We start from the raw sequence: 144179 nt of genomic DNA, 5'->3' as shown, positions 1-144179 counted from the left end.
CTGTTGGTTGTCACCGAGAAGAGCCTAGCTCCATCCTCGTGACACCCACCCTTTATATATTTATAAACATTAATGAGGTCACCCCTCAGTCTCCTCTTCTCCAAGCTAAAGAGACCCAGCTCCCTCAGCCTTTCCTCATAAGGGAGATGCTCCACTCCCTTAATCATCTTTGTGGCCCTGCGCTGGACTCTCTCCAGAAGTTCCCTGTCCTTCTTGAACTGAGGGGCCCAGAACTGGACACAATATTCCAGATGAGGTCTCACCAGGGCAGAGTAGAGGGGAAGGAGAACCTCTCTCGACCTACTAACCACCCCCCTTCTAATCCACCCCAGGATGCCATTGGCCTTCTTGGCCACAAGGGCACAGTGCTGGCTCATGGTCATCCTGCTGTCCACCAGGACCCCCAGGTCCCTTTCCCCTACACTGCTCTCTAATAGGTCATTCCCCAACCTGTACTGGAACCTGGGGTTGTTCCTGCCCAGATGCAAGACTCTACATTTCCCCTTGTTATATTTCATTAAATTTTTCCCCGCCCAACTCTCTAGCCTGTCCAGATCTCGCTGGATGGCAGCACAGCCTTCTGGCGTGTCAGCCACTCCTCCCAGCTTGGTGTCATCAGCAAACTTGCTGATAGTACACTCAATTCCCTCATCCAAGTCATTGATGAATATATTGAACAGTATTGGTCCCAGAACTGACCCTTGAGGCACTCCACTAGATACAGGCCTCCAACCAGACTCCGCCCCATTGATCACAACTCTCTGGCTTCTCTCCTTCAGCCAGTTTGCAGTCCACCTCACTACCCGATCATCCAGTCCACACTTCCTCAGTTTTGCCGTGAGGATGCTGTGGGAGACGGTGTCAAATGCTTTGCTGAAGTCAAGGTAGACCACATCCACTGCTCTGCCTAGTATTATTGTTTCATACCATGGTGAAGCAGCTTATGTTATAAGTAGATTTAAATGTGCCTTTGCTGGAAGTGTTTCCAATCAGAGAGTGAAAGGAGCCCAGCAGTAGAGCCATGTGTACAAGGTGGCTGGTGCCGAATGGCACACACCTGGTGGTCTCTCAGGTACTATCCTACTTGACCAGATCAACCCTCTATGCTAAAACAAAGCCAAAGAATTACCAATTATTTTCCTACTTGTTTTTGTCATATATAAATAATGCTGTGATTGAGCACCATGCTTTAATGAAAATAGATTTGTATTTATTTTCTAGAAGCTGAGAATTTACTTGCAGTTAGATTTACTCTCACTAAATGTTCTTAGCTGTCTCTGGGCAGCCAGCAAGGAAAAAGGTCTTTACTATCAAGTGAGGGGTTTTATTGGCAAAAATGCTTGTTGACAGTTTGGTCAAATCTCTCAGCCGGTGTTTCACACTCTTGTAGAATACTGCGTTATTCATAGTACCATTTTAATCTGGTAGAATGCTTTTTTTTCCCTTTTTTGTTGTTATTGTAGCTGTTCCATTTCCCTAGTAAATGATTAAGCATGTACTTCTGCTAATTTTCAATGCCTGCAGGTAGTAGTGAGCAGAGCTCTCTCTACCACTGCTCTGTAAACAACTCAGGTATTATTCTTCATGAAAATTACAGTGTAGCACAGAAAGTAGATCTAGCCACTAATCTTTGAAATTTGAAATAACTTTATGATTTAAATGTGGGCTCATATTAACAAAAAGAAGTACCACAGTCAGGCTGACTACTATAGTACAAATACATTCATTTTCACCAAGAAGGCATTTATAAGTTGTTGTATTCTCCTAGGCTGATAAATTCAGACCACAGTTGGTTAATATCTGGAAATGCACTTGAATCAGCAACATTTTTTTCTGTGTGTGTCCTATGAACTTCTGTTTCTGGGGTTTCAAGTGATGATCCTTTGTTGCTACATTCGTTCTGCTCACCAGGTCTCATCCAAAGAAAAAGGCTTCACAAGCAATACCATGATGTACATTTCAGGGTTACGCTGCCATACTTTTTATTGAGAACAGAGGAAGAAAAAATATTTGAGCCTTGGACTCTCTTTTAAATGCTTGTTAAGCTTGCATGTCTGATTATGATTAAACTGCCTCCTAATTTCAATAATTAAGTATAATACTGGTAAAAAGAGCTTTTTCTTTTCACACATTGTTTGAAAATTGGTGCTGTAGAGTTGGGACACAAGTATTTCCGCAGTTAAACACGAGTATAAAACATATGACGTCGACTATGACTGAAACTAATCAAGGATAGTTTGCTGGGCTACAAGAAGATGAGGAGATAAGTGATATCTTGCATAAAATAGTACTTCTGTGTTTTCTAGCTAAGACTCAACAAGGGCTTAAAGGTGAGATTTGGTTTGATGAAATGACTGAAATTACAATTTTATCTATAGCATAACAAGTAACAGTAGGAAATGAAACTCAGAAACTATATACATCAATTCTGATCAAATTGATACATGTGTCTTGTCTGAATACTTATTTCATTGACATGTCTATAATCAGGGGTAGTAACTACAGTATCATCAGCATGTAGGAGTGGATGTATGATGTGACAGGACTGGGTAGAGATTTGCAGTGCTGCTGCTTGTGTTCAGTAAATGGGGTACTCTGTGCCTGTGCATCTGGTGATGCACATGGGTATTCATTCACTGAAGTTAAGGCATTTCTGTCCCATAACTTTACAATATGCATTTATTTATGCCCATAGAAATTATGCCCATTCTATGAAAAAATCAAAGCAGCGATGATTAAGCCAATGATAACTGTCCTTTCTCTACAACAAAATATGAGGCATCACTAGAGAAATTCTCCTGTTGTAAAATAATCAAAATAATCATTAAACACTTTTGTACCTTTCAAGTAACTGTGGGAGGGAGAAAAAAGAAAAACAAAACTTCGAAATTCCTGTGCAAATATCTTGTTAGTAGAACAGAACCTTGTCCTTGTATTTGAACAGTCCTTGCTTCTGGTAATGTTCATTAATCCATACATGAACTACTGAGTCTGACGGTGGAGACATATGAACAGTGAATGCACCTTGTGGACAGATCAATGTGGACTTAGCAGTGGTGTATTTTCAGGTGAGTAAAATATGCTTGTGAGCTGAATGGGTTTAGCTCTTCTCAAGGTGTCAGAAATGGGGCTAAATTGATTCTTATCAAAATGTTTTAAAGAGACAAACTGATATATAATGAATTTCCGCTTTCAAGAGGAATTTGCTGTGCCATTGAGACAGCAGTTCAATAAATTATTGGAAAAAAAGCAGTGCAAATTCATTGACAAATTTGCAGTTCATTGCAAATTCAGCAGTATCTTAAGAGCACAAACATATCTTCATACATCTCTGTGATATCGTTAAGTATCTTTAATTACAAAAATAATGAAAAAATGCTCTGTAAGTAATTTTTTCTGCCATAGTGCGGAATATTGCAATGAATTTTCCACCCAGTCCTGCATTTATTCATTTATTGTCTGTTTTATATACATACATAGTACTACCGTTACAAATAACAGAGGTGTTATTTTATTATTTTTTATTTATTTATTTTTTTATTTTATTATTTATTATTATTATTATCTCAAGAAGAGATAGTTGGTCTAATCATTCCACCCTGAGTTTTAAGAATGGAAGACTTTGTGTGATTTGTAGGGGGTTTTTTTTTGAAAAGAAGATGGCAATAAAAAAAGGCCATAGTCTTTTTAGCACATTTCCTCCTCTTGCTCAGGCACACTCTACAGAACCTTTGCCTCTCCTATCAAGAGGAAGAAGCAGAAAAGAGCCCATCTGTCCTCTTTGTCACTTTAAAATCTTTATTACAGAAATAAGATTTTAAACTTTACCTTCTGTTTTAAAAGCCATGACATATCTAATTACTAATGCACGTCAGGGATATTTTGTGATCAAGAAAGTAATAACACCTTGTAATTCAAAGGGATAAGAATCATGCGGAAGTCAAGGTCTGTAAATTCCCTTGCTCACCAAAGTCCTTGGTGATGGAATAAAGTGTTAAATTCCTGTGTGCATGAATAAAATTTTCCCATGTTTTCTTGGATAATCCCAAAACGCATAAAAATCTTACATTTAAAGGGAGTGGGTGGATGGAGAAGAGGCTTGACACTATCAGAAACAACAGAAAATGAAGTTAGAATGGAATTCTGCATGCACCAAAAATGAAAGCCATACATCATGTATCGATCATACTAGAAAGGGTTTTTTTACTAAAATATCTAGGTGTTTTCTTTCATGGAGCCCCCTAAGTTACCTGTAATGCCAACAGCTCACTCTGAAGCACAGCCCACGTGGCAGTCACTGAAATGCAGTGTTTTCTAAGATGTGTTGCTGTTATTCTTTTGAGGAATTAAATGCTACTTTAAAAACTCTGAGTAAATGTAAGGCATTTCACTACACTTCAGGAGCCTTTTGAGTGTCTTGATTTGACAACATGCTACTACATAGAAAACATGTTTCAAGTTTACAAGGTGCAGGAATGAGGATTACAAAAATGACAAGAGGGATTAGCCCACAGAGAGAACAGGTGAAAGTCAATATTTGTATCATGGGACTTAGTAATGATTTTTCAGAATCTACTGCTACTAATGGTCTGTTGCTGTTTGGCTTTAAAAGTCTTGGCAGTTAAGAAGAGATATTGACGATGTTCAGTCTGATTTGCATTGAAATAGTCACTTTCAAAATACTTTTCTTTCCACTTTTCCTTTTCATTTTTTTCTTTTTTTTTTTTTCTTTCTTTTTTCCTTTTCGCATTAGTGCATGGCAGTTTATTGAGATCTTTTCTTCAGACACTTACTACTTCTAGGAATATCGAAAGAAGAAAGAGCCATTATGACGGTTCAGAGCGGGTGTGCCATTTCCAGCTGCTGCACCTTTATGATAATGAGCAGATCGTTAATAAATTGCTGCAGGTTGCACGATTTGGTTTTGTGCTGCACTTTACTGGACTATACCAGAATTCACAACCTTTTTGCAAAAACATGCCAAACAGATGAATATGTTCACGTTCCTGAAACGAACTATGATTCTAAGAAAGTAGTGGTAAATAGCCTGTTCTGTGTACTGTACCAAAAATGCAGGCTCTCCATGATTCATAGGTTTTAAGCACTTATTCCTGTATTTAAATACAGAATATATGTCGTAGTAGTATGACCAGACTCCTTGTTCTTTTCCGTTTGCACCTGAAATGGGTGGAGAGATTTCAGTTACACTCTAGCTCTATCAGGCATATATCGGCTGGGTCAAGATGGGATTGTTGAGTCGTGACCTTTGAACAACTGTACTAACTCACAGCAGATGCATTAATCAGAAAAGCACGGGTACTTGTGTCTCTCTGTAACGACAGTATTTATGACTAAATATCCACACGAAGGCATGTGTAACTCCATGAGCTGGGTAACTCACATTCATTCACAAGTATAAAACTATCTCACTTGTAGGAGAGGCTCTGAAGATGAAAGCAAGTCTTTTATGCAGTTTAGCATAGCACACTCTCCAAATATACGTGGTGAAATAAATGGCTCTCTTTGTAGAAATGGTTTGTGCATCTAGGCTGCCAAGGTAGACCCCGGTGTATATTTCTCATATTAATGTAGCATTTTTAAAGGTCTGCTCTCTATGAAGTAACTTTTCTTTATATATTAGACATGGTTTTTTTTTCTTTTTCTTGGATGTCAATCTCTTATTCCCCATAGTGCAAGCTCTTCGATCCAGTAATGCATATGTTACAGTAACTGAAATCTTCCAATCTCTGTAAGTGCCACTTGTGAAATATAATATAATACACTTGCTGTGATGTTTCCATTACTTGGGTAAAAATCCCACTGACCCAGTAAGAGTTCTGCCTCAGTAAGAATCGAAGAAGTGCCCATTAGATCCTACAAGCACACAGTGTATCTAAAGGAGGAGTGAAGTCACAGCAAGTGTCTTTACTAATGCTATAACTTTTCATAAACAGCACACCACCTCCAGGGTCATGGCTTAAGTCATCTCCTCTCCTTCTCCTAGACCAGAATAAAGAAGGGAATGCATTAATATGAAAGCAGGAAAAAACCTACAGGGAAAAGAGAGGAGGGAGAATGATCCTGCAAAAGACTGATCAGATGGGAGGCAGCTTCACGGATCACATCTTCACAGGAAAACTTAGCCTTATCGAGAAGATTAGCAGCTGGTGCTTGGAGTTGTATGTAGCCCCACTGCTAGTTGCACCTATGCTTGCCTGGGAGTTTGCTCGGGGTTCCAAGGCATGTTGTGCTTCAGGAAGCCGAGACACTTTATAAAATTCTAGGTGCTTTCTGGAAGCAGATGTTTAGTGAGCAGAAGGCTTCGTTGTGAGATGACATGCAAGTAAGCATGCTCACTGTCAAAGAGTTATGGTAGCAGATTGATACTGAAAACTGCTTTGGATGAAAAATAGTTGTATCTAGTGGATGAAGAGCAATGCTTATTGACATTATTTGTGTTTAAATAGGGGTTCATGGGGCTAGGTCTATATTGGAAGGTCTATATTGGTTGGCACCTTAGCAGATATGAAAAAACAGATTCCTGGACCAGCCAGCTCTTCCACTTTCTGTTGCACATAACTTACCAAGACTCACTGAATTGACTGAACCTCAAAATTTACAGAGGCACTGAAGTCTCTTTCATTTCAGCAGAGCACCTCTGCCAAAGGAACATCAGACTTTTAGTAAACCAGTGTTTACCCTCTATTACGAAAATATCTTCTGAAGTGGATAATTCAGGAAACAGCTATATTGCTTCACATAAAAGCAGCAATGTGTCTCTTGAATGGTGTTCTTGCATTTTTAGTAATAACAAAACTGGTATAGGAGAGAGGATGGAAAAGAGAAAATGCTGCTGAAATTTATGTGCGGACCTCAAAGTTTCATTAGCAGCAACAATTTCCAATAAAACTTGTGAAATATCCTGAAAATTCTCTAACTCTGTGAGCAGCTTCACTGAAACCCAGACTGTAGATGTGGGTTTGATCTGAGGTTTTGCATTCATACAGACTTCACACAGATTACAATTTACCCATGTCAAACAAACATGAACAGACTACATCAAAGTCATTTTTTTAGAAATAAAGCTGCGTTTTTTTCAGCTATATTTTGAACATCTCAGTATAAATAGAGAAGACTGTTAAAAAAATCGTAACAGACCTGGCACACAAGGACAGGCTTTAGCACCTGGGCACTGTTTTTGAAAGGTCTTAATCTCACTTTGTGGCTTAAGGAGGCAAAAAGTAATGATGTATGATAGAAGATATGGAAAAAAATTAAAAAAAGCCTTTGTCAGTGCTCCGTCTAACATGTATATCTGTGTTCTTTGTTTGCTCTTGACTGTTAAGACAATTGAATGGTTAAACCAGTCTATGGGTCAAGTGATCTGGACAAAGTTATTCCTTTAGGAGAATACTGCATCTATTGCTTTACTTAGTTCAAGAGACCAGACAAAAAGGAAAAGAGTATAAAAAGCCTGTCCTGATGTGTGATGAGTGAAGGTTAACCAGGAGATTCAGGCTGGAATGCAGAGAAGTTATATCAGGATACCGAATTGACAATAGATGACTATAGTTGGTAGACGTAACATGTACGTAGATTTGTTATTTTTTCATGACGTACTTTTTATTTTAACTCATTGTCCATAACACAGAATAATACAGAGCTTTCTGAAAGCAAAGGATTTTCTACTTTATCCCCATTGTTTCCCCTAAGAAAGAACACAAAGGCAAGTACTTATGCCAAGGTTGGGTCCTGGTGGCAATCATAGTGGATCACCATGGATTTGGAAGTCCAAAACCATAGTCCTTGTAAAGGTGAAAGGAGACAGGTGATTCTGGCAGGAGAGGGGGAGGACTTATACCTGGAGGCACTGATAGGAGTGAGGCAAAGATTTTAACTATAAATTATGGCACTTAAATTTTCTTTTAAAAGCATAGTGAGTTGCAGTTTTACTCTGAATTCAAAGAGTAGGAAAGAAAGCCTATAGTAATAGTAATTAGTTTGACTCAAAGCATGGTAATTTATGTGAAGTGATTATAAAACTTAGACATTAGATTCCCACCTACAATTCAGTAGAAGGCAACTCCATACTTAAGTATATGGGCCCCAAAATATTCCTCTTGAAGAGCGTATCTCATTCTTTTCAATGACAAAACAGTGCATACTTACTGAAGACCAAAAGTTGGGTTTGGAGGTGGAGCATCTTCATCTGATACTTCAGCTTTTAGAGGTTACCAGATCTCTACACATAATTGACACTTCTCCAGTGTATAAAACACAGCAACACAAGTAGAGGGTCAAGTATTTTTGCAGCTAATCTCATTATGACTCTCGTGGAGCATCTAAGCAATGTAAAAAGCAAGAAGACTACATTGCCTGTGGCTAAGTGCTTTACTGCAGGTGGACTTCACAGCCCCTGGACTCATACTGTCAGAAACAAGCATAAAATTGCCTTAACCTCTTCATTTCTGAAACACAGGGGATGAACAGACTAAAACAGCTCTCACTAGTTTGGTAAGCCTAGTTCCTATATAAATATGCCTCTAAGTTAAATGTTTCACATTGAAAGCTGTATGCAGGTCAGAACAATCATCATCAAATCAGCATGCCACACTTACAGTTTACATTCAAATACATAACACCCAGATTATCTTTGATTTTGAGATTTTTTTAATCATGCAATCAGCTGCCACTTTAAGTATGGTTGTCAGCTAAAGACTTGTATAAAAATCCTCTTATTCTTTCTTCAGCATCCTTGTTTTGAATCAGTAAGGACAGACAAAACTGAAGAACAAAACATGAACACCAATTTTGTGTCCTCAATTAGGGAATGTGCAGCACAAAACTGAAACAGACTCTAGAACAGAATAAATATTGGAAGGCAAACTCCTTTGCACACCTTAATAAATCAAAAATAGATTAAATATACAGAATTTTTAAGAGAATTTTATTTATCAACTGAAAACGATGCGTTTCAATGAAAGGTTAGGTGTTTCAACACCATTTCTGTAAAAGGTTTTGTTTTTTTCTTAGCCAACTTAGAGGAATCCTGACTTCCATTGCTTTCCGCCAGATGAGGTTCTGACATGTTATGCATAATTATCTATTAATGTATCAAATTAATTAGTCTTTTTAAATAAAATGCAAAAATGTAGTCAGGAAAATGTGTGAAAGCAGCCAAATTTATCTAAAATGTGTTAGCAGAGGGATCCAGTGTCATCTGTGACCAGAAGCATGGGTGATAGATACTTTGTTGTTGTTGTTGTGTACTTAAATGTGGAAAAATGTTACTGTGAAAAAGAACATCCTCAAAATAAAAAAATAATTAGGAAAATCGTGGATTTTTTCCTTCACGCCTAAGAAAGTGTTGCCTTTAAGAATCTGAAACACTAAGCAGTGTAAAAGTTTAGGAATTTCAAAATCTCCATTAATGCTATCATTTTATCATTTCTCTCCAGATAAAAAATCATGATTGTCCTCTAAGTGGGCCTTGAAGCTTCCATTTGTGCTTTACTAATTTGAATCTGATTCTGTTCTTTTGTGATTTCATGCTCTGGCTGCCAATCTCTTACAAAAATGCTTTGACTAATTTGACGTTTCAGTACAAGACTCTTGCCAATTAGTCTGGTCTAATTAGTGCTTTCTAAATGCCTAGTCAAGACAAGGTCGGTGCCTTTTTGTGTGTTGAACTGGTTGATTTTAAGACTTGTACAGACGGTAAAATCATCTTCAACCAACTCTAGTACCTGGTGAAATGATACATTTTCCTTAGTGAAAGTAGACATCTAAGCTAACAGCTCTCTCTTAGAACATCTTTATTGGCTATCGTGCGTTTGTCTTGGGGCACGGGGAGATGTGATATAGCAAATGTGTGTCACATAACTCACTGCCAAATCCTGGAGAGTACAAGTCACTATCATTTGTAACAGAGAGAGAGCTGGATGAGATGAGCCTCAAGCACAGTTTGTCTTCAAATCTCCGGGTAAGATCCACGAGACACTCTATTACCATTAGGATTTTATGGAGGTAGCTAGGATACACTTTTGTTGGTGAGAGCAAGCTTTTGCAGTGAAGCCCAAAGCATCACTGTGCCTCTCTGCGAAGGGAGGATTGCACACAACTTATCTTTGCACTTCAGATCTGGTCTGTCATATCCAAGAGCAGACGACTGCTCCTGTTCTGCCAATAAGGCGGTGCTCTCTGCTTGAAATGCCACAACAGAGCAGCTCAAACCTACTGCTAAATTCCCAAATGGAAGGAGGAGAAGCAGCACAATGGTCATACTTCTGCACTGGTTCTTCTAAATGGGGAGACAAAGTGAACACCTCAATATTCTATCTTCCTTATTCTGGGGGAGTGAACCCAATGCAGGGAGAATTGCAAGTCTTTTTGCATGAAGGGACTTGCCAGACCCTGAGGAAGGAGAACTGTGTGAGTCTGACCTTCCTTTGCACATCAAGTCTGGGCTCCTTCTCCCACTGTCATAAGTTCCTCACTTTGGGAGGATTTCTGTGCCCATCGATAGCAAACTGACACTCAGTTGACAGACACCCAGGGAAGGTATGTCTGATAGATTGGTTGCAACTTAATAAACTGCCAAGTATGTTTGCCTGTGAATAGGGAAAAGACAGATCTATTTAAATGGTTGAAGACCTCTGTGTGCAGATGTTCTTCTTTCTGTTAAAAGCATCTCACTATATATGAGAACAGGTTGAATTTAATTAACAATAGAGAAGAGTTGTCCACGGAAGCAAGATTGTTTTTGTTTCTTCTGTTTCTCAGTTACTTTACCAAATTTCCTGGCAGGACTAGCACACTACTTGTGCTCCCGGCATGCATGAACGTTTTCTGAAATGCCTACAACATTTGTTTTTTCAGTTCCTCAGCCCAACTTTTCCTGATGTTTCCTCAGATTCTTCCTGTGCTGGCATGTCTGGAAAGATCTTTCAGCCCGGATTGTGTCCTGGCTCATTCAACCACTACATCTAGCAAGCTTCCTACTTCTAGCTGGTTCAACTTGGATTCTCCTGTGAGTCAGAGCTCTCCTGGAGATGTAGCAAAGTGACACATTTTCTCTACTCTTGGCCAGCAACCTTGTCTCTCTTTACTTGCTGAAAATCAGTACTGATGGTGCCAGTATGGCAGGATTTGTTTGTACCTTGAGTGCAGTGGTATGAGCTATGGCTTTAATACACCAGGGAATTTGAGAAACAATTTCCACCAGTGTGGCAATGTTTGATTGGATAGAAGCCAGTGACATGTTGTTTATAAGAGGTCTTCCTCAAGAGTCAGCACTGATCAACAATGCAAATCTGATCCTTCAAAGCAAAGACAAGGAAAGGATGGATCTTTTTGCCTGGTTTTGTGACAAAACTCTGTATGTCCACCAAGTGAACCGAATTTTGCTGTACCAACACACACTCTACTCTTTTCTGCTGAGAGGTGTAGGTCTTTAACCAATCTAACTGTTGGTTCAGGGCTGTGAAAATGAAGGCACCTTGATTCTATGACCAAAGATTTCTGTTTGGTAATGTTATATCAAGCCAGTATTTTTTGGCTTTTCCTGCAGAGGTCTCTGTCGAGTGGTAGAGGAAGGATATGTGCTATTTCTGCTGCTGTTGCTGCCAAGTAAAGCCCTGAATAAATGTCAAAATATTTGCATCCTAGATAAGATGCCCATCCTTACTTTTTCCTGTAGGGCATAATGTTCTTTATTCCAGACAGATTCTCTTACTCCATCAAGATCAACCTGGCCTACTTAAATATAAACTTTTGTTTGCCTAGCTAGATCGTAGTATCTTTTTATTTTAAAATCAAGTTAGAAAACCTGTGAACATCTAGGCAGAGTGAATATTGCAGAGTCTGATTCTCTTCTTCTCCTCTCTTGTATGCTTACTTGGTCCTCTACAAAGTAGGCTTGACTTTTGCCATTCTGAGCTGAGATAATTTGTAGCCACACAGGCAAATGATCACCCAAGTTACAGGCAGAACGGTCTGTCTTTTAGCAAAAAATTCCAAGCCTGCTTTAATCCTCAAAGAATGTTGCCTTTCCCCAGATATGATCAATCCACCCTCTGTTAATTGTTAAATGTAGCCATGGCTGTTGTTCTACTCCGAATCATTTCTTTATTTTCATTATATTGTTGTTTGTACTAATGCAGATTAACTGGATCCTGTGGAATTGCTTTTGGTTTCTATGCAAATACCTGTCATCGTTATGTCTCAATCAATCTCATTGGAAGGAGTAGGTAAAAAAATAAAATAAAACTGTCCTTTTTTTGACAAGCAGATGTTACATTTCAGCTAATGTTCTTTGGCATCTAAATGTTATAAAAATGATCAAAGGGTTGGTGAAATATTAAGTAGTTACTTTCATTACCTCAAGGACAAACTCAATAAAGCTCTAGTGAGTCACTGGAGTAAGTTATGCTACCTGTTACGCAGTTCAGTGTTTACCAGTTACTATTCGATCAGATATCCTTATGAGAGGCAGCCTGAAAACCGTAAAAGGATTGCTGGTCAAAATGAATGCTAGCATGACATCATGCGATAATTTTCATTGGACTCTCTGCCAGAGGAGGAGAAAGATGAAACAAGACCAACTGACAAAATAAGCTAAGATTGGGGATTTAGACTTACGGTAAAGTAAATCACGTGTAGGTGGGATGTGATGAATTCTGCAATTTTTCAGCATTAGAAGGAATCAGAAGAATCTCCTTCGACAGGATTTACATGATGTCTATTTGTGCAAATTGACCTTGTGATCCAAAAGCCATTAATTTGCTAGCACAGAACATGATCGCCACCCTGTGGTTGCTGGTAGAATTGGGCTAATGTAATGTGTTCCCTAATTAAAAAGTAATTAATCCTTCCTGCTGTCTGCAGCAAAGGTTTTTGCAAGCACTTTTTGGAATCAGCTGGGAGCTCGGAGGGGATGGAACAACTCTGGTCGCTCCCTTGAGCATGGAGATTGAAAACTGAAGCTCTAGTGTGACTGGGGAGAGAGGATTTATTTTGGAGATGTTTAGCTTCCAAAAATGAGTCTTAACTCTGTGTGTGAGATATATATTTTACACATTTCTGATTTATCAGAATTTGACTTGATTTTCATAGGATGATAAAAGGCATGTTCAAAACAAAAGCCGTATGGGGGAGATGTATTTTTCTGTAATTCTACAGTACAAATTGCCCAAATATTTTTCTGAATTTTCCCATGAAAAAATCAGCCTGGTATATATGCCTAGATGGGACCATCCACAATACTAGTCATACTTTAATAAGAAAATAGCCTTACACTTCCTTAGCAGTTTTCTGAGAGAAAGCCCTGCCTCCCAAAGGTAGTTTTGTGCAGGAAGCTCTCTTTATGTAGGCTACTTTGGCTGAAAAGAAGAAGATTGAGAATATTAAACCCCCTACTCTTAAGGCATCTTATATGAGCATCTTCTTAAAACTTCAGATCAGCTTAACAAAATTAAAGCAACATAAAATAAAAGCCTATAGTGGGAAGTGTCAGGTAATGTTTTTAATATGCCTAGCTGCCTATACTGTCAATTTTTTTGTGAATGCTAGTGTTCTTGCAAGTTGGCCACTATTATAGGCTAATAAAGCCATGTACAGTGCAGCCGGGTGCAGAAGAAACCTTCCACAGAGCAGTAGTGTCGTAGACTTCTTCATGGATAGCATGAGCTCCATGTGAGAGAGTTGGGCTCTGGGGATGGGGACAGTCACCAGGACCTGTAATCCGATATGCAGGAAATTTCTATAGCTTGGACCTCAGCTTTGGTGAGGAAGAAAGTTTTGTGAACCATACAGTGAGATCTGGTTGATGTTGCTTTGTTGGTTTTCTGCATCTTTGTGTTGGATGACAAATCTCTCAGAGAAGCTGGAGCTGATCTCTTCTCAGAATACCTCCATGGTGCCATACTGTTTCTAAGCTCTTCAGAGAGGAGATCCAAGGCTGACTAGCACAAAGTTTAGTCACCTGTAATTTAATTTAATTTAGAACTTAAAGCTCTGAAAAGTTAAGTGAATGCATTTAACCCACAGCACATTTAACCTTCATCACAAATTAAACAATATGGATTGCTCACCTTATGGTTGGAGCTTATACTGACATTTTTCTTTTACCAAATGCTTTTGCATCACACTGAGATCCTGTAAAGGACAGGAATAAATACAGCCAGTCACCTCAAAATCAAGATTGGAGGTGAAGAAATATAACTGCAGCACCGTGTTACCATAGTAACAAAAGCTCTAAAGTGATCTAATCTACTGTTAAATTCCAGCTCAGAGATGAACAAAATCAACATAACAGAATAAATGTTACATTTAAAAAAAAAAAAGCAAGAATTTTTTGAAAGTGTTATTATATTTGTGTCCTAAAATACAACATAAAAACCATATTCAAAAAGAGAGGGAATTTTTACGCATCTGAGTTATACATTTATAATATTTGTTTCTAATTTGGGCTCTAATTAATATCCTGTGATGTTAGCTGTCAGATGACCTTTTAACATACTGCCTGAGCTTTCTCCTGTCACTGCAGTTGTGCAGATGGAAAGTGATGGTCCATACGCTATACATCCTAGATTTTTCAAGCCATTAAAGCCTCGTGCCCCAAGTTGTTCCAGGATCTAAATGAGTTCAAACACTGAATCTCTTCTAAAAATTCGGTTAGACAAGGAGGAGCTTCTAAAGAGACTTGCATTGCAAGGCAGAGCTGTTTTCAGTGTATGTTTCTCTTCCTGGTGAATGTTGATGTCAATAAATATTTTCATTTTGTTTTAAAAAGGAAACAAGTCTTTAAAAACTCCCATGAAGTTCATTCCCCAAAATTGTTAGTATTGAGAAAAAATTAAGTCCTGAAATACGGAAGTTACTAGCATCATTTCATGGCATATTGCTCTGAGTGTGAACACCATGCATTACCTGAACAGGCAGGAAGTACCAATTTTCTTTTGAGTTTTAATACTGTTAACGATGTTGGAGCTTCAGCTCTCATCTAAGATTAGCTGTGATTTTCATTTGTGGGAACAGAGGCTGGGGTTTTTTTGTTAAGCAGTTTCTGCTTGTGCCACAAGTGTGAGATTTTAACTGCCTGCTATTTAAGCATTTCTAAAGTAGATAAAATGAGAAATTTGCTTTAGTAGTCTAGCTGAGTTTGATATAATTTTGACATATATGTAATAATGTAAAAGTAAAAAGAAAATATCTGAACTAGCACCAATGCATTTGAAATAATTTCTAAAGGAATTTGATAACAGACATTCTAAAATGATCAAAATAAAGAAAATATATTTTAGTGACAGAGTTTGACGAAAAAAACAAGTCCCTCTGAATCTAAGCATCTGGCGTAGGTTTCACAACAAAATATGTCTTCATGATCAAAGACACCCCAGAATTTTACTCTGTTTCATAGCGAAATACAAATTAACTTAGTGTGTGTTTTAAAAGTAGGTCTTCAGCTGTATTTCATCAGCAAGAAACAGGTGAAAATAGAATTTGCAGAGCATGTCTTTCAGTTTACCGTAGTAGCTTATAAACAGCGTGTGAACAGCATGCTTTAGAGTTAAGTTTTCCTTTTCCAATGGGAGGAGATGTGCTCTTAGAAAATGACATCTCATTTGCATGCAATTTACACACTGCATTTTTTCAGGAATACATTTGACTTTTTGCACTTTTCTCTGGTAGTTGCATTTAATTTTCTCAGTGCAGAACAGAAGCATTAAGATCAACTTTTAAAAGACATATCCTACCTTCTTTGCATAAATAAACTTAAAAGTGCTGTTTGCGAAGCGGAGAGACCCCTCTTTCTAGGTCTCTCTTGCACACTGCGTAAAATATAACCATTTTTTCTGGTATCAAGCCATGTATGTGTTTCTTCCTCCTTTAGTCCATACTGAACACTGCGGTATCTTCCATAAAGTTTTTGCCTCGTTATTGAATGGTAGTGAAAGTAGAGCTATTTCTGAGGCAATAATCCTTGTTTTTATAATGTATTCTGCTTCACGTAGATTGCTTGAATTTGAAACTCTCATGACATTTTGCAGGCAATAGAAACCAGAGCAAGAATGTGTTTCTTTTTGCCGATGTATTATATAAATATATATATATTATATATATATATATTATATATATATATATTATATATATATATTTATATATATAAATTTATATTATATATTTTTATATATATATATATATTTGCCGATGCTTTATATAAAGCCAGGCAGAGCTGCTCACAGACTTGGAGAAGTCAGTGTAGCCAGGTTCAGGTAAATGAGGAAAAAGAGCAATTTCCACTAGGAATGGAGTTGGAGCTTCCTTCAGTTGTTTTACAGGTATCCTTTGGTTTTTCAGTTCAATTTGTCCTCATTCTGTTTGAGCCTTCACTGGACTTGAATGGCTGAAGTTCTCTGGGGAGAAAAAAATACCATCATTCTCCTCTCTTGAACTAGTCACTAAACCAATATTCTGAAGTACAGTGCAGTCTCCAAAGGCACTAAGATAACTAAAGAATCTCTGCCCTGCCGTGTACGTTAGGATGAGTTACATTGTAGTGGATACTTTTCAGGTCCTGCTGGACCTTCAGGGTTTCTTCACATTAATGTAGTTAAAGTAAATACTGCAAAATGACATATATTAAAACACAGGAAGAGAGTTAAACTTACTATTCAGTTTTTTCAGGTATATCTTCTTAAGAGGGTTAAGAAACTTGTTCTGTGTAAAAGACACCAAAGGATACAAAAGAATACTTATTCTTTTCATACTTTATATGTATATTATGGGTAGCTTCAGGTAAATATAACAACGTGCAGAGAATCTTGTAGGTGAGTACCACTTCGAAATCTTTTTGTCAAATTGAATTATTATTTTAGTCACATTTATGGGTTAAAGTCAGGTTTCAATCCCTATACTTCTTGGATTGTGCAATCATAAGCTGGGCAGTTTATAATTTAGTTTTTGATAATTGCAGAAGCAAAGATCTGAGAGCAAAGTGCTTTAGGCATATTATAGAGGAATCAGGTGTTTTATGATGCCATGATAGAATGAGTACGTGAGAGACTTCAAATTGCAAGTCCTCACCAAACACTGAACGGTTTTGAACAGATTTTTTTAATCCTGAGAGATGGCCCATTAAACACTCCTAGTTTTTAGAGGACCTTTATCCTCAAGGCTGTATTCAGCTGCCAGAGCTTACTCAGGCAAATTCAGACTTAGCATAAGAAGGTGCTACTTCTCTAGAAATATGAAGTCTAAATACAATAGGGAATACATCACAACACAGATGAAAGAAGCGAAGAACAACGTTCTATTTTATAGATCCAGAGTACAAAATGAATGAGATATAGAAGGCTAAATACAGAGAAGACAAAACAAAGCAATGTTAGTAAAAAGAAAATGAAGATCCAAACCTGTCCTTTTAGAGGTGAGGTGCCTAGAAAGGCATGCAGTATTCAAGCTGTGAGAACACCATGGGTTTATGAAGAGTTGTTATATAAATTTATAAAATGTTGGTTTTCCTGTTGTTTTTCATCCTTTAAAAATTATTCCTACCATTCTGTTTTCCTTGCTCACTACTGGCCCTGAGCCATGAACTAATGTTTTCAAAGAACTATCCATAATGACTCCAAGATCTTTCCTGAATGTTGAGAGATAATTTAGAGCACTTCAATAAATACATATATTTAAACAGGTTTTTTTTCCAAAATGTTATGCTTTAAATTTTATCTGACATTGATTGATAATCTCATCATTCAGTATTGTGAGAACATTCTGCTACTTGTCGCAGTCAGATTTCATTTTTAGTACCCTGAATGATTTTGAAGCATGAAGATACTTTGTCACCTCACTATTCATTCCTTTTCTGAGCTTTAAATACATTGAAGAGGATTCATATGGGCCTACAGTTTAAATTTCTTATGTTATGAAAAATTACTATTTATTCTTATACTTTACATTCTACCTTTTAATAAGTAATTTCTCCTGTAAGGGACTGACTTTGTAGTTTCATAGAGTTCAATTTTTTAAGAGCCTTTGGTAAGAAACCTTGTCAAAAGCTTATTGGAATTCCAAGTATAGAAGATCAATTGAAATGGCCTCATCCCCATTTATAATCTCTTTCAGAGAGCCTGAATACCCTCATGAGATGTGATTTTGTGTCTTGGCTTTTCTGTGTTATATTTATTTGTCTGTCTGCTACTTCTTTATTACAGTTTTTGTCAATACACTTAGTCAGATTTGCTGGTCTGAACTTTCCCCACTTTTACTTTAGTCTCTTAAAGAGAAACTCAAAAATCCGTGTGTCTCTACTGAAACCTGTTTAAGTGAGGAGTACTTTCATGTGTGATTTCTTTCAGGACTGTCACTGGAATATTACTACTTACTCTTCTCATCTTAAACCTTCCTTATTTACATTTTGGTTTGAGGTAATCGCTCTGACTTTTCTCCTGTAAAGAAATTATGTGCCACCTCTCTTAATTATTTCTTAACAAACACTGGAATAGTTTATTCCAGTTCTCTGATAAGGCATAATCTTTTTTCCCTGTTGTTGCTTATAGAAGCACTTGGACAGACACACCACTATTCATATATTCTCTTGAAAAACAAAACAAATCAAAACGAAACAAAAACACAAAACCAAAAAAAAATAAAAAAACCTTTGGTTTTTGTAGTTTGATCCTGAAAATGTTGGTTTACTATCCATATTATGATTTTCAGATTTGACTTACTAACATGTCCTTTCCCATTTTCTTCAGCTGAATATAGCTTCCAGTTCTTAATTTGCTGAATTTGGAAGCATGGACATCGCTTCCAATGTGAATTGTCATCCTCCTTCCCTTCCTTCACAAGAAAAAATGAAATGGTTAACAATATTGACACGTGAATTATCTCCTCAAGACACTCGAATCAATCCTGCGCTGAGGGATTTCAGCTCCTTGGCTGCTCTCTGGAGACTTGATGAAACGTGAGGATAAATGAAGACATAGCACCATGGGTTTCAGTACACTGCTAATGCCTTGCTGGCTGCAGTCAGTGCCGGTGGTAGAACTACTGGAGGTGGGTAGATTGAAGCTCGGTAAATTTGCTGCCTCCCACCTGCCTGTAGTGCAGGCATTGCTCAGCATCACCTATAACAGAACTTTTTTATTAATAGGCCCAGTGCTGCTACTGACACCAGTAAAACTTCTTGCAAAGAAAATGCCTTTTTAAAAGGAGATTCTGCAAACTTTTTTACCTTCTTGGAAATAATAAAGGGGAAAACTGTAGGCACACACTGACTGTACAGACGGTTTGTACTTCAGTTTTGAGAAGGTGAGCCCCTATGAATATCTTGGTCAGAGTGTGCAAGAGTAGTGATGAGTGACGAGGGCTGAAGGGAGGAAAGGTAATGTTTCTGTAATGGAGGTTTTGTTGGTAGGAAGCAAACTTGAGTTTAGACCCACAATCAGTTAATGGAAAAAAAGTTTAAAAAAAACCCCAAACACACACACAAAAAACAAACCACACACCAAAACCAACCAACCAACCAACCAAAACAAAACAAACCACACAACCCCTCCCCAAAAAACCAAACAAACATAAAAACAAACCCACAAACAAACAAACCAAAAAAAAAAACCACCAAAAACTCCACTCTAAACCACATTTCATCAAGAAAATATTTAAGGATAGAGATAATATTGAGCATCTCTGAATGGGTTGCTCTCCGTGCATGCATTCAAGGTTTCCTTTGCCTGCTGTAAGAGTTAGCAGCTGCTTTTCAGACAGCATGTTCTGGTGAATGTCCTAACATCTTTGTGATGAGGTACCCTGCCAAGTCAGCCCAAGCCTGGAATGTGTGAGCCGTGTTTTTAACTCACAGCATTTAAAAATCAGGTTTAAACTTCAGTTTTGTACACTAAATACAGTGACTTTATCTGCATAGCAAAATATTCCTAAGGTTCAATAAACACAGGCATTGTTAAGTTTGTGAAGAAATGTATAGGGTGTTGTTAGTGCAAACTAAAATTTGAGGGGAAAAAAACCCACCTTTCGATGAAGACGTCTACTTCCAGATTCTTGCTATGTTGAACAAGGTTTTTAGGAGACAATTTTGTAAAGCTTGTAATAACATAAGGCGTGACTGAATTAGGACTACCTGCTAATGAAATAATATATAACTGCCATGATGTTAATAAGTGTAGTATTTGAGATTTCAAGATCTTTTTCTGTGAAAATACTCAATATTTAATGACCGTGGATTTGGAATTTTCCAAATATTTCTAGGGTTTGACTTGTTCTTTCTGTCTGACGCTCATATCAATTGCTTTTAAAATGGTTAAACAATCCTTAATAAGTAAGATTTCTGTAGCCTTGGTTTTGCATTGGTATTGATACCTTTCCACTTTATACTAATGATATTTGTTAGAGTATGTATTAGTCTTTATCGGTTCAACCTATTCACTTCATTTTCACATTCATGTGAAAGGCTATTAGAGTTGGAAGAAATCTCTAATAGGTTATTTAATCTCCTTTCAACTGTAATAAAAGTAATTTCACTACTGTAGACCATCTCTAATCCATGAATATTCCAGTCTAGGATATTATTGCCAGGATATTACTAATATGCATGATACCTTATTCCTAATGCTATGTGTTGCTGTGATTATTTCACTGTTATCTTTTCATGAATTTGATGACAAAGTGATTATGTGTTCTTATAGATCTGGTTTTACATTTTCTCCTGAACAAGCAGGGTGTAATGCAATATTTTCTATTTCTGCTTTTTTCCACCCAGTTCAAGTGTAGTTTTTGGACTGGAACACTGGTCTGTGCTTGTTGTTGACCTTGAAGATAACTTTTGTTCCTCGTAAGCTATTGTATCCTACTTGCATCTTCAAAATTTGGTCCACCTATTCACAAAACGCATTCTTTTCTCATAGTAAGGCCATACTTTGAGTATGGAGTAAGGGAGGGGAGATTATTCCTACTTTGATTGAATATTCTTTTCAAACATCTTTCCTTTAAACTCCATTTCTGCAGATCTCTTACATATTTATAAACAATAATCAAATATGGTTTTGAAAGCTAGAAGATTCTCTCAAAACTTTGAAATTTTTTCCTTTTATATCAAGGTATCCAGAAGAGCCATCACTTGTGTTTTACTCAGCCAGGGTTTTTCTCAGGTCTGAAAGGCAGAACTTTGATAGTCTTTTGCTACATCTAAAGTAGCTCTCTGCCTATGCACCAGCAGATCAGTAGAAGAATATCAATGATGAGAACTGTGATACAAATGTCAGAGCAAAATTTTTACTAAAAGCTAGTATAAAAGGTACTGGAACTGTAGAAAATTTCCATTGATTTGTATTAATAATCTACCATTGTGCATAATTAAGCTGTTAGCCCGTCAGCTTAATATGAAATATTTTTAGCAATTTACTTCTTGTCCCTTACTCATAAAAGAAATAATACAAGTAATGATTTAAAGGCCTGTCTTAAGATGATATCACAGCAATGTTTCTAGTACTGTGCCCTTTTCCATAAAGTTAACAGGCAATTTTGTGAATCTGGAGTTCTCTACAATTAACTTAATCATAACACCAAAAAGTGTAGGATTCAACTCCATTCAGGGAAAGAAAATCAAACAAGTTATGCTTACACTTGTTGCCCTATTAAGAATACAGAGAAGGCTGTTTGCTCTTCTTTTTTTTGTAAAATAAGACAAAATATGTGCTTAATGTTGAAATCAAGTGGTTTTCAGTGCATTTGCATGAAATAGAACACGCATTATGTATTTCAGAGAACTAAATCTTAGTGCTGGACCAAAAAGCAGCCCATGGGAATGTAACCGAGGCTGGCAAGTGCCTCTTTGGGCCTGACAGTTCCTTGTCTCAGAGAGAAGGACCAAATAACTTCCAGTGTTTCTCCTCTGGCTGTAAACTGTGGGGCTGGTTAGCATGCTGCAGCTGTGCAGATTTTCATTTCTGATAAAACTTAGCCTGAGAGGTATTTGCTGATGATTGTCAACAATCAAATGAATTATAGATGATGTTGGTAAACAAAATGCCGCCTTGATGAATGATGAGTTGGCTATACTATGACATGACTGCTAAGTCATTCAAAGCACTGATTAAACCCATTACAGTAAAATAATCACCATCCATTACCTTTAATGTCGTGATCTGACAACCTAGTTAAGGCAGCTGATGGTGTCAGCAAAATGATTTGTTGGTCTCATGTCCGATGACAATAAATCACTTCAATAAATCAATGAACAGTAGCAATAAACCAATATATTTTCATTTTTCTTGACATTCAATTACAGAGTGTGTATAAGGACTTATTCTTAAACACTCAGTGATACAGCAGGATTCAGCATCCAACAACAAATACATAGAGTTGTTGAGATCTTGTTTTGTCCAATCATGTTTTTTCCTTCGTTTTATTTTCTGCTGCATCTGCTGTTGTGAAACATCACTTGTCTTACAGAGACAGATTCATTCTCAGGTATCAATGGTAGAATTTTTATATTGTTTTTCACTACATCTGGAGAAGTTTCTTCTTCTAAATAAGATTCTATAGATGTTGTAATTTTTTCAAAATTTCAAGGATAATGGTAGCATTCCTGTTTTTTCTCCTTGCTCATAATGCCTGTAGCCTAATAATCTATTTAGTTTGCAGGTTAAACAAAAAGTGAACTTAAGCATTCAGCCAGAACTGAGTTCAGGCTCCTGTACTGCTCACAAATGAGCAATCGATGACACTGCTAAAACCCAGCTCAGCTGGCAGCCACCACCTTCTCTCTGTTCTGATGCGGAGGTGCTCTGAGGGCTTTGGTGGATGCCAGTCTTGGCAGGCAAACAAAGAGTTTTGGGAGCATCAGATTTTATTTCAGAAGTACATCTGTATCTACCTATTTCTCATTTTAGACATGTTCATTTGTGTGCGTTGTCAAATTTTGGGCATGCAGTGAAATACCAGTCCCATGAAGTCAATTAGATGCTCCTTGGAAATTATGAAAGGCAAGACACTTCCCAAAGACAGTCACTAGCAAAGCTCTGCAGGGATCCATCTTAGGGCCAGCACTCTTCAAAGTCTTCATAAATGACTTGGACTCAGGACTTGAGAGAATACCAAGTTCGCCAATGACACAAAATTGGGAGGAGCTGTTGACACACTCAAGGGCAGAGAGGCCCTGCAGAGGGATCTGGACAAATTGGAGAACTGTGTAATCACCAACCACATGAAGTTCAATAAGGGCAAGTGCTGGATTTTGCACCTGGGACACGGCAACCCTGGCTGTACATACAGACTGGGGAATGAGATGCTGCAGAGCAGCTCTGCAGAGAGGGATCTGGGGGTTCTGGTCGACGGCAGGTTGAACATGAGCCAACAGTGTCCCTGGCAGCCAAGAGGGCAACCGTGTCCTGGGTGCATCCAGCACAGCATGGCCAGCCGGGCAGGGAGGGGATTGTCCCGCTCTGCTCTGCACTGGTGCGGCCTCACCTGGAGCCCTGCGTGCAGGTCTGGGTGCCACAGGATAAAAAGGATATAAAGCTACCGAGAGTGTCCAGAAGAGGGCTATGGAGTTGGTGAAGGGTTTGGAAAGGAAGCCGTATGAGGAGCAGCTAAAGTCACTTGGTTTGTTCAGCCTGGAGAAGGGGAGACTGAGGGTGGCTACAGCTTCCTCACAAGGGGAGAAAGAGGAGCGGCAGGTGCTGATCTCTTCTCTCTATTTACCAATGATAGGACCTGAGGGAATGGCAGGGAGATGTGCCAGGGAAGTTTAGGTTGGACATGAGGAAAAGGTTCTTCACCCAGAGGGTGGTGGAGCACTGGAACAGGCTCCCCAGGGAGGTGTCACAGCCCCAAGCCTGACAGTGTTCAAGAAGAGACTGGACACACCCTCAGACACATGGTGTGAACCGTGGGGTTGTCATATGCAGGGACAGGAGTTGGACTTGATGATCCTTGTGGGTCCTTTCCAACTCAGGACTTTCTGTGATTCTATGACTTGAAATTATAATGCATATTTATTAGGTAAGTCTTTATGGTTTCTATCTAAAGATCGACAAGACTAATTTTTTTTTTCTTTTTGACTAAAGAAAATGTTTAGAGTACTAAAACATTTTTCTCTGAATTCCTTCCTCTGCCCCGCTCATGCACATGCACTCCACCAGACTCTTAAAATACCCCAAAGAATTCACAAGGCAAAATTTTTTAACATACTTCAGGTAACATATTACCCAGGAGGGTAATAAGAAGACAGAGCTGAAAAACAGATGGCTGTGGACCCTCTGTACTGAGCCCTCTTGCCATTCATGTGTCCAATTCTCCACTTGGTTGGACTAAGTATGTATGTGTCACACTCGTGTTGTAAGAAGTTAGCTATCAGCAGGAACTGGTCTTTTCCATGTATATGGAAAGAGAAGAAAGATCTGTGGTGTTGTTTTTGTTTTTGTTTTTGTTTTTTCCCAGTATAGTCTTAGAGGTTGAAAGGATGGGCTCTGGTTGAAGAAGCAGGTAACACATACCACATCTGCATTGACTAATGCATAGAAGTACAGCTTAAGTTAGTTCAACATATGGGCCCTTGCCTGTAGTGGTTATGTTAAGCAAAATAAGAAGTTCTAAAGGTATACGTCAACTATTACATTGATAATTTTTCTTTCACTGATGTAAGTTTCAAAATCATGGCCAGTGTGCCTTTCTGTACCACTAACTTGGAGAGGTCACCCAGCTGGAAACATGGGGTTGCAGGCATTCCTAGTGTCAGCTCCTGTGCAGTACACCAAGCTGCCTCAAAAATAAGATTACATTTTTGCTCCTGGACCCAGCTCAGTCCGAGGTAGCAATTTAAGATGGAATCCATTTCCTTGAGCACTTGCATGCTGAAGACAGAAAAATTGTCATTGCGATGAAACTTTTTCGATGTGACTATCTCGCATGGCATATGAAAGATTTTCTCATTTCTTTCTAAAAACGGACCTGTCAGTAGAGAATGATTGGTCTCACTGGACATATGGGCAGTTGGAACTAGACAAGCAGAATGTCACTAAGGGATAATAAAAATGAAATGTTTGACTCTAAATTTTTTTATGTCATATTTAGATTAGAATATAGAAAATGCAAGTAGTCAATGTGAGTTATGTAGCACACACCAGAACATGTCAAGGAATGCTCGTTTATTTTGATGAAAGTGTGGTGTAGCAAAGACCCTGCAATGACTTTGCAGGTGGCATAAGTTGTTGATACTTATTCCAAAAGCAGTATCTGCAGCAAACACTTCTGAAATGATGGCTTCCAGAAAATTGTGAGATATATGCTGTGTAAGGGTTATTAAAAGATCATCTGAGATAGCCATCTTCAATTTGGCTCTGGAAAACCTCAATAATTGCTCAGAAAACAAGCGGTGAAGTAGACTACTATTCTGTATCGAATCGTTTGCCTATGAGATCTGTACAAGCAGTTAAAGTTTGTAAAAGGTAGAATTCACAGAGCTTTTGTGAAAAAGTTGAGATTTCTCAGACTTTCTATTAAATGCAGGGGATTGTGTTATCATCAGTGAGAAGAGGTTTCTTTATAATAACAGTGATACATTTAGCTGATTCATATCCTGCCATCCAAACTCTGCACACGAATGCATGTTCAGCTTCTTTGCCTTTTCGAGGAACTTCTTGGCATTCTGGTAGCCTGCATTGCAAAGGCAAGATGTGCTGTTTATCACCAGGCATGCTTTCACCTAGAACCTTGCATCTTTGGGCCCTATTTCAACTGGTTTATACTTCATCTTAATTTATCAAGTCAGCTTCAAGATGGTCAGAACAGGGCTGGGAGCACGGCCTGAAGGCTGAGCTGCCTTCCCTTCTGGCAGTGGGGTACTTGAGCATCATGGATCTGTCGGTGCTGCTGTCACTCTGGAGGGAGGGGAACAGGTCCTCCATGGGCCCTCTCTTCTTTTGTCTAAAGCTTGGAATAAAACCTGCAGGAGAGCAGGCTCAGGTTTTCCCTCATCCCAGCCTCACCTGAAACACAACACCAATGGCCTGTGGCAAGGTAGTTCATCTTTAAGTCAGGGCTGAAATCAAACAATTCTGCAAATGTCAAGGTGAGCCCTCACCGGAGACTGAGAAATGACATTAGGTTTCCAAGCTCCAGAGCAAAGTTAAGATGTATTTTCATTTTAATCTGAATCAGTCTGGCCATCTCTGATTCAGCTACGTGGTATTTCAGTTGGTAGAGATGCAGACTATTTAACAGGCAGTCTGCCTGTGGGGAACAAGAGCATCTGTAGAGCATTTTTCAGGATGTGCTGTTCCACACCTTGCTAAAACTGCAAAGCACAATAAAAAATGGGTGATCCACAGTAGATAAACTTTAAAAATAACGTTCTTCAGATAATCCTTTATAGGGTCCTAACTCCATCTGAGGAGTATTGTAATATTTTTTTCAAGTGAAGCAATCACTTTTTGTACTTTCGATAGCTAAATTATGAGATTGTTGTACTATAGTAGTACTTACGTACTGTACCTTTGGAAAGCACTCATCACTGCATACTATGTGTGTCTGAGAACATGTACTTGAAAGGTTTGTGTGAATTGGATAGATAGAGAAGTTGTTATAAAATTTGCAATCCTGCTCTTCATTGTAAAATTTCTAGAGATCAGACTTCAATATTCCTGTTATCATTGTCTTAGTTTAACACCACTACATATTGAGTTAAAATGTGTGTTTTTATATGGGTATTAACATTTTAAATAGTTTCAAAGTTGTCTATCAAAATTACTTTCAGTATATGTGAGGATACCCTGTTACATGATAGTCTATGGTTCTCCCTGACTCAGAAAAAGTCATCTGCAAAATCTGTACAATTAAATAGTTACATAAGCTCCATCCAAATCAGTATTTTTTTCTTGGTAAAACTGGCTCTGCAAGCATATCTTTGCCATCTCTGTAAACATTTCTATAGCAACCTTAACAATTGTGTCTGTTTCCCTTCAACACTGCTATAGAATTTTTGAGGGTGTCCTGATTTGTTAATAGCACGAATATTGCAAGTTGACCTTAAGTTTACTTCCCAAAGTCCTTCTGGTCTTCGTCATGGCTGCAAGAAATGAAAAATGAAAGACTTGAGACCCCACAGTTCCTGTCATCCAGGTTGAAAGATATAACCAAGCATCATTCAGTATTGCTGCATGTCCCTCAGAGAAGACCAGATAGATTTGGCTTATTATGGCAACTACAATTTGAAGGCATGTTTGAAAATGGGGAGGGAGGAGCATGGAGTAGGGGGAGAAATCACACAGAAGCACCATCAGCAGATGGAGAGAGAATTAAAAAAAAAAAAGGCAGTAGTCAGCCTCTGAAATTTAGCTAGAATCAGGTTTTGGGTTATGTTTTATCTCTTGACAGGCCAACGCCACCATCAGAGCAGCAGTATGTGGAGTGACTTGTGACACACCTGTCAGTCAGCAGTGCCACAGGGCTCCAGCCAGCAAGAATTCTGGCTACCGAAGCATCTTCTGCTCCTCAGAGAAAGGGCATCTTCACAGACTAGGGCAGTGACCAGCATAAGGGCAGTGAGGCAGTGAGGGGAGAGGAAGGTGAGACAGGAGGAGTACAAGCACATCCAATTTTTATACTTTTCACAAGCGCTTTTCCTTTGTCTTTGACGCCTGCCATAGAGTGCACGCAGCACGCTGCTAAATAACATCTTGTCACAAAGACCAAAACAATGATTACATTCTGACTAGATTGTAAGGGTAATTGTATTTCACACTTGTCTATTAAGGTATAGAAGTAACTGCATAGAAAATACGATCTTCCAGGAAGAGAATGAGTGATTCTTTCAATTGTCCTGTTTTTTTAATATCTTACCATTGAAACCACCAGAGTGCTGTACTGCAGTCATATCATTTTAAAAAAAAAAAGTTATGAATGCATTCTGTGTCACTGCTCACCAGCAGTTTATCAAACAGATTTTTCTATTTTGTCAGCTCAGCATATGGTGTTCAAAACCCATTTTTTGTTTTTTTTTTTTTTAAGGGACAAGGTAGGAGAATATTAAGAGCTATTAAAAGCATTTTTCGCATTGCTTTGTTGTTTTAATTAAAAGGTAGAAGTCAGCCACTTTATTTCCTTGTAAGGCCACTCCATTTGCCAATAATCTCAATTTGTGCTTTTATTTCTCCCATAAAAAGAATGTATTCAAGACTGGGAATTTGGTATATATTGAGAATATATTTGTATTTGAATTTTGAATTGGTGAATTGCAAAGATTTATGAAAAGTATCAGCAAGATTCAGAGCAAATTAATTATCAAGTGAAAATACAAGGATAAGCAAAGTAATATATGTATATACATATCCCATCTTGCAGAATGTACTATAGAATAGCTTTTATATTAGGTCTCTATCAGAATATCCCTGTTAATGGCTGTGAGAGATCTCTGTGAAGTTTATTACATTCTCGTTATTTGCGCTGGTCCTGGCAGCTGGTCACCATTGACTTAGAAGGGAAAAGGAGGAAGGAGAAGAAAATAGTTTTAGAGTATATGGTGAGTGAGCTCTCTGAAAAGCATCCTCCAGGAAATGTAGCTGTATCTCTGTAAGATGATCCTGGCATCCCTGGATTCTGTAGCCGTGGTGCTAGGGCAATGTGACTTACACATCTCAAACTTGCATTTCTTACACCACTGGACAACTTTAAGTTGGGACTTTAAAATCATCAGTAAGTTAATAAATCAGTATTGCTGTGGTAGAGACACATCTCGCTGAGCCATCCTTGCTTCTGCTTGGTCCCTTTTAAGTAGGGAGACACTTGTGTGACACCTTCAGTGAGCAAGGTTCATGTATCAGAGCCTAGAGCCTGCCTTCAGTCTGGCTCAGCCCTTGGGAAAACTATTTCTGTGACAGAGCCTGATGAACAGTTGTTACCAGCGTGGCTGCACCATGAGGGTCAGCTTACAACCTGTGGTTACAGAAAGCGTTTCACTGGTGTTAAAAAAATTCCCAAAATAAATGGACTGAAAAAGTAGTTCTATTTTTTTGTGTCACCTGGGGGAAAAATTTGATGCAGCAGGACTCTCTAGTGGTGGGGGAGATGATAGTTCAGTGGCTCTATGTCGCCTTGTTACATAGCTCTGTGGGAGGCGGTGCCCTCTCGGTTGAAAAAGATGTCGCTTTCCACAGCCTGATGAAATAACTCCTCCTTAATGTGCTTATCCAGTACTTTGGGAAAAAGAAATCTCAAATTGAATATATGGTTAGTGTTCTTGAAGTGAAAGGGCATAAAACATTTTGTTCTTGAAATGTAAGAGTATATTTTTTTATATCCTATTTTGCTGTCCCCAGGAAGGGATCTGATTTCTCTATACTGAAAAAGGTTGTGATTGGTAGAAGGTTCTATCAATATAAAGAAATGTATCAGAGTATTCTCTGTCTTTGCATTGATCAGAAAATGAAAACATTTAGGTTTTCTTTTTTTCCCTAACATCTGATTTTTCAGTGGTTTTTTCCTAAATAATCAGCATGAATTAAAGTTATTATTACTATGTCATTCCTTGCATAACCTTGTCTAGTTGGAACATTTACAAATCTTATAAAACACAGGGGATCATATACCAAATATTTACTTATACTGGGAGCCATGTTATTTGTATCAATTCACACAGGTTATACTTTATTTTTCCTGGTTGCCATTCTGTCATACCACACCAACACAAGGGAGTATGAAACAGTCAAAGCAAAAGGCTTCAAAGTTTAAGCACAAGTCCTCTTCTAACATATTTTCTTCCAAAGTACCTGAAAAACATTTGCAGACACACACAAGGACAATCAGACTTGATTAGGAAAACCAGTCATGTCCAGGCTCTGACGTGACATGGTGGTGGCTTGGGAAGGGCAATACAGATGAGGCCCAGATATCCAGGAGGTTTGTATGATGACCCAAACCTTTAGTACCTTATTTTTTAGTGATCATGAATTTAATTAGCACAAAGGAAGACTGATTGTATTCCCCTTCACTCCATCTGATCCTGTTTGTATTTCTGTAATAAAAGACATCTTCAGATAACCACTTCAATGCAGGAAGCAAATGTAATGGTTGAGAAAAGTCAAAGAGTTGGATTTCTTTTTTAATGGTTAACGTGTATTATTCTTCATCTGCTTTGTTGTGATGGTTAATGAGACATACCAAGCTCCTAGGAACAGTGCAAGAGTAAATGCGTTTGTCAATGGCATCCTTAGTATTTATAAGCCAGGAGAAATCCCTAGGTCTCCTTGCAGAAAAACCCCATGGGTAGTGGGATATCATTATATATATATATATATATATATATATATTTAGGTTATATTGTTGTTTCATATATATTTGAATTCTACATTGTGCTAATGCTCAGTCTTTGGAGGTCTCTGTCTTCAGCTAGGAATGATAGCTCCTGGAAACTGAATTTTAAAGATGTTTCTGTTATAACTACTATAAACAAATTACTGCACGATAATGAGAACCACACATTACACCACGAGGAGGAGTTCAAAGTCACTGCAGAGTGAAATAGATTTCTGTGACAGTCTTGGTTTCGCTTGTTCACTGAAATCTCTCCTTTCAAGGAAAAAAAGGTGGCATGACACCCATCCAGCGTTGCTTTGTTGTGATGATGTAATGATTAAGTACAAGACCCTGCAATTTAGTATGCAAGCATGAAATGTTATTTAAAGCCAAAGTTAAACGGATTTTAATTCAAACACATTAACAAAGAAAACTCATGAATGTTCTTATATGAATGCGCTTAACTGGCTATCTTGAAAGATATCGGCAAGTTTATGAAGCATACTAACAGTGACACCAGAATGGGCCGGATCCTGCTTCGGGAATTGTGAAGATGCTATAGCAAACTGATATCATCATTTATGCTTGTACTTACTAGATTATGGCTACACAATCAGTGAAATATTTCACCATTCTCCTTCGATGACTCCATATCAGAACCCACATGCATTTGTGATTTAATTAATGAATCCTTTAGTTAAGTATTCTGTGAAAGTTCTGAAGTTTATTTGTTTCTAATGTATGCAGTCCCTGTGGTTATTAATCAACTAAGAAACAAATCTGAAAATAAATAAATAAAACGAAAAAGCAAAAATTTCTGCATTTATAATGCAAAAGTGAGGCAGTAATAGTAGAAGACACTTTGTTATGAATTGTCAATAAATATAACAATAAAACTTTTAAAGCTCTGGGATCATATTAAGATTACATCTTCTTCCATTGTACGAAGGATTTAGTACCAGTGAAAGATACACTGCAAAATGATGCCACCTTCATGCATGATGCATGTGCAGTACCAGCAGTGAGCACTCCCACGCTATTTAGCTGTCAAATGGTCTGTAGGCTTTCAAAACTAAACAGGTTGTTTGTGAAGAAATCTGTTTGTAAAGGTGCCATAACTGTAGTAAGTCAGCCTAGGAATGGCTCTGATGCCTTTCCTGGTGCCTCCAGGAAAGTCTTCTGCAGCAAACATTTGGAAGACTTTCCATTCTATGCTACATTTTTTTTTCCCATAGAAATCTTTCTAAATTTTGGAGGAGTTGTTCCCTGCCTTTTCCTAATCGCTGACATGAAGATTACCAGTTCCTAGGCTGCACTATGGACACAGACATTTTGGCACACATCCACATCCTGGTGTCCCTTAAGCCAGTGATGGCAACAGGTACTTCCATACAGTAAGCAGGTAGGGACACTGCCTAGTCCTTTGGCAGTGTCCTGTTGGTCCTCTGGATTGTTCAAATCCTTTTGTAGTCATTCTTACTTCCAAACTAAAGTTCTTCCATATTTTCTTGCCACTGGTGACATTCACTTAAATATTTGGGTCAGGGATACTGCAGTGCTAAAGCCTCCACTGCTGCCCGGAGTCCATAGCTGCCTCATATACACCAGTCCTATTGCAATTTCCCTTTTGCCCTTGGTCAGAGCAGCTACTTGGGCCAGACCTGACATCTGCACACAGCATCTCCCAGTCATTGACACCTATGTAGCAAGCTGATTTCTCTACACAACACTTCTGTAAGCTAATGTAAACTCTAAACAAGATCATATTTTATTTTGTGCAGCATTTAGCCACATCCTGTTCCTGCCAGCTGGCCTCAGAAGACTTATTTTCCATCACCTGCAGCTGGTCACACTTGCCCAGTCTAAGATTGTGGCTCATCATTGTTTTTTTAATGACATTGCATCTGGCACCACAATCCAGCTGGAATGAAAACAGTCATTCACGTAATAGTATAGCTGTAAATATGGCAGATGAATTATAGGTGACTGCCTTTGGCTGTGCATACTCTTTAAGAGTCCTTGCTTCCACTGAAATTGCACTGCAGGCACCATCTTCTGAACCAAAGCCCTCTGTGTCCTTGGTCTGTGTATGCCCTGCTCACTCCTTTCTTCCTGAAATAGCTGCAGCACTGGGGATTGCAGATGGCTCCCATTTGACGTCCTCCTTTCACCTCTGTCTCACCTCTCTTCTCCATGGTTGTCTTTAGCTTAAACCTATTTCTTTGCATAGGGGGTGGTCCAAGTGGGATGGCAGTATTTGGAGGAGCCTCTTCAAAGGGAAAGCTTTGCAGTCTCCACCAAATCTCCTGTAGTTGGTATTCTAGGTTGGTAATGAGTCACTTCCAAAACTATTGATAAATGAAAAAGTTTTCAGTTCTGAAGTTTAAAATCCTTGGTACTTATTTTTGTCTAAGTACACAGTAGGTCACTTCTGGCTTAATCTGTTTGGGGTCACAATGCTTATTCAATGCTTCTATCAGATGTCTGGTGTTCCAATTATTTTTCATGGCAATGATGTCTATCTTTTTTTCCTTCCCGATGTGATGGCTAACACTGTCCCCCCTTTCATTTGTTTATCTTTTAGCAGCTATCAGTAGTTCTGCATGTAGACTTTGTTTTCCCTGAATTTGTGTTCCATATTCTTTGTTAGAAATTCAGCATGGCCAGTCACTTTATGCTAATCACCTTCTCTGCCTTGCTGTGTGTCTCACTAGACTGCCTCCACCACATTTCACATAACACATGTTGGCTCATAAAACTAGAGTTTCATGCTGGTAAATCTAAGTTGCTCTTTATTTAACGGCTTACTTCAGACGTGCTGCAAATGCAGCATAGGCTCCACCTACAATGTATAGGTTGATGTTATGGTGCTTCCCTCAAATTCTTCCTCCTTTTTGTGTTTTATTCACCTCAGGTCTTAACAGAGATAATATCTCTGGGGCAGAGACAGTAGTTTATAAGCCCCGTTTTCTATAATTGTTTAGTACTTTTGCAAACAGCATGCTTACTCTTTCTAGGAAAGGCTGTTCACTATGCACCAGGAGAGCAGTCCGAGCTGATGCCAGACAGATCCTGATGAATATCACATCAGTGCAAGTGTGCCTCTAGAGTTGTGTGACTGTTATGTATCATTTTTCTTTTATGGGAAGATGCTCCCTCTCTTTTCACACCCACTGTAAATATACCCACCTTTTTAACAGGAATAGAATTTTAAAATCTGTTTGGTGAAAGGGAGTCTGGATGCTGGACTGGAATGTAGGTGTAAGGTGATTCCCAGACACCTCCTTTGTAAGGTGATTCCCAGACACCATTGTCTGTCTTTTCTATTGTAAGTGGTTTGTAGCTGGTTGTATTCTTTGGCTACAAGAGTAGCTAAATCTCAATACTGGTCCCTCTGGCATTGTATAAAACGTGCATAGACTGAAAAAAGTTCAGCCTAGACTGAGGAGGGGTACAGGTTTTCCAGATGAGGCTGGAGCTTCATACAATTCAGGGGACTGAGCCTGCCCCACAAATTTTTCTGTACCCACGAGTTGTGCAAAAAATTACGACAGCTTGTTTGACCTTGTTTATTTTTTTGCACATCAGTACTGCTCTCTTTAGCTTCAAAGATGAAAGCTGAGTCTAAGACTGTATTTGTAAAATGCACTTTTTATGTACTAGAGAATGTAACAAAGTTTGTGAGATCCACAAGCCCAAAAACATCTGAAGAACTTTAAAGTATCGAGCTTTTAAGCCACAAGTTTCAAGGAAGCAGTTAATACACAACTGTAATGTTTATGTTATGTATGCAATGCAATATTCACTGATTTCAGGGCCTCAGTAAATGAGTGCACACAAACAAACGAACAAACAACAAAAAAAGGTTTTTGCACTTATTCTGTAAAGTGGTAGTACTTTTCTCCTCACCTAAAGGCATGGAAGATGGACATGGGTATGAAGGTTATGCAGGTGTGTGGTAGATTTATTATTCTAAGTCTTAGTCAGAAACCTAAGCCAAACAGAAGGGAGAGAAACTAAAAAAGACAGTATGAAGGCTTGAGTACTGCTAATAGAAACCAAATATTTAAGAATTTCAATGGGGTTTTTTTAAAGAAATGGTGAATTTGGTTATACTGCACACGTATTTTTTAAATTATGGATGTAGATTTTATGTGTATTTTAAAATAAGAACTTTTAAAAAGGCTCAACAAAAATGGCAGAGTTTGTGTTGACATTTTGACTACACTTATATATATTTAGTGATCAATTAAGTTGCTTGTGCTTAGTTATTTGCAACTATTTTATTGCCTGAAGAATTCTTGTGTCTTATTCAATCTTTTACCCTGTGGGAGTTTTTTTGTTGTTGTTTTGACTCTTAAAAACTTTTGATACTGCTATCACAGAAATAGATGTAATAGAGAAATCTAGAAAAATGTAAGTTGTTGTGCCAAAGTGACACGAACAATCAGACCTGTTCCCAGTTCTGAAGAAAAGCAGGAGGGTGGGTGTAGCCATATGTAGAGAGCTGCTTGGGATTAATAATTTTCAAAATTTCAAATCATTATTCCTCATTGTGGGTAATCAACAGGGGAAAAATTAAATATGCAGTTTTATTTAACAGAAATGTTTTGAAGATATATGGAATTCTTTGTGAATAATTCATGCTCTTTAAGATGAGAAGTGTTGAAAGAAAAAAAGGTGGAGAATTCTGTTGGGATGTGCCAGTTTAGAAACAAAGCAGCACTCTTGCTACATGTAAATGCAGCTGAAACAGAATGGTTGTAACATCAGGGAAAAAAAATCTTCACTAAAAAGTCTGTACCAATATAGTTGATCTCTTCTTCAGATAGTAAATTATTCATTTTGTCCTTGATCAATTCCAGTTAACATGTATTTGTGGCTCACAACTGTTTCTCTAAAACATAAAAGTGACTCACAGGGGAAAAGAGAAGTCAGGCTTGAAAAAAGATCGTCAAGGAAGCCCTGCCACAATGTAGACTTCTCCATCTTATGCCCCCACCAGGCATCTCTGATTGAATAACCCTTTCAACAAATTTGGCACCGACAAGTTATTTAAATTTTCCTTCTCTCTCTCAGTACATTGCTCTACTTATGTTTCTAGCAGATTAGACACAAAATTGAAATGAAAAAGGAACAAAAACATGGAATGCAGTTTCAATTTGGGGCAGCTGATCAGCAGTGGGTGTAGTTGTGGACTGTAGGGTGAAGCCTGGGAGGGATGGGTCACCTCATGAAAACTTCCGTATGCTCGTTTCTGTGAGCCTGCACCAGCAGAGTTATGTAGGTATTAATAGTTTTTGCCTCTCTCTGCAGATGGACTCCATAGTCTTGCAGTCCAAACTGGAGTTGGCAGGGATCTGCTGCTGCTCAAAAATTGATTCTTCTTATTTGAAGAACTGTGACATGCAAATTGTTTCCCAGCTGCTTACTGTAGAGTATGCTGAGAACCTTGTCACCACTGGGGAGCCACCATCTATGGACAGACTTAAAGTTTTCTTCCATTTGTCATGGTCTAGTGACATTTCCTGTTCTCTCCATTACAGGGAATGCATGAAGCAAAGCGTTCTCCAGAACGATATTTCTGTCTGGTTTACATGATGCTTTGGTGGCTCCTGGATCATCTGCAGATGCCTTTCAACTAACGTTTTTACCTTCTCTGAAAACTGGATGCAAACTGTTTATGTTCCACATACAGAACCTGAAATACTTCTGTAAATGTTCCTATATAGAAGCAGAATCTTTCTTCCGTTATTTGAGCTGGCTATTAGAATATCTCCTCTCATTGTCAAGGATGAACACCTTTGAACACCCAGGACATGAGACCTTTGGCTACATAGGTGACTCATAGACACGGGGTAGTAGAATGACGTGTCTAATTACACCCTAATGCCAGGACATTTGCACTGCCTAGGTTATAAAATGATACTTGGCTGAGAAGCCAAATGGAACAGAAACGTGTCAGTCTTTTAAAATATTGTGTTACCAACGGTTTGTTAATTTTTTCTAAACATATATAAATACAACTATAGTTTGGTGGTGAAGTTCATCCAAATCAAAGTGTCTGAACACTAAGCCATTTTCGGAACTGCTGCAGTGTGCCCTGTGCCATTTCTTTTCCATTTTACATGCATGTGGAGAAGGTCAAGCAGTGAATTAGCAGACAGCTTCGATGGTGCCAGAGACAGCAACCTGCTCCAACACATTATCAAATAATAGACTATAAATTATGTAAGCACTGAAATGCCAAGCAGCAAACAGCATTTCCACTCCTAAAAAGGATCACCAAATTCATTAGAGGCTGCTAACCCTGATGATGTATTTATTTTGAGGAGTCTGAACATTAACTTTTGCCACCATCCTTCCTTTTCTTTCTGCCTATCAAATGTGTTCATTTTTTGATCGTGTTCCTTCATTATGTGATTGTCCATCAAGCCCTGCATCCAGCATGCAGAAACTGTTTCGATTCATGTTCAGGTCAGCTCCATAACCTGACAGATGTCTAAGGTATCTCTGGAGGGGCATCCTATAGGAGCAAAAATGTTGAGTATGCAGAGCTCAGGAATAAAACGGCCCAAAATGAACCTGCAAACACAGAGCTTTGATCTTTTTTGTGCTGCTTGGATACAGACCTTCCATAAACAGGTGACAGAGAGCTGACAAAGCCAGCGGCTGTGTGCAGATCTGGGTATTACCTCCTCAAACGGATAACCTGCAGCCTCTGGGGGACGGAAACCCCAGCTGGCCAGGGCTTTGAGCATCTGTGGTAGTGAGAATGTCTCAAAGGATATGGAAACAACAACCAAAAAAAAAGATGTAAAAGGCAGATTTTATTAGAAATTAAAGTAAGTTTAGTAGAGAAACACCGAAGTAAATAGGACAGACAGAGAAGACAGTTTTATACATAGTACTTCCATGCCCTGTGCCCTCACACATCGATCTATATTTCTAGGCTTGGTTTCTGTTGCTATATAAATGGCAGGAAGTTCTGCCCAGCCCCTGTGTGCGCTGCAGGCCTCCGGCCTGAGGCTGCGCTGCTTTGCTGCTGCTGCTCCTGCCAGACCGTACGTGGTTGCAGCTTTCTCTCCTGGAGCGTACCCAGATCTTCCCCATGGAAGACATCATCTCTCCTCCCTCCAAAGGTCTCTTCAAGTCCTGTCTCCTTACAGGGTCATAAAACATAACTGAAAATGACACGACATGCTCACCAATGGATGTACTATGTGGTCCGCACCAGCTTTTTGCTGATGTCTCCCATCAGCATTGCATTTGACATTGCTTGTGGTGTCTAGCGTGCTTTAATGTGAGCCAGCTTGTGACAGTGGGCATTATAGCCCTAGGAAAAATAAGCGTAGGCCTATGCAAAATAATTTAATGCACTACACTTAGGAGGTTGTATAGCTGCGCTGAACTGAAACTTTTTATTTCCAATGGCAAGATTTTAGTACCTTGGCGTTAGGGAGTAAAACCACCTCATTAGTAAGAGCTTGATGTATCCAAGTTAAGAGAGTCTTCTAGAAGCTGTGGCACCCTTACAAAGAGTAGGATTTTATCTGCACACTTGCTTTTACAGAGTTTCCCGGAGACTGTGGACAGATAGTGTTTTGCTAATACAGTTACTAGACACACAACGGCAAGGAGTGCCACATATGAAAAATACCATCAGCATTTATTTACAAAATAAATTAGGTTACAACAAAACAAAACAAAAAATGGGGTAAATATTAATGAAAAAATTCCATAGTCTAGCACAGTAGTTGGTCCCTGTTTAGGCTTGGCAAATGGCATAAACATCAGGTACATAACAGGACTGAGTCAGATGCAGAGCTCTGCAGGAAAATGTAGAAGTTCACATAGTGTTTCTATACAGATTGCTATCTGTTCATTATTTTGCAGAACTACTAAAATTCAGTGAATCATTATCAAAGGATAAAAAGCATGAAGTTAAAATACATCAGAAGTACTGGATTGAGGCATTTGCCTCTAGTCATTCTACTTGCTATGCCTTTTTCTTTCAGGAAACTCTACAGTTCCTAAAAATATATCTCTCCTTTTCATGACCACATCCTGCTTTTAAGACAAACTAGTCCTGAAAAGAAAAGCATATCTTTTTTGCATTTTATCTCAATATTTCACTGAAGAGAAATGTGTGAATTCATTTCTATACCAGTCTGAAAAGAGAAACATCAAAAGACCATGACATGTCCTATGGCATTGTGTTTCTGTAAAAGAACCTAGAGCAGGGGACATATATGATGATATGTTTCATAGATGAAATTTGCTCTGATGATTTCTGTGCCAGTGATAATTTGCTAGTAATAATGCTCAAGGCAGGGCTGTTGTTGTTCCACATCTTAATTCAGGTAGTCTAGCTTCCTTTTTCTACAAGCAAACTTGAAGTGAATGATCAGACAAACATCTTTCTTCTCTTGTTTACCCTGTGCACCAGGAGACCAGAGGTGGTCCTTCAGTTTTAGGTGCTCAGAAGTAGATTAGCTTAACAAAGGAGAAGAAAAAAAAACACTTTAATTCACGTCTTCAAAACAGAGGAAGGTGTCCCTTGCCAGTGGAAGCTCCTAACCAAGGAATGTTCTCAAGCAAGTATCCAAGTTTAAGGATGAGTTGCCATTTCAATACACGTAAAATTAGATATATACTTGGCAAGCAATGCTTTCAACTCTTAGTAATGAACCACTGTTTTTATGTGAATCTGGAGGCAGTAGGCATCTATGACTCAAGAGGTAAATACTAGAAAGTTTTTCCCATTCCTAGAATTACCAGTCTCAACATATTTCAGTGTTATGACTTCTATATAGGATAGTGAGTATGGCAGGGAGAAAATTTAGGAGATTAGCATAAAGTATTCCAATTAACATGGTAGAAGGTCCTTGGCTATTGTAGAAAACTAATTCAAGTCAGGATTGGCTATTGTAGAGTTTCCCATGCCTGAAATGGTGACAATGTTCACACCAAAGATCTGCTATTCTGTCTCCAGGAGTGATCATAAATGGACGCTTAAGAATAGGAAGAGCAGGCAAACTTATGTCACACTTTCCCCCAATATTCTCTCAGCCTCCAACTTTATAGAGCTCTGGGGGTTCCCTAAGTCTCCTGTTTCTTGTCTGTTTAGCAACCCTAAATCATCTCCACTCTTGCACCTACAATACACTTTAAGAAGGAATTATACGGGTCCGCTATCTGTTGTGTTAAAAATCAGCTCTTCTGGTTTAGCTTCTCTGGCTTCATTTGATGCCCCGTAGTTCTTGGAACAAAAGATATGGTAAAAATTTGATTACCATCCATGACCATGACACTCTTTATTTTGTAGATTTGTACCAAATTATTTCAAATTAGCTTTTTTTTTTTTTTTTTTTTTTTTAACAGCCTCTTCACTTTGGTTCCTGTGTCCTAGCTGATTTTTTGTCCAGGTCAGAATTGTCCCTTTTCTCCCACAGCGATTTGGCTTCCTTTAAGCCTTTGATGAAGGACTTTATCAAAAGCCTTTTGGAAATACAAATATCAACTAGATCTTTCCCTTTGCAGTTCCTTACAATTTCCCCATACTTTGTAGCTTCATCTGTTTCTGTAGGTTAGTCTGCTCTGTGTCGCCATCATGATTACAGGCCTGTGATTCCCCAGGTCTCCCTGGGACCTTTTCTTAAGGCCTGACATGACACCCATTCTTTAGATTGGAGGATGTTTTAAGTGGCTAATACAGTTACATATTGCCATTAGCAACACAACTACTTGACTTAAGAGGTCTCATAGACTTCCTGGGAGATCTTTTAGTTTTTGCAAGAGGCTACCGCTAATCAGGAGCTCAGGTTAACCAGTGCAGTAATATTTTCTGCCCTCACTGCATTTCTGATTCCTCTGAGCACAGAGCAGTCACTCTCACTAGCCTTGTAGGGCAGTCAGTGATAGATATGCTTCCTAAGGGATATCCTTATCTGAAAGGGTCCATGGATGTGGTCCAGTGTGATGATTTCATTCTCTGCGTTTTCTAATGATGTTTCTGGAGCTAATCATCCTCTACAAGCCTCTCCGCAACCTCTTCCTGGGAAGAAACATTTAAAACTAAATAGAAGAAAAGCTGAATGCTGGACCTTTCTCTGTATCTGGTCGACCCCTGCCCCACGCTGTGCCAGAGTCAGTTCCCTTTAAAGATGGCTTCTGGCTTCAGAATTAGGCTGAGCTGAGTAGCCAAGTGCAGTTGGGACTGGGGGATCTACTGATTCAAGATTTTTGCCAAATGGCGGGGATTCAGAGTTTTGTATCTGAGAAACGTTTGCTTTTTTTTAATGAATCTGGCACTCTAGTCTCATCATGGGAGCTGAAAACTAAGAAGGAGCAAACGGTGGCCTTGTCCTTCTGGTAGAAAGATGCCACATTGCCCTCTGACAGACCAGTTGGAAAAAAATAAGAAAAAGGATGAAACAGATGCAATGCTTAGTTTCGGTGCTGTCACTTTCATACATGGCAGAACCGTCACCTTCTCCTACGCACGTCGGAGAATGCTCCCTACGACAGCTGTGGACTGTCAGTGATGAAAGCCAGAGTTTGTAGTAGGATGTGAAAGTGTGAATATTGGCCACGATCTGCCTTGAGAACCTTTTCCTGCTGGAGCTGGCATGCTTTCTTGCCCAGAAGCTGGATGACTTTTTGTTGCTTTGTCAGCTGATGCTAGCTTTAGAACTGGCCAAGTATCCTGTCTGAAGGATAGATTGGGCTGGGTTTCTGTTTCCCCCAAGACTTTGTACACCTCTGTAGTTGCTCAGGTACTTAGATTGTTATTGTTTCGTTTTCTTTAGGCACAGGTGTTCCTCCTGTTATAGCAGTATGGTAGGGTTGCATCACAGCAATGCAGAGGCTAAAGATTTTAATTTCTTAAAGAGTTCTTTTCCCCAAGAGAACCTTTTTTAGTCATTTTCTTCTTTATTCAAAATTCAATCCTCTTCCCACAGTTCAGTGTCACTGCTAGCATTTGGTAAAATCACTCCTATAATGAATTTGAATTGAAATATATTAGGGTGACCAGTGGCTTAATGGCTCAACTGTAACTACTCCTTGAATCAGCTCCTGGGTAATAAGTGAGGTAAGAATAACTCCTCGTCTTATGTGCTGCACTATCTGAGGTTCTTGCAGGCAATCATTATTACGTGCTACTTCCATCCACTGTTTGGCCAGATAATGCCTTGCAATTAGGCCGTAAGAGCAAGCGATGGAAAGCTCTCCATAAAAGCTGATTATATTAGAGCTAAGCAGCATATCCATATCACCATTCTCTAAGATTTGTTGCCTATTCGATGTCTGATCCAGAGGCTCAGCTGTTTATCCAGACTGTTGCAGGCCAAATCTGCAGCAGCAGTGCTCTGGCACAGCTGTACTGAAGTCAAGGGAAATATGGCCTGGCTCCTTCTCACTTATATTCCTTCGTATTCCACAATATTAGCTATATCTTATTAGCACTTCTCCACTTCTTTTATTGTCACATTCATCTTCAACTGGAATAAATAGCGTGTCTATATTAACTCAATGGATCTGTTGTTGGAATCAAGTTTGTTTCATGGTTTTGCATAGACGATGAAACGTTTAAAGGCGCTGTGAGAGAGAGCACAAAAATAGAAAACCTGGGGAGTTTGGTGAATGCTAGCACAATTTGGGAATAAATCTTCACTGACCCTTATGGTTATACTGTCATGCATGGAAGGGATGGATGGTTTAAATTGGTCCCAACAGTAGCGCTGTTGAGCAGACAGAAACTGCTTTGCTCATGCAGACTAGCGAACATAACTGGCTCCTTAGGACAGCACTGCAAGTCCAGGTTTAACAGATTATGCTGGGGTGGGGAATCTATGAGGAAATTTTCAGCCTTCCTGCATTCTGTAAGAGGGCATCCATATGCGGTTCAGAGCCTTCTTTCTACTTCCCAAAGCTGCTGTGGTTTGGGAGGGTGCAATTTAATTTTCTTTTACTTTGTATTTAGACAAGCAACAGTGATCTCCCTGACGGCTGGCAACACGACTCTCTTTCTCCAAGGGAACAACACATATTATTTTGCGAGGAAGGGCAATGTCACTCTACACACATGCCAGGCCAATCAGGAGTTATGCGAGTAAGACTGGTTAGCACTGAGCATGAACTAGTGAGTCCTAATGAGGTAACTGCTCAGCTTGCAGCACATGCAGAACAGGCTTGTAAAATACTACGTAGATACTTTTTAAGAGACAGAGTACAAAACCTCACCTGTGAGGCTAGCAATAATCAGCCAAGGTTTGGTCTTCATCACTTGATTTGGCAGCATTTAGCAGATTGTTCTTTGCCATTGCGGTCCATCCTAAAAAAAAGCAAAAAAATGTGATCATGAAAGGTAAAATAGTCTTGCAGCCTCCCACAGGCAGTTTAGGTTGTTGTGCCTGTATTGTTGTCAGCTTAGTCCAAAAAGTACTTTTCTTTTCGTCTCAGACAGATGTAATACAATGGAATGTGTCATTTGTTGATAAATTGTATCACGCTAAACCACGTCATGTGAGTCAAAAGGAAAACCGTAGTAGAGGTAAGAAAAATGAAATATGTTGGTGGAGTATGGCTCTTCTTTCTGCTTTGAGTTTACAGTGTTCAATAGATTTAAATCTTTTTTTGATATCTAACACTTTTCTCCCCTAACCCATCAGTTAACCATATCCTAGTACCATCGTAAGAGTGGCAGCAGCCAGAAGAGCCTTTCTGAGTGGAAGACATGTAATCAATCTGTCAAGGCGTGCAGGTAGGCAGGCTAACCCAAATCTGTTAGCACTTTTTTTTCATACACAGGTCAGGATTTTCTGGTACACTTGTCAGGTTTCAATTTGGGTAGATATACATCTGCCGGAACTTCAGATGTGGCTGTGAAGTTTGTTTGAATCCTTTGAATAGCAAGTAAATCCAATGTAAATGTCAGGTGTGATGACGTTTTAGAGACAAAGGGAAAGTGAGGTGTTGCCTGGGATGTGAAGGGGGAACTCAGTGCATCTCTGTCCTTCCTCAGTCATCCCCCAAAGGCTGCCGGTGAGTTCCCCAGGGCACAGGCAGCAGCACTGCTTCTCCATTGCCGTGTAAGAGTAGGATGTGTAGAGCAGCACAGTGCAGGTGACAGAAGCTTCCTGGCTTGGGCACAACACGGTGGGGACATCCTTTTTTACGCAGACCTGAACCTCCCTGGGACCTGCCTCTGGGGATGTCTGCTCTGTACCTTGGTGGATGCACCCATCGCCGGTCTGTGGATGTATCAATATTTTCCCTGATGCTTAACCAGCAGCATCTGTAAAATGATGCTAGAGGTCTTTCTGTGCTATGGAAGTGGGGACAAAAATGGGTATTAGAATTGAAAGGCGCTTTGACAACACAGTAGTGAGGACTATAAAGTACCTGAGAGAGATGGAGAACTTTCTTTTTCATCATCTGCAGAATCTCATTACTCTTCCTGCCTTTTCTTTCTTTGCTTTAAGAGCAATGGCAGGACTTCTCCTTCTTTTGCAGAGAGCTGTGGCTTACCTGGTCCCTGTGTGCTAAGAGCACTTGCAGGCAGGTCGAAAACCAGAGGCTTCTCTTCACCACTTTCCATGCAAAATAACCTGTTTCCTGGCAGAAAAAGTATCAAAGAAAAACTATTCCAAGGAGTGATGTATCACTGGACAGTTCTATAGCACCAAATCAAGATTGCTGAAGCAACTGGAATCAGGTCCTTTTTTAATTTGCCAGGGCTTCAGTTGCATAAACACTTAGATGTGCCCAGCCTTCCTTTCAACGCTCATTTGATCACATTTAAGTGCATGTGTCATTCTTCATTATTTTTATATGCTAAGGGACAGATTCTGAATTTTTAGTCAGTTTTGACAGAACCTTGTTCCACAAATAATCTTATTAACCTCACTGGATCTGTTTGTAGAAAATAGTACTGTTCCACAGCAGCAGCTGTGTCCCAGCAGAAAAAGCAGCGAAGAGCAGAAGAGCAAAATGCCTGTCAGATATAGCATCAATACTCAGGTTTTAATGTAGCTCCATATCAGTCACTAAACGCAGTAAAATATTTTTTTGAATTTGCTGCGAAAGCTTCAGCAGGAGTAGGAAAAACCTGGGATGTCCTTCTAAGGATACTTTAAAACAGAGGTGAAATATCCGTTCTCAATGTATAGTGTTAAAAAAAGACTCAGTGACTCTGGTTCCTAATTATCACCTCAGGCAGCTTATTTAGCCTACCTGTCATGAAGATAAGAAGTATACAACACGCTGTAACTCTTGCAAAGTAATTGAGCAACTTTTTTAGCCTTCCTCTATCAGTATTAATACCCTACACTAATTACACAATGCTTTCATTTTTTCCTCCTTTTTCTTCAATCTGCTACAGGGATTAGTTAGTCATTTGCATCTTCTTTAGAGGCCTTAACAAAGTTAATTTGTAATTCTTACCTCTCCATTTTTTTTTTTCATTAAGTGTCAGAACAAAATTAATTTCCCGGAAGGATATTTAGTACCTTTCATGTATCAATCAGGGCTGAGCTCTTCCTTTTCTTATGTAGAAATGGTTTCTCCTCAGCTCTATGAGGTCCAGAAAATCAAAGGTGTAGTTTTACGCATTGCAGAGTGCCTTGAAAACCAAGACATAGAAGTAGAAAGTTAGGTGACCTGTGGTATGCTGTCAAGATACTTCCATTTCACATCTCTTTAACGTATTTCAATGCCTGAAATGTTCTCCAATCTGAATGAATTTCAGCAAACTTAGATGCTCTCGCCACAGAACAGGTCGTTATCTCTGTCTATGGGCAGGTTGTAAGTACAAGAGGGGTTAAGCAAGTTTTCTCTTTACAGACATCTCTGTGCTTCAATCCTTGAAACTCCTCATGTATTCTCTACCAAACTGCTCTCTTCCTTTCATAGGAGGTGCTAATGATGTGACATGTTGTGGAGGCATCAATCAAGTTTCTTTAATTCATTTTATTTCAAGATAAATTGTAGCATTCATGGTCTCCTGAATTTCAGTGAATAAGAAGTAGAGCTTCCTGGATGGTGGACTCATGAAATTGGAACGGGAAGCATTAGACAGGAAGCATTGCCAACCTATTTTTTCATGCTGACAATAATTTATCCTTTATTTATGGATTAAGACTAATATCTGAATAGTATATTGTAACCATGCTCAAAAGCAACTGACAGTGTACGTTTGGGAAAAGTGTGAATAGTCAGTTTCTATTTTAAAAATTCTAGGGAGTTGTTGCTTTGTTTGGTTTGGTTTGGTTTGGTTTGGTTTGGTTTGGTTTGGTTTGGTTTCGTTTCGTTTCGTTTTGTTTCATTTTGTTTTGTTTTCTGAGCCATAAGTAGAATCAGAATTCAGGTGGAAAAGGCACCTTGGGAGGTAACTGGTTCCCTCTCCTGCTCAAAGTGAGGTCAGCTGTAAGGTCAGATCAGGTTGCTCAGGGGCTTATTCAGTCTGGTCTTTTGAACCTCTATAGAAGGAGACAGCACAACCTCTTTAAGCAACCTGTGCCACTTCTTGACTGTTCTCAAGGTGAAAATTATCTCCTTGTAGTCAGTCTGAATGTCAACTTCTTTCAACCTGTTTCCTCTTGTTCTCCCACCCCACACCTCTGCAAGAAGACTGGGTCCACCTCTTGATTACCTCCTCAAAGGCGCTGTTGGGTCCCTCGAGGCCCTGCCTTCCCCGGGCTGGAAAAGCCATGGTCTCACAGCTTCATCTCACAGGGCAAGAGGTACTGCCCTGACCTTCTTGGTGGCCTTCCCTGAACTTCCTCCAGCTAAATGATGTCCCACTTCTATCGGGGGTCCCAGACTGGGTGCAGTACTGTCGATGTAGTCTAACAAGTGCTGACTAGAGAGTAATAATCACTTCTTTCAGTTCACTGGCAGGGCTGCTCCCTGGCCTGGCAGTGCACAGCCTGTATCACTGCAGAGGGTTCCTCCTCCCCTGAGTGTTGCTTTGTATTTGTTCACTGTTGGATTTCATGAGGTTATCATCAGGCCGTTCTTCCAGTGTGTCTAGGTTCCCTGGAAACTGGAAATCAGATTCTTAATTCTTGTGGGTTTTTAATGTGATTGGGTACCCCCGTGTTCTGATGTCTTCCCATTTTAACTATTGCTCTACTGGTGCTAAAGCGAATAGTGGATAGTTATTGTTGTCCATGGGCAGGGGTCTACTTGACACTACAGTGAGGAAAGGCTTCTCTTGCCTCACATCTCTGGCCTTCAGTTATGCTTTGCTGCCTGGGGAAGGCACCGGGGAAGAATGTATGATGCAAAATGAGATTCTAGGCAGGCTTCAGTGTCTCTTGTGCATTATTTTGGTCTAGTCAAACCCACTCGCGGACACTGCAAAGAAAAAGTACTTCTATAACTGTGCTTTTACAGACATGTGATAGAAACCTGGCAGATGGGCTGCATCTTTTATTATCAACAGGGGATGAATAGACCTGAACCTGAGGAGCAGAACTAGATGGGGCGACAAGGACTGTTCTCAGTGTTGCCTCTTGCATACATCTGCAGCCCTAAAATACATGAGGTGCTTGTATCCTCAGACTGCCTCTGAAAAATTGTGCAGATAAAGGCCTGAGTGGGAGCTTGGCAGCCATCGAAGCCACAAAAGCATTGGGGCAGAGTGAAATAAAGAAAGTCATAACTTCCCTGCTCCTCCAGATCGTAACACAAGCAGATGCTCACAGTTGAGAAGAGTCAGCAAAATGTTAGAAGGGTCTGAGGCCCTTCCAGACTGTGCAGTGTCCTTCCCTAGTCAAACAGATGGGCAGATGCTAATAAGGTTTTAAGGAGGGGAGGTGGATAACAGGAGGGAAGCGGGAGACACTCTGGTCGGCTCTTGCTGCATTCAACACAATGCCATGCGGCGTGCTGCTCTGCGGTCTGTAGAGGTGCTATTTAATACAGGGACTAATCACGGCCAAGTTTTGAAGTCAAAAGTCAGACAGCCACAGGAAATCTGCATGAGTGTAATTCCACACAATGTTTAATCCTTTCCTTATAACTGCGTTTTCTCGAGTGAGTGCACTCCCTCTGGTGGCTAATTTACTCTCGCCATTTCACTTTTTTAGAGTTAAGGTTTCATGTGAGCAGCTGGCTAAAAGAACTGAGATCGCAATACGCCACTGCTTTTGTTAGGATGGTTTAATGTTTTCTGTTCTCAACACTGAGGGCACACATAAAGTCTGGCCATTCAAATGTATTTTAAAATTATCCCTGTTCATGGAAAATGATGAAGCTGGAAAAAAATAAATTGTTCAGAAATAAAGACTATTTCTGGAAAGAAGCCTAAAACACTGTATTTTTGTCAGGTAAATGCTCTGTTGGCATTAGTGTTGTGGTGTTTTAAAACCCAAGCTGGTCATTCATAAAAGGTGAATCAATGATGTGTCAAACTCCCTCATTAATTTCCTCTTAGGCATCTATCTGTTATGTCTCACACTGCAAGCTTTTCTGGAAAACACCTTTTTCTGATCATAGCATTGTAGGACAATAGATGCTATTGCTGCCTGTAAAGTCCTAGGAAGAACCTATGTGCTGGATATCACCAACAGAGTGAGAAATCTCCACTCTTAGAAGTATAAATGTTTTGGATGTGTCATCTGTGGGTAAAGTCAATTTATTTTTCTACACATTTTTATAGAACACTTTTGGTTAAGCAAAGCCAGTCATACAGTGACATTCAGTAATTAAACTTTATTCTGAGCCTGAGAAACATCAGCAGAAAGAGTATTTATTTAATTAGCTGTCATGTTTTCTTCAAAAGAGACAAACACAAGCAGAAACCGCTGCAAACTTGCTTGCCTGTAGGTTGATACACTCCAACACCTGGTAAGCTTCCTGCCTTACAGAAAAGAGCTGTTCCCCCAGTTCCGACAGCTGGATTTAGATGCTGAGCCAACCAGGTCTGCACCGTGGTGGAAGGATTAGAGTCATTATAGTGTATTTGGAGCAAGTTTAGTGGGGGCAAGAGGCAGAGAGCTGGGGTGGTTGATTTTACTTCCCACTGTTTCCCCAGAAATCCAAGTGACAGTGTGGCGCGGGACAGCCACTGCTGCTTGGTAAGAGGATAGGATCTGCAAAACACCTCCATTCCTCTGGCTCAATGCTCTCAGAATTAGACCACTGCTAATTTAAGAGGCCAGTTCTATTAACCAGACTCCTTTACTACCATCTTAAAAAAGATCCCTCGGTGAACACATAACCTTGAATTAATTGTCTATCCCAGAAGCCACCAAATTGTATAATCTGTAATATCATTGTTGAGTTTCTGTCATAATTCACTTAATTGCATGTCTGTTGCTGCAGTGCTTCAGTTTGGGGAAATTTCTGTTTCCTTACTCACGAAAACAGTTAACGCTCTCAAAACCAATTTGCCAGCAGGACCATAGTGCTTTTGCAAAGGGACGCAAAGATAAGTCTCTTATAAATATCTAAAAGCACCATTATCTCTGCATTTATACTTTCAACAGCATGCATGTCCATGACAGTGCATCACAGTCAGCCATCTCCACAGAATAGGTCCTTTCTCCTAGCACATGATGCTCTGAAGGTGGCAGAGCATGTAGCTGGTGCAGGTCTATGGAGGCATGAGTTTGCCTCCTGCGTTGCTTTGAACAAGCTACTGAGGAAAAAGTATGAAAATCTGTGATGGCAGGGGCAATCTGTGGGGCAGATTTATGACTAGCTTTAAGTAGGTCTCACAGATCCCCTGCAACAGGTCCTCTGGGTTTTCAAGCATGATAGTAGCTCCAACCTGGTGCTCAAGAAGGGCTTGTAAGCGCAAACTCCCAGAAAGAGACCAGGAGGTATCTTGGCATTTTTTCCCTTCCTTTACATAGATTTTCTTCCTGAGAGGAGACTGTTGTGTTCCTGAACTTATAACACAGTTGTTAAGACAAGATCGTCAGTCGATTAATCCATCCAGGAGACTGTAGTGATGTGTCTGTGTGTCACTTAGCAGTCATGAACAGAAATCAGGAGAGAGATTCACATTTCACAAAATTAATAGACACCAGAGTCTATTCTTCAAGACCTTAGATCATATATATAAAAGAACTTGAAAATCCTTTCAAATCGCCATTTATCCTGAGATAGTTTTAGTGTGGTCTAGAATTAGTGTTTGCTCTATTAGGAATGAAATGTCAGTTCCATTTGGAATACTAGTCTGATTTTTTGAATTTAATGGATTTAACTGGATATTTCCCTAGAAGTCTTATCCCTACAGTATTTCAAGAGAATCTTGGGCTTTGATTTTTTAAAATTACTTATTGTTTTTTACTACTCAATAATCAGCATCTCACTTTTGATTATTGTAAATGAAAGCAGAAAAATGTGTACTGTACTGCTAAAATGACCTCACCAAACAAAACCAGGAAGGAGTTCACCTCCCTTCAGTTTTTCTTCATTATGCTCATGATTTGCTGATGATTCTGACCTGATGTTTTAAAACATCTGTTTTACCAGTTGTGTTAAAATAAAGCATATTTGGCATAGGCTTGAAAGCCACTAATAATTGGAAAGACCTCTTGTAGCCCTAGTGATATTTTTTAATCTCCTGACTTTTTGTTAGTACTAGCGTTTGTAGTTCGATATATGAAACTCAAAGTTAATAAAGTTGAAATGTCTTCATATCAGAGAAAATCATTTTGACATTCAGAAAATGTTACCACTTTTTAAACTATGTCATAAACATTGATATCCATTTGATCAATGTAAGATGATGATTTACATTGATGTATTTCAGGATGAAGAGATACAGATTACAAGCATTTGTAACCAAATGTTCTTGTGCCCTGCATATCCCTCAGGCTTCACCTTATGTTTTGGGGGGGTTTTCAGCCTCCTTCAGTTACAGCTGTAGAAAGTAGAGACTTACTATTGAAAAGACAAAATGGGAAAAGCCTCGAATGAGTTGTCTTCCTGGCATTTGTTTAAATCCTGAAGTATATAGTTAGTCCAACTTGCAGTAGACTATAGCAATTTTTTACTATATGGGAATTTCTTTGACCATAGGACTTCTGCAGTTTTTGTCCTATTGAGTATGAAGAAAAGTAAAGGCGGAATTCAGAAGATTTTATAGGTCTAAGGTATTTCAAAGGAAATAGTATATATAAAAAAGAAGAAAATATCAATATTTTAGAAAATATTTTTTTGGCAGTCACTGTCATTCTTATGAAACCCATTCAATACCTTAGCAAAACAGACTCTTTTTTATACATATAGCTAAATGAATACTCTTACAATCCATTATAAGCCTGTCTTTGTTAGGAAGAGATTGTCATGACTTTTCTTTACCTTTTTAATGTAAATAAATATCACTGTTCTCATCTTGAGTAGGTTTATGTGGGTGGGAAAAAATAACAAATATTTGGTGAGATTTATTAAAATTAAGGCAACTCTTCAGGAAACTTGAAAACTCATTTGACTTAGTTTTGAAAATCCTAATTAGTTCTTTTCAGAAACATCACCATTTTTATGCTTATTTTAAAGGTGAGAATGGTAGAACCTTTCAGCCAGCAAACTTCAGAGAAAAAATGCTGTTGTGTGTCTCATTACATTCTCATATGCTTTTTGATTATGGCAGAATGAAAAAAAAAAAAAAAGAAAAAACAACCTAACAGCTACTTTTAACAAAATTAAAACCCTTCTGAGCAATGTGAAGGATTGAATGTGAGTTAAGTTCAGCAAAATTATCCACGGCAATCCATCTCCAGTACTCACTTAAAATACATTTCACTTAAAAGCTCTGTGTGTCTGAAACAGCTATTTACAGTTTAAAAGGAAAGAAAGAGAAAGAAAGAAAGAAAGAAAGAAAGAAAGAAAGAAAGAAAGAAAGAAAGAAAGAAAGAAAGAAAGAAAGAAAGAAAGAAAGAGAGAGAGAGAAAGAAAGAAAGAAAGAAAGAAAGAAAGAAAGAAAGAAAGAAAGAAAGAAAGAAAGAAAGAAAGAAAGGAAGAAAGAAAGAAAGAGAGAAAGAAATTCTCATTTTACCTGTCTTGTAGACAAGCCCTGGTTCCAGATGAGAGCCTGCTGCAGCATGACTAAGAGTCCCTTCCTCAAGAGTCCCATCCCCAAGAATTAATATTTGTAAAAAAAAAGATATTTTATCGCAGTCAAAAAGTAAACAAAACAAATAAGGACTCAAAGATAAGATTCAATGTCCAGGCCTTATGATGATATTCTTGACGCTGTTTTCCTCCCGTTGTGTCACAAATAGCCATTCTGTTTATTTCTGGGGTTTTTTTCTAGATGAAAAAATTATCTTACAAGTCCCTAGGGACCATTGGGTTTGTGGCATTTTCTCCTGTCTGGATTCCTATAAAGGTGCCAAGGAAAAGAGGTGAATCAGAAAGTCCATGAAGAATAATTACATTTGAAAATAAAGGTGTGTTATTTAGCCCTGGCTTTAGGAGTGTATAGCTTTTAACCTATCAAATAGACTATATACCCTATAAAAAATAATATATTTCTTTTTCCTACAAGCAACACAAAAGCAAGGGCTCCTGGATCCATGAAGGGGAGCATAAATAGTGTTTCTCCTTCATGGACAAAAGTGGCTGGGCTGTAGAAACTAAAAATGCTTTGTTGTCCCTTGGTCTTACCAAGCAAAGCATGCAAAATAACACAGCTGAGAAGGAAGGACCTTTTTGTGGTGCAGAAACCCAGTGTGTCAAAAGTGCCCTGGTTAGTTCAGCTGAGGCCAGTGATTTCAACACCACTTTAAATACAAAATATTTATGTCGTGGAAAATCAGTATTGCTCATCTCCATCCCTGCTCTAAGGTCATAAAGGATCTTGGGGCCATGAACCACATCTTACTGAGAATTCATCCCGCAAAAAGCCACGTGGTTCATCCCAGCCCATGGGGCGGATCTTCCATTCAGGGAGTTGGGCTAGGAGGTCTCTGCATTCCTCCCTTGGACATGAAGGACACAGGCACAGATGTGAAGACAGAGATGTCTCTGGTCCTCGCCTGTTTGCTGCTGTTCCTGGCGGGCAGCTCGGGATGCCTGCACCACGCCTGCCACTGCATGGGCAGGGTCTTCATTTGTCAGGAGAGCAAGGTGGTCCAGGTTCCCCGGGACATCCCCACCAACACCACCGAACTGTAAGTAGGGAGAGGGGATGGTTGCGAGCAGCAGCCCTGTTTCTGGCTCTGAAAACAAACTGCTGCCTGGCAGGGCAAGGGTCAGGTTTGGAGAGTCGTGCAGGAGGCTTACACCCGCTGTTTGGAAAACACAGCCCTTCCTCTGACACTCGCTTAATTACTTCTTGAAGCTCCTCTCTGTTGCTCCCATCATGCTCATTTTAAGATCTCTGTTAAGAAAAGATATGTACATTATAATGCAAAGCGCAGACTAAATTTTAAACAAGCTTCCTTGACGCTGTGACAGTAATTTGAAGCATAAAGTCTAAGCTTCCTTTACAGCTTGCTTCAGCGTTGTCGAAACACGTAGCGCAACTTGTCTGCCCCAAACGACTTGATGATGGGCGTTTGTGTTTGTACTGCGGGAGCTTTCCAAAGGTTTGTGCTTGTTTGCCAAGAAGCAACTTAATGTTTTCTTGCTGAAATCATGAAGGCTTTACAGAAAGATCTCTGATAAACGTTCAGACAGCGATCCTCCTTTATCAGAGGAGCAGCATAACTGCAGCTGGAGAGAGTGAACCATGTAAAGATACCGTACTGTGTTACTCAAGGAAGAGTTTTATCTATCTTAAAGCTTCTCTTGTTTTCCATAAAGCAATGTTAGCAATACCGAATGACAGCTGTTTTTTGTGTCAGTACCACAGGCAAGCAAAAGTGCTTACACAATGACGAGTATGTAACAATGCAAGTGATTGTTTTCATTTTCATTTTCTTTTTTAAGAAAGTTATATCACCCCTTGCCTATACCCACACTTGTCTGACATTGTTATGAACTAAAGCAAAAATGAAAGGAGTAGTCCTGGATAAATCCTTTGATTAATAGCTGGAGTGGCAAGTTTGGAGGGAGGATACAAAGAAGAATAATATATCACCAGTTGGGTAAATAGGTCCCTATCTTAATTTTAGACACCACAATATGTCTATGGTTACTATCCTACAGTTTTCCTAGGGCAGAAGTTTCGTTTCATTCAGAAAGAGGAGTTGTTATGCTAACTGAATTAGAGAACTGCAGTGAAAACTTGACAAAAATGCCTGAATTAACCACAGAAGGTCAGCAAAAGTTTAAATCATTCTCGCAACTAGAAGGAAAAATAATCCATCTGTGATTTAGGTCATCTAAATCCTGAGTGAACTGTGCTCCAGGCATCTAGTGCTAATTTTGTTTAATTTTGCTTTGATTGTTTCTTTAGATTACACAGTGAAGGTCTGCCTTCTAGGGATTAAGCAAAAGCAGTTTAAAATTATTTCTGCAAAGAAGTAGCGTTTTATATCACCAAAAAGCACCTGTTAGCAAAATTGTTTGCAGTAAATCCTTGTTCACTTCTCAAGGGTTTGTTGAGGATGCTAATTTGTGGGTTCCTCAGCATGAGTGTGTATTCTTCGAAACAGGCTGACTGCAATGTTGGTGTGATCAAAACCAGCAAGTGAATCCTTTCTTCTGGCGTCGTCATACAAATACAGGTGTTACAATCTCTCGACTTGAGTCTCCTCTCAGTTATGCCAGCTTTTGGTTCCTTGGGAGGTAATTCTGGAAAACTCTGTAGAGTTGCTTTGAGTATACAGAATGTTAAAGTTACTAAAGCCAGATACATTAGCTGGAGAGCTATTAAGTGATAGATAAACCTTAGATTTTCCTTTAAGGTCAAAGCAGGGGGACTCTAGAAAGGTGTCTTCCTATGCATCTCTCTGTTGAGTGCCTAGTGGGGTGATTCAGGTGACTACAATAGACTACTGCTCCAGGTAACCAAATAAGCTTGCTTTATATTTCTTCAAAAAGCCTCAATGAGTCAAAAGAGTTTTAAAATTGGTGTAGCAACTTGAACGTAGATGGCCACAGTGTCTAAGGACCCTGTATAGGACACAAGCACAGCTCCTGCAAGGTACTTCTTTCACTCAAAATCTCATTCTGGGAGTGCAGGATGTGGCCTCATTTTGTTTGACATAAAGGCGAGGGTATTCTTCAGTACACTTGGAACTCTTCACCTTCTCTTACGTGGTCTTGATAGCTTTCCTAAGCTATCCTAGTGTCCTTTCCTAGTGCCTTTTAGATGTTGAACAACAGGCCGGTGAAAGCCTTGGAGAGAGAACAAGAGCCTCAAGCACTTCTCCTGTTGCTGTGTGTTTCTGTTCCAATAAAGCTGTTTCTTAAGTTGTGACACTGGCATGTGGCAGCCTGCTCTGTTACTCGGTAAAAAAATTCAGGATAAAGGTAAAAATATTGCTCTCAAGAACCATTATCTCTACTTTTGCCATGGCTGATTTTTTAAATTATTGTTATTATCTTTTATTTTTCAAGGGCTGACTGCTGACACTGCTGCCAATGATGGGTTTCTTTGTGGTTGGTCTCCTGACAGTGAGAGCTTATGCTCCACAGCGAACATGAGCTCTGTGGCATGGTACAAGAGCCGGAGTTTTGCTCCTGGTTGGATTCTCATCTGCTTTAGCAAGGGTGTTGCAAATGGGAGGGCTGGCAGGCTCTTATGGTGAGGGATCTTGGTTTATACTTGCCATGTGGAAAAAGAGCAGGGATTAGAAACCATGGGGTTTCATTACTCTTTTTGCTGCCACGTCTACTTTTTCACTTACAGGCCAAAATTTTACAAGAGGACAGTTACAGCTTGGCTTGTACATTGCTTCTTGCAGATCTACAAGCACTCTGCAGGTGGCATGTCTTGAGTGTTTGCTAGTGAGACTGTGGTTATTAGCTGTTTTACATTATAATCTTTGCCTGGAAGAGGAGTTGGATAGAAGAATTATCGGCATTTTTTTATAGATACCAAAATGCTGTTGAGAAATGTAGATGGCTCTAACTTAGAACACTGGAGGTAATCCATGAGAAAAGAGAGGCCAAAAGTTCAGATGGGAAATGTACGATCATTTGTGTCGAAGTATTAACTATTAATTGCCTCACAGAGTATAAGAGGGGGAGCAACTCAGTAGTCACTGAGTTGCAGTTTACTTCTTGCAGATTTAAAATAGTTTTAAAATTCAGTGTCAAGCTTTGTAATCCATCCTTAGTATTCACTAAGATTTAATTTAGTCAGAGATCTTGCTTTAAGAAAGTAATGCAAACAGAAATAACTTGCTCTCAGAATAGAAGGGATCCTTCTTAAGTTTTAGCAAAGTACTTTAAGCAGAAAAGTATGAATATCAACTGGGAATACAGCTAGAAAATCCGTTCTCTTACAGCACCCTTCCTTGCTTTTGGGTTTCTCGTCTCAGCCGTGCTTGAAATCACTCTTGCAGTATCCCAGGCAAATCGAGAGCTCTACCCCTGCAGCTAGGCACAGCCATTTGGGCAGTGGACTATACCTCTGATTTGACAAAGTAAAGCAAGAGTAAAAGGCAGCTTAAAAAGGGAGGTGAAAAAGGCTGTTTGGTCCAATTCTGCTTGCAATCCTGCAGAATTATGTGAGAGAAATGTTAATATCAGCATTTTACCTGCATACTGTAACTAATAGTGTGATAAAAAAAGGCTTCAGGAAATCAGATTGGGTCATATTGTATTTGTTATGAAGAGGAACTGCCTTCAACTCAGTTACTTTCCTAATTTTCTCCTGCTCCTAAACCTCCCTCCCTTACTGTTTAGCCCTCCATACCTGGCATACATGCTGAAGCATGTTGACGGGTTGGTTCCTTTTGCCTGACTGTTTCTACATCATGGAGACAATATAAGAAACATTTGCTGAGAATGGAAATTGCGAACTTGAATCTGTGACTCAGCTAATTAAAAGAAATTATTTAACATGTTAGCGTGCCAGAGGCTTCAGCAAGAGAGTGGTGCCAGTTTCAGAAAGGAGCAACTGAGATGACTGAAATAATTGACAACAGAGATGGTCCATCATTTCCACCCATCTGTCAAGGTGCTACCTAAGAGGAAACTGCAGATAAAATAAATAAGGCCTAGAGTTGATCATGTGGTGTTTTGTATATTAAAAACCATTCTCTCACTTCACTAGCCAGTTTAGCCATTGTCAGAGTGGTTCAGAGGTACATTATATAGAGCGTTTTCTCCCAAGCATCTGCAAACTATAAACAGTGGGGGGTTTTTACTTGCTCTCTGCATAGGTGTTTTTGTACAGTTGCTCAAGGTTATTTATTTTAGACTATCAAGTCAAGGCTGAGCAGATATCTAACCACTAAAACAGTTGCTGCCTTGAAATAGCAAGTTCTGTGTTAAGTACTGAGTCAGATGTGCTTCCCTGTGACAGAAGCTGCAAATGATGTGAACAGTAGCTGCAATACTGTTATTGACAGCTGCAATTAGGAATTTTTTATGCTTTCACACTTGAAACTACAGTGAAACCTGCAAACAATTACAGTTCTTGCTCAGGTGTTTATACTGGTGGCCTGACCTTCATCTAAGACAGGGGATGTGGGAAGGATAAAGTAAGCTAACAAAATGAAGACCCATGAAACTTTCAAGTCCCTTTGTTACCGTGGTTAATCATATAGTTAATCAATAAAGCAACATATTATCAGAAAGGGATGAGAATATTTGCACAGCAGAGCATATTGAGAACATATTACATGCTATCTAAAACATTTACTTTTTTTTTTTTAGATTTAAATCTGCTTTTCTTCTGCTAGGGTAGAAAAAAAGTCTGCAGTTAATACTACATTCTTCTCTTCCTAGATTTATGATCAGTTCATACTTTGAAGCAGAAAGCTATAGAAGTTGCTGTACAATTGCTGGCTGGATTCTGCATTTGACATTCTCATTGGTAGGATGAAAAGAAATAGGCAGAGCATAAGACAGAAAAAAGAAAGGGAAGAAAGTGACACTAAAGGATAATAAACTCTGCAGGGTGGATCCTCGGCTAGTAGAAACTACCAAGTACGTATCTCTATAGAAGCGTGCGGCTTCCAAAGCTTCAGGAGCTTTTCAACACAAGGAGGTCTGCTGCACACAATAGGAGTTGCTTTGCAGTGCAGTACTCTCTGCTGACTTTCTCATGATACTGTGGCAATAAATATATATGCATGACTTTCACCTGACTTATAATGACTACAGCCTGATGCATCTATGACAGATGTATCATCAAGTGTGAAGATGTATAAATGTGTCTCTATATATCTAAAGTATCTTTGAAATTAATGTATATTCTCTTAAAATGTAATGGCAAGTGTATGACTTGTTAAATCACTAAGATTTTCCAGGGAAACACAGTGAAAGGCAAGACTCGATTTTGTTTGCCTGTGGCATTGAGAGGGTGGCAAGGTCCATGCTGGCTGATGGCCTTCGCTGGAGTCAGCTGCAGAGAGATTCTCCCCATGTACAGGTTTTGGACTTTCTGGCAGCCTCTATCTCACAGACACACGCAAAAACCCCCTGAGAGAGCCCGTGTCATGTCACCACACACCTGATACCAGGTGAAATAGGTTCCTGGGTCTGTTCAGCTCTAGGTCCCAAAATAAAGCCTCTCTGTTAGACGTTATAAGTATATTTTGCTTCACCTCCTACAAAAAATCAAAACTTGACTATTGAATGAAATTATCATCAATGTTTTTCTAAAGCGTTTAGAAGATTAAACTAGTCATTTGTAGGTGTTACATTTTCTTATCTTGAATATTTTGCCCTCATCTTGGATGCCTCTCCATTCAAATCTTTTCTTCATATAAATATAACCTAGGAGAGTTTGACAGTAATGTTATTCATGAGATGCAAACTGGAAAATACCAAGGTTTTGTGTAGAGTCACAGCAAGAGAGGAAATCTCTGGTAAGGTCAGAAATAAGTAGTTTTAAACTAAAATGTGTTTAAAATGGAGAAGTTGGTAAGTCTAGGGGACATTAAATGTAGGATGAAGGTCTAGCTTTTACTTCTCCAACAAGAACATGTATCACAAAACAGATCGGAGAAATGATGAATTCACCAGTGTCATGCAGCAGTTAATTTCCTTTTCTCTGAATGGTATGTCACACTAAACCTTTCAACAGTGTGGATGATTTCCTAGCTTCATTTACTCGCCTTACTACAGCTTCTCACAACTCATCAGTTTTCACCACACAGAACTAAAACGCTGGTTGTTTTCTCCTTTCTAATATTAAAATGTATTAGCTTCATCCCTCGTCTCACCCAGGGAGGCCAAGACACTTTGGCTCAGGGAATCCCATTGATACTCAGATGTGACTATCACTCGCTGGGAGAGCAGAGCACAGTCAGAGCTCTAGAGAGAAGTTCTGAAGAGTACTTTTATGAGTTTGAAAGACATTAAAGTGCTTACCTGTTTCTGTTACAGTTGTTCAGCTTCACTGAGTTGCTCTCCCATCCCTTGTACAGGGAGCTCAGGGTATTTATGCATGAGGGGGATGCAGAAGTGTCTGTGTGTGCCCCTTATGCTCTGACCCAGCAGGATACAAGCTGCTACACTGCAAGAGCCACAAAGCCAGGACAACATATCCGTTATCCTTGTATCTGCATTTGTCCATGCAATATGCCTTCAGCTCCTCACTCAGGTTTATAAATGATGGCTTAGGAATTTGAGTTAGCCATTTTCTGCATCTGGCCCTTAGCAAAGTCATATCAGCATGGCAGTCCTGAAGAATAAAGCTCATTATCTCCCTCAAAATGCAGGCCATGCCTCTTAAATTAAAAAAAACCAAAAACAAAAACAAAAACAAAGACACCACCAAATACCAAAAAACCACAAACAAACAAACAAAAACCACACAAAAAAAAAAAAAAAAACAAAAACCAAAAAAACAACAAAACAACTTGCTGTTCCCAGCAGCATTTCTGAGATGTAATGGAGAAGAGACCTCCAGCAGAAGATGTATTTAAAAGCCCCAAATTGAATTATTCTAGAAGAATATCACACACAAAATGTGTCGCCTGATAAGCCAGCAGAAGAAAGTCTGCTGTGCAGCTCAAAGGTTTTCTTCACGGATGCCAGGGGGTCTCCCTGGGCTGGTGTATCACTGAAAATACTGGGTGTGTGGAGACCTTAACAAGGGTGAAAAAGGAAGGTGGATGAGAAATGCCAGAAGAACAGAGAGAACAGTTGCACAGGAGGGTGATGCCAAGTGAACATACATCCCAAAGGGGACAGCTGCTCTAAGCACCAGCAGTTTGTATGCAGGAAGGGGTCCTGCAAAGTCAAACCAAATTATCTAGGATAGAAAAGAAAAATAAACAAACTGTTAGACACCCAACTGAGGAGCAAAAGAAATTCATGCAAAGTTCAACATGTCTCACTCTCTTCTAACTTGACAGCTTTTTAGTTAGTTCTGCTTAACTTTACTGAGTGTCCTTGTGCATGCAAGCTAAAAGATAATTGGGATAGGTTCACAGCTAATTTAAATTGTCATAGCTTCATTAACTTCAGTGGAAAGAACCAAGTTCATTTTCACTGTCTGGCAATTGGGACCTCTGTCAGCCATGTGTTGTTCATTTTGTCAGCAGCTGATTGGTAATTAATATGTGCGTGTGTTTGGTAAACAAGACAGTTTGGGCATAGAAGACAGGTATTCTTTTTCATAGTAGTCTGTTAGTTTTACACAGCAAGAGGCAAACACTTTTTGTAGGAAAAGCCACTTTTCTTTGTTTAAGACCTTGACCTTCTCAGACAAAACCTGTAAATTATTTCACACTCTTTGCCTGTAGTTTGATTGGACTGATCTTATTAGCAGTGAAATTTAACTCATTAAAATGAAACTTATTTCAAATTATAGGTCAGAGCCAAGCCTGGATTTCATATAAGAGTACAGAAAATTATTTCTTCTAGTTGTCTTGCATACAGTGTAATAATAAGCCCTATTTCTGGCTTTACTTATTTACAGCTTCCTTGATTTGGGGGGCCTAGGGTCAGAAAAGCTTGTGATTCTTTGCTTTTGCTTAATGTTTTCCTACGAACATCCTTAGGTGTTCTGGAAGCTCAGCCTTGAAGGTATGGATGCTTCTTATCTCCCATTACCTTATCAAGCTACTCAGATGTATTTGCTCCTAGTTAGCTAGAGAATTTAGAGACTGCTATTGTATGCAGAGCGATATATGTTTCTGAGTGAAATGAAAACAGTATTCAGCCCAATTCAGTGTGAAAGTATTTGTTTTTCATAATTATATTTACCTTCCTGAGCCTCTATCTTTGCTTGGATTAGCTAAATATTGCTATATCCTTGAATGTAACATATTCAACACTTGCTATAGACAGGGCAACTTTAAGCATGTACTGGGTGGTTGAGCCATGGACTGAAGCTTTAACCTCTGTCTGCTCCCTTCTCTACACCAGAATGCAGTTACTAGTCAGCATTTTAGTATATTCCTGGAAATCCTGTTTTCTGAACACTTGTGGAGCATTGTTCTTGTAACGGTCATACTGACAGAAAGTTTCCCCATAGTACATAAGAGCATGTACTTTCTGATATGAATCCTTGTCCAAATACAGTCTGTTAATTGAAATTAATTTGTAAATATTTATTTGTAATAAATCTATGGATCTTTGGTGGTTTTCCAAAAAAACTATGTGTATAAACATTCGGTGGGGAAAACTTCCAAGTTTTCAATGTTTGTTTGATTCATTTTTTGTTTGAGATTGGAGTGAGGAGGGAATATGCTTTCAAATGGCAGTCGGCAGATTTTTTTTTGTTTTTTTCGTTTGAAATAGTAGTGTGTAAAGAAGAACTGGATTGACTGTGTGAAGACTGGAAGAGAAAGTGGTGCTTGTTTCCTTAGGAGACTTTCTGTTGTCCTGTATTTGTGATCTGAACATAACACAGTGGGATGCAGTGGGATGCCCATAAAGCAGCCTCCTCTCACCCTTACTTCGAAGAAGTGAAGGGAACAGCATGTGTGCACACACCTGCACATGTGCTTGGGGTGTCTGTGTGTTTAACCTCTTCCTTCACTGGTTCGGCTCCAGGCAAAGAAGAGAAGAATAAAAAGCAGAAACATGTATATGTAGCTGTAACTGATAAAAAGGCCAAGGCTCAGCTGGGAGAGAGCAGCAATGGAAGGAGGGACTGTCTGCCTGTCTCTTTTTCCAAAATCAGGAGAATGGGATAGGAAGTAGTTTTTTGGGTTTGGTTTTCTTCACTGCAAATGATTGTCATGTGGGCAGTCTGAGGATTATTGCGGTTTCCTTTACACACCTTCTGAAAGACTTTTAATGGTTTTTGTTCATTTGTTTGGGATTTTTTGGAATATTTTTTTATTCTGTGCTGTGTTTTGTGCTTAGAAACGATCCCTGGTATAACATTCTTTCTACCCTTGGCTTTGAAAGGTTTGTATTTTAGTGCAAACATCAGGGTTAAGTTTTGATTTCTTTATTCACTTGTACCATCACTTGATACAAATGTATTAGGCTATTGCTTTCAGTAGCCCAGTAAATGTGTTCAAGGACTGTCAAAGGGCACCATGTTCAATGGGAAGCACTTGTGTCTGTAACAGCCATGGACACTCACCGAGATCAGAAAGTAAATCTGAGTCCAGCAGTGGAAATGCTGCCCGTGCTGCTTTCTCTGGAGTCTGCAATCTCTTCACTGATGCAAAAAACCAGAAGCACAGAGCAGTCAAATTCATTTTTAAATTCTTATTAACTACTAGGAAGTGGCTGATTCTGAGAGTCTTTCCTCAGAGTCCAGTATCTCAGCAGAAATGTTTATAGACACAAAGGAATTTCTGAACAAGCAAGATCTAAGAAGAGAGGCTATAAACCACCCTGCTATGGGAAAACAGTGGGTTGATGCTAAAAAACCTGCCGTATCCCCAAAGTTTTCTTTGGCCAACAGAGCTGCTATGGAAATTTTTGTTTTGTTTTGTTTTTTGGCAAGTGGAGAGTCACAAAAGAAGTACAGACTGTGTCAGAAAATGGGAACAAAACAAGAAATGCCTCAACAGAACAACTCTCTCTATGAGGAATTAGAGTGGTTTGAGGAAATGGTGAGTAGAACTGCCTATGGAGTGCTCATTGCAAGGTTTTCATCCTTTTATAAGTTTAGCTACTATCTGTATATGTCTCCTTTCATAAATATAAGAATGATGCATCTACAGGATCTTTTTTTTAATATATTCAGTATTCACGCAGCAAACAATCTCACTCTGGATTCCTTCATTTCCTTATGTGTTATTGCTATGTTACACTGGTGCAGCTCAGCATGGGCCCACACCCCAGAAATCAGGTTGTTCTTTTGAGCACTTTACCCTAAAAGTTGGAGCCCGTCCATCCAGGGCTTTACAGGAGCACTGCAAGGGCTGGACACAAAAAATGTGGATTTCCACAAAGCGTCTACCGTGGAGTGATTGCCTTTGGACCTACTGGTGTCCTGGTCCAGCGAGGACAGCTTTGTAGGTGAACCAGCAGCACCTTGTGAACCAGCAGCACCTAGGACTTGCCATTTTTTTGACCGTCAGAGGTGCAAATGCTGTCTGGAAGAAACACTTCAGTGGCACTAGGAAACGGGGACACTGGCTCTTTGTTCAAGGCTTTGAAAGACTTTTTTTTCCCCCTCTGTCTCAGGCTGCCAAGAGGCGGCCTTGATTCTAGGTATAGATTCATCTGTTTAACGTCCTCCAGGCTGAGCACACATAGGGTTGGTTATCAGCTAAAATAGGGAATGAGGCAGTGAGTGCTTCAGAAGTTCCTGCTTGCGCCTCCTTGAAGATTTTCTGCATTCCACAGAAAGCTTGTTAACATCTGCTTTGGAGGAATGGCAGGTTGCTGTTTTTATTAGTGGTGCCTGATTTGCCAGCTAGAGTACGTCTTTACAATGTTCATCATATAATGAAGGTCATACATTTCTATAAAGCACCTTATGCTAGTATCCTAATCTATGAACAACAGCTTTGGGCCTCAGCCTCTGTTGCATAGAAATACTCGGAGTTTTGCTAGTCTCAGCTCAACTGATTCAGGTTGGCTCTTGATCCTAGAAGCCCACAAGTCCCAGAAGCCTTAATTTTGAATATGACATCAACTGCCTTCTTAAAACCTTCCAAAGAAGGAAGAAGGTGCACCTAGACTGCATGGAGGTCTAAATTTCGCCTTCACCATCAGGCATAGTGTCACTGTAGGAGTTTCCACGATGTTGAGATTCACCAGTTGGAAAATCCTTTGCCAGCATCAGTATCTGTATTTCAGTAGCTGCTGTAACAGAACCCAATGACCATGCTTCCTCTGCTAGCCTGCCTTACAGCAGGCTTCCAAGTCATGCTTGGCTTGCGTGGTTATCCAAATGTTCTTCCCTTTTGTTGACCTTATTGAAGAGATGATGACGGAAAATACTTTCTGGGGAAAAAACAAGGTGTCAAACTGATCACTAACTATTCCCTGCTATCTCAGTGCTGAAATAGCAATGCTCAGTATGTCAGAGGCTACTTCTGCCAGATAAAGGGATAATCAGCTGAAACATCTGTGTGTTTCATAGTTACCCTTGAGAGAAGGAGGCAGGAAAATCAAAAAGCATGCACAAAGGCAGACAGTAAGTTGATTGTGTCTTTCTATACTTTCCTTGCATGTTATTTGCTCTTCTGCAACCCAATGCATGTGTCCTAAATATTGTTTTGGTGAACAATAATAACAGTAGTTCTGTGACTTTTGCCAAAAGCAGCATAAAATAATATTTTAAACACTGCAGTCTTATAAACAAAGCCCTAGGAAATAAACATCTCTTACAACTGTCAAACTTGGAGCAAAAGTTCATTTTCTCATTGCCAAAAGTGTGCCTTTATCTGAGAAAATGAGACAGAATGGCCAGTATTGTGCCTATTGTTTGAACAATCCATTTGCAAGAATAGATACAGATGTTATATTTACAATATAACAATATTATATAACAATATATTTACAATATTACAAGGAGAGAAAAAAAGTGGCTGCATAGTGAGATGAAAAAATCAAAAGCACTGAAATACCAAGCACTACATCTAACCCGACAGCTCAAGGAACGTAAAGTAGGGGCACATTTTCTTGACAAAGTAATCAACTACAAAATTCATGCATTCTCTCATTTTTTTGGAAGGCATATTCATTTTTGAAACTTGAGAGACTTTTAACCATGTAAAACAGAGTAAAGAGTAGAAGATCCTGCAAGGAAGCTGCAATTAGAGGACATCCTAAAGTAATGATGCAGACCTTTGAAATGAATCTGAAAAAAACCTAAATGATTCTGGAAGGATATGTGTGAAACTTCGCAATGATATTTCAGGTTCAGTGATGACACTGACTGTCATTTTTACTGGCCCTAAAGCAAAACCAAACATGGTTAACCAAGCCTCTTGCAGCAAATTCTATCAGCTAGATAAGACGTGGAGCAGTTAATGTACAGTACATTGGCTGATTGTGGATGTCGCCAGAGAAGAATGTGAGGCCAAATTTTTTTTTGTTGCAAATTCTGATTCGGATGATTCCATCTCCACATAAGGCGATTATCATTACGTCGCTGATTGGTTAAACTCTGTTCCCATTATTCAGGCCTACGCATGTGATAAAAGCTACTTCCAATATAGTTGAAAAGTCAGTGGAAGAATTCCTGTTGATTTTCATTAGATTGTGCCATAATATTTGGCCCAGTCTTTCACTGCATTGCTTTAGCACTTGGTCATCCGTACTGAAGTGTCAGCTAGCAAAAGCCACAGAGCTGAGGCAACAATTTCCTCATATGACTCATGAATAGATGTATATATAAAATGAGAGCATTGGACAAAGATGAATTCTTATACAATTTATACCCTTTTAATTATCTTCTGTCACAGCAAGTTATCATTGTTTTTAATTAAGCAAATGTCCTTAGACTGGCAAGGTATGCTGCTTCATACTTTACCTCTGCTAGAAATATTTATTTCTGTTTCGAAATTTTAATATGAAATATCAGGGAGGTGGAAGAACAGCAGAGTTTTCAACACCCTGACAACCGGTACTGTATATTATGTTTCCCTAGCTCTGTCCTCAAGGTGAGCAGTCAAGATAGGCCAATGATCTGCAGCCCATCTAATTTGTTTTTGCATCATTTTCTTAAGTTGTCTTACGTGCAATTACCATTGCAGTGTAAGTGACACTGCTGGGAAAATCAATTCTTCCTCACTGAATAGAAAATAACTTACATTACACTTGAATCATAATTGGTATTTTGTTTCTTTTGTTGGACTTGCAGTTAACTGCTGACTACTTCGGCCAAGATAGTTCTGTGTCTTCTGGCAAAGGCACTACTTGCTATAAAACATTGTGAAATCTAATTCCGATTGAAAAGTAATAAAAACCGCTTAGGGATCTATACTGAATTTTCTGTCAGATGTTCGATATTATGTCCTTGAAGATTAAAAAGTCTTTGTATATTTATTAGCAAGATGGAACGCTATTCCAGATAGGTTGTGAACTATCCTCATCACTGGAGCATGTAAATGACTTTCAGTAGTACATCTGCCATATATTCTATTATTATGAGATTATTATTCCTCTTTTGCTGTTTATCTATAATTCAACCACAACAATGGAAAAGACTCTTATGTGCTATATGTGGGCACAAAGCCCACGTAACTGATGCCAGCTTTTCAACCTGAAGATGAATGGGAGTTAGCAGAGGTTATCAGCACTGTGCATTGTTCTCATACCTCTAGGGTGTCATGTGGTATGCCAAAAACCTCTTCAGTTCCACTGTATTTGGTGAAATAAATTCGGGGCTGATAGTTTGTACTTGGCTTAATATTATATAAGAAAGTTATATCGGAGGGAGGCGGGGGTAAAGGAGTTTTTCAGTGATTTATTTTCCTTTGCAGCAATTGTGCTCCAGAGCTGATGCTTGGGGTGTTTGGGATAAAACCCCTGAGATGAAAGAGGAGCTCATGGTGATGTCCTGATGACGAAATGTTCAAGCATTCCACATGCAGACCGGGGGCTGGTGACCTGGGGTCCAACTGAGACTTGAAAAGCTGTTTGGAGCTGCAATATGATTTTCCGGGGTTTCATTATTGGGGGAAGAGGCCACTATTAATTGAAACGAGCTTATCTGAAGTAGGGTCATCCCCCTAATATCCCGAGTAAGAAGGCAGCTGGGCTTCTCCTTTTTCTCCTGCCCTTGCAGGTGGTATGTAGGTGGAGAGTCTGTGTTCTGCACCTTACATTGCCATGACAGATCTGGAAACCATCTCTTGCTGTGAGCACCCATGCAGCTGTGTGCCCAGGGAAGGCACCTCATGCAGAGCAGGTACCTGCTCCTGGCCCCCTCTTAGAGCAGCCGGCCCTGCAATGAGACACTGCAGCTTCGCCAGAGCAAAGTCTGCCTGGGTAAAACAAAACAAAACGACAAACCAGAAAACAAAACAAAGTGACAAACAAACAAAAATAAGGAGGAAAACAAGATGCCTGTGTGCAAATGTCCCCCCACATTGCCAAAAACCTGGTTGCAGTTAACGATGTTCCCCTTGCTGCCCTCCAGTGGATAATCCTTGGTTGACTATTTTGGGTAGGGAGGACTCCTGAACGCTCTCCAACACCTCTTCCTAACCTAATAAGTGGAAAGAGACTTTTCAAGTGATTTGAACAAGAATCTCTTCACCTGAGCATTAAATCCCATGTGTAATGGATACTTTGTGCTTGTTTGTCTACTTAGTTCCATCATAGAATCATAGAATCCTCCCTGTAAATTCCTGTATCTTCAGAAAAAAACCGATACATTTCCTGATTTATTTTTATATATAGGTGGTTTTGGTCGTGTGGTTTGGTTGGTTGGTTGTTTGCTTGGTTTTGTGTGTGTGTTTTGTTTGTTTTTTCCCTCTGGGAAAAGGAAAAAAAGAGGGAGACTGTGTTTGGATAACCAGGAGCATTTTCAGGCTCTGTATCCAACTCCACACACAGCTGTTCTGGGAGAGATACTTAAAAGCTTGCAAGTGGATTCTTGTGCCACCTTATCTCTTTCAGACAAGAGAAGACACCCCTTGGCTGATAATGATAAGCTACAGCCTTGATCGATTTGATCTGTGCTTTTGTCCCTCTCCATAATTTGAGCTATTGATTCTATTTATTAAAACTAATTTAAAAAACACAAGAGCTGAGTGCTCTGCTGTTCCAGATCAGGCTGCTCCAGGCAGTCTGATCTGAAGCTAATCCATTCACCGCTGATTTATTTTCACTCTGTTTTCAAGCAGAGTTCTGTTCTGTGGGTTTGTTGGGGTTTTTTTTGTCCTCTGCTGCTCTCTGAGAAAAAAGACGTTTAATTTCTCACCTGCAGTGAGAGCAGGGGAGTCTAGATTCATTCTTCTGATATATGAAGTCAGCTCAGGAAGGTTTACCTGGCTCATATTCATGCAGATTTTTCCTCAGATGGTGGCCCGCTGTGTATTGTTCTCTATTGTCTTAAATCAAAGCACTACCTTTATGCTAGAAAACAAATCTGAGTATTTGCTTAAATGCACTCATCTTGCCATACTGGAGTCAACAGGACTTACCCTGTTCCTGAATTAAGGCCCAGCAGAGGAAATCCTTTCACTGCTTCTTCCTGGGAAGCACAGGTTTGTCTAAGGGCTGGGGGATAGTTCTCCAAAAATAAATACCTTTTTTTTTTTTTCCAGACTTAGAGAAATCAAATAAATCCCTTACTATTAAAAACTGATAAAAAATAAAGCTTTAAAGAGCTAGGCACGTTTTAGCACCAAGCTGGATTTGAGTCTGGCTAAGGATCAGCATTTAGTGATTTAGTGGTATTTATTTAGTGTCCATGCATTTTGCTGGTGATCCCATTGTAGTCTTTTTTTCCCTTAGTTTAACACAATTGTTTAAATCTTCAACCTTCAAATTTTTCAGCTGGTTAAAAGCTCTCTGTGTGTCTTGGTTACACAGGGACTGCATAGTGTGTCTACTGCATCTCTCTGTGTTTGCCACTGTAACATATTCTTTCCATAGTAAAAAAAATCGGTCCGTTCCTAATTTATCCTGAGGTCTGCTTGGTCTTACTGACAGTCTAAAGGCTGTGATTTTTTCTGTAATATGTCATATCTATCAGCTGGAATCAATCAGGCAAAACATGAGGCTTGATATCATCACAAAGAAAACAGGTATAGGGTGGTAGCCTCCAAAGCCCTGGTCTGTTTTTAAAAGTGTTGTGCTTTACTTCAGAAACCATATAGACACAGAAAGATGGAGTCAGTGTTACTGAATATTTATTTGTTTAAGCAGAGCCTCAGCTGTCCAGACACTGTAAGAAAGTGAAGCCTTTCAACTTGCTTATAGTGTGTCTTGCCCTGAGGCTTCACAGAGATGTTGTATAGCCCAGCAAGGATCTTCTGCAAGTGGTCAGCGGCTCAAATTCGGTCCGTCAGTACCAACAAGGGCATGCTAGATCCTCTTTACATAACCCCCTGCCTTGCCCCCAGACCTCCAGGCAGGAGTACAGCTCAGCAGAGGCAGATGACGAACCGTTTTCCCTCTCTAGGAAGGGAGCTGCTCCCTTGCCTCCTCTCTCCCTGCAATATAAACCATGGCTATGGTTAGGCAGACCAACTATCGTGCGTACAACAGGGATTCTTAAGAGCTGCTAAGGGTAGAGTAAGAATAGGGCAAATATTCACGATCTGTTACCACAATACTCCTTCAGCCTCCAACTAATTCCAGCCCAGGGGTCTGCCTGAAATTCTTGTTGCGTGTTTAGTAACTCTAATTTATCTCTCCTCAAATTAGTTGTGCATTCTACCCGTGAGCCCACATCAGCTTCGTGCACCCAGGCAGGCTGCATGAAGGAGTTCTGGTAGCCCATGTGCACCACGTGAAGAGCCAGGTCCTCTCGTTTGCTTTGACGCCTCTGTCCTCACCTTTGAGTTTTTGTAATGGAAGAGCTGATAAAACATCAGTCCTTGCCCACCTTCTCTGAGACATATTGCGGACCTCTAGCATCCCCTTAAGCTTTCCACAATGAAAAGTCACGGACAAATTGGCTATTTCTCTTATTGAAGCCATATTGTGACTTTGATCAGCCTTAATGCCCTCCTTTTTACTTTTCCCAATATTCATCTAGCTTTTTTGAGATGAAAGGGATCAGAACTGCACCCTCTATTCAAAGACTATGGGAACCACTGTTTTTTTTTTACCATAGAGAGCGGGGAGGAAGGTTTTAGAAAAAGAGGGCAGCAAACAAGTGACACAAAACCTTTAAGCATTCAGAGTATTATGAGCCTGAGTCCTCTTTGTAGTCCACATTCCAAAGTGGGGGCAGGGCAGACAGTAAGGGACAACTTGAGATTTTGCAGTGGCAGCGCATTTCTCCTTATTTTACAAAGATTATCAAAATGACCTAGCAAAAGAATTTGTGAAGAGCCAAAACATTATTTTAATATTTTTATTGTTAAATAGGCCTGGAGACTTCTTGTCACATTTATGTTTGGAAATGTCTAGCAGATCCAATTCTGTGCAGTGAAATAGGAGTCTGAATTCATCACTGAAAACATTACCCCTGTTTCAGTTTTACTCTTTGATTTTCTGGCAAAGGGAGAGGACTAATCCTTGAATTGTTTCAACCGAAGGAGCAGCCCCTTCTTCCACAATGTACAAAACCTAACGCTAGCTGTAAATGTCGAATGCTTCAACATTCCAATCTAGACTGAGATCGCTTGTTTCGAAGAGTGCGAAAATCGTTAGTGTTTGCTTGTGCTGATCTGAGTTTGTCTCCTCATTTTGGCAGAACTGTCCCAGGCTGGCTGCAGTGCAGGATCTTTGCTGCTCTGATGTTGGTCTCAGCAGAGACCTGTACCTCTCCAGCTCTGTCTGGCTCAGGCACATCTTAAGTAATATCTCGGTAGTCAATCCTCTTCACATATTTTGCTTTCATGTGTTTGTCCGTTTTTTCTAGAACATCTACCATCCACAATGTCCTGTAGCAAGGAGTTGCATCGATGAACTACATGCTGCATGAAGACTGAACTCCTTCTGCTTTGCAAATCTTCTCATCCAGCTCTTGTCTTACTACCCTGCTCATGGTACATGTTTGTCACCTTGCTCCTCACTCACCTTCCAGATTGCTTATGACTATGATATGCAGGCCCCATGCAGGTCTCCGTGGGATGCTATTCATGACCTTTCTTCAGTCAAATGACTGATATATCTATTCTTGTTTCTTCCAGTCACATTTTATCCAATTTTGCACAAGAAGATGCCTATCACAGTAATTTAGAGAGCTGATGACACAGTCAGTTCAAGGGAGCTGATGGAAGGGTGTGTAGGAAGGGAGTAGAAGTCCAAGGTTTCATCCACTGAGGTTAGATGTTGCAAAGGGTTTATTTGCCCAGGTGTAACTGCCTGAGCTCTTTCATAACCTGCAGCTGTGCCATGAGCAGGTCAAGTTTCTCCAGTCTCTCTTTCACTGTTCTGTCACCCTTTTTAAGAGGACCATGTGTATTATTTTTAAGTGGTCCACAGGGGGTTCACTTTTGAGAGGCACTCTGAAGGTTAAAGCATTAAGCACATCTTTATTCTGAACATAAGCTAGTGTTTCAGTTGTCACTGTGATCAAGCTGGCATATTTCTGAAACAATAATATTCACTTTCAAATGCATTAAGGATCCTTGCTTGACACCAGTGCAAGCTTTGTCCTGTGTTTTACTGGGAAGAGACCTGTTAATCTTAAAGGAAATAGTACAGTCAGTATTTTTAAGAATACTTGGTGCACTAGCTGTCTTGCTTTATTTATTCAGGAACATCATTTTAACATGTGAAAGTGAATCCATGATTAGTGGAAGGTAGACCAAGCATTTGGGGTGACAAGCTAATTCTTGATAAAATACTAGGGATATGTATATATATATATATGTATATATATATATATATATATTTAGTGCAAGGACAAGCAATAAGGATTCCTTGATTTGTCTTTCCCTTTCTGTCAAATTGGTTTTGTCTGTGGGGAAGAGATCTCAATAACAGAGAAATACTGTGAGGGAGAAGAGATGCTCTCAGGAGAGCACAGGATGAAATTGAAAGAGTCCATCCTCCTGAAATTCATATACCTGTGAATGTTTCCCTCAGCAATCACTAATAGATGAGCTGAGAAAATTCTTGATATGGAAACTGTGTGGCTAGGAAGAGCATCAGTAACACACAGATGCGTGGTGAGCAATGGCAGTAAACAGCAATGTTTACAGGACTTGAATACAATGCACAAAGTGCATGATGTTGTGAGGGCTGTGAGCCCTCTTACACATGTGGGAGCCTGTTGCTCACGTTAATCTCATGGGTACTCCCATTCTCAGTGTGCTCTGTGGTTCATTCTCTTGCACAGGCAGCATCAATTCCAGGAGCCAGCTCCTGTTCCCCTGGGAACAGCCAGTAGAGATATTCAGATTAGAGGAAGATGTGACCAGAAGGGATGAACAGGACATTTTGCTTCTTTGCATGATGCTAGAGTAACAAAAGGTGGGGATTTTTCACCTTTGTCACTTTTAGTGTTATATCAAAACATAAATATTTAAAATTTAAATGTGCACTTCAGTATGTAAAAACAAGGAAATGCTCCACTCACCACAACGATAAAGTGGGACCATATGGCATAAGCCCACCATATTTCTGTATTTCAGCATAGTTATGTCAGCACTAGTCTAGCTGTTGCCCTCAGAACAGTGGGGTACATGCTGTTTGCATCCAGGATCCCTGCTTTGGGAGATACTGCTTTCCCTAGACTGCCAGTTGAGTTAGCTGTGTTTGGCACTCACGCTGCTCTTTGGAAAATACAGTAGGTATCAGATAGCAGAGAGAATGTTTAGTTTTACAAAGCTCATACTCAGATCTGGAGGGGAAAAAAGAGTATGATCGAGTCTCCAAGTGCTATTCCTTAAATGGTTTCTGACTGCTCTGGCATCAAGGAGCATCAGAGATCTCATTACAACTTCAAACAAGCCTTTGGATGTATCCAAATTAATCCAAATATTTAATGGGGACCCTGTTACTTATTAGGCTGTGTGCTAATTAGGGAATTAGTGAGTATCTTTCTTTTTATTTTATTAATATTTTGTGATGTTTCAGTTGCGTCCCATTAAGCAATGTAGGTATAGTGCCTATGAGGATATGGATGAGAAAGGAGGTAAAAAGCATATTAGCTCTTTCTAATGAATTTGTCAAGCAAGTTAAAGTGACAGAGGGAAGTTACCTGGTGTTTTTGTTATTTCATCCATCAGTAGTGATGGTTCAGCAAGACATTTTGCAGGAAAGCTTTGACTTTCTGTTTTACCTTCACTAAGGCATCCAGCATAGAAATTAAGGAATTTTGTCCCTAGACAATTTGTTGCAGTCAATAAAAATAGCACAATGTATGGAGTGCCTGCCAACATAGAAAGTCCTGAGGTCCTAGAGGTAGAAACGCTACACACAAAGAACGCTTGTCACCTTTCTGATATGACCTCAGCCAGCAAAGAAACCACTGTTCTCTCCCTGCTGTGGAATAAGATCTTTTTTGATACATTCTTGAGACAGGAGAAGAGTTGAAGTCACTGGCTGTGTGTGAGCAGGATGGCTATTCTTGCTCTGAATCAAAAGAGAGGAAGAAAGTTTTGAAGACAATATCTAAAAAGCCCCCCATATGGTTGGACCGTGACCATTTTCCATAACCCTATTTGCCTTGACAAGTCGCCCATGGGAAAGAACACAAAGTAAAATGCTCTTTGTGCAAGAACAAAATACTTGTACAATACTCCTTTTGTTAGGAAAGTATGCAGAGATATTAATAAAAATAGATGCAATGCTGAGAGTGTGCTCGGAGTGAATGACCTTCTAATGGCTCCTGACCATAAAGATGGTTGCAGATATCAAGGTCAGATTTTAAGGAAGCTGCACATTTGTCACGTACTGTGCATTTCTTAGTGGCCCATGTGAGTATCTGTGAGGAACAAGGATGTGCTCTTCTAAATGTAATGTAGTGTCTTACAGGATAATCTATACTAATAAAGGATAGCTATTTGTAAAAATAAAGCAATCACTATTTTCTAGCTCTCTGTAACCAAGACAGGATAACTTTGTTCACTTGTGTTATTTATCTTACACAAAACACTTTTCACAGCATGCCTTTGACATTAATAGAAGCAATTTTAACCATGCTTTCAAGCTTACTGCTGGCCTTTTTTGGTAGGTAACTCATTCCTAGCAGTTAAACTCCTCCTGGATGTGAACGTGATAGCTATGATTCTGCTCATAGAGCTAAAGAGGACTCGTTTGTCGTTGCAATTTGTGTTCGGTGGCAAACCTTTTTTCTCTGAGTGTACGTGCTGCAGAGGAATCCAGGGCTTCAGCTTTGCTTTGCTTTGCTCAAGCTCTGGGCAAGCTTAAACAAAGGAGGAGAGCCTTCCTACATTGCTTTGCTGTCTGCTGCAAGGATACAGGATAAAAACTTTGCCCTTTGACTTGCAGCCACCTGGATCCCCTAAAGGGACAATATCCTTATGTCACAGGGTGCTTTGCAGCAAGTCTACTCAGGGCAGATGTCTTTTGTGTTTGTTACATATCTTGTATGTTACTGCTACTTGCACCTAAATCTTCAATGAAATTGTTTGTCAGACACATTGCAAAATGAGTTAACACACACAGACAACTGGTCTGAATAGTCACAACTCCATTCCTCTGCAGCTTTATCTCAATGTAAAGCAACCCAGACTAAGTACAGTGAAATAATTGCACTCAGTGTAGATCAGGTAGAGTAAAAGTTCTGGCATTTCATCTATTTTTCTGACTGGGAATTTTGCAGTCTTATCTTTTTTTTCACCTCCATCTTGGTGGTTTGTTGGGTTTTTTGTTGTCGTTTTCTTTTTCTTTCTTTTTTACTCCCCCATCTCCAGATTCATCCCACCCTATTCAAGCAGAGGTATTAAAAAGCATCTTGGACCTTTATTTTTAACTGCCTGCACATGTGACCTGGGAAAGAAGCTATCTGCAACATCGTGGAGGGGAGTGCAGTGTTACTGGGGACAGTAATGCTTTGTCCAGAAATGAAAATGTATCAATGCTGAGACTAAACATACCATGGTTTTGGAAAACTAAGGCAGAGGGGAGGGAGAGTAAGCTTTACAAGACTATTGCTTGACCACTTTTGCAGTCTTTTAGATGCCTTTTTTTCCCCCTCACAACACTTTTCTCTCCTTCCTTATCTCTCCTTATCAGCTGTTAGCTGCTGAGAGGCACTGTGTGCAACTTATTAGTTGACATAAGCAAGGTCCTGGGGGAAAAACAAACCCCACAGCAACTTTACTGTGTGCCCGTGCGAGCAACATCATAGCTCTGCTGGGGAAATGGGTGTTTTGTTATCCATGTTACGGTATTGTGGGCAGTCTACAAGTGAAATGCCAGCAGGACATCAGCTGCGTGATCTAAAAATGCTTCCCTTCAGCTTTTTTGTGGCTGGACGGGATTATTAAGCTGAGCAAGTATTCACTAAGTTTAGAATAGGAATGCCATCATTACTGTTCATTATCCTTTTAATCTAATTCAAAAAAGAAAAGGAAATTGATTTTTAAGGGAGGCCACTGGTAAAGATTAAGGAGTGATTCTTCATGAGCTCCTGCACATATTGCCTTTTAGATTCAGACCTGCAAAGAGGATGGGCATCGCTAATAACTTTATCATCACAGTTCTTGTTGTATTTACTTTGTCTGTACACTGCTTTTTTTTAACAAGACACAAACCAAACTACTTTCTTTCTCAGAGAAGTTGCTTACATCACTCCCAGACCTGAAGAGATCCCCAAGTAGCATACCTGAAAGAAGGACATGCTCCCCCGCAGAGTTATCCTGCAATGGATTTCCCTTGTATTGCTGGACATGACATTATATGGTATGGAATAATCTCCCTGGTTAGTTCAGGTCAGCCCAGTTGTGTCCCCCTCAGCCTATAGCCCACCCCTCAGTCTATTTGCTGCTCAAAGTGAAACATAGAGATGGTCTTGATGCTGTACAAACACTGTTCAGTGAAAAGTAGAAGACTAGAGTGTTACCAGTATGGTTTTGGTCAAAAATCTAAAGCACAGCACCATAGGAGCTGCCATGAAGAAAATTCACACTCTCCTAGCCAGGCCCAGTGCAGCTTGAAACTCAGGAAGGGATCTTTGTTTTCTGTCTTCCCCATAAAATGTATATTGCCTAATTTTTCCTCAGAATACTCACCTTTACCTGCTTTTATTATCCCACAAAAATAATAAACCAGCTGCACAGTCTAGATAACATGTCATTTCACAAACATTTGAGGGGGATGAGCAGCTAATTTAAGCACATTAGGTGAATGCAGTGATTAGATGCTTCAAGCCAGATTGTGCGTATTAGCAAGTGATTACGGATTCTCTAAGTCCATTTACACGCGTGTAAAGTAGGGGTTCTCATACCGTCAAATACGTGGATCATATCTTGGTTGAAAAAATGAATTGCAAAGCCCTTCTTCTGTTATTCGAGCATGCTTGTGTCGTCAGAGTCCCCTTTTTGAAATGGATCTGTAGTTACAGAAATAGTCACTATTGGAAAAATATTCTGCTTGACTTTGGTTTGCCCTTAAGGTGATGGCATAGATCTCTGAAAAGATGAGTGAGGAGGATGGTGGGCATGGTGTTTTGGCACTGCCAGTGCCATTCCTCATGATCCTGTCAGCCTTATGAAGTCCCAACCTCAGCACCTTCTGGAACTGAGGCAATTAATATAGATCATTCTCTGGTTTTGAGTGTTGAAAAATAGCTTTGCAGCATATGAATTCACTCTAAAGACTTTAAGACCAAAAAGCAAATCAATGCATTCTTTTTGCATTTACCTGGATGGTTTTTGAAGCCTCATGCTTTGGCATCCGATTTAGGAGTTTTGTACTCCTTTCCACCTGCTGTTAGGAAAGGGAAACCATAGCTATGTCTGAAAGCAGCTACAAGCTGCTTAATAGATTATGGAACTCTTCCACGTAGGCAGCTGATTAGGAAAAACATTTTCATATTCATGTATATCTGCATATGCCCATTCCTAGTGAGATGTTTCCTAGAACAAGATTCTAGTCCACGGGTGTCAAACTCATTTTCACCTGAGGCCACATCAGCTTTGCGGTTGCCTTCAAAGGGCCGAATGGCATTTTCTGACCGTATAAATGTAACTACTCCTATGTTTATATGGTCGTATAATGCCATTTGACTGTTTGAAGGCAACTGCGAGGCCGATGTGGTCTCGAGTGAAAATGAGTTTGACACCCCTACGCTAGTCATAGTGAAGTCATATGGCAATGTGAACCCTTTTCAATGACCTCAAATGTAAACGTTCGTCATAAATTTGAATTAAATTGCGTTTAACTCAAAGAAATCTCATTATTCATTCCAATGAGAATTAGGACAAAAGCTTAGGGCCAAAATGACACAGCTTGATTGACTTACACCAGCTAGGACATGCCTGCAATATCTTTTTGTCTCCTATTACAGCATGAAAAGCAAAATAGTCCTTCACTGTTGCATTGACTAATAAAGCAAAAATAATTTTTAAAAAAAGCAAAAACAGGGAGCAGGATTGCATTTAATCAAGAGCACGATAAACAGGTCATGGCATTGCTTTGTCTTCTCCTGATGTAAAGCAAAGACTCATCTGTTTCTTGTTTTGGAACCACCAGCATACCTCCCAAACAAGAAGCAAAAACAAAGAAAAAACCAAAAAACTCACAAAGAGTAAATTAAATTTCACTGTAAATCTTTGATTGACAAAATACACATTACTGCAGAGGATTAGAAGGTGATAACATCAGTCTGTTAGCTCTGAAATTAAAGTAAAATGTTCTTCAAAATCCTATCACATTTATTTCTTTGGAACTGAATTTGGTTGATTTAGCATTACAGTCACCAAATATTTTTTTGCGTTTTATTTTATTTTCCAGTGGTCCTTAAGTTATAAAGTTTATAGTATCCACCTCATATCGTTCATTTTAACATCACGAATTTGCAATTTACATAAGCCTGGGAAGATAATTGTACAATGCACACACTTTCTGATTAACTGTGTGTGACTTAAGTAGATCTGAGAAATGAGTTTTAAAGAGTGTTTTGAAAGATCTAAATTCAGCCATGCTTTAGGAAGCAAAAATTATTTTTTTTCTTAACTAGTCTAATTTCTGATAATCAGTGGAGTCCTTTGTTGTGCAAAATTATTGCTTGGGGTGGTGGGCATTTGCCAAAGAAGGAGTCTGGGAGGAGGGGGCACCAGCACAGTGCGGGAGTAAGTTCTGGTGGAAAATTTATGTCAAAGAACATCTTCATAATTGTACATGAAAAAGCTTGTGGGACCAGGGTCTGAGAACTCATTTGATGAATATGCAAAATACATCATCTCGCACATAAATGGCTAACCTCACAAACATGGTGTATTTACACTGATTTTCTTAATGTGCACGCTTCACATGTTTCCTATGCACATTTTGTGAGAGATATTTAGCAGAGATTACCTGTATGGGTCTACTTTTTTATCTCGTAACTTACCAAGTCTTTTTAATCACCTGTATCTTGGGCATCAGATACCTGAATAACTACATCCAGTCCTCCATCCCTTAGTGATGAGGTCTGTCTGATTTCTGTCACTAGGTTGATATGGGGCTAGATGGAAGAATATTAATTTTTCTGGAGACTTTTTTTTCCCTTTGTGTCTTATACTCTGTCTGTCTGAATTACTTCAGCTGCAGAAGACTCTATTTGAGGAAAAGTTCAATAAATCTCTTCATAACTGGAAATGTTAGAGGTTTATTTAGGAACATTTTACTAATGCTCATTTCTGTTGTTTGCATCCTGTAATCTATAGGCTCTGAGATTAATTTGGCATTATGATATTTCTGTTATATTAGACACAGCCATACAGAAACGAGATGTATGTGGGTTGTTTGCTCTTCGTGGTGATAAAAAGTGGTTTCATATTAACTGAAACTGCACTGTTTTAAATAACCAGGTTTAGATATATCTGTATAAATAACCAAATCAGTAGGAGATAGTTCTGCCCTAGTCCTGAGAGGTCGAACCTTAATTAGCAACAGCTTTTTAGTAGTTTTGTAACAGAAGAATTTACTCACACTCATACATGAAACAAACTAAAATAATACAATAAAGAGGCATAAAAACCACTTAAAATTGAAAAATAGAAAAACCTGTGGGAATTGCGCATGTTCAATCCAGTGAAATGTAGTCTGATTGTAAGCTTACATGTACTTCCAGATGTAAAAAGATTTTATTACACAACAGAAAACAATTAATCTCACTGATCAGAAAAACAGAAGTAGGTAAAAATGAGTTAAATATTAAGAAATATTATGTATTTAAGTAAATATTTATGTTATAATTCATAACACACACATATAAATATATAAAGTATAAGTGTGATTGTGCAAATGTAACAGACAGCTTCAGTCCATATCAATAAACTCCCCAAGAACCACTTTCAACAGATGTATTTAAATCAGGATTTAGAAACCACTCCTGGATATCAGGGTGTGTATAGGAGCAATGGGCCAGATTTAAATCTAGCTTACACTTCTGTACATATGGAATTACCATAGTAAATATTGCCATTTTTCTATTTCTAGCCATGTGTATTGCCTTCTCATGATGCAGGATAACCATGTCACCATGTGGGGCTTGTTTCCTTTCGTGTGTTTGTTTCTGCTCTCCGACTTGCTCAGTTTTTCGTGACTCCAACACTGGAGTCCTTGCTAAGACTTCTGGGACCTACTGTAGCCCAAATAACATTACCGTCACTCAACTTTGGACTTAAAAAGTGTAATTATTTTTTTTTTAATCTGTCCCATGGAAATCAGCTCTAACTGTAATGCCTCTAGAGAGGATAGTAGGGTTAAGGTCCCCCTTGTCCTCTTTGGTGGCACAAGGGGTCTAGCCCTGGCTGCATGATGCTTGAGCCTGGTCAGGGAGAAGTCCCTTGGCTGCTGAGCATCCTCCTGGGGCATGAAATATGGGAGTTTGCACCACTTAGGGTGAGGTGGGGCTTGAATCCAGGACTCTTTTCCCTGTGTCTGTGCTTTGGCTGCCAGGGCTGTGTTGGAGACCACGATGCCTTCCTCTCTCCCAGCAAAGGCTGCTGCCAGTGGGCGCTCCCTGTGTGTTTTGAGGTTGGTGCTACCCCTCCAGCTCTGATGCAGAGCTGAAAGCTCTGGGAGATGAGATTTAGTGTTTCCTGGGCACTAGCTCTGTGCAGAAATTTTTGGATCACCTAACCTTCAGTCTAACCTTTCTTGAAACTTCGTTCAGGCACCTGGCTCTGGGTTTTCAATTCCACACCATGCACTGAGTGGTTAGGTTTTTCAGTGCTTTCCTTGCTGGTGCCTAAGTGCTAACATAATTTTTTAGCACCAAATACTACATCTGTCCATTAAGCACGTGTTTTTGGAAAGAATGCTTTTCTTTACTTGTTTGTCTTGACATGAAAAATGCTCGAATGAAAGTGGACTGTATTCATCTCTTTGACCCTAAAATAGTGCCAGCAACAAAACCAAAGAAATACTTTTCAATTATTTTCTCCGTGTGTCTCAGAAAGAATTGGTACTGAACAGCCAGTATCTCAAGTTAAGTACAGATTGATTCTTGGAGCCTAATTTATTGACAATACAGCATTTGCCTAGTTATAATAGACTCCTGTTCAATATAAATTTGATAATTCAACAAGTAGCTGATTCTAATTTTCCGTGTTCTTTATACCATTAAAGCCGATTTTATTAGCCTACTCAGGGATGTTTAAAAACAGTTAACCTTAATTTTTTAAAGTGGAATGTGAGATTTCAGCTATTAAACTTCAATTCTGCTTTAACTGCTCCAGGGCATTAGACATGTGGCTTCTGAATTCTGGTACCTAATTAGTGCAGGATAGCAGGATATTCAATAAAGGTTTGATTTTCACTTCCGTGCACTTGCGGCTTTCCTCATACATGTAACATCAACTTTGAATGAGATTCCCTTCTTCTAATCACAGATCAGGCTGTAAATACTTGTTGTGGTGAAGCGTGGCACAGGCCAGTGTTTAATTAAAAAATTGCAAACCTCCTCATGATCTTCGCCTGCAGAGAGAGAATTCATTTTAGAACATTGCCATAAAAAAAATTGTACGTGGATTTTCAGACAGAGCCTGCTTTCTAGGGCTCCAAAATTAGGTTTGTATTTCTACAAAGGAGAGTTTAGGAAATATTTCAAAGCAGATCAAAGTTAAAGAGTTTCCTGATGGTTCAGCTTTGTCATACTAAGCCTGCTGGGTGTTCTGCAAGGATTCGTTGTACCTGTCTGCGCTCTGAAACCACAGCCACAGTTTTGCAGGTGTTACCCTGGTCGTGTTTTCAGTAGGATTTTACAAATCACCTAATCCAGGTTAGGCCTCTTCTGGAAGCTCTTTAATCCTTCTAACATTTGCATAATGATCTCAATACTGTAATTCTTGTATGACAGTGTGTTGAAGCTCTTTCTGGCTTACATTAATGATAGTCTAAGAATAATGAAATATCAAATTGACTTTATCATCTTTCAGGACTGAGAATATCATAATTTTCAATGTTTAAAAAAGCGTGGGGCCAAATTCAATTCTGGTGTAATCGCTGGTGTTATCTCTAGAACTAGGTGAGGCATGCGTTGACTTTTTCCCACTTAAGTAAATATTAACTCATATTTGGGAATCTCAATGAGATGGTATTTCTACTGAAGACCTACAATTAAAAAATAGGAACTTTCCACAGTGGTATTCTATCAGAATAACACTTTTTTCCCTATGACTTGGATTAGAATATGATAATCTCATGAAAATTCTAAACTTGTCAGCTGTAATAAAAAATAGGTGAGGATTGTATGAATACTTCATGTGAATGGTAAGAAAGTAAGTCTCTAGTTTTGAGATATTCAGTTAAAAATTGCAGGACTACACAGCAGGTAAAACCAGGCTGACTTACCATTTCTGTCTTCCTGCAGACCTTACAATAAGGCAGCACAGATATGAGCTGAAAGGCAACCCCAAGCAGCCAGGTAACACCTTTTCTGAGATTATAAAAATGAAGGATGCCCTAGCAGGCATGCTCACTGAAAAAAAAGAGACTTCCATAGTAATTCAGAAAACAATTTATTTTCATCACCATGGGAAAATAGAATAAGAAACTGAATCACAGGGTGATATTCATGTATGTAACGCAGGTGACGTTTGGTTGTTTTTTTAACAGCTATTGTTCAATATAACTGGTATTATCTGATGTCTTGCTTGTTTTATCTGCTTCATGTTTAATACTGGGGAGTTTAATATTACCTTTATTCTCAGCAACAAATATAAAAATACAGTATTTCTCCCTACAAAATCTCCATGGGCTTTCTCATATCTCAGTTCCACTTTCTTGACCTGGCATCTAATCAGAAGAGTATCATATGAAACATGTATCATGATCAGCAGGTCACATTAATACATGAAATTGTTTGTGCTCACTACCCATGAATGATTAAATTTGTGAAAGAAAACAATTATCCAGATAACACTTTATTTCTCCAAGGAGTAGTAGGTATCCTCCCTTTGATCTTCTGAGTGCCATCAGAAGTTCTGTCATCCTCTTTGTTTATTGTGATAAAAGAAGATGAATCCGGGTTAACAAAAATATTTATGTGATACTTTAAGCATTTTTTTCATAAAGCGTATTCTGTGAGCTTTAAAAAATTATTACAATATTGTCTTGTTGCATGTGTGATTGAGTTGTGTATTCCAAAGTCCTAATTTATGGCACATTATGAAATCATTTGAAGAGAGACTGAGAAGCAATAAAAGGTATTAAAGTTGCACTGATGGGAGATAGTAACTGACTCCTTAAATTATCTGTGCAGCAGGTTAAGCCTTATCTTACATGAGCATGCATGTGCCAGCTTACAGCCTCGTGTAAGAAGCTCACCCCAGTCTGGCTCCACGGGGCTGCTTCACCCTGTGCTTGAGCATCTCTCAAAAAAGAGGTCGAGATGACAAAGATGCTGTCTCCTCCCACCATGCAGCAAAGCTGTGGTAACCGGGTCTGGATTTCTGATTGAAGCAAACGGGGAAATTGCAGCTACTGACAGACACTTTTTCCCCTGAGCAGCTCCAGATGCTGAGCAGCCCAATGCTGCGCTGTAATTTCAGTCTGGGCAGGCAGTTGGAGTCCCACAAAGCCTTTGAACTTGGCAGCTGTATTGAGAAGCCAAAGCCTTCAGGCTGGAGGCTATCCTTGTACCAGTGATAATGGCTTCTCCTGTGCTGACAAAGCTGCCACACGGTCCAGTGTTGTAAATACTGAATAATCACCCCATTTTCTCTTTTTTCAGGAGATTTGTCCTCACCAAGATGAGAGTCATTCCAAAAGGAGCCTTCACAGGACTGGGTGACCTAGAGAAAATGTATGTATTGTGTCAATATTTACTAGGACGCAACTATTATATTTTACTCTAAACAGTAGTTTCCTATTGTAGCTGCTTTTACTGCCTGTGAACAAGCCCCTATTTCTGAGTTTCATCATATTTCTGTTTAGAAAAAATAGAAACCTTTTTTTAAGAACATGTTCCAAACCACTGTTGTCATAAGTGTATTTTTACATCAGCAAGCGGGCAGTCCTTGATCAAAGGTTTTGTTCAGCATGGAGTCTTGTTGCAATTAGTAAATAAAGTGCCATAACAAAAGATCATGGAAAACTGATTATTTTGAGAACTTCATAATAGATCTTAACAAGCCAGTGGAAGATCAGGGAAGAAAATGCTCCTGTTGGTAAAAGGGCAGCTAAATCTCTTTTCACTAATGAAGAAATAAGATTGGTTTTTGCATGTTCAGAGTCAGCTAGCATGATGTATGACAGAAGTTTCTTGAGGGCGATAGGCCTGAAAATCTTAGCACATAAAGGGTGTAAGCATCTAATATCTGTGAATTTTAGTGATAAGCCTGGAGATATAATTATGAGCACCTTTGATGAACAGATGTATCATGCATTCATTAGTACACTATTGTGAATGTATTGCAGCCCTCCATCACTAGAAGGAAAAATCCTTAGTAAACTGTTTCCTACTATTCTTTAGTGACATAAAATTCATGGGTTAACTGGTGCTAGCACCAGAAATGATAACTGTCACTGTCCAACCTGAACTATTCAGGGGCAGGTACACTTCTTCTAATTATGTTGTGTATGAGCAAATCACAGTATTTTGTTTAGAAGCACACCGAGCGCTTGCACCCTGACAGGAGAGGGTCACTAACAGGCAGTTCACCCAAGACGATTCTGAGTGGGAAAATGTATTTTAATGTCAGTGACTTTTTTAGTGCTTTGAGTATAATGGTAAAACTAAAAAGGAACTGATTGCTGACATTTCTCTACATCATTTCTACCCTTTTCCTTCATACTCCTGCATAAGTAAAGGATTTAGCAATAAGGTGAACACACCAGAAGGTATGGCGAGGGAGGGGCAAGGACTTTGAACCTAGAGGAGTACGGATGGATGAAGAACAAGCAGTGAACGTGCAAGGATTGAAGAGCTGCTGGTCAGCAGCAAGTGGTAAAGCTCACATGGCACCAGACTTTTTCTGAAGCATGAGATCCATTTCAGGGCATCAGCGTAGGTTCAGGAGTCTTCTATTGGCACATGATACACACTAAAGAGCCTCTAGCTGCCGCATCCCACTCATGGATCTGGACTCTCAGAACCCCATCAAGCACCACTGTAAACAGACATTTTTCTTGAGAAAACAAAAAAAAAGTTTGTTGGTTTTGTTTCAGTTTGGTTTGGGTTTGGTTTGGTAGAGTTTTTTTTTTTTGGTTGGTTTGGGGTTTTGTTGTTGTTATTGTTGTTTTGGTTGTTTAGTTTTGGTTCTGTTTGGTTTGTCCATTTTGTGGCCAAGAGTTACCTGTGAAGAATAAGATCAGCTATTTGTCCACAAGTTTTGCTGGTACTTGTTTCTCCCCAGTCCCACAGGGTTTCTTGTAGCCTAGTTCTTGTGAAAAATCATTGAGTTTTGTGGATTATGAAGTGGGTTGCAAAAGTGCATTGTAAACTGCTCCCGTTACCTTTAATTACTCAGAAACCATATGTCAGATATGTATGAAGGTAGCAATTGCAGTGAATAGGTTGTCTCTAAGTGGTGATTTATTGTTAACCAAAAAAAATATTTATGGAAATTAGCTTGGCTTGAAAATGTATCTACATACTATTAGTACATGGAGGAGAAATGGGGACATAGTTTATAGCAAAACATCCTTGAAAATAGAAGTGTGATAAATATGTAAATGAGACCAATAAACATCAATGAAGATTCGGTATTTGCAGATGACATGGCAAACAGATAAAATTTGAAATAGCTCACAAATCCTAAACCTAACCCATAAAACATTCATCAGAAATATTCATGATAATGTAGGGACCAAAATGTGTAATCAAATGATAGATTTGCATATAAAAACACAGCCTTTGTATGAAAGCCTTTTTACTCTTGCAAGATCATGCACAGAAAGAAGATTAAAGCAAACTGTAGTCTATTTAAGGAAAACAGCTAATAATAATGTGATACCTCCATATGGTAAAATGTGGAGAGCCCGATAAGTATACAAATGAGATACTTCAATGTAAGTATATGTATGCGCTCACCTAGAGCTAAATAGACTAAAGATTAAGAGAGTGACAAGATTTCCTGAGTGTATTCTTGAAGAAAACCAGTATCTTATACAGTCCAACATATCTATACACGTGATTTTTATCATTACTAGATCATTTCTAACTGTGTTTCTGAGAAAGGGGTAGGTTTTAAAGCACAAAAGTTTCAGGGAATCATGGTCTTTGGCATCATCCATTTAGGATGAGCTGTTTCAATACAAGTTAAACCAGAGATGAGTCCTCCATGAGAATCTTAATTCTGTTGTATTTACATTCAAAGTGAAGGAAGACTTTTGAATACAGTAACCAAAAATTTCTGGTTTTCAAAGAAAAATCATTCAATAACATTTTTCAGTGTTCCTGCTTTCTGGATGCATTTTAGTTTCTTCTTAAGCACCTGAATAGCTGAGAGCTTTGAACAAATGTCCTTTGCCACAAAATGTCAAATACTTCCAGTCTGATACTTCCAGTCAGACTCCAGTCATGGTAGCCAGGAAAGATCCTGTTTGTTTTCCATTTGGACTGTCCAAGGACTTTCCAAACTGCACAGTAGTGACTGTGATTCATAATGGAAAACAGTAGTGTGACCTGGAAATGTCATGGTCTACCTGATCTGCCCTCCGTTGTGAGTGTCCAGTTTTAAATACCAAGCCAAAATCTTTTGGTTTTCATTGATTTTGGCCAAATACACACATGAGGAGAAGAATAAAATTGTCACTGGAATACTTTAGCCATTTTGATTTTTTTTGAAAGAATGAGAGCCCATTTGAACCATCTCTAGCTTGTCACCCATCTAAATTCCTTAAGTTACTGGAAAACCATGAAATGTCCATTCTGCAGACTTTCATGTAGAGAAACAACTTTCCTCAAGTATGTTCTAGCAGAAAGAACTTCTTTGCTTCTTAGATAAAATGTTTAAAGTTATGAAATAAACTGACATGCTCTAGTTATCTGCACTTTGTCTTACTAAAGGTGCAACTTGAATATTCTTATAGAAAACTACTTCAGAAACCCACAGATCTGAGGAACAGCCTAACCAGCTTATTACTAGTTGGTCTCCAACCTTCGAACAGCTCTGACTTCGTGTTAATTTAGCAAATAGGTATTCAGCAGATTAGTTATTCTCAAAACATGTTTAGCCTGCTCCAAAGTCTTATACAACTGGAACATGGCAGCTCATCTGGACTTCTGCTTAACCAACATTCCCAGAACTAATTAATGCTTCAGTTACTAAAGTAAAAAGCAGTGCCATGTGGGCACATACCAGGCAAAAATCAATTAAACATGCTCTGCAGCTGCTCTGTCATCTTCACCCTGCACTAAAAGTGCTTAATTTGGAGGAGAGACAGTCTGAAGCAATATTATGTCTCTCTTTTTCTCTTGTTAAGTTTCCTCTTGTTACTACAAGTTAGCAAACTAGATCTGCGAATGTTGGTCTAACAAGACCTGATTCGGGCGTTGTATTTATAGGCAGTTTGGTTTGATTGTTTTACCTTATGCAAGCCAAAGAGGCTTCACATTTGTATCCTGAGGCACAGTTCCCTTGAAAATTCATCATCAGTTATTTATTCTTTTCAAGAGTTTAAGCTAAAACATAATGCTTTGTTTCATCATTCACTCTCTAATCTGTGTGCAGCCCAAGGAAATTCAGCCATGTGGATGAAGCACTTCTTGAACTAGTAGATATCACGACAAAAAACCTCCACCATTATCATCCTTGTTTTCTATTTTGGAGTAATAGGAGAAGGGCATTTCTTTAACATATTTTGGCAAAGATACATTTTAAGAACATGAACCATGCTATGGTTAACAGAGCTTGGTGAGCTAAATCCTTGATAGGTTCTGAAGATCCTGGAAAGCTAAAACTTTTTGGGTTAAGGGAATCTGCCAGAGTTGACACTCCTGGAAACTGGAGCCTTCTGTCTGTGGAAGGCAGTAGGAACGCATCCACCAGCTGTCTACAGTTACCTCAAGAATTTCTAGAGAAAATAGCTTTGAATCATGTATTTACTTAATCACTCAGTTCATTCAAGCTTTTATGTTTTTCTTGCTGAGACTGTTGATCCAGTCATGGTTCACATGAAGAAATGCTGCTGGTCTGTGACCTAGATACATGAGCACCAGCTTATTTCATATACAACAACCAACCTGATGTATGATGCTAAAATCTATCCTGTTTGCCCCTGTATGCTAAAAAGCAGGTCACACTTTCCTTTGACTTAATTAGATCAGACTGAGTTGCATTTTATGTTTCATGTAAATTGAGTTGAGGTACTTTAAGGACATTGGAGACTGATCAATAGAATATTTTGAGGCACATGCTAAAATACATTGCTAATTCAAGGCACATCTCTCTTCCTGTGAGTGGGGAAGGAGCAAGGTTCTTGGTTTGACTGTAAAAATCTTATCAGGAGAATTTGGCATAGTGGGAAGTCTTGACTTTATTTAGCAAGTTTTAGCAACCTGGCAAATTGGCAGATTCACCATCCAGACCTCTTCAGCAGTAGCCATCAAAGCTGCCTGGGCTAGCAAACGGCTAAGGGACGTCCATCATCCCATGTGCTCCTGAAAGCAGTTTCTTTCAGCCCCAGCATGTGATTCTGTAACACATGGCAGCATACGGCCCAAAAATACGGGAAGGAAGAGGGAAAAGTAGAAATCCCATCATCATCTAAGGATGAGCAGTCTGTGCCTTCTACTACCAAGAAAGCTGGTCAGTATTTTGCAGCGTCTCCAATTTTTCTTACACAGTGTAAGACGTGATGCCTCATTTAGTATGAAAAGGATGCGATTAAATAAGATAATTAAAGCTACTTTGAGAAAATGGTTAGGATTCAGTGTAACCAAGACCTTTGGAAAATGGTTCTAGGGGAGATACATTCCATCTTTGGCTACATCATTTGGAGAAGTCTGCTATTTTTTTTTTTTTTGCAAGAAGCAAAATATGGATTTGCAGGATCTGCTGTGATAGATAAGTTAAATAGTGCAGGTTTACAAAAATATTTATTTACATCCCCAAGGTGAAAGGGGGACGTCGTGCATTTTGTGTACAAAAATATGTACTGTATCAGGTAACAGTCATACTTTGGTAATAAATACTCCAGGGTGTATTCTCAAGGTGCAACTCCATGGATATTAAATTCTAATTTACATTATAGGAAGTTATGTGTAACATTCTGCATCTTAAGGGCAGGGCATGAAAATAAGTATGCTGCTTAATGCATTTAAATTATTCTAAATATGCATTTTCTCTCAGGGATTAGAGGACTACAGTTCAAAAACATTAAGGCAAGTAACCAGCACTAGCAAAGAAATTCAAAGTTCAGCCTGACATAACAAAGAATAAATGTTTTAATGGAGCCACTGTTACAATACAGGACTTTCCCCTCTCTCTGTCTGCCTGCTCTAACCTTATGCAAGCCAGCAGGCACTAAAGGCTGCCCAGGCACTGCGGGCTGATTGTCGGACATTGAGCAACCACAGGAGGCTTCCTGGATCCTGTGGGTGGACTCACCAGGTCCAAGGTGCCCCCGTCCCACCTGACTGTCCACATTTGATGGAGATCGATGGTTTTGAACTGGCTCTTTTCTATACTAGAGGGGTCACTTGCACTTCAAGCCTCTGGTTCAGCAGTAAAATGATGTAAGAAAGCTCATCCTCTGCTATATGTGCTGTATACATTCCTTAGCCCAACAACATGCAGGGTATCAGTCTTCATTTGTCCATTGCTACACTCTGCCCTTTGAAACGGGTTGGCACAAATGGGATTTGAAATGCAAACAGCTATGCGAGCTTCTCCAAGGTATCCCCTAAGACTCTGTCAGTGGAGGAGTTGGGCAAAGCTGTGCTTTGTGCTGCTGTCTGTCAGTATGGCCATGAGTAGCCTGGGTGTATCTTTTTCTCAAAGGACTGGCATCACTTCAGATGACCCCTCTGCAGCCTTTGCAAATATCATCCCTCGGATAGCAAGCTAAAGTGTTTGGTATGAATACATAGGAAGCCTGGTGTGTTCTTAATTCATTTCCTGCAAGTAGAAGCTGTGCAGTGTGTTCTAAACATAATAAGTAATCAACAAAGACTAGGTGGTTTTATTATAATCTATAAATGTTTTCCTGCATCATCACCTGACATTCTGCTTTTGCCTGCCAAATCTTATCCACAGAAGAGATCTTAAACTTGCAGTTACCGTTGTCATTCCTTGCACAATTACAACAATGTGAAGTAGACATTTATTATCCACATCAGCAGCTCACTGCTGATTACCTGAATTCATAAAAGATGACAAGTGGGCAAATGCTTATGTGAGTTCCCACTCATCTTTAGGAGGAAACTTTGACCCAATGTTCTTCTGCCTTCCTTTACACAAACAAACCAGATAAAATTAAGTGGAGGCTTAAATGGAGATAGCTCTTTTGCGTATCTAAATGTGGGCTCTGAATTAGTCCCATTAATTCAAAATGAGATTTGAGAGTCGAATGAACATTTTTGAAAAAAAATCTTAACACCATGATCAAAAAAAGTCTCCAAATGGAAATGTTAGGAATTATTTTAAAAAGCATGGGGAAAAAAAAGAGTAAATATTCACCCAGATGAATACATTCATAGGTTCTTTCCACCAGAGGAATAATGGAGCAGGACAAGGCTCCTCCGTCTGGGTGGAAGACCTTTGATGGCTGATATTGAAGTGGTCTGTACAGTCAGGTTTAGTATGGGGAAGGTGGACAGCAATGATTATTCATGCCCTTCCCAATGCTATTACCAGAGGACAGGATTTCAGATAAAACTAGTAAGCGACAAATCAATATAACCTGAAGGTGATACTTCTTCACACAATGCACGGTTCAGCAGGGGAACTCTGCTTTAAGACTTTGTTGATATGAAGAGTCTTCCTGGTAAAATTTGGGGAAGAAAATGTGTCTCTGCAAATCACAGAAAAAAGTTGACTTAGTATTTGGAGGAGCTTTATCGATAGGCCTGCCCTGCCCTTGCACTGGTCCTCCCCTACCACCATTAGAGCAGGACACTTGGGCTGGATGGACTTCAGGTCCGGCATGCTGTGCCTGCTCACGCGGAGGTATTTACTTTCTCCAAATCATTCAGTTTTGGAAGGCAGCCTCACTCCAGGTCCTTGCATCAGAGGCATGAAGCTGATTATTGCAACTGATAAATGTAGCAAGGAGCCTCAGAATTGACAGTCATCCTGTGGTGCAGAATTAATACTATAATCTTTCTTCTTTTCTCCTGCGGGATATGTCTTACGCATACTGAAGAGACTGATATGTTTGCTAACTGGCCAAATTTCTGAGATTAATCTCAGGAGCTTTGGAGTGATTTTCTTGTTTCAAGAAGAGCCAGAACTGGTGTTGTAAAATGTAAGATAGCTGCCGGCCCAGTCAAATTTTTTTCCTTAAAGTGTGCCACTTCTTCAGGTTCTATCTCTTCCTTCCAAGAGCTTCACTCTAGTTCGAAGTAAAGGAAGTTTTAAGTTGTGGTTTGTTGTGAGATTCTTGTAATTTCAAAGCAGAACCAGTGACATTCTAAATGACTTTATAAATATAAAAATATGCTTTTGTTAAGAAACATAAACCAGTTCTTACGCTGGGTGAACAATACATTTATTAAACTTATATATGTATATCAGAAAATGAAACCAGAACTCAGAACTGCTGGTTCTAATTATGTTTTACATTTTCAAATGTAATTCATAGGTCATACATGGCAAAAGGTGTTTCTTCTCATGTGGTGTTTCAGAATATTGCTCTGATTTAAATAATTACTTTTTTCTTGTTAAAATAAGGATTTTCAGTTCTAATATCCCTAAAAAAATGTAAAAAATAAAAAATGTATATTAATTAGGTATTAACACTGAAATTTCTGGAAAGAATTCAAAATAATGTATTGACTTGAAAATGCAGGGAATTGAAAACACAAGATTAAAACAAAATACATTAAGTAGCAGTAAAGTCAACAAGTTTTTTTAAGAGTTGTAAGAGGATTATTATGAAAGAGCTTCTTTCTGAAAAAAAAAATCTGCTTTCTTGTGTAAAATTGAATAACAAAGCAATTCTGAGAGGAAACACATGCATTCAGAATTACAGTGGTTGCACCTCACTTGGTTGTTCAGCTCAAATATGTAGCACCTTCACCTCCACCACCTGCCAGGCAGGCTGGTTAGGGTCCATGTCTCCTGATGCACCCTGGTGCTGCGTGAGTCTGTGGGAATTCAGGTGACAGCATATCCTGAGGGGCATTGGAGTGCCATCTTCTTCCAGATACATCCAGCTTCTGGGTTTGCTTTAATAAGGAAAAAAAAAAAAAAAAAGATAATTAGAAAGGAAAGTTCTCTTTTTCATGAGAAAATGGGGTTTTATAGGACTTTTTTTCTATTAATCTTCTGTGTATATCTATCTGTACCAGTGACTGAGTACAAAATGTATGACCTACTTGAAATTGTGCCTGATTTGCTCTAAATGGGATTTTCTTCAATATTTATTGTTGCTGCTACTAAATATCGTTTGTTAGAAGGAAGAAGGCTGGCATCAAATTGGAAATGGTAATTCAATTTCAGGAGGATTTCAGAAACACCTTCCCATATTAATTTTATTCAGCTTTTCTGTTTATTTTAGAAATAATGTTAGTGGAATTGGCATGTTGCAATGAAGAATTGTTTCCTGTCTCTGTACAAATGCTGGTACAAACCTCAGCATTTATGGAAAACAAACGTTGAGATGAAGTCAAGACATTTATTTTGTAAGCAGGAGATGTTGATTCTCTGACATTATTACTGCATAGCCTTTATTTTTATTATGCCAAATGATTGATGTGGATTTAATCATTAGTTTGATGGCTGCTTTGCTCAGTGGAGAGGCAGTTGAGCATTTTATCATTATTAGTGAGCTGCATTTTTATTTTTCTATCAAAGACACGGCTGGCCCCAATCCATCCCAGGTGTAAAACTAGAGATTTGTTTTGCCCATTGTTTGTTTTGTGACCAAGCCAAGAACAATTTGGTCACAAAATAGTGTGAGTAATTGTTTTGATTTCTCAAGCAGGAACATGTTTTTGATTAAGAGTTCGAGATACATGCTTGATTCTTAGCAAATAAGAGTGGTGTACCCTTTGTGAGTAAACTGCTTACTGCATGATAGAATGTATATGTGTATATATATACACGCATACATGCATATGTGTATATATACATATAGAGTACTCTGGAAAAGATTTAAATTGCTTGGATTTAGAATGGAAAACAGATACTAAGCCATAAAATGTTTTGAATGCCTGGGGAGCCAACACCACAGATGGAAATAACAAATGATTGTGAGAGAAATGCAGACTGCTGAAAAACTGTTGGTGTCTGTGCATTTGCCAATGCAGTCAGCAAAGGATTAGAAGCTGAGAAGAGGGACAGGTTGGTGGCTCTCCTGGTGCAGGACCTCATCCATGAGAGCTGCTGATTCCAGTTGCTGAAGGAGGGCATTCAAGTGAACATTTCTGGAACAATTATGGAACAGCTAATCCATATGGAGAATTTATTTTGTCCGTCTCATAGGGTGTTCTCCTCTGAGGAGGAGAAATGCATCTAATAAATAACAGCCCGTTCAACGCAAACTCTTGGAATGGTCTCTCCGTGTTGCCTTTGTGCTGTGAAGATTCCCCATTAAAACAAGGAATAATGCAGAATTTCACTTGTGGACTGAATTAAACTAGTCTTTGTTATTTGGAAGCATCATTTATTGTCTTGCTTGTCTGCTCAAGAGCATAAAGATTCAAATATTTATCTGGAAATGTTCATCCTTTCTAGTGTAATTATGAAGTGAAGGTTCTCATTAGACACGCCTAATCCTTTTGTCAATCTTTTATTTTGAATAAGATTTTATGATGAAATGTTTCCCAGCTTTATTTTCCATGTTTTTAATACTTATGTGCTGGATTTTTAAGATTTTGGCTTTTCCCATCTGTGCTGTGAGAAGGGGCAAGCACAATATGGTGAAAAGGATTTGCTTATTTATAACTTCTGTTGGCAACTGGCTAATGCTTTTTAGGAAAACTGGCAGCATTAGAGCTCCCTGGAGGAAGGGGGACTGGGTACTGCCTTTGTGGGCTAATGGGTGTGTTCAGAGGGGAGCAACTTTGAGGCACTACCAGTGACAGTAGGTCTGCAGGCCAGAGAAGAATATGTGCCACTCCAAGAGTGTGTTGGGGAGCTGGGAGCAGCCCTGGAGATGATGAATGGGGTTTTGCAGGAGATCTGGTCAAAGCTTACTGCGACTCAAAATAAGTCACTGAGGAACTCCAAACATTCTCCAAAGGCACTGCATGTCAGGGAAGAGTGGTGATTAAGTCTTCTTCATTCCCTTCCATCTAACCAATTTCCTTTACCTTTTTTCTGCTTTAAGTTATTTATCCCAGTTTATATTCTGATAGAAAATATATTTTTTGAGCTTGAAATTATTTTGTTCTTCTTTTGGGCATTCTGTACAGAGGAAGACCAAGACATATTGCCTCAAACCTCTAGGCTTGAAGTGCCATCGTACGGCACTATCCAGACTGCCTCGTCATTACATTTTCCCTGTGTGCTGTGTTGTGATTCCTCCACTCCCCAAGCGCAGCCCGCTGTTTGGGCACCCGGCGCTGCGAGCCGGGATGAGCTGAGGCTGACGGCACAGCTCCAGCGGAGATGTAACCTCCGGCAGGGAACAGAGGAGAGAGACAAGCGGCAGCACATTTTTACAGAGGCAAGTAAATAGAACACGGTTCATGTGCGACAGCCACGTGCTTGGGCATAACTGACAACACACACTGTTTATTTTAAAATAAGCTTGGTTTTGCCTGTGTTACTTGGTAGCAGACTTAAACATGCTAACAAGTGGCTTTTCATGAGCCTTCATCTGTCGGTACTGATGAGTACCAGAGCCTGTTTTGTATTGCCAGGACCCGGAGTACCTCTGAATAGCACATTATGTCTTCATCCTACTGTGTTGCCACACACTGTGCTTTCAGGGTAAGAGATAACATGTTAATGAAACAGGCTGTAAAAATGAGGGAAAATTAGTGTCACCAATGGGCAATTGCTCAGGTCTCTAGAGGGAGGACTTTCTAATGGAAACTCAGCTAAGCGCTGCACAGGCTTAAATCCCAGGGAGCATCTTCAGTGAACTGGCCAGTCTCACCTTATTCTAGGTTTCAGGGATCCTTCCCACACAGGGAGATTGATTGCAGATGTAGCTACATTGATAAAAACTATAACATATTTATTCTTGATTGTGATGGTTTGTAGTCAACATCAGTCCCAGAAATGTGACAGTAAGGTCTGCTTTTATATGCAGACCTAAGGATGCTTCCGTTCTCCACATTTTGTGAATTTGTTGGTAGGCTGAAAGCTTTCTGCAATCTGGGTGAGTGGCAAAGCTCTCATTTGCCATGGCCTCTTTTGTTCATAGAAGAGTGAGTAACTGCAGAACAGTTACTGTCCTTTAGGGAAGATTGTCCAGGAGCCCGCTCCTCTTTTTCTTGCCATTATTGACTCTCAGGAGCCTTTTCAAATAATCTAGAGCTTACTCCAGCACTGACCTTGTCTGATCGTATTGATTGTTACTAACTGTAGGCTAATTAGGAAGCAAGTTGCTATGGTAATTCTTGAGTCATACATATAAAGAGAAAACACTGCTAAAACCACTAGTGCATGGTGACTATTAGCATAGTTAAACAAATTAAAAAATATAATTCATTCAGATTTATTCTGGAATTCAAATGAAGATACAATATGCAGCAAAGAAGTTTTACCCTTGTTACCACATTTTCCTCTTTCATAGTCACTTTGTTCTTTTATTTCTCTGTTGGGTGAATTACACATTAGGACTAAATGACAAAGTAGACTTTGGGTGGTTCTCCATACCCCCCATCACACAGCCCACACAAAATATGTCACAGCAAGCTTCATGTAGCAAAAGAATGACTGAGAAGGAGGGTTGGAACCCCCCAAATTTCTAGGTCACTTGTCCATATCCTGTCCACATGTGTGTGTTGAAAGGTTTATTTTCACATGGGTAGGTTGATGGCTTGCATATCATGAGACTGTGATCTCAGCCTGTGCCCTCAGGAGATGGTGATTCATTGCAAGCTAGAGCTACTACAGCTGGCTTTCAGCAGCAGCCTCTTGGCCAGACTTTAAAATGGCTCTGCAACGGAGCTGATGTCTAAGTGGGTGACCATGCTCCATTGTGGAGCACTGTGGGAAGGTTGGATGGCTTTGACTTTGCTGTGCCTCACAGAATTACAGAATCACAGAATGGTTTGGGTTGGAAGGGACCTCTTGAGATCATCTAGTCCAACCCCACTGCTAAAGCGGTTCACCTAGATCACACAGGAACACATCCAGGCGGGTTTTGAATGTCTCTAGAGAAGGAGACTCCACAACCTCTCTGAGCAGCCTGTTCCAGTGTTCTGGCACCCTCAAAATAAAGAATTTTCTCCTCATATTCAAATGGAACCTCCTATGCTTCAGTCTGTACCTGTTGCCTCTCATCCTATCATTGGGCACCACTAGAAAGAGTCTGGTCCCGTCCTCTTGACACCTACCCTTGAGATATTTGTAAGCACAAATAAGATCCCCTCTCAGCCTTCTCTTCTCAAACCCAGCTCTCTCAGTCTTTCCTCATAAGATGTTCCAGGCCATTAATCACCCTCACGGCTCTCTGCTGGACTCTCTCCAGTAATTCCTTGTACTTGTTAAACTGGGAAGCCCAGAACTGGACACAGGACTCCAGATGTGGCCTCACCAGGGCAGAGTAGAGGGAGAGGATAACCTCCCTTGATTTTTTCCTGATGCACCCCAGGATACCGTTTACCTTCTTGGCCACAAGGGCACGTTGTTGACTCATGGTCAACCTGTTGTAAACCAGAACTCCCAAGTCCTTCTCTGCAGAGCTGCTTTCCAGCAGGTCCACCCCTAACCTGTACTGGTGCCTGGGGTTATTCCTACACTTGCCCTTGCTGAATTTCATCAGGTTCTTCTCTGCCCAGTCCTCCAGCCTGTTCAGGACTCGCTGAATGGCAGCACAGCCTTCTGGTGTGTTGGCCCTTCCTCCTAGTTTAGTATCATCAGCAAACTTGCTGAGGGTGCACTTAGTCTCTTCATCCAGGTCATTGATGAACAGGTTAAACAAGACTGGACCCGGTACTGAACCCTGGTGAACCCCACTAACTACAGGCCTCCAACTAGACTCTGCACCATTGATCACAACCCTCTGAGCTCTGCCATCCAGCCAGTCCTCAATCCGTCTCACTGTGCACTCATCCAACCCACATTTTCTGAGCTCACCTATGAAGATGTTGTGAGAGATGGTGTCAAAAGCCTTGCTGAAGTCAAGGTAGACAACACTCGCTGGTCTCGCCTCATCTACCCAGCCAATCATACCATCATAGAAGGCTATCAGGTTGGTCAAACATGATTTCCCCTTGGTGAACCCATGGTGACTACTCCTGATAACCTTCTTCCACATGCTTGGAGATGATGTTCAGAATGAGCTGTTCCATCACCTTTCCAGGGTTGGAGGTGAGGCTGACTGGCCTGTAGTTTCCTGGGTTGTCCTTCTTGCCCTTTTTGAAGACTGGAGTGATTTTGGCTTTCTTCTAGCCCTCAGGCACCTCTCCTGTTCTCCACAACCTTTCAAAGATGATGGAGAGTGGCTTAGCAATAACATCTGCCAGCTCTCCCAGCACTCATGGGTGCATCCCATCAGGGCCCATGGATTTGTGAATGTCCAGTTTGCCTAAATGATCTCTAACTGATCCTCTTCAACCAAGGGAAAGTCTCCCTTTTGCCAGACTTTCTCTCTTACCTCCAGGGTCTGAGATACCTGAAGGCCACTCTTAGTGGTAAAGATGGAAGCGAAGAAGGCATTCAGTAACTCTGCCTTCTCTGTATCATCCGTCACCAGGGCACCCACCTCATTCAGCAGTAGATCTACATTTTCCCTAACCTTCCTTTTGCTGCTGATGTATTTGAAGAAGCCGTTGTTCTTGTCCTTGACATCCCTGGACAGACTTAAGTCCAAGTGGCACTTAGCCTTCCTCACCACATCCCTTCATATTTTAACAGCCTCCTTATATTCCTCCCACGTGGTCTTCCCTTTTTCCACACTACATAAAAATCGTTCTTCCACCTGAGTTTTGACAGGAGCTCCTTATTCATCCATGCTGGCCTGCTACTCCCTTTACTTGATTTCTTGCTCATAGGGATGCATTGGTCTTGAGCTTGGGGGAAGTGATGTTTGAATATTAGCCAGCTCTCTTGGAGCCCCCTACCTTCTAGAGCCCTAACCCACGGGATTCTTCCAAGTAGGACACTGAAGAGGCCAAAGTTTGCCCTGCTGAAGTCCATGGTTGCAATCTTACTTATTGTCCTGCTTCTTCCACGCAGGATTCTGAACTCCACCATCTCGTGGTTGCTGCAGCTGAGACTGCCCCCAGCCTCATCTGTGGATAAATGGAAGATCTTACCAGTCACTTCTAATAGAGTCTTTTCAACTTATTTTTAACTAAATGTGACCCTAAGGAAAATGGACGGCACTCTTCCCTGTTTAATAGGGTTCTTCCTTCTCCTCCTTTGGCACCTTACTAACCAGTCATGTCATGCAAAAATCTTAGCTCTCCTAATGCTCTATCTGCACGTCTTTAAGGAGGAGGAGGATAGAAGAGTATGGATCCTGTTTCTGCCCTTCTGGACAGTTTGAATTATGAGGCAAAACGTATCTAGGATAGTCACAGGACTGGATGAGAGATAGGAGTGTGTTGAATTCAGATCATATCCGTATGAACGTGAGTTTCTCTGCCCCTCTCAGTCTTCACTGGAAAAATGTCCTTAAATTGCATTTAGCAGAACATAAAGAAAAAACAGAGCAGAAATGCAGCCACTGTGTAGCACGAATCTCTTTTAACAGATCTCATAAATAAATGGAGTATTCTCTCTATGGCTTCTTGTGACTTGTATGCTTACAGAGTTGTGTTAGTTTAACTGGAAAAAAAAATTGATTAGAAATTATGAAGTACCATTTAAAAGGAAAAAGGAAAAGAAATAAAAGTGTTTAAATGGATTAGGATCAACTAAATCAGAATGAAATTACTCCAGCAATTAAACCAAAGCATCTGGTTTGAGGCTTTGTGTTACTCCTGTAGAGACAAGTCCTGAGCCTGCCATTTTGAAGCACTCACTTAATGCTACTAGTAATTCAATCCCCAGGGGAAACACAAATTAAAAGCACTTGTACCAAGCTGCTGCCTAATCTGTCCTCACCAAAGGCTCCCATGGGGCACAAGGGATTCACCTGGGGAATTTCTTAACCAGAGCTATCCTGCAGAGCCATTTTCAAGGTAATAGAAAGAATATACTGGAACCTTGTTACCTTTGTGTAGAAGAATGAAGTGTGTGCTGGCACTGCTGGTTGCTTTCTATTTGGTGTACCTTTCTGCATGTAAGAAAAGCACACTCCTGTCCAGTGCTCCAGGCCAAACCCTTAGGGGTTTCAGGAACTTCAAGATAGAACATATTTCAGAGGGAGCTCTGATCTTGTTCCACAATAGGTGTTATTTTTGTGTCTTCGTTTTCCCATTAAAATAATCCAAAACCACATGTTTTGTTTTCAGTCTGATGGAAGAAAGAGTATAGCAGTTGCCTTTTAATTTTAAATTCAGTATTTAACATATACACAAAACTGTAAATCTGAAAGCTAAATTGCTCTCACGGGACTGCCTTCAAGTTTGTGTGCTTCTGTGTCATTTTGTGTATTGAGCTGTGTGCTTTCTAGCGACAATACTTATTTAAAACTACAGGATAATATGCACTCCTCTAAAATGTAGCATGTTAATGGAATTGAATATCTAATATATGAAATAATACCAATGGATTTCCATGCTTTCTGCTGCAAAGTCTGAAATCTCTTTCAGTCTCAACTAAAGCAATGGTAGTAATCAGAAATGATGGATTTAATTTTATTTTTAACATTTTTTTCAGGAGTATTTCATCAACATGACTTTTCCAAATGATAATTTTTGTGGTTTGGGATCTCTTCAGGATTTTTTACCCCCCTCATCGGTAGTATTTTTTCGAAGTGTTTTACTGGAAACAAAAAAGGTTTTGCCAGCCTTGTGTGCTGTAAAAACACTGTCAGTTCCAGTTTATTTACACCAATAGAGGACGCCAGACAGAAAAATATCATAAGTATATGCAATGCAGTACAGTAAAGGAATAGACACAGCAACTTCTAAATAAAAAGTCAGGGTTTTTTATTCAAGCCACATTTCTTGTTCAGCGTCCTTCAAGTGCCGTGGCTGGGGATGAAGATTCCTCTTTTCCCTTGATGAGGAAGGAAGAACTACTTCAGATAAGGTTTTTTGCATCATGTCTAGCTCCAGCTTCTTCCTATGTCCCCAGTTAGATACGACCCAGGATAGCATGGAGGAAACAGGCTCCCAGGGAGATCAAAGTGCTCTTATGTAGGAGAAACAGGTTGTTCCCACGTGGCCAGGAATTGCCTTCCTGTTCTCAAGGGTTTGCTTCATTCCTACGGAAACTCCTCTGGGGGAATCAGTATTGAAGCCTCCCTGTCAAAGGGCCGACTCCAGCCTGAGGCCTTTCATATAAAAGCGCTACAACAGTAGATGATAGCAGGAAGCCTTGGTTTGTGTAGTGTTTCTACAAGCCTGAGTTACACAGCGTAGTTCTGGCAGAAGCCCTTCTTGGAGTACTTGAGCAATTTCCTGGTAACTAGGGTTGATGTGCAGAAAGGCTGCTGTTCGTTGATGTCAGTGACTATGCACCATCATGTGGCCATGGGCCTATGGGCCTATTATTTTCATTGTTTTTATTAGAATACTGTGTGTATGCACACACAAACATAGAAACATATTAATGGATTTGATTTTGGCCCAAGTATTATGACACGTTCCCTTCACCCAATTAAGACTTTCTTTTCTGTGTGCAGTCTTGCAGATTTTGCAGGTCAAGACGGTTATTTTTGTCAGGGAAACTCAGGTAGAAGCATGTGATTTTCCAGGGTTTCATAGTGGCGATCTGTTCAGTTATTTGTCAAATAAGATTCTAGATGTATTGAATCAGACTCTTCTTTGTTGCCATTAGCCACTTGGCAAAAGGATTAGGGATTGTATGTAATTCCCATGTTTCTATAGTATGTCATCTATGCATCCTCCAATACAGAACCTGCAGATTTGGGCTTAGCAGTAAGTTTTTCTGCTTATAACAGCATAGCGTTGCAATCATATAAGTAACCCTTGTTGCACACTTGTTTTGTAAGGCTCTTGGCTCAGTATCTTCTTGCTGGTGCTTGTGTTTTCTCTAGCAGTCTGCTACAAGGCAGAGGTTTGGTTTTAACTTCGGAAGCATAAAAGAAGATCCCTTTCCCAGATAGGTTATATCTGAGGACCTCAATCACGTAAATATTTATGCAATAGGGTCTTGGCTGAGACAAGAGCCATAGCTCAGGTATAAGAATTTGTAGGGTCAAGGCCTCAGTTACACACAAACCACAAGAATAGTAAGTGGTTATTATGGAAGGGAAGAATGAATGCAAACAGAAAAAAAGACAGAAGGAAATCTTTGTGCTGGAAAAAGATACTTCACACAAAGAAGGTAACATTGAATAACAGAAGCTTAAATCCCTTCAGGAGGACATTTGAAAGATGTATTGGATGGTGTTAGCTGGAAGATAACGTCTTTATTCGTAATTGTGTTTAACATTAGGCAATGCTAATATTTTTCTCATAATGGGTCAAATCATGGAGGTATATTTTCACTGAAGTGTGTGTAACATACTGCGTGATTTGCTCTGGTGAATTCTCAGAGTCCTCTCATAAACCTGGGAACATTTTTAATGCAAGAACCGAGGAGTGAGAGGGTTTTTTTCACAATTTTCCCTCTTAGCTAAATAGTTTAATCGTGCATATCTGAGGAACTTACTATTCTGGATCTTCCTGTTTTTGTAACACATTCGGGTTAGTAATGAACTGCCCTCCAGAGGCATCCCTTGCCCATGTGGGCTTTCTTAAAGCGTTCCTAAACTGTCTGTTGAAGTGTCTGGAAGCATCTGCTTCAAGATGGTCTTTTTGGAAAGTCTGTCACTAGACTTTGGGTCCTGAAAGCCATACATTCTCCCACTCCAAGACAGTTTGCCTATTGATTTTCCCCAGAAATTTGTTTGAATCATGTTTTGCCACAGGAAGAGTATCCAGGTCAGGCAAGAGTCAGTCTCCCCTGAAGTGAGGGTTCCCATTTACTCCTTCAGTCTGAGTGATTATCCCAAATGTAATCTCATCTGCCCAGTTCATATGAATAAAACTATTCATCATTAGCTGGCTATCAAAGCCAAGAGAGAACTAATAAAAGATAAGTGGAAATAAATGCTTCTAGCCCATTTCCATGGAAAGAGTTACAAGGTGGGCATGAAGCTTATGTCAGCATCTTTGAACCAGGAGGTCCCTCCCTCAGCTGAAGAGAGGATGCATAGATGACATACTATAGAAACATGGGAATTACATACAATCCCTGATCTTTGTCTGCCAGCATGGTCTCAAGATCCTCTGGAGCTCATCATGTCTGAGAAAGAAATGACACTGGTAGGCTGCGTGTCTTTATTTTAGAGACATTTTTCTGCCTTCCCTAGAAGCTTTCACAGTCAAAGGTAAAATGTCACGATGCCTGAATGCAGGGGGTAGAGGGTACATCTGCCCCAGTGGCTGGAAGGCACTGAATTAAAACCCCATCTCTCTGGGTTGCCTGCATGGAGCCAGCATTTCTGCAGAAAGTTGCCGTTTCCTCCAAACATTCAGTCCTTGCTTGTTTGACTCTACAAAGCTTCCTGCATTTTCAACTTTGCTGGCAATAAACTAAAACTAGTATGATACATCCCTTAGTGCCAGTATGAGGAGATATCTATCCCCCCAAACTGTACTTATTATAAAATCAATTCTTATAATGATGTATCTTCTGCTATTGGATCCGGTTTTTATAATATTCCAATTCTGCAAACTAATCGCACGCTTTTTCAGATTAGAGAGGCCAATTTAAAACTGTTACATGGACAATTAATTTGATGCAACCAAACTCTCAACAGACTTTCATCTGGATTTCCGGCATAGTGCTAAAGCACCAATAGAAATAAAATCTCCTTTGCTTCTGTCTGCTCTGTGAAAAATTGCATTTTATTTTTCCCATGCCTGCACTGATTTATTTGAGAATATGGTGTCATGCCCTTTGGAGAAGGCAGGAAAACATGGTACTGGTGCCTCCTGATAATCTCCTTCAAAGACTTACATATACATTATTTTTCTCTAAGTGTGAAATCACTGTTAATACTCAGTTGGTTAAATGACTATCCCACTTATTTAGTCAGGTCAGTACAACGTGTGTATATATCTTCAGCAAAGTAAAGAGATGATGAGAAGAGGCAGTGCTTGAATTCATCTTTGAAATGTCAATAACTGCTAAGATATATTAGCCCGTAACTCCCTAGTGTTCAATAAATCATAGCAGGGAGACATGTTTTTCATGTTCACAAGGGAAGTGGCAGGAGAAAGTGTCAACTATCTATCTTTAAAAAGGTCAGAAGTCTCTAATACTTTTAAGAAAAATAGCTTTTCTTTTGTAACCTGTTTAAATCAATGTAGTAGCATTTTCCTGTCACTTTAGAGGGAAGTTTTCAAAACGTGATTTCAGACTGGCTTGTTTCTGATCAGACTGAAAGAAATAAGAGCTCCTCCATCTACGACATGGAGACCGAGGTAGCCAGGTGTTTAATTTTTCAGTTCAGACACATCACAGACTGTTCCTAGGGATGCTCACCCAATGAATGCTGGGCAGGATTACCTGTGTGACACCACACCACCGCTAATTCCTTCTTAAACTTGACATAAATTGTGGTATCAGTCAAACTATCGAGTAAAACTGACCTGGCAAATTTTTTTAAAGAGCATTTATATTTAAAGAAAGGGGCAGGAAGATTAAAATTGTTGACCCTTTTTTTTTTTCCTCTTACTTTTTCCCCTTAAATCAATGCAAAGCGATGCAAATGATTTGTTGCAATGCAGAGAGCCCAGTGAGGCCACCTGCTCTGGGAATCAGTACCTGACACCTCCAGTATCACTGCTGATTGTAGGTACCTATAGAGCAAAAATAGTTCACAGGAATCCACAGGATACTTATGCCAGAAAATATCTGTCCCAAAGGCTGATGATAAAAGGCCAAAAGGCCCAATTATGATGTATCAAGTGTATACCTTATGTACGTACCTACTCTGGAAGGGAATCTAAGGAAAGATGCAGCAGTTTGCAGGGAGGGTTCACAGCCAGTGCTACAGAGGAGGGCAATGTGTCTGGAGAGGAGGGAAATTCCCCCTTTACACCAGGTGCTGTGTCTGTGGGCAAGGTGCATGCACCAAAAAAGCACCTGAGAAACCTCAACACACAAGGCAGCCCGCTCTGCTGGACCGCCATAGGGAGACAAAATGCAGAAAACCATAAATCCCACATTTACTGTAGTTGTCATAGAGCCAAGCTCACCAGTTGGGCACCAGTTACTCTGTGCCACTCCTGCTGCTGTTATTACAATTAGTGATCTGCCTCTAAGGTGGTCTTCTGCCATGAGTACACTTTGTTCTTCTTTTGACATGAGTTTCCACTTACTCGTCTATGTTAAACTTCTGTATGTACATATATTCACACATACACATACTTGTGTTAAATAGGCACATTTTGTAGCAATCCCTAACATTCTATGACTCTGTGACCCTGTCCCTGTCTGTGTGCCGTGCTCTGATCCTGGAAGGAATTTGTATCATAAAAGACGTATAAATGTCCAGTCTTTTATTTTTTCATTATTTTGAAATGTGAGACCACTTGGCTGCAAGACCATTAGTTTGTGAGTTTAATACAGTCCTGCTTTTGCTGTAAGACTTTGATTAGTCTAAGAGACTTTTTCTTTAGAGGACTTCAAAGAAACTGCCATGAACTATAAATTCCTTGCTAACAGAATTGTTTAAAAGGCCATTTCAATGTATCATGATTTTTATGGGTTGAGCTTTGAGTGCAGCTGGTTTGAAGAGGAATACTTCCTACACTTCACGCTGGGCTCTGTCACAGATGTCATGAAGATGTACCCCCAGCCCTCCCTAAGGGCAGCTTTGCAGGCAGCTTAAACTGAGCTGAGACTGTACTGCCACTAGGCAGCACCTTCCTTCTCCTCTTTGTTTTCTGTGTCTCTCACTACTGTCACTGGCTCTGGCTCTTGCATGCAGAAATGCTGCACTGTGGTGAGATGCTTGTGATTAAGTAAAAACAACTACAGTTTGTTACATTAGTGGCAAATTAGAGGAAATTCCTTAGTGGTGTGATGTTGTCACACCTTAAAGTCTCACGTTCTCTTTGAAGAAAAATAAAAACAATTATCCTTTATGCATTTATAAAACATTTTTACTGAATAGATTTTCCTCTTTAAGGTTGCATTTGAGTAAACAATAAATGCTTTTGAGGATCACTGTTCATTTCAATAGAGCTGTGCACGGAGTGGAAACGAAGTTTAGCGGATGCCCAAGCACTTTGCAATCACTGCGCGGTTTTGGGTTTTGGAGGTTTGAGGTTTTTTAAGAAATTTTTCCTGATTGTTTTGCATATCATCTATTCAAAGGCTTACACGCATCAGAAATGATGCCTAAATTGTGATCTGTATTTGCTGTGAAAGCTAGCAGTAAAGCTAATAGTATTATTTATTACAAACAAACAACGTAATAACAGTCCCATCTTGTCTCGTGATGACATATAATAAGATATGCATTATAAGCAATCATCTATCTGTGTGTATTTACACTGTAAGACAAATCACTTGCACAAATACTAGCCAGCAATCCCTTTTTTCTGTTTGTACCTGCTGCTGCATGTATTACTTGCTCTCCTCTACAGAGGATCTGAGTCTGACGAGTTGGTTGTTTGATGTGAGCAGCAGTGGTTGGTACTTTTAATGCCAGAGACAGCTGTATCCAAGCTCATGTTCTTTTCGTTTCCCATGGGCAGGGGGTGCATTTTTTGCCAGGTATGAATAAATTGTTCGTGCAAATTACACAACCGAAATGCCGACTAGTGCTTGCCCATTGTTCACAGTCTGTGACTGATCTGAACTGAACTTTTTTTTTTTTAATTTATCGTTCTTACCTGAATGACAGCCTGTAGCAGGTATGTGTACACCCCAAAGGACAAGAATAGCGACGGCCTTCTGTCAGAAAACAACACTTTAGTGCTGTAAACTGGGATTCATTTGTGAAGAACAGTGATGAGTAAGGTCATCACTAACAGGATTTCCTGGAGAGTGTAGCAGAGGATGCAAAATTCATTGCTGGGGAGAGAGGGTCTTGTCCTTTTCCCTCGTCCCTCGCTGTCCCCTGAACACAGAAGGCAAAGCCCAACACCAGCAGGGTTCCTGCCTTCTGCCATTGATGTGTTTCACTTTTGTTCCCTTCACTTGTCTTGAGTGGCCCATAACCACAATGGCTGCAGTAGTTGTTTGCCTGAGCTGGGAGACTACAAAAATCATTTGAAATGGACAGAAAAAAGAATACTGTAGCCTTTGTACCTGTGAATAAGAATATTAGAATGAAAGCCAAGCATTTCCCCAAATCACTGAAACACCCTCCTTCTAAAAGTGTTATTTAATTATTTTAAAAAACATTTAGAGATTCCTGTCTTCCTGCCTCTCTTTCATTCCTTTCTTAACCATGCATTCTTCAAGCCTTCCAAAGTGCCATGGCCAGCTTGTGCCCTACTTTAACTGGATCAGTATCTTTCATTTTTCAAACCAAAACAAAGGCCATAACCCATCCCAGTCTTAGGAAGCCAAAACACTTTCCTGATGCAGAAACACTCAGTTTTAAGCATTCCATTAAAAGAGGTGTACCATCTAAGTTGAGCCAAAGTTAGATAGCAGATTGGATCACAAAAAATGATTACCCTATTTGTCAGGTGAGGTCACTACTGTATTGTGGTTTCTTAATAAACTTTTTTTTTGCCCATATAAGGCCAACAAATCTGCAACATTTTCCTCTGAGCTGTTCAGTGGTATGAAATCTCTTCTAGCTAAATGGATTTGTTGGTATTAAATGTTTTGCTTGTCCTGTGACTTTTTTTTTCCTAGACAGCTGCTTTTTAGATTGTGGGGAATGGCAAATATACTGCTGATCATCTGAAAAGAGCACAAGCAAAATTAAATTGAATTTTTAAAGTCTGAGATACCTCCCATCTTCTAGACTGTAGTTAGGCAAATGAATTGTACTATCATGCAAATACAGCACAGGGACAGGTTGCTTCTACCATGTATATGATAATGCATTATTTTTAATAGGAAGACCATAAAAAGTCTTTGAAATATTCCTTGCAATGGCTGTACACCTTGCATGATATGAAGGAATCCCTGTCTCAGTCAAAGTATTTTGTTGCTGGGGAAACCTAAATAATGAAGAGGAACATGTCTACATGTGAGCTCGTGCTTCAGCACTGCTAAACAAACCCAGTTCTCATTGCACCCTACGTACTTATCACACAGAATCACAGAATCACAGAATGTCAGGGATTGGAAGGGACCTCGAAAGATCATCTAGTCCAATCCCCCTGCCAGAGCAGGAACACCTAGGTGAGGTTACACAGGAAGGCGTCCAGGCGGGTTTTGAATGTCTCCAGAGAAGGAGACTCCACAACCTCCCTGGGCAGCCTGTTCCAGTGTTCCGTCACCCTTTATTGTCAAACCTCAGGTACTTTTATTTTATTTTTCTCGAGTGAGTGTAGTGCTCCCAGAGCAAAGGAGAGCTGAGTTTCTTCTGTAAAAAAACCTTGAGGAAACAGGAGGGAGAGCTTCTTATTAAAATAAAAAATATTAAACCACTGAGGCATTTTTTAAAGCAGAAAAGGTCAGATGAGTAACTTAACTTCTTTTGCAAGGCTTTTGTGTATCTTAAATTGGCAGGTAATTTGTCAGGAACAATTCAGTTGTTAGAAGGAAGTAGAAGACTTTTTATATTGCTTGTAATAATTTTTGTGATTCTTTTTGTGGCTCTGCACCTGTCATTACAATATATTGTTTTACCTCAGGCCTGTTAGAATCTATTTGCAATCAATATAATTTCAAAAGAACAAGATATCCAGCAACAAGTGCTGGCCAGTTTGTAATCTGACTATTTATCCAAGGTTTCATTTCAAAGATGTGCAGAGTTACTTTGCCAGTAAAATCCAATAGACCATTACACTATCACTGAGTTATAGCTGTATTATAAATTTTGCTTCCTACAGCTGACCTCAGCCTGGGAAATAGCATTTTTGCACAATTTCTAAATCTTTTGGCACAGCTGTCTTTACCTCAACTTTCCTTGACACTGCCAGCATAAGGGATATAATCAGGACAGGCTGCACTGCAGTAATTACCCCCGATTCACCAGGAGAACTCCTGAGTTCTGCATTACGCAAGAGCCTGAGCCATCTCTTTGCCATCTTGCAGACTAAAGGAGGAAAAAAATATGTATTCTGGACCAGCAGGAGATGCATTCTGTTTATAACAGGAAAATGGTCATTTTTATTCTACAGTTCTGTGGCTGGAAGTGGACATTAATTGTATACAGAAGAGATTAAATAAGGTTTTCTCCAAGGTATGTTAGACTTCTTCCCATCTGTGGTCTCCAGCTCCTGCTAATAAGGATGTGTCTGCTGATGACTTAATTTTCATTTCTGTCATGTCCTACCACTGTAGTTGTGTCATGTTTCTTGGAAATTTGTTAGGTCTCTTCTCTATTTCAGTCACTTTTCACCTCTTCTTTTCTTCACTGAATTAAAAGCTTTCATTTAACTCTGTCAGTAATTAGTGATGTCAGAGATCCAATAGCCAGTGATGGGTGGGTGCTGCCTTCTAATACACAGGGAATGGTGACAGCAGGAGGTGCAGGACTGCCATTACAAACTTCAGCCTCAGAAGATGTCTGTTCCTGACTCCTGTCTGGCTTCGTGGCAGCTCATTGGTGGGTTTGGGGTCTGTTCTCTTACCTGATATCCACCTTGTTTTTAAAACTGATCAGTAATCTAGGAAGAAGATCCTTGCGAATTTTTCGTTTGTCCATTCCCTGCTTCACTGTGTCTTGAAATATCTTGACTTGGTGGTGAGGCACTGGAAAAGGTTTCCCGGAGATGTTGTGCATGCTCCATCCCTGGAAGTGCTGAAGGCCAGGCCAATGGCAGGGGAGTTGGAACTAGATGATCTTTAAGGTCCCTTCCAACCCAAACGATTCTATGATTCTATCACTTTTAAACTATTTTTCAGAGAGATCTCACAGAATGATGCCTTGGAGGTCATAGAAGGAAACGTGTTTTCCAGCCTTCCCAAACTACACGAAATGTAAGTAACGAGCAATCTAAATTCAAAGGACACAATTATAAAGATTCATTATAGGTAAGTATCAAAGGTTTTACTGTTTGGTTCAGGTAAGCTCTGAAGAATTCACAGTGATAAAGAAACACTTGAAATCTCCCGTTGTCTTTTTCTTCTTATCTAACTGTCTCTTTCTTTCCCTGCTCAGCCTGAAACTTATCCTCAAACTATTGCTGATATCAAAAGGTGGTGGTGTCTGCTGGTCTGTGGTAGACTGCTATTTGAAATAATGCAGATCTTCTGCTGTCAAAAAGAAAATCTCAGCATATAGTACCACTGCATCATGGGGCAACCACAGATACTTTAAGATCAATATATTGATATACTTTGCTGATGTTTCATTTTTTCTTTGCAGAAGAATTGAGAAGGCCAACAACCTTGTGTACATTGATCAAGATGCCTTCCAACACCTTCCGAGCCTCAGATATTTGTGAGATCTTTTGTTCTTTCCTTCCTTCTGCAAGTACTACAGTAATTTTGAATGATGCAGGCATGTCTCTGTTCAACCTGTGCTGACCACTTTTGGTCATAAAACAGGATAATGCCCTCTCTCCCCCTGCTAGTTGTACATTGTGAATGCATATTTTCATCCCCAGAACAGCACACAGCTCTCAGAAAAGCTGAAGATAATACCATCCATGGAGTATTCACACACATAAGATCCTTGAGCCTTTCTAAGCAACAGGTTGAAACCAAGTGTTGAGAAAAGGAACTGGGCCTTTTTTTTCTGACTATAGAAACAACTTTAGGCTGAAATTCCTCCTGAAAGCTTTGGGACAAAATCTCTCTTTGCTATGGCGTTGCTTTCTGTTATACTTCATGCACATGATATTAAGCACTCAAATACCCTTTTCTTTAGCAATGGCAGCACTATAGCAATGATTTTCATTAACACTTGCTGTGAGATGATTAAAACCTTAGAATACCAACATATTGGTGTATAGCACAATTCTATTTCATTAGCCAGCCTCATCAAGAATGCCACTTGCATAACTGTGGTTGCCACATCTGCTCCCATGGTGTTACCATCACAATTCAGTTATAATTGAATCCATCATTGAAATAAACTGTTACCCAAAAAAATTTTCACAGCTTTTAGTGCCTGATTTTAACATGACTAATAATCTCTCCTCTGCATGATACACCAATGAAGTCCAATGAACTCTGTTGAACAGTAATCGTTCTTAATGGCCATAGCTTAAATAAGCTCCTACAGTGTTCTTTGCTGAACAATGGCATACACACCCAGTAGCATATTAGCTTAACTTTTGTGTGTCCATCCACCTGAGCACATATACCTAACCTTGTTTTCCTTACTTAGACAAGAAGCCTTACTCATCCAAGAATTATGATCATAATTTCTACATTTGAGTACATAAGAGTAAGCGCTTAATTGTCTGGTTAGATATTTCTTAAAGATGGGATAAAATCAGGTCAGTGGTCTAATAAGCATAGCTCCCCGTAAGCTAATGAGCATTTAAGGTCTCTGAAAATCACTAGCATCTGGCAGGTTCTGAGCTCAAAAATGCCAGGAAGTGTCAGTTTTAATTTGAACTTTAAGATTTGAGATTTAAGGTTTGGACTTTAAGAGATAAGTTGTATTTAGCACTACACAAACCATTGTAATTTAAACCCTCATTGAACTGGAATAAGTGGTTAGAGTTGCAGTAGGATTATCATTCTTTCCAGTATTTTTACCAGTGTCTACTTTATCAAATTCACCAGGCACCTTGATTAACTTTTTTATGTCCATAACCGAAACACAGACTTTTCTCTTGGCAGAAGGGAAATAAAGTTTTCAATTTGCATTGTCATGAGAAGATACCATATGCCTTTTTCCTTTGGTTTCAAGCCTGAGTCATTCAGCGGCAACTGCTGTCTTTGAGCAATTCTGGCTACCTATGAACAAAAACACAGCATTTGTTTATTCCATGTAAAATCCCCAGAACAAGCTGTTATGGGTAGTACAGTTGTCAGGTGTACAGATGGTTAGAAAGAATGGGAGCACATTTATCTCATATAAAATTTGAGAACAGCAAGAAGAATTGTGAACACATGATGAACAAACTAATTTCAGTGATTTTTTAAAATGTGGGACACACGAATTATAGGTTGCAAGGAAAAGGTAAATCCCCACTTTAAATATCTGAAGTAGTGGAGGTTTTTCTCATGGCTTTAGTAGATGCTCCCTCTTTTGAACATTTGTCATTACATGCTCCCATACATGTTGGCTCAAATATTCAGACATGCTACCTGTCTAAAAATTCAGCTTCAGCAGCTCTACTATGACCTATAGAAGCAACAGAATAAAAATATGGAGGATTGCTTGTCAAACTAACCATTCCCCTCTCCTCTTTAGCTATTTCTACTCACTGATTGAAATCAGAAGAAAATATATTTTGGGTACTTTTTAAGGTATTCTCTCTTGTGGGCACACAGGATGGGAGGAGACTCACCAGACTACTGTATCTCATTTTTTACTGGCTCCACTCCATGAATCCCAGTAATTAAGTGCTTTATTGAATTTTTTTATGCTCTCCACTGTTTCCTGATTTCTCTCTTTTTTCCCAGGGGAGGCTTTTCCAGAAACTCAATAATTTGGTGACTAGGAAATTTTCTCAAATTTTATTCATGGCCACTTCCATCAGATTCATTCTTGTGCTAAAGTTTTCTCTAATTTAAACTGATAAAGCCCATCTTTGGTGTTTACTCCACAAATGGATTTATGCTGCATCCTTTCTGTGCAGTTGTTTTATAAAAAACGAAACAAAACCAACCAACAAACAAACAAAAAACTTGCTTGACTGTAAGTAGTACAACAGGTGCAAGCTTCATGACTCTGAGCATCTGAACAGATGAATGTGTCTTTCATGCTAATGACAAGGTTTGAGGCAGCTACGCTTGGGGTATAAATCAGTGCAACACCTTTGGCTTCATTCGAGCTACATCAGTTCACACCACAGAGATCAGGAGCCGGGGCTCCCTGTAGGACCCTTCCAAGCGGCAGTGAGCCAGGTGTGACACCGAGTGACATCGTGCTCAGGTCACTCAGTTGTACCCTCATGCTCCCTCTGGGCACATTTTTGTAGGAAAGATTGCCACTTTCTCCATCCCCTTGTTTCACTTACTGGTGCTCCCCCTTTTAGAAATCCCCCTTGAAAAGGCAGAGAGTTTTGCTGTTTGAAAGAATATGACTTAATTTAATGAGAAAGCAGAAGCTTTGATGGAAGGCTGCAAAATGGGAGCTAGTAAAAATAACCCAGTCCTGGTATTCACCTTCATGTGACATATGAGGAAGGGTCAGTTAGTGAAAATATAAGGCAAGATACTGAGGGAAGTTAGCAGATTGATCGGGCTTGTGTTTGGTTTTCGGTTGTTGTTGTTGTGGTTTGGGTTTTTTGTTTGTTTGTTTTTTACACAATACAGAATTAAAATATTGTAAACATGTGAGACTAGAGTTCAAAATAATTTAGAAAAGAGGTTAAGCATTTCTGTGAATAGAAATGCTATTAACAGCTATTTGAGAAATGATAAAAATTTTAAGGCTGCGAAGGGAAACTAACAAACCTTTCTACGTCACAGGCTAATTCTCCCGTTAACTGCTGTAAGTTAGGAAGGAATAGCAAGTGATTTCATAAATAGCTTGTAACACAACAGATTAGGAGATTCTGTCCAACCATACACAGGATTGCATGTGAGTAGAAAAGCAAACCTGATGCTGGTCCCACTGGGACATACCTCTGTTGCCCATGTGGTGTACCTTCTCCCCGGCTGGGGTCCATGCCAGCTTCCTAAATAGTCCACGTCAAGGCAGCAGAGCTGGAGATGGAGGCCTGTACTCAGAGAGGTCCTTAGCCCAACCTTCTGCTGCAGACCCTGCTGTAGACCTCTGTAGCCCTTCCCAGTCTGAACTACCAGGCAGAACAGCTGGCACAGGCACACCAGTATCTCAGTGTAAAGAAGTATGGTGAGACCCAGCTGCAACCAGCATGCCAAAGCAAGGAGACTCAAGAACCTGCCCATTGCTGGGCTTGTTTAGTTCTCCTGGAGTTTCAAGATGTAGCAGAAGTCTGCCAGCATACAAGATGCACTGTTTGCTTCCTCACAACAGTGTCATGGCTGTGACAGAACTGTTGGAGTTCAGAAAGTCTCACTGCAAAATACATATTTACTGGCAGTTAAAAAAAAAAAAAAAAAAAAGAAAACTTAATCAATGTTAATGCTTGAGATTGAAGCCAGACACCACAGCCCATCAGTTTAATGACCTTTGCAACATGTTGCTTGCAAGGACTTCTCTGTGCTGCTTCAAAAATAGTTGCATAGCCACTAGTTCTCATTTATAGGCAGGCAAGAAGCTCTGGCTAGCCTTGTCAGTCCTCTCATCAACTTCAAAGGCTCATTACAGCCACTAGCTCTTGAACATTAATAGGCTTTTATCTCTGCCAGCTTGAGTACAGATTCCCCGCTCACTCTACTCCCTTTGTCTCCCGCATCATCATTACTAGTATGGCAAAAACAGTAAGGAGAGAAAAATGCTAAAAAATACAATGCTGAAATACTCTAAATCTTCTAGAAAAACACAACCTTAAATTTCTTACCAGTCTTTTAGAAGCAATGAAGAGAATCGTTAATTGGTCTTCATGGATATATGCCAAAGACATGGACTGCTTCAAAATGGTAACTTATTGACCTTTTCATGGGTACAAGATTATTTATCTGGTTCTCATTAAGAAGAGCTGTGGCATTGTCTGTTTAATAATGTCATAATGGCTTTTCAAACCTATTTTCTTTCCAGAATCAGTTCTCATGTGTAATCTGTGTCCTTTGGTTCTTTTTTACGGCGGATGTGTCGGCATCTTGCATTAAGCAATCTCAGCTTAAAATAGAAAGATTTAAATTTAGCACTCTTTTCAAATCAATTTTGAGGGCATACAGCTGGATTGTTGGAGGGGAGGGGAGGGGAAATTGAGGTCACAAAAGCATGTGTTTTACCTGCAAAATAGTTTGCATTGTGGAGCGCAGAGCCCAACTCCCAAGTCTTGCGGATGCTTGTACCTACCTGGTCTTACTTTGTGGAGGACCTGACACACGTGTTCCTGGTATGCTTCCTAAACCCAAATCTGTATTTGCTGCAAATGCACCAAAGTCCACAGAGTATCTATCTGACCCTTTGCATGGAGTTGCCTCTTCAATAAAAAGAAGCAATGCTCTTTTCCATCCTTTTGCATGGCAGCCTCACAGTTAAAGACTTTGCCCCAGAAGTGAGCATCGTGGATTATAATCTCAGTTTAACCTGCAAGGCTGGTACATGTGAATCAGAGGAATCTCTTGGTGAAGTCAGGCTCACATGCAGTAGAAGTAACCAGCATGATTAAGGGATACAAAAATAATGCTTCCTGAGTTATGTTGTATTTATCTCTGCCCACTTCGGATTTGCAATTTAGCAAATCCCACAATAAGTTGATGAGGTCAACTGTGTTCCCAGTTTTGTCAGAGTAGTTCCAACCAATTTGGCATTAAAAAGAGCAGGCTTGTTGCTATATCTGGAGATAAGCAGCCAGAACCTTCTAGGAATTAGTTCCTGAAAGATTTTTTTTTTTCTCTGCTGATCAGGGTGCTATGGTTTCTTAAGTGCTGACTGCAGTAAGCCTTTTCAGAAAGACAATTAATGCTTTGGAAAGCAGCCATCAGACGTCTGAAAAACAGGTTCTTACTGAGCTGTTTATGTATGGCAAGGGGGGACTCAGTTATAACACAGATTAAAGAGGACACTTGTTCAAACTGAGGCTACTAAGGATGTATATGTTATACGGTAAATATATTGACAAAACTGTCCTGCAGGAAAGATATTCAGTAAATTGGATTATCTACATCCTAACAGGATTATCCACTTAAAGGCCTCTGGAGATTTGCTGGTTGAATAAAAAGAGAGGGAGGATCTAGGCTGCAGTCTTGCTAAATATCTTTTTAGTTCTTTTTCTGCAATTAATTAAAAGAACATCCTCTCCTGCTCCTAATCACCATTCTGTATCTCTGTGCAATCAGTGCTTTGTGCCACCTGTAGTTTTACTTCAATATGTAATGATTTGTCAAAGATGCTTTGCTCTTCATTTCATGCTGCTCAGTTGACACTGGTACAAATTGAGCTCTGAACACTTCAAGATTACTGGAAAGACCAGGACTATGGCATCACCCAAAGGTCTTGAATGTGTTTCTTCATACATGGGAGTAAGTTGCATTGGAGGCAGTGTTTGAATGGCACATATTAGAGTATCATCATCTTTCATTACTGCAACATGAGGCTGGAGATTTTCTCAGGAAAGTACTGTAGAAAGTAAAGCTTCTCATGTCTTCTCCTCTGTCCTGCAATAGCCACCCAGGACATGGCAGCAGTTTGCTTCTTCCTTTGCCTGCTAAGGCAAATGCATAGCATAACTTCTGTTTAACAAGTGGCTTGTAGAAAGAATTGCATAAATTTTTAGCATATGACTCATTTAAAATTAAAGGCAGCTTTCAGCTAAATTCCTGTACATCTCCAGTAATTTAGAGAGTGTACTTTAAAATACTGTAAGGAGGGAGTTGCAGGTTCTTCATCTGTTGCTTCTAATTCTCCTTTCATGAAATACAAGTGCAGAAGTACTTTAAATAATAAGGGCATTGTGAAATCCACCTGCTTCATTAATCATGCTTTCTATTTAACTATATGTAATATTTTTCAAATGTGTTTTTGTAGAGCTTTCTTGGTCATATGTGATAGCTGTTATTTTTAAACTAATGCAATGTCAGAGTACTCTGACTCCTGAGATGAAACAGCCATGACATTTCAGCAACTTTCCCAAATTGGCTTCTTGAATATTCACTATACTTTTTTTTTTTTTTTTGGTGCATATAAAGCATTGCTTTTTGTTATGAGAGAGATGACAAGCTGGCTTTGCAATGTGTACAACTGAGGATATTCAGATACCACCTCAGGAAGATCGGAGCAATACCTATGCAAGTGAATGACTTGTGTGTCACCCCGAGTGCCCAAATTTAGGATGTGGTTGTCATGTACGGGTATTTACAGAATCACAGAATGTCGGGGATTGGAAGGAACCTCAGAAGATCATCTAGTTAAATTCTCCTGCCGGAGCAGGAACACCTACATGAGGCTACACGGGAAGGCGTCCAAGCGGGTTTTGAATGTCTCCAGAGAAGGAGACTCCACAACCTCCCTGGGCAGCCTGTTCCAGTGTTCCGTCACCCTCACTGAGAAGAAGTTTCTTCTCATTTTTAAGTGGAACCTCTTGTGTTCCACTTTGCACCCATCACCCCTTGTCTTACCATTGGTTGTCACCGAGAAGAGCCTGGCTCCATCCTCATGACACTCACCCTTTATATATTTGTAAACATTAATAAGGTCACCCCTCAGTCTCCTCTTCTCCAAGCTAAAGAGACCCAGCTCCCTCAGCCTTTCCTCATACGGGAGATGCTTCGCTCCCTTCATCATCTTTGTTGCCCTGTGCTGGACTCTCTCCAGCAGTTCCCTGTCCTTCTTAAATCAAGGGGCCCAGAACTGGACACAATATTCCAGATGAGGTCTCACCAGGGCAGAGTAGAGGGGGAGGAGAACCCTCTCGACCTACTAACTACCCCCCTTCTAATACACCCCAGGATGCCATTGGCCGTCCTGGCCACAAGGGCACAGTGCTGGCTCATGGTCATCCTGCTGTCCACCAGGACCCCCAGGTCCCTTTCCCCTACACTGCTCTCTAATAGGTCATTCCCCAACCTATACTGGAACCTGGGGTTGTTCCTGCCCAAATGCAAGACTCTACACTTGCCCTTGTTATATTTCATTACATTTTTCCCTGCCCAACTCTCCAGCCTGTCCAGATCTCGCTGGATGGCAGCACAGCCCTCTGGCGTGTCAGCCACTCCTCCCAGCTTGGTGTCATCAGCAAACTTGCTGAGAGCGCACTCTATTCCCTCATCCAAGTAGCTGATGAATATATTGAATAATACTGGTCCCAGTACTGACCCTTGAGGCACTCCACTAGATACAGGCCTCCAACTAGACTCTGCCCCATTGACCACGACTCTCTGGCTTCTTTCCTTCAGCCAGTTTGCGGTCCACCTCACTACCCGATCGTCCAGTCCACACTTCCTCAGTTTTGCCGTGAGGATGCTGTGGGAGGCTGTGTCAAATGCTTTACTGAAGTCAAGATAGACCACATCCACCACTCTGCCATCATCTATCCACCTCGTTATGTCCTCATAAAAGGCTATGAGGTTGGTCAAGCATGACTTCCCTTTGGTGAAGCCATGTTGACTGCCCCTAATGACCCTCCTATCCTTGATATGCCTTGAGATGGCACCATGGATAAGATGTTCCATCACTTTCCCAGGGATGGAGGTGAGGCTGACCAGTCTATAGTTGCCAGGGTCCTCCTTCTTGCCCTTTTTGAAGACCGGAGTGACATTTGCTTTCCTCCAGTCCTCAGGCACCTCTCCCGCTTCCCAAGACTTGGCAAAGATGATGGAGAGTGGCCTAGCAATGACTTCAGCCAGCTCCCTCAGCACCCGCGGGTGCATCCTATCTGGACCCATGGATTTGTGGATGTCTGGATTGCTTGATTGCTCCCTAACCCAGTCCTCATCAACCGAGGCAAACTCCTCCATTGCCCGGCCTTCCTCTGGGGCCTTAGGGGTACGGGGATCCTCAGGACAGCCTCCGGCAGAGTAGACAGAGACAAAGAAGGCGTTCAGTAATTCTGCCTTCTCTGTATCTTCTGTCACCAGGGCACCCACCCCATTCATCAGTGGGCCTACATTGCCTCTGGCGTTAGTTTTATCTGTCATGTATTTGAAAAAGCTCTTTCTGTTGTCCTTGACCCATCTCGCCAGGTTTAATTCTAAGGAGGTCTTATCTTTCCTAGTTGCCTCCCTGCATCCTCTGACAACAGCCTTATATTCTTCCCAAGTGGCCAGCCCCTCCTTCCATGATCTGTAAACTCTCCTCTTCCACTTGAGTTTGCCCAGCAGTTCCCTGTTTAACCACGCAGGTCTCCTGGCTCCCTTCCTTGACTTCCTGCGCGTCGGGATGCACTGATCTTGAGCTTGGTAGAAGCAGTCCCTGAATGCTAACCAACTATCTTGGGCCCCTTTACCTTCAAGCAGCCTTGCCCACAGGATTTCCCTCAGCAATTGTTTGAAAAGGCCAAAGTCGGCCCTGCTGAAGTCCAGGGTTGCAATTCTGCTTGCTATTCTGTTCCTGCCACACGAGATCCTGAACTCCACCATTTAATGGTCACTGCAACCAAGGCAGCCCTCAACCTTTACTGCTTCAACCAGACCCTCCTCGTTAGTGAGGATGAGATCCAGCAGTGCTCCTCTCCTTGTTGGCTCATCCACCATTTGCATCAGAAAGTTATCATCAATGCACTGGAGGAACCTCCTGGACCATGGATGGCAGGCTGAGTAGTCCTTCCGGCAAACATCAGGGTAGTTAAAATCCCCCACAACAACCAGGGCCTGTAATTGCGAGGCTGCTCTCAGCTGCCCGTAGAAGGCCTCATCAACTTCCTCACCCTGATCTGGTGGCCTGTAATAGACACTCACTACAGTATCACCCCTGCCAGCCTGCCCCTTGATTCTCACCCACAGACTCTCAACTCGCTTCAGTTCAGTTTATGAAACTTGAAAGGTTAAAACTCTCCTGAAATAATCTAGGCTCATAATAAACATCAAATGAAACTTGTTCTTTTTTCCAGTCTCAGACAGTGCTTTTCTTCATTGGTCTATTCAGGAATTAATCTGGAAAAAAAAATCACATTTAGTAGTGAAAGAACATTGTTCTGTTTAAGTGCGAGGATAAAAAATGTTTTCCATGTACTACCGATGTTTTTCCAACATTCTCAATGAAATGTTACCTTCTTTACCATCTCACATATTAAAAATACAAAGAGATAGCTATCCTTTCAAGAACCCAAATTTTGTCTTTGTTTGGTAGCTTCAGCATGGTAATGAGACATTTTGGTGGCCGGGAAAAACTCCCGGCCTGACCCAACTCCGCCTCCCTCCTGCGCTCAGCCCTCCCTCCAGACATCAGAAGCCACCAGCTGCCTCCCGCTGCATGGCAGCATCACGCTTGTCCTGCCTTTGCTGCTGCTCTGGGTAACAACATTTGCTAAAATTAGGCACAATGCAGCTCTGTGGAGACCTGTGGCCCTGTTTCCCCACTGGTTGTGGGCACAGAGTTGTCTTCCAGAGTTATCAGTCCTGGGATGATGTTTCACGGACAGGAACTGCAGTGCAGAAGCCAGTGATGTTCAACGTGGTGAGAGGCTGGAAGTAGTTAAACACGGAGACTTGGGCCCATTTCCAGTCACACAAGCTGCTGAAACGTTTCCATGGATTTGCTTCCTCGCTATGGGAGGTGCTGGGGAATAAAGCGTCCTAATTCTCCCTTACTTTCATGAAATAATGTTATTTCCAGTGGAATTAATGTATCCTTTATTACAGTAGAAAGTTAAAATTGTGGTGAGTTGATACTTTTGTCTTAAAAGAGCTACTATGGAAATAATTATTCTGCATCTGTGCAGTTGATTTCTTAGGATATGGTTGGGAAATTAATATTGACAGCTTCCTGAGATCATCAGGAGGGACTGTGTAATAATCCAGGGCAGGATTTCTCCCTTGATTTCAGTGGGGCTCGTGCTTTGCCAAAAACCCTTTTTACATTACAATGCCAAGTTTCCCATGGGCAAAACCCCTGTATGTGGCTAAACTCTGCCTTTTGTGGCTACCATTTTAAGTCCAATGTTCTTTCCTCTTTATTAATTATTGCTTTGTTCCTGGGGAAGAGTGAATAATCTTCATCTGTTCTCTCCCCCTTAGGTTAATATCAAACACTGGCCTTCGGTTTTTACCTGCTGTTCATAAGGTGCACTCTTTCCAGAAAGTTTTACTGTAAGTTTTAATGTCTGCTTTTCACTTTTTAAAAGATCCCTTTGAATGTTCTCCTGCTCCAACAAAACCTTTCAAGATTTGATTCCCCTTGTGTTCACTTATTAGCTTCACGGTAGCATTTTGGGTTGTAATTTTGTAGGCATCCATTATAATGTGGCCTGAAAGATCTCAGTTCTCCCCAGGTCTTATTTCTACAAAGTGTTATAGCTTGCACTTTACAGACCACTCTTCCTTTAAGTGTGTGCCTGGATGGCCCAGGGGATGGATAAACAGACTTTTACTCCTCTCCCACCAGTTGAAATCCAAACCAGGCTGGTGGTAGTGAAAATTTGTTGCCACCTGGTGACAGTTCTCTGGCTTGCATGGCAAGAATTGCTGATCTCAGAGCTGATCTCGGAGCATCTCTACCATGCTTATGAGAAACTGTCCAGAGAACAAAGTATATTTTTCCATGGAAAATTTCAATGGTAATAGGGAAAAAAAATATTTCTGTAAAATCTTGTGTGAAAACAGGCCCTTTTTTCCTGTAAAAGCTCCTTTTTTCTTTAAAAAATGTGTATCAGCAAAAGTTTGGGTTTTCTTCTCTGAAAAAAATCTGAACAAAAATTTTTCAATCAGTTCTTAAGATAAGCAGAAAACTCAGGAAATAAGCTACTATTTCTTCTCTGCCATTGGACAAGATAATTTGTTAATGCACAGGCAAAGTTCTGCATGCTCGAATTTTGATTAGAAGATTTCAAGGTGCAGAAACTTTAATCCTGCAATTGTCTTAGCAATGGCCATTGATATGAATAAAAATGCATAGAAAACATAGAGGCAGATGCCTGAATATAGTATGCATACATATAACATAAGAAATAAATTGTGGTAGTAGATTTAACATCTGTAATTTTGAGGACTGCATTTTAGGGGTCCCTGAAACTATCAAGCAAATGCAACAGATACAGAGCTACAGAGCCTTCCTCCTGTATACTTTTAAGTTCATCGTCAGTCTTAACTAGATTTGAATTACCGTGTCCTGCCGAGCAAGAAGTTTGGTTTTTTTCAGGTGAAATGCCTCACTTTTCTCGAAGAATAACTAGCCCTTGATACTGCTTAAGTCCCAAACTAGACCTTGTTTCAAAGCTTGACCCCACTGAGACTGATAAGAAAATTCCTGTTGTGCCAGTACTTAAGTCCCAAAGATTGGTCTTGATGGGCCTTGTGCAGATCCTTAGCAGAGGGATGTGTTTCACTTGTATGAGTGCAGCACTCCTGGCTAGTCTTGCCTCTGCTGACGTCAGTTTGCAGAATGAGACCTCTGTGTGTCAATTAATGCAGAGTTGTGGCCATATTCAACTCTCAGCATGAGATAATTTTGGAACCAAGCCTAATTTCAAGCTTTGCAGATAATTAATTTTGTTCTGTTCTTTCCAACAGAAACAGCATGAAAGCAACCATATCCTAGTCTAAATTATGAGTAATACTGTTTGACTTCTTTGAGGTCTATTTTGAGCAAGCAACAGAATGTATATCTGCCATTCCTTTCTCGTATCAGTCATAACTGCTGAAAGACTGAACTTGTCAGTTCAACAAACTGCATTGACAAGGGTCCCATGCCTTAAGTTCTTAAGCACATACAAAGCTTATAAGCAACCCCATTGACATCAGCAGGGGAATTATTCATGGGCTAGTAGGTACCCTGCTGAATCAGGCCAAAAAGGCTAATGGATTTTCCTTCTTCTGGTTGGGAGGCTGTGAGAAGGGATGACCTCAAAGCTCCTCAGCTTGCATTTTCTGGGTAGTATGTTTGCTGGAGGAACTATTTAATCTACCTCAGGTTTATAAGATCTGTGCTTTTATGCATTTTAATGGATTCAGTTTATTTGGGAGGGAAGTATGGGGATGATCCAGCCTTTATTACCAGGAATATTTGTGTTCTGCAGACAAAATGTCTTAAAAACTTAAGTAGGCAACCTCTGCCTACAACAGTTCTTCGGACTGTCTGTTAGGAAAAGTATTGTATTTGAAATAACATATTGAATTGAAAGGATCATAGATGTACAAAAAGGTGTCATTTCTGTCGTATTCTATTTTTCAGAGATATTCAAGACAACATCAATATACGTACAATCGAAAGAAATTCTTTCACGGGCCTGAGTTCTGAAAGTGTGATTCTGTGAGTAAGACACAGCAAATCCATTATTTTCCTCATTAGGTCATTTCTTCTCCAGATTAGGGTCAAGGAAATCAGGAGATGGGAACTATTTTATACACTTACAAATTCAGTTTGAGATTTTAGACTTCTCCCCTATTCCTGAAATCTCTGTATTCTCTTTTCTGGCCATGAAAAAATGAATGCTTTTGTGGGGTTTCGTGTTGCTGTATTCAGATCCTGATCTTTATTTTAGAAGCACAGCATAGAGCAAATTTAGTAATTATTGATGCCAAGGTTAAACATATTCCACCTACAACAACAGCTCCATGCAATACAAATTGTATTCAAAAGGATGGCATGACTCATAAATATTTACAGTCAGACACATGATTCAAAGATGTTTATTACTCAGGCAAAATATATGTAGATCTTGTGGAAATGCGGTATGTTTGTACACAATGTTAATGCATTGATACAGGCCGGTTCACAATGCAGTTTCAAGCTGCGTGGTTAGATGACTACATTTGACTTGAACAGTCATGTTTTTTAATGAACTATCTGGCTTTTTTGATCCTTTCTGTTGGTATATCAAAATGTACTGTTTGCTTGCTAACAAGCTGCCTTCATTTCATCTAACCAGTGGCCAGACTGGAAAAACTTCCCACAGAGTGTGTGCAGTTTACCTCGCATGCTGAAGCAGTCAAACGAGATCTGATTGACTGATTGGGCTCACGTTATTTTCGTGGTAGCAAGGTCAGACCATCATTATTTGAAAAGAGGCCAGTAACAAGTCATTTAGCTGTTATCTCGCCTTTGTCTCCATCAGTTATGCACAACCTCTGTGTATGTCAAGTTCCCTGAAGTTTTAAACACACACACAGTTTTCTCTAATATATGTTCAAGTCATGATACTCTAAACGTACTGGTTTACCTTTTCTCCTGTGATCATAATATTTGCTACTCAGGTGGGATTTTGTATTTTCAGAGCTTGTTTCCATAACACCACTAAGGGGTGAGATAAATATCTCAGATTTTACTGTGATTTGACCTCTCTGTGCTACTTGAGCAGCATGAAATTGGCTTCCATCTCTCCCTAGGATGTGCCATTGCTTACATGATTACTGCCTGGGTGTTGAAGGGTAGTCTTCTCTGAGGACTTAAGGCTGCTGGTTTGCTAGTAAAATTGGCCTGGGAGGAGATTGTGTCCTCTCCCAGCTGCTTTGCCCTGCAACAGCCTCATAGCCGTGGGCTCTGTGTGCCCACGTGTGTGTGCAGTAGCAGCAAGATCTGTGCAAGCAGACCTGGCCACCACTTGCCTGGTCAGGCAATGTCCTGACTCTGCTGCAGTTCTCCCTTGGGAAAATGGCCCTGCTTGTGCTCTTTGAGAGTCCCTGATGAGGCTTTCCTTGTGCTGTGATGAACTTGCCTCATTTTAGACCCAAATTTTCTGTCTTCCTATAAAAAACTGAAGTCACCATGCAATGTAGTGTAAGTTACTGTTACAGCAACATCATTTTGTGAAATTGGGCATGTTAAGATGGCATTAAAAACATCTAGGACCCACTGAACTTCCACATTCTGGGGACATCCACTTTTAGCAGGTTTCGCTGTGGCAGGCTCCAAGAATGTTTAAGCCAGTAATTTGGATTGGATCTGATCTTACATTATGCATGGGATCTGTTCAAGACTGTGGATACATTTGGTAAAGAAGTGCCAGAAATTTATAGAAGAAATTCCCCTTGCTTCCAGGTCCACATGCCACTTAGAGCCTAAGATAGAGCTTTTGTGCCCTGAAATAGGGTGTAAATAGTACTTCAGGGGCAGTGGTGTCCTGCACCACATGAATTTTAAAGTGTGTTTTAAAAATACCGCTACAGCTATCAAGTAGGGAGTAAAAAGCCCATATGTCCAAGCTCTGGATCTCTGCCTCCATTGTCAGTAAGGATGCTGGTTGAAGTGAGGGTAGAATTTGTCTCAATAGAAACTTGTCTATATAAAGCATAATGAGGTCTTGGGATTTAGGTAAAATTTTGTTTGCTCTTCTTACTACTCAAATGTGATTAGCCAGGTGACAGGAGTGTAAAGTCTACTCTGTATGCCTCTGAAAATCAGTGACTGATTTTACGACTTCAGTATCTCATTGCATTAGCATCATGTTCATTGAGAGAATGCAGTAAGTGCTAATACTTTGATTAAAAACATATGTATCAGCCTGGCAGGTATGGATAAGATCAATGTAAGATAATAACTGTTTTAAATGCTGCAAGCAGGGACATGTCTCTCTGTGCCTGCTCACTCCTGTCTAATAGTGTTTGCAAGTGAAAGGGACGGTGACAGTTCTCCTGATCCGACCTGACAGACATATAGACATGGAGCTATGTACATCTGCCTATCTTGGTCAAAAGCATAATCATTTCAACCAGACCAATAGCTGTTTTCCATGCTGACCTTATCTCACCACCTCAGACCTTAGATAAGTGGGTCACTTGCATGCTCAGTTTTCAGTGTGAATTAGAAACAAAACATCCAGTTTTGCTGACAGTTTAATTAAATCATGCCATTTTTGCCATCAATCAGACCTGCTGTTGCCTGTTGGAGAGGGCATGAGTTGCGAAGTGACACCTAAAGCAAGATGAAAGATTGCACCATAAAGATGATAAATATAACTGACCTAAATGTAAATTTTTAGGACGGTGAAAGGAAGAGAGAGAAGGATGTTAAACATTAATTAGTTAATGCACCAGCGTAAAAACTTGGCAGAAAGCCTAAGGAGCTTCAATTCCCAGGTTCACTACCTGTGTCTCCTCTCAGGGGACAGAGCCCACGGAGGTGTGGCTGGGGCAGCAGGGCAGACAGGAAGGGTAATTTGTCGAGGTAGCAGATGTAGGAGGAATCAGCTGCTTCCTGGACAGCTTGGCATCACCGCCACTCCCTTCCTGCCCAACTTGAGGATGGTCACCCTCCCTCCTCTGCCTGCCCTGATGAGGACATGAGACCACCACAGCAACAAGAGGTCTTTTTCTCTAATAACTGACAAAGTTTAAGCATCTTGAAAAAAGTAAACCTAATCAGCACCGACAGCACCAGCAGGAAAGATCCTGGTCTCACCCCTCCTGGGATTAACCTGGAAAAACCTCACTGACTCTGCTGCAGCCTTCCCAGGGGGGACGTGAGTAGCGCCAGTGTCTGCAACAGCTCTGCCCTTGCTTCAGAAACTCTAGCTGTCGTCTCTGATGGTAGTGCTCATCTGCTCTATTCACATCTGTACTCTCCAAACCCTTCCTCCAACTAGGGATCTTACCAGCTAGTATTCATAGAAATTTCACTATTTTAATACTCATTTAATAATTTTATATGTTGAATTACATACATTTTAGTAATGAAGCATGAATAAGAACAACGTTTATTTTTTCTTTTTTTTTTTTTCTGTATTGCAGATGGCTAAATAAAAATGGGATTCGGGAAATTGAAAATCATGCATTTAATGGAACCTATCTGGACGAGCTGTAACTATTTCTGTTGTTTACTATTCTGAAAAGCAATTATTACAAGGTAGTAATGGTTGCAAGCTATTTTTTTAATCTCATTTTGTTTTAGCATTGATATTGTTGTGTCTTTCAGAAATCTAAGTGATAATCACAACCTCGAAAAATTACCAAATGAGGTCTTCCAAGGAGCCAATGGGCCTGTTGTTTTGTAAGTAGTATTCAGATATTATTTTATCATTATTTACCCCCTTGAAAAGAACAGAGAAAAACATGTGAATGCCAGTCTGGATTTCAACATCTCACAAATCTTGGAGTTTGAAACTGGAGGTGTATTTCTGAGTATAAAAAAACCTGGAAGCTATATCTGAAATTTCGGTCTAGATCCACGTTTTCACTTTTTCCTCAAGTTTTTGGGAGTATTTTTGTCCAGGGATTTAGATCTAGATTCCTCTCTGCAGTTAAGCTCTTTAAGAGAGTAATTCTGCTTCATATTTTCCAGAGAAAAATGCTGTTAGTTTTTTGCTTGAACAAAATCAAGACTAGCTGAGTGGATCCTCAATGCTTAAATCTGAGTTGCTTACCACTGAAGATCTGCCGCTGCATCTCTAGAGCTTAATTCTAAAGATAAAATCCCTACCCTACAGGGACAGGGATTGGGATGTCCCATACCCTGCAGAGAAAAGTGTGAGATGTATCACGCATTTACAGCAGGATGTCTTTGGTGGGTGATAAGCTGGAAAGCAAGAACTCAGCAGTAGATAATTCAGCAGTAGGATGCTCATGAATCTTGGTCACCATTACCTCAAACCATGGTATGCCATGAAGTCTGGAAATGTCTGTGAGTGTGCATAATTGCTTGTGTTTCTGAACACAAGACACAACACATAAGAGCTGCAACAGAGACACAGGGATAATTTTTTGTCTCACCAATTCATTAGAGCCTTTTTCTCTTCCTATCTACTCTGGACGTCCAGAGAGGGCTAGGAGTCACCCACAAAGGGTGAAAAGAGGTCATTGGAGATGCTGGAACATTTTAGACAGAGGTCGGTTAGAAATCTCAAAAAGAGGGAGAAAAATGACTTGAGTTAAGCTTGAGTTCAGATGAGAGCTCTTCCGAAGGTGTTTTTTCTACATTGTGATGGACAGTGCACCTATGATATGAAGAGCTATGGCATGGGTTACTGCATTCTGCTTCTCTTCCATCACCCCTTCAAAGTGTCTTCCTTCTTTGGAAAAGACTGCCAGTGGAGCACCTTTTCAGCAGTAATATCATTGATGTTTCTTTGGAAAAACATTGTTTCCTGTAGCAAAATAAATGCATTTTCTTTGCAAGCTGTAGCTGATACAATAATATTCTGGAGGTTTATCAAATTGATTTGGCTGTAGTTCAGATTCTTTTGATAGTTTATTTGTGTGAGAAGTTTTCTGTTCCATTACCAATACATCCATTATTCTATGGATGGGAAATTACCTTTTTATCCTGACTGAGGTCAAGAAAGAGGAGCTTTCTCACTCATCCATCACTGTAGTGTACACCAGGAATGCACTTTCACTTGTGGAAATGATTGACCCATAATCATATCTTTGTTGGGAAAAATAGTGTTGTTGCAATATAGTCTGTGTTGCAGACTTCAATATTTTATTAGAATGTATGTCAGGATGTTTTAACTCTTGGCCTTCCTGAACCAATGTTCTAGAGTCAATTAATACAACTCCTATTTTATAATTCAGCATATTACAATAATGTGAAAGAAACACAAACACAAATTGTAATGTCAGAAAGCAGGAATCTTAGCCCTTGTACAGGCTACAGTTTCACAAATCATTTCCCCTCTCAGGCTTGCAACTCTTGGCTGAATCAAAATATCTCTCTTGGAAAGACTTGAAGTTTTGAGTTAAAGGATTTCAGTGCTGACAGTAGGCAACTAAATCAAATGGCTAATTACTCCCACACCTATAAACATTCCTTCTATACAGAAATGTACTGTATTTCCAACCTGGAGTTTCATAGCTTCAGTTTTCAGCCATATTTTTTCATTTAGTCATCTTCTGGTGCTGTCAGATCTGTAGTGGCTTGCACCAGCTTTTACTGAAGTCCTTAGGAGTTCTCTGGCTGCGTCCTGACTTGGATGCAGGGCAAGGTATGGCTCTGGTCCATCCTATCCTTGCAATTTGGCTTCAACAGGAAACCCACATATAGGGGCCACAGAAGAGCTCCAGTAGATCCCCAGCTTGACAGCTGAGTCCCTGAAGCGCAGCCAGAGATCAGTCTAGATAAAAGGAGAAAATTGTGCTCACCAGTCAGTCTGCTCCTCTCTGATTGCTGCTCCTCCTGCCATTTCTTGCCATTTCTGTGTGTACCTTTCAAACCCCATCAGCTGATCAGTATTTTTGCTAATCCAACAGAGCCTCCCAGTGGGAAAGAGAAGTGACTGGAAGAGAAGTCAGTTTCCTTTTTTCTATTCCTGCACTGGCTTCTGTCAAGGCTGATGACTAGCATCCAAGCAATAATAATACAAGACCAAGTATTCCAGTCACCAATGCTTTCTGGTTTGATTTTCTAGTGCCACTTTATCATCTTGTTCATCGTGTTTATTTAATTTATCAAGCCTCTAACTTGAGAGCAATGGCCCAAAGAACCTCTGCGCTGATGTCTGCATGCGGTGACTCAGTGGAATAAGTTACTAAACCACCTGCACAATGTCTGTGTTTGCTGTTCAGGAGCTTGTCAGTGGTGTATCGATAACTATCTCTAACAGACATAGCAACAAACCCTGCAGAAAACTGGAAAGCACTTTCCCTAATTTGCTTCTGTTATGTGCAATAATGAGCACAAAAAGAAAAAAAAATAAAATATTTTCATGGAAAAATATTTAATATTAATGAAATTATTTGGAGATTCCCAGACATCCAGTAAGATTTTAGCAATTTTTAAGTCTAGATGATGTTCCTATTCCTATTTATTTATTATTTCCACTGAATGTAATAACAGTTTGGACTTGGTAAATTTTTTTCGCTAACAAGACAAATAAAACATTTTCCATGCTCTTGTTCAGAATTATGAGCTCTTGTGAGGTTTCACAGGGTCTTAATGATGCCATGAGTGATGCTTTCTGTGGATTTAGACCAAAAACCACTCTTTAGTTGTTCAGTCATGAGCAGATACTCTAGGTGACAGTTTTCATTAGGCAACATGCTAAGGGCAATAGTCAGTCCACAGAACAATCAAGGTTACTCACTGCAACCTAATTACCTCTTCAAGAGTCTAAATCAAGAAATCGATAGCCTAAAATTTTTCATCGGCTGCTTGTTTTAGCTCCTGCAACAGGTCAGGCCCAGAACAACCTCAGGACCACAGCATGGCTTCTCTCAGCCTGACCTGCAGACGTTCAAAGCATTTCTGACTCCATCGGTCTGTCTTGCCCTTCCAGTAGAAGTCCTGGCCCCAGGTCAGGGTAGCGGAGTGGGGTCTGTGTTTGCTCCTCTGCTGCCACAGTTCACGGTCCAGTTGTTGAAGGTGGCACATGCCTTCAGAGGCTGGATGCAAAGCCTCGGCTGTGGGCACAGGATGGCCACAGAATGGACACGAAGATCATCTTTACCCGCTACCAACTGCTTTATTAGCTGCCTATGAACTCGTTAGATTTGTCCACTCTAAGCTAAAGGCCATGAGTTCAAACAGAGCCATTTCTTGGTATTAATTTTGCTTCTTAGAACAGAGAACAGAGGTGGTATGCAGCAATTGTCTAAACTTTATTGCACGTGGCTAAAACCTGGTCTTCCCTTCACATAGCATCACTATACTGTATTAATATAATAATGAAAACAATTTGTGCATGTTGGGTAATAGACATCAAATAACATGTTGTCCTGACATTATACTGTTATAGATGAATTGGAAACTGTACGTTGGAGGGAGCATGGAGAAAATGACAAATATCGTCAGTCCTGTTCCTTGATTAGGGAAAATTCCTTTTTTTTGTCAGCGAATAAAGAGTAGAGCAGCCTCAGCAAACACTGCATCCTGTATCAACCTCAGGCCATAAGAGCGTAGGGACTAAGGGAGGACAGGATGATTTTGTGCAGTTCATTTTCACTATTGCTCTTAAGAGAAAGGAGTGAGCGCTCGTGCTGTCACGGGCTGAAGGACATGGTTTGTGCCCCAGTGAGGCAAATGTGGGGACATTTTGCCCCAGCTGCTACACCCTGGAGCCATGGGGACGGGTTCCTAAGTATCTCTTAGCCTTGAGATGGAGCATGTTTGGTCCCTCTTCCCTTTCCCCACCTGCATGACACAAGTCACGATTTAGTGTTTGCACAATGTGTTTCCTTTTAAAAGCCCCACTAATGCTCTCTTTAATACATTAGTAGCTGCTGCTTCCATTGTTGCCTTTGATAGCCTGTCCCACACAGTAATTGCCTTCTACAGAAATACTTCTCTCCTAACCTCCTGTAATCTTGCCCCTTTCTTCACTTCAGCCTGTGCTCTCTTTGGTTTTTTTACCTCTGGAAATGTTTTCTTATTTTTGTTCCTCACAGTCTGAACCATGTCACCCCTGTGTCTCTTTAATCTTTTTCTTCCTAATGAGTACAAAACCTGATATCCCAAACCTCTCCTCACATCTGTACCCTCCTGTGAGCTTCTCTCTGCATTTTCCACAGCAGCCTTTCCATGATGTGATGTTCACATAGCAAAGTTCTGTTGTGATTTCATCAGCCTTTTTAGCCTGTAACAGTATTCTGGGATGACTGTTGCATTACTGGGTATTTATAATACTAAACCCAGAATCATATGGCACTAATGGTTTATGTCCCTGCTAATTCTTACCCAGAAAATTACGGGATTTTTTTCTTTTTTCTCAGACCAAATTAACATCACTTGATCGTTGTTTGCAATTAATATTAGATCAGTTTTCCTGGAGGAAGACCTAATTTATCCCTGAATTCTATTTTCAGTGTAGATTTCCAGCTGATCTCTGTCCAGTCACTACTCTGAAAAGGAGTAGGACAGTCTAAAACACATATCCACCATCCAGCAGCAGTAAATTTTCTTTTAACTGAGATTTTCCTATGTTTTCTTAAAGGGATATTTCAAGGACAAGAATCAGTTTCCTGCCAAGTCATGGATTAGAACTCATTAAGAAGCTAAGAGCAAGGTCTACATACAATTTAAAAAAGCTTCCTGATTTAAGCAAATTTAGATCTCTGATTGAGGCAAACTTCACCTATCCTAGCCATTGCTGTGCATTTACAAACTGGAGAAGACAAAAGTAAGTGATTTCATTTGTTTTTTGTTTTGCTGCTTTCAACAGTTGATAGTGAATTAAATAAAGTTCCTCAAAATCTGGATAGAAAAAGGTCTCTTCAGTGCAGGTAAGTAAATGGGTAGAAGTAAATAAATATACAACACATACAGGTTTATGCATGCCACACAGTGCACTGCCTCTCCATTACACAGGAGTAATATATTTTGATAACTGCGTTAGCATCGGCATTTTTCCCAGCTGCAGCTCTAGCCCCTACCTGTCATAGGTCCATCTTTCATTTGGACCTGCCATGGTGAATCATCCTGAAGCCACACTGAAGACATTCCATAGGAAAAGTGTGATAACTTTTCAGGAGGTAGCTGGAGGGAAAGCTGTGTTTGCAGAGAAGCTGGTTAATACTTGGCTGTCAATTCAGGAGGGTAACAGGACCACTGAGTGATCTTAAACTCTTCTCTCACAAAGCCACACTGATGTTGGAACACTGTCCAACCAAGCACTATGGACGTGTTATCTGTGCAGTCTACATACACAAAGTTTTTGGACATGATTTCTGAAACAGTTAGCCTAGAGCAGACCCCTTTTACCCAAATAAATAGCAGGGGGTCAGAGTGTGGACTGTCTTTTTAGACTCTCAAAGTAATTTTTCATGTTTGTTTTAATTTTTCATTAGCAAGTTGCTGTGAGATTTCAGGTATCAATGATTCTCATTGGGTATTTTGGGCTGCTCAGATAGACTTTAATTGTACACGTGAACTAGCTAATGAACCTCCTTAATTTGTGCCACTGGAAAACATGAGGAACTGGTACCTGCGGAAACCTCTGTTATTGTTTGAAGTTCTTCGTTTACTGGATGTCCTCAAAGACTTGCAATTTGCCATGGCAGAAAAAAAAATGCAGATCATTGTTACATTGTTATAATTCAAGATGTTATCTTCAGAAGTTGCCTAAAACTTCAAAGAAAAGTAAAACTATGCAGAGAAAGCATAAACTACTTCTATTTGAATAGTTATAATAGCAATTTATGTTACTTTTAGCATTGTATTATCACCAGGCAATGAAAGATAACCAATCTTGCTTGTGCTGATAGCTAATAAATAGCACCTACATGTGTTTGCAAAATCAACTGTGGAAAGAGTGTGAGTCTGATGATGGAGAGTGCAGGAAAGTACCTGACAGAATACATCCCTCATTGCCCATTTTTGATCCAAAATGCTAAAAGTTTTGCTAGGACAGTTTATCAGCCAGAGACATTTTCACATACTTCTGCAGGCTTATGCAGGTGCAGTGCTTGGTAGCTTGCCAAGTAAAAATGGATCCAGTTCTTCCAGCACTGGTGGAAAAGTGGTGTTTGCTGAAGAGTCCAATGGAAGCATGTTTAGTCCTGAATCTGCAAAGGGACCATGATCTCACTACGATTCGTATTTTTGAAGGTACTTGGCTTCTGAGCTGCTTGGGCCAAATCAAGACCCAAATCCCAGAACCCAACCCTTAAATTAGGCAACTGGACTTTTCAAAAACAGAGTAAGAGTTACTATTGAAGAAAAGCTACAGGAGGAAATGGCCCTGACCTTTTTGTAAGCTCTCAGTATCTAGTCACCTCATTTGGACTTTAAATAACTTTCACATCACACTTGGCTCAGGGAACCAAAGCCCACAGGACTCCCTTGCCCCTTAGTATAGCCCCACTTTTGGAAGCCTCTGCTCTAGCAGGTAAGAACCCAAGGAGGACACTGATAGCTCTTTCCACAGCCTGGACAAGTGCAAATTTGCAAAGAAATGCCAATTAACTGTGTAGAGCTCAAATAACCCAAGTACCAATGGCCAGAGAGCTGGGCTGGAGCACCACATGGCGGTGGGGCTGCTTCTGGAGCAAGTCTGATCACAATTTCACAGTCTCCTATAGTATAAGGTGTGATGAAAGGCTAAGAAATAGAATGCAAGTTGGAGATGCTCTTCTTTATGGTACATGATGTATGACTACTGAAATACATGTGCATGTGAACTGTATCATCCTGGTCAACAGAACAAAGTTGGATGTATTTATAATTTCTTTAATAGTTACCAGACACATCTTTTAAAAATATTAAGCATAATGGCAATTTCTTTTATACAGTCATGTGTCTTGTACTGCAATTAGTGGGAGAGTAGTGTCCTCTCTCTAGCTTAAAGTGAGAAAATGGATGCCTTTTAGTTCAGTTTGAATATCAAATGTATTACCATACACTTCAGCAGAGATTAGTCACACGTACAGTAGCTACACCCGCTTTCATTTCAAAGCAGTTTTCTTGACAGCTGGCACGAGCTGTATGTGTGTTGAAGACTTCTCAGGTTGTTTAAGAGTTATTAATACTTTGCAGTTCTTGACCACATGACGTGCATTATCTCTTTGGTGAGAGCTGTGCTTGGTTTAGAGCAGCGGGCATTACTTGTGGTGGTGAGAAGCCTGATGTGACCTCATCTGCCGTGCACGTCCACAGGAAAGTGCCATTCTCCCATGCCCATTTCGGTCTCAGAATGCTTCCAGGTAATCCAGGGACAATAAAAAGTATGTCTTGTCACTCCCAGAATAGCATTTCTAAGGATCACAGCAGCAGTTTACATTCACGTGGGAAATTTGGGAAGGAATTAATAGACAGATGTGTGGCCCCTTTCTGGCTGCCCTGTTTATGTAAGATTTCCCCTCTTGGAGACTTTTGCAGCACTCAGGAACCTTAGGTGAAATAAGTTGACACAGTGGATCATGCTCAATAAACTCTCCCAAATCCATCTGCATCAGCAAACAGTCTCTGTTGTGATAATAGGAAGCTTAAGCCTGTTACAGCGACAGTGCTTCCTAAATTTTACAGGATGTCGCATCAAGCACAGCTCTGCCAGACTGAGACACAAACTGAAGCGTAGACAATTTTTGTTTTCCCATTCCAAGAAGGATTATATGATAAATATTGATCTGTAGTTTTATCACACTGTAATATTGTGGTGCTGGCCTTACAGAAGATAAACTTATTTCTTAGGACAAGCCCAGCACAGTATGTTGAACTTCCCTCACGTTTTTCTGTGACTGGAAAATAATATCCTTGAAGTGTGGGTAGGGCAGAGGCTAGATGTTAAAACCTTCAACTTGACAGAGACCATTATGAAGTTCAGCAAGCTTTTGGCTTTCTTTGACATAAAGATCACTTTCTGCCTAAAAGAATGACATTGATATGACTCTGTCCTTCCAGTTGATCATTATTCTTTGGAGAAGCTGTCACTTGAAATCCTATTTTTTTTCTAAAAGTGGCAGCAGCAGGAGCTGTGTTTGGGCTTCGTCTCATGAGAACATAATAGGAGTTGTTCACAACTCACTTGAAGTCATTTTCAGTGAGGATGATCGATTTGAGATAGGGCTCAATACAGAACCTAGGTCAGGACTATTTATTCTGCTGAGCCTGTTTCTCAGCGCACAAGATCCTGCTGTCACCAGATCCAGACGAAGAACATGAAATAACCTCTTGTACGAAGGTAGTAATTTTTGTCTAATTTTTTTGGAGCACTCCACCTATTTGTCCTGGGTCATTGGGGGGAGCAATGAGCGGAGGTGGTCTGAGTCAGGTGACCACAAATTGACCAATTAGAGTATTCCATCCCATTCATGACATCCTGGATATAAAAGGTGGAGACCAGAAGGACTCTCTCTCTCTCTTCTGCTGAGTCTTGTGCTGCTTCGCTTTGTTTCTTCTTTTCTGCCGTCCCTGCAAGCTCAGGCCTCGTGACAGACTGAATCTAGTTCCGGTTGGCTGCAGGATCCTGCCAGACTAGCTGCTGGGAATTGAAAGACTGGTTCTATAATACTTGTTCTGCTTTATTTTTCCCTGTGTTTATTTAGTAGCATTAGTAAAAGGTTTTCAAATTTTCCAGCTTTCTTCTCTCTGTCCTTCTTTTCCTTTCCTCTCAAAATCGCCTGTCCTTAGTGAAAAAGGGGGAGGAGGTGGGGGGTGGAAAACAGGAGGGGGGAAGAGGGTTAAAGAAAGTACATCTGCCGTGGTTTTTGATTGTCTCCCCACGATCAAACCATGACACTATTTTAACATTATTCTTCAAATTGTCCCTTCTCTAGTTTGTTTTTTAGAGGATTTGCTTCAGCAAAGCAATGTTAAACAGTAACAGAGGGTTACAAACATACTGAATAGATGAACTGTGCAACATTATCTACTGTCTCAAAAGGAAGCAAGCATCCCTTGCCAAAAATGTTTTAACTTTTTGTTCTGAATGTACTATACAACCCTAAGGGCAAATATCCCAAGGCAAAGAACTGGTAAGCAGTCAGTACCAAGAGATGGCTGTTCTTTTCCTCTGGAGTTTGCAACTGTCCGTCTTATCTGCTCGTGGTACGGGTAACCAGACGGAAGACTCCTCACCACCCATCCTCAGAGCAAACAGAGCAGCTAACTCCGTGGGAACCTGACTTTATTTGGGACCACTGGCTGTAAAATAATTTAAGAATTAATAAATTGTAATAATCGGAAACATCTAATTTGTCTTACATAGCAGTCTTATCAGGGGACAGATTTAGCTCCAGGCAGCACATCTGTAATTTGAGAAAAGGTTTATATCTAACTCACAGCTGAGAAATGACCAGATAAAAACATTTCTCTCAGTTCATTGAAGAAGAATCACCAATTGCAATAGCTTTCAGTGCCTTCAAGTGTCTGTTGCACTCAAAATTAAGGGACTTACTCTCCCATTATTGCTCCTTGGAAGCATATATTCCCTTTCAGTTAGAGAAGTGTTGATATATCGATCAATACACTGGACCCCTCACTCATCCTTATGCGAGCAGAACACTGGGGAGGAAAATGTAATGCCTTGTTATTGCTATTGTGACCTCCATAGAGCATATATGACCTCACAGAAAATCAGTTTTCTGCCTCAGTTGACAGGCAAGATAAAAAATATTGATAATAGCAGAGGATGCTCAGAACCTCATAGGAAATGTCCCTCACCTTCTGGTGCTGGGCCTTCATTAGTTTTCCTTTCTTGCAGACCTTTTAAACTCGATTTTTGGAAGATGTAGTGAGTGCACAAAGTCAAAGGGTAAAATCAGGTTACAAGAAAGAATTTTCCCTTTTAAGCTGCTGCCAATTGTTTAACAATTTCAGCCTAACTTGCCTAGAAAGCTCTTCTTTCAACTGTACTGCAAGTCAGGGTGGAAGATAAGCTGGGGTCCCGTCCTAGAAGTTATACACCTAAATTCCTGTCTAGGAAAGTAGGCAGAGCTGAACCATGCTGGTTTTGCAACACATTGTCAACTGTTTCATTCCCTAATTCAGACTAGGTTTGGATCCATTTTGTGTAGAGCTATAGATGCAAGTTTCTGGGACACCAATTTTCAAAGGAGGCCTAGGAGAAGCAGTTCATAAAGTCTGATCATTTATATTTTGTTAACACACCTTGATATTTATTGGTTTGATGGAGCTGATCATCTTTCTATCATCTCAGCCAAAACGTCTGTTTCTTCCTTTGGTGTATGCATGAAGAAGGGCATAGAGTTAATCCTCTAGGAAATAAACACAAAACTGGCAAAAAATATTAATTTTACTTTCAAAGACATTTTTTCTTGAAACTCTTTCCATTTATTTCCTTTATCTACCTTTTCTAAAATATGCAAAATGTTTAAAAAATTCTTTCTGACAGAAACAAAAGCAACTACTGTTTCTACAGAAATATTGGGTTGGTTTGATGTGGTGTGATTTCATTTGCTTTGGCTTTGCTTCACTTCACTTGGTTTCAAATCTATTTTCTTTGAAAAACAGCTTTTAAGCAAAATGTTCTACCATGTCTTGTGTTTGTGTCTGTGTTGGCATCTGGCTTCTAGAAATTAACTGGAAGACTGCGTGAACTTGTTTATGCTGTTTATTTGTGTTAATGGCTAGTTAGCAATATATGAGATACTCAAAATGGATGGCACAAACTGGAGCTGTTCTGTGCCCTGAAGGAGTTACAAGATTGAATATGGCACACTGGCTGCCAAAAACTTTAGGAAAAAGGGGAATTTGAGAGTAATACTAAGGGACAGTTGCATTACTGTGATTATAAAGACTCCTTATGGGCACAGCTGAATTGACTCATTCTTCAAAGTTCGGTCTTATGTAGGAATGCATCATCACATGTTTCTTCCATGCAAGAATCAGCTTATCATTGACAGGTTATGTGAGAAATTCGGTTGAAATAAACACAGATTCTTACAGAATGTACATGTCCAGGTGGATGACTGTGTCATTATTACTAAAGAAGTAAACATCGGGCTTTCCTTTCCCTCACATTTTATGATGTTTCCAAATCATTTACGCTTTCATGTAAAATTTTATAAATAGAGATCAGCCAGACTATTTATTTCAAGCTGCGGGGTAGTCCATGTATTAACCTAAACAGAAAAACTGAGCTGTTAATGGAAACTGAATGATTTTGTGTTTGTTGTATGCCTTGTGCCATGTCTCTTAGTTTCCAACGCTACTCTTTTTACTATTTCAGCACTGAATTACATCCAATATGTACCATATCTCAGGCCAAGCAAGACCTTGATGAGCAGCCTGGCAACAAGATACATAGACGATCTGCAGCTGAAGATTATATTTCCAACTATGGCATAGGATTTGACCCAGCAGACAGTGAATTTGACTATGGTTTATGCAATGAAATAGTTAATGTAGCTTGTTCACCTAAACCAGATGCTTTCAATCCATGTGAAGATATCATGGGATACAACATTCTGAGAGTCCTGATATGGTTTATCAGCATTTTAGCTATCACTGGGAACATTGTTGTCCTTATTATTTTAATAAGCAGTCAATACAAACTCACCGTACCTCGTTTTCTAATGTGCAATCTTGCATTTGCAGACCTCTGCATAGGTATATATCTCATGTTTATTGCATCTGTAGATACCCAGACCAAAAGCCAGTATTATAACTATGCCATAGACTGGCAAACTGGGGCAGGATGCAATGCTGCAGGATTTTTTACAGTGTTTGCAAGTGAACTCTCAGTCTACACATTGACTGTGATAACTCTGGAAAGGTGGCACACCATCACCTATGCCATGCAACTGGACCGCAAGGTTCGATTTCGTCATGCTGTGATTATAATGATTTTTGGCTGGATGTTTGCTTTCACAGCAGCACTTCTTCCCATATTTGGTGTCAGTAGCTACATGAAGGTCAGCATCTGTTTGCCCATGGATATAGAAACACCATTTTCTCAGGCTTATGTTATATTTCTTTTAGTGTTGAATGTACTCGCATTTGTGGTCATATGTGGCTGCTACATCTGCATCTACTTTACTGTAAGAAACCCTAATGTCATCTCTTCAAACAGTGACACCAAGATTGCCAAGCGCATGGCCATACTGATCTTCACAGACTTCCTCTGCATGGCACCAATATCTTTTTTTGCAATATCAGCCTCACTCAAGGTTCCTCTCATCACAGTGTCCAAATCCAAGATCCTTCTGGTTTTGTTTTACCCCATCAATTCCTGTGCTAACCCTTTCCTCTATGCCATTTTCACCAAGACTTTCCGCAGGGATTTCTTCATTCTGTTGAGCAAGTTTGGTTGCTGCGAAATGCAAGCCCAGATTTACAGAACAGAGACGTCCTCGTCGGCTCATAATTTCCACACAAGAAATGGCCATTGCCCTCCTGCATCAAAAAACAGTGATGGGACTATTTATTCATCGGTTCCTCTGAATCACTTGAACTGAAATTCTTGCATGAATTTGTGTCTGAGGCAGTGTGATAATCACTTTCGACTGTGAATTTGAATAATGACTTCAGCATAATATGTAAACTTATTTTTATGAGAAAAAAATATTTCTGCTTTGCTATTTTTGTTCAATGAACAGCCATCAGAGATGACACATCATCTTCATCAGTTCTTGAAGGACAAAGAACAAAACTTAAGTTTGTGCCAAAGTGTCCTTGTCGCATTGTCTCAAGAAATGAATAAGATCATAAACTGGTAACTCCCACCATACAGGCAGAGATTGCCTTCATTGTAGGAAAATGTTAGTTGCTTATTGAGAACTTAGTAGTGGTTATATGCAGTTGAAAATGAAAATAAGTAGAATTAATTTTTTTGTCTGTGAAGCATGTTATAACAATGACAGATAATCGGCTCTTTTCATTAATCATATCCCCTAGGGTTACAGGAGACAGAAGGCCAACTTAAAGCCTTCCTTCAGCACAGACATACCAGGAATGAGAATATCTTGTGTTGTTTCCATTGCTGTTGACCACAGCAGAGGAGCAGGAGGCAACTCCAGCTATGCTGATATTTGCTGTTCCACACTGCATGGACCTGTCTTACTCTGCACAAAAGTGTCACTTTGCATAGGATTTGTGTTCATCTAGATTGGAAGGCTCAGAGAACCAGATTTTGTCTGGGTTTGGAACAAGGAGTTTGGTTTGGGGTTTGTTTTCAAGGTGAGAAATAGCAAGACCAAGAGCAGGAGTAACCCTTAAAAATAATGGGGATGTTTTCTCAAGTTGGTCTCACAAAGATGAGTCAAAATCGCTTTTGTGTGGCTGGGTCCCTTGGGTATGGCAAGATGGGCCAATGGGCTGCCGTAACATGATACATGAGGCAGGTTTGCTACACGGCAGTAATAGTGCATTGCACTGTTTGGGCTATGTAAGGAACAATGGATGCAGATATGGCTTTTGAAAACATGAACAAAAGGTTTTCCAAAATCCCGAAATTTGTCTTTCCCCTTCCCTTCTAAAAAAAAAATCCTTCATGTGCACATCGTCAGAAGGTGGTCTAGATTGAAAGACCTGAAAAAAACCATACACTTCATATGCTGAAATAACAAAAAAGAAAAAAACACCTTAATCAGGATTTCCTTATTTTACAGAGTTTTTGAATAACATCTCAGTGAACAAACAGATATTTTGCACAACTTGAACATCAAACTTTTTGAGGGTTAATCATTCCAAGTCACACTAAAAATTTAGGGTTTGATAAAGTTTTCTTATGCTGATTGTGTGACTATGTGTATGTGAGCATAAAGAAACCGCCAAGACAGGAGTCTGGGCTTCATTCCCATCTCACAAACAATTCACAGGTTTGCCCCATGAGATTTTATAAATCTTTGGAGTCTTCACGTTTAAATGTGATGTGCTTTGAATATTTCCTGCCTACAACTCCTAAACTTCAGTAACAATTCTTGAAGCTTCTACCCATAATTTCTCCTGCCATCAGCTTCACATTTCGGCATCTGAATCTAATGTGAATAACTACAGGAGATGATTATTCATTTTGTCCTAACCAGGGAAGGAAGTATCAGCTCCCTAGTGCATAAAACAGGGGGGATAAATGATAGTGGGGCTGGGCGGGGGGGAGGAAATTTCATCACACAACACAAGTAACACTCCCTCCAAGATCCAGAAGAAGGAATAATGAAACAGCAAAACAGGAGACACAGTTCATCTCTGGGAAGCTGTTCTGACTGCTCAGAGGAATCACTTCTTCACAAATGCTTTATGTCATATACAGTGTACTGATGTACAGCCATTAAAACACATCCTGATGGAAGTGTCTGAAAGACGATGTTCCAAAATGACAAATATTCTAGTTGCATTAAAAAAGGTTCGATTCTCTTCTTGAGCCAAAAATGAAGGGCATTCCATGGCAAATACTAGCCCATTTTTGTTGATAAATAGGCCAAATCCTTTTTTTTGCCTGGGTCCTGACCATTTGCAAAGGCAATATGATGAGACCTGGCAGTTCAGGAAAGTTCAGGCATAGTCTAGAAGCCAGTCTCATACCTAAGTCAGGGACACGAGTTTGGTCCAGCTCGTCTATGTCATGCTAAATCATTGCCCAGACATTCACGGAATCAGGACCCAGTTAAATATGCTTGACAAACACCCATGAAAGGAGACCTTGCAGGGTTGTGTCTTGTAACCAGAGTCAGACCAGGGTCCAGGGGATGAAGCCATCTAGCCCATGGCTCTTCCTCCAGAGGAGACAAGGCGTGATAATTGAAGAGCAAGTACAGCCTGCACTTCACCTCATGCCTAGCAGGAGGACAGCACAGAAATGCGTGAGGCACACGTCACCCTGCCCACACATGCTGCACAGCAGCTCCGGCAGCAGCAGCTCCAGAGCTGGGCGGCTGACCATGTGGATGTCAAAACAAAAAAACCTCCTTCTTGTAGTCCTCAGATCTCCTTGGCTTTCACTATTCTTTGGATTTTAATTTTAAGCATTTTCCAAGTTGTGAGGGGCATTGTAGGACCTGTATCTTTCCCTGTGTGGGACATCGGTCTGTTTATAGCAATTTTTTAAAGCAGTGTTTTTTCTTTGAAGAAAACAGTATAAGACAAAAAAATGCAAGATACATTTTATTCATGCTTGTAGTGTAACAAAGGCTGCCTGTGTGTGGTGCGAATTTTCTCAGCAATGAACAACATGTTTGCATGTGTAATCTTTAAACTATTTTACATTTCCCTTTCTGAAATCTATTTTAATAAAACCAATATCAAAACAAAGTGCCTTGAGAACAAGTGTACGGCCAGAGATATGCTGACGAAGTGTGCAATAAATGTTACTGCTTATCTGGAGAGCTCCATTTATGCGGCACAGCCTCCACAGTCAGGTCACTGTGACCTACGGATGAAACTCGACTGATGAGAGACTCTGCAAAGAAAAACCTCCTGTAGCCTCCTGGATAGTTAACAAAGCACAGAAAGGTATGTTTGAAACCTCTTAAACAGGTAATGTAGCAGCACTGACCTGTCTTTGTTTTAACCAAGCTGTTCTATCAATTCACGTTTCTTATTAAATAAGGTACAAACCACTGACAGAACTTTGATAGTTTTTCTCCTTTTTAATATATATAAATGGCTCTTTTTATGTGATGCACCCTAATTTTCTTTTCTTTTTTTTATAGCAGGCCTTGGAAGCTCTCTTTTGTTGAGTTTTCTGTTCAAATGAAGAAGTGTGTGTCTGTGCATGCACATGTGTGGGGGAGAGAAAGGCCACAGGTAACAAGGAAACCAGGTCAAAGCCCAGCCCTGACTCACAGGAAAAACCCTGGAGTTGTTCTGACTTGGAGCCAGCCCATTGCTCGCTCACTCCAGAGACCATCTGACAGTCAACAACATTCTAATGCATTCTGGTTTCCCTTCCTACCCCCACATGGCCTTTGCATTTTCATCTGCACCAAGCCCCAAAAATGCCCAGTTAAAGAGTTACAGCTGTCTTTGCCATTACGGTGACACCATCAGAGTGACATAAAGAGACCGTGCTGGCACAATTTGCTGCCTTTGCGGACATGATAACTTCTTCATCTGCTTGATAGAAGCATCACTCCTTCAGGCATGTACCTGTGGGGAACCCATACCTGACCTCCCCAAGAAATACCAACTGGTGTTGTGATGGGAAGTGAGAAATGAGGCCACTTCGGCTTGGTGGAACAAAGGCCACTTCATGAAAATTGCCACCACAGGTAAAGGTAATGGGAGCAGCTGGTCAAAAGTATCAATACAAGCAAAAACCTGACTCAGAAGAGAAAATTAACCCCAAGTCATGTTCTTTACAACATTGCTCTGGGGTTGCACAGATACGCCAAGCAGGTTTTGCTCATTAGAAGGCAGATCTACATTTGAGCTTGTTAAGAATGCAAGATGAGGCTTTGCATCTCATTTAGCAAGTCTTCAAATCATTTGACCACATTTCTTTCCTGTTGATTCCATCCTAATCATTCCACTGAGGACACAGTAGATAATCTTACATTTAATTTATGCAGCTTTGTTGTTAAGAAGAGTTAATAATGCAAAATGATTCATCCTCAAGGAATAATTTAACCATCCCTCACCCTCCCTGAATGAAAAAAAAAATAAAAGAAAGGTGGGTCTGGTTCAAATGGTCAATTAAGCACATAGAAACTTTCTCACAGATTTGCATCTTTAATATGGGTATGTGTAATCTCCCATTGTGCATGCAAATGTGAATTGCACATACACATTCTTCTTCAGAGTGAGTTTTTGGTCTAAGTACTTGGTTGTAAGCACATATTTGAAAATCTGGGCCTTGTTACTTTAAAATATTCAAGCACAGGAGCAAGATTTTATAGCTGTCATCTGGATAATTAAACTCTTCATTAACAGTTGTTCTTGAGCCAGTAGGTGACCTGTAATTAGGGATGAAAGTACTCAGGAATAGATTTCAATCATTAAGCAACTGCAGAGGACCCTTTGCCCCCCTCACCCACCCTCCCACCAAGTCCATCGAAAACCTGTTGTAAAGCATTGGTTTTCCAAGAGAAATGATGCTGGGTGAGGCAAAAATATATTTCCAGCTCCAACACATCAGATGAATGCTTCACTTAACCTTGTTGTAACTAAAATATTGTATTTTCTTTTTTCTGTCTCATGCAGGCTTTGCCACGTGTTACCTGGATCTTTGTTACCCCAGCTGGGACACCTGCAGCAAATTTTACCCACACCAAAAAAGAACAGGAAAAATTAGCAAGATCACAACGAGAGCAGAGCACAGATGGGCATGTGCTGTATTTATAAGTGGGTGGAAGATTGCAGGGCAGGATGGAGCAATATGAGCCTTTTTGTTGAGTCTTTAAAAGGGCCATTTTTGCTGAGGTATAGTTCCCAGGTAACAAGCAATAGAAATTTCCATGGCAAAATCCTGTGCAGAGAGAAACTCAAAAGGAAGTTCAAGTCACAGGTTTTTATTTCATTGTTAAAGAACCATGTTAAAGCAAAAAAGCAGAAGACTGATAGAAATAGTGTGCATATGCCATCTCCAGAAAATGGGGCAGCAGCTTCTTCACAGGACATCCAAGGTCCACACTGCACCGTCACCAGTCACCTTTACATTGCAATTCTGTGTGTTGGTTGCAAGCTACAAATGCCAAATTACCTTTAAATGTTCCTGGTTTCTTCTTTTCTTGCCTATGCTGCACAGACAGGCATGTGCCCCTTGGATGTATATATTCTTGTTTCTTCATTCCCTCAGCTTTGCCCCATCTTGGTCCTTTCCATGATGATGGTTCATGCTGCCTGTGCTTAAAAATGCTCTGCTTTTACCTGCAGTCATGTATGAACAGATTCCCCATTCCTTAGAAATATTTCTTGATGAATCAGCAGTTGTAAGATCAGAAGTCTGCTTGTTGCTCTCTGTGTACTAGGGTGCCCATGTCTTCTTACACTGCCTTCCAGTTCCTATCTCCTATTTTAGTTATTTGTTTGAGTGACTGCTGTGAGGATAACTGGCCCTTTCCCAAGCTTAAAACATTCTGCTTTGAGACAGTCACTGTTTGAGCCAGCTGACTTCAATAAATCAGAACAAAATGCACAGATCCCTCTCCCTACCTTCTGCACCTTCCCTGGACTTTTTTGGGGAAAAAAAAAAAAACCTTATTTTTACATAAAAATTTTACCAAAAAAATGAGCTGAACTAGACTTTCTTCTAGAGGTGGTATATCCGTGACACTGCATTTGCACTATGTTGATTTCACCAAGGTTAGGGGTTTTTTTCCAGTGACTTCAGCATCTCCTGCTACCCGACATTACCTTTCTCCTGGATAACTTGTTCTCTCCTCCTTCAACAACTGCCACTGCCCACACCACCACTTTTAGTATCAGTTTTCCTTCCTCCCATGGATGGTGTCATCTTTTTGCATGACTCCACTGGAGTCACAACTGAAACCCTCATTAGTCACTGAAGAAGTTTTCAACAAGTCAGTATTCTATTTTTTCGCATTAAAGGTGTTGTTTTTCTCATGGTATCGTTCTGCCTATAGAATTTTTCCATGCATTTGACACCATCATAACTAGTGCTCAGCTTCAGTGCCTGTCCTACAGCATGCTGCTAACGA

At 40.0% G+C, this 144179-nt stretch overlaps 1 protein-coding gene across 1 annotated transcript; it reads left to right on the top strand.

The window, feature by feature from the left end:
• Positions 1-52257: 52257 nt before the first annotated feature.
• FSHR (follicle stimulating hormone receptor) lies at positions 52258-138041 on the top strand. Its single transcript, XM_065631917.1, has 10 exons — positions 52258-52442; positions 82688-82759; positions 108354-108428; positions 108817-108891; positions 119340-119411; positions 121492-121569; positions 124986-125054; positions 125170-125244; positions 130121-130306; positions 136814-138041. Exons 1-10 carry the CDS (start codon positions 52258-52260, stop codon positions 138039-138041), a joined length of 2115 nt encoding a protein of 704 aa, XP_065487989.1.
• The last annotated feature ends 6138 nt before the right edge of the window (positions 138042-144179 follow it).

This window comes from Caloenas nicobarica, chromosome 3 (assembly GCF_036013445.1).
Source record: "Caloenas nicobarica isolate bCalNic1 chromosome 3, bCalNic1.hap1, whole genome shotgun sequence".
NCBI lineage: Eukaryota > Metazoa > Chordata > Aves > Columbiformes > Columbidae > Caloenas > Caloenas nicobarica.
This window is presented reverse-complemented; position numbering and strand designations above follow the sequence as displayed.

Coding starts and splice junctions, on each gene's coding strand:
- FSHR (XM_065631917.1), top strand. CDS start 52,258: ATGAAGGACACAGGCACAGATGTGAAGACAGAGATGTCTCTGGTCCTC. Junction 108,892..119,339: donor CTTCCGAGCCTCAGATATTT/GTGAGATCTTTT, acceptor TCTCCCCCTTAG/GTTAATATCAAACACTGGCC. Junction 125,055..125,169: donor GGAACCTATCTGGACGAGCT/GTAACTATTTCT, acceptor TGTGTCTTTCAG/AAATCTAAGTGATAATCACA.